The sequence below is a fragment of the Tetrao urogallus genome, assembly GCF_951394365.1.
Source record: "Tetrao urogallus genome assembly, chromosome: 6".
Taxonomy (NCBI): domain Eukaryota; kingdom Metazoa; phylum Chordata; class Aves; order Galliformes; family Phasianidae; genus Tetrao; species Tetrao urogallus.
In genome coordinates, this window is record NC_136819.1 from 6,004,777 (window position 1) to 6,130,691 (window position 125,915).

Here is a 125,915-nt window from a genome sequence, read left to right on the forward strand (position 1 = left end):
ATTACACACATCATTGAGAATGCTCAATGACAGTCTTTAAGTATCATGGTACAATTCACATGAGCAGATCCTAGCTAGGGGTTACCTGGCAATAGCAGTTCAAGGGAAATAAATAAATATCACTTTTTCTATTGGATTTACTGAGTTTGATTTTCTAGGTACCATAAACCATAAATCTTCACATACGAGAATGCCTAACTGGGGAGGTGGAGCCAAATGCGGTGCCTGTGAAAAGACAGTACCATGCTGAGGAAATTCAGTGCAATGGAAGGAGTTTTCACAAGACGCGCTTCCTCTGCAGTAAGTGCAAAGTTAAAGCCATGTAATTCGGCTATTTCCACTACGGCTAGTATACTTCCTTTTGTACTCCTTGCATCCAAGAAGATTCGCAATGGAGATGCTCACAGTTGCTCAACCTGTTTGCTCATTGTACATTTAGAGCAGGTCTTAAGACAGCCCAGCAGTGTAAAGGATGGCAGAAACAACCAGCACAAGAGCAAACTTCAGAGAGGGAAGATTTGTGAGGTTCATGCATCTTACCACTGAGAAAGCTCAAAGCAGAGAGCAGGCACACACTAGCCATCCTTCCTGGAGAACAGCACAGTGAGACTGACTCTGGGCTGACACTCTCTAGGAACCTTAGAGATCCTATTTGGCCAGAGAAAATACTCCTACCATACACTGCTATGTTTATGGTACTGCCTTTGACACAAGGGAGGGGACAAAGGGAGGGAGCCAAGACTTAACTAAGTTTGTTCAGCTGCAATGTTTTAATTAAAACTGACTCTAGCAAGTCAGTTTTGAGGGCTCCTCATCTGTAAGGATAACTGGTTGAACCTCAGAGGCAACACTTACTAAAGAAAAAAACCTGTGTCACATTCCTTAAGCAACTGAATGACATAAAACAACCATAACTTCTCGATAGCATCATCCAGTTTTCTGAAAGGCCAGTCTGCCACTCCTCATCAGTTCTCAATAACCCTTTCCCCCTGAGCCACATCTCTCTCAGGATCCTGGCTTCTCCTTTGTAAAGCACACACTAGATGTTTTTTGTTAGGGACACCAGAGTGCTAACTTTTGTCCCACAAGGTAGCACGCTACAAGTTTCAAACCAAAAAGCCCTGAAGAACTTAACCAGTGCTCTTGAGACAGAAGTCAGTCTTACTAGGGGACCATAAAAATGGATCATCCCCCAAAAAATCATTTCACACAGAAAAGTTCTCTCTATCAACACTATCTCTCACCACCACCTGCAAGCACCTCACTTTCCTCCAACCCACATTCCAGATATTCCCATTTCACTTACTCTTCTCCACACACCTCCGATGCTGGGCAGGTATCTTTCTCTGTGGATGAGCTTGCACTAGAAAAATAAACAAGAAGGCACCATCAGTTCAACCCCACTCATCCTCAGTGAAGAGAATAAACAATTTGCTGAGGACTAAAGATAGCTAAATGCTTTGCAGACACTCTGAATGCAAACATGCTAATTATTAGAAAATCTGAATTGACACATGCTTTATTCAGTGATACTAAGGTATATGAAAGGAAAAGTCAAATGAGTAGACTCTCTTGTCTAATAAAAATAAACAGCTGTTCTGTTGGGTCATAGTTAATGATTTATTGCCCTCCCACATAAATTCTCAGGCACCTAATACTGGAACAAGTTTAAGCTTCCTTTTTGATATAAATGATCTTTTCTAAATGGCTTGTGATAAATACCACACATTCATTAGGTCTACTGCTTTTGTTTTTTTTCCCCGTTGGACCCCTGAGTGTGAACTAACTCATCAAAAGGTCAGATACTTAAAAAAAAAAGTAATCCCAGCAGAAGTCTAAGGTCAAAAAATGAAGGATGCAGCAAAGCTTGGGTGGTAACAGGTGTGTTAATTGGCTTTCTTTTTCCTTGATTCACAAACACTAGCCACCAGCTTTGGAATGGATCCTTCAGCATCACATACCATATTCACGGGCTTTTTATTGAATCAATTACGGGATTTTATTTCTCAACACACACAAAAAATGGATCTTCTCTACACCCAATCTCAGGTACAAAACCAAAATCAATTTAATTGAGATTATATTGTATTTGACCCACTAAAACAAACAGCTTTTTCAAGCCAACCTGTTGGCACAGCAAGAAACTGATGAGCTGAATGATACAATCATGTCCCTAATTTCACCTTACAGACATGTAAAGAGCGTCTTTCCAACCAACCTTAGTTCCCATACAGCCTGCAGTTTACCCACCTTGTTTCCCTGTCAGGTTTTGCTTACAGCGCAGCCATGATAGACATTTGGCAGGATTTCATGCCACAAACCTGAAACCCCTCAGTGCCTGCTATCTGCTGGCAGGTGACAGGTACCAAAGCTATTTCAACAATAGCACTTCAAGGGCTTTTGCTCCATCTGTTGTGGTGAATTGATACTCTACCCCTACAGTGACAGGAATAGAAACACTTTATCTACTGCTAGAGTTTCCATCATCTCCTAACTCCCTCAGCAAACATAATTATCATCTCAAAGCTGAAGAGACAGCACCACGAAGTGATCGAGTTTGCACATTTACAGAAGCTCCTCATTTTATTCCTTTTAATTAAAGAGCTCCATGCAAATTGTATTCCCCTCTACACAGTACTGTGATAGAAGTAAAGCTGCACTGGTTCCAATATTGCCTTAGATCCTTAAATTCTGACTTGAGTGAACTTCCAACTGTTTTCCATACTTGTGCATTTCACAGGTTGGTGTTACTTACATCACTCTCACAATTTATTTCCCAAGCTATCAGCACCCCTCAGTGGCACACACGCTTATTCAAAGAATAGGAGAACATTTTCCCTTTTACCATCCCCCCTCATCCCTACCGATCACTGTTGATCCAGTGACTGACTTGTAAACAGTGCTACTTTTTTAGAGCATGCTACAAAACTGTGACTTTCTGTAGGCACTGGTCACTGAAAGCCTCATCTCTCTTGATGGGGTGGGGGCTGCCACACACTGAGCTCCCAAAACAGCACAGTGTATGCAGCCACCAAACACATGAAGAGTGTCACTATTATTTTTCCCTATTTGTTATCATCTCAGTTTCCAGGTGTAAGCAGCAATGAGATGCACTTGCTGGTAACAGAATTCCACTCACTGAAGGCTGATCAGGTTTCAGATCTGCAAAGTGCCCGAGAGAACTTAGAAGAGAGTAACCTGCCTTCCATGCCCATCTGAGGAGAATCAGAGGACTCGAGAGTGGCCTTAGCAATGTCTGTTGGCTCCAAGTGCCATCTGTGCCTCTCAGATAAAGGACACATGCCTACCAAGACCCCAGGCAAACAGCTGCTAGCATTCCAGGACTTTAGGTCCATTCAAGCAGAGGCTAGATTTAAAGCAGTGACACAGAAGGTACAACTTGTACTCCACTAAGTGCATGGCACTGCCATGGCACATTCTGCCCCCAAGTCCTCAGGAACTTTTCTGGTGAGGTAAGCCACGAAGCATTTCTCTGCAACAAGAACAACGAAGAGGGGATTCCTTGTGGTCTCAGAATTTCCAACACCAGAACCTTGTCATTCTGGACATCTAATGGAGCTGAGACCATCAGGTGTTCGGGGTCGCTTTGAGCTGTAGTGCCATGGGGGAAAAGAAATGCAACTACATAAATAAAAAGTGCCCTGCTTGATTCTGACTGATCTTCACATAAAACTTCACTGGGTTGCTGCAGACAGTGCACTAAAGTTCCTTCCTCTCCTACAGTTTTGAAGATGAACAAAAATCAGCAACAACTGTAATTATTCTGACCCATATTAATTCATATTGGAATAAGCAGATGTTTCATCACGCCCCTCTTCCTTTCCGTAGTGGCTTGCAGGAAGGCTCTGGACAGCACCACAGTGGCAGCTCACGAATCTGAAATCTACTGTAAAACTTGCTATGGGAGAAAATATGGCCCCAAAGGTGTTGGCTTTGGGCAAGGAGCTAGATGTCTTAGCACTGACACTGGGGACCATCTGGGCCTAAACCTGCAACAGTGAGTCCAACCCTACCAGCAGCACCATGTGGATGTCTGATGCTACCTGTCACTCAGGGCTATTTCAGGTGTTCTGCTCTGTTCTCCCACCAACATGTAGCACAAGTAGCACAGCAGAATCTCCCACAACCTTTCCTTGGTGGACACGGTAATTTACCAGTTTTCAGTTGTGATTTGCCACTGTGCTGGTACACAGTGGTAAAACCACATTCACCACAGAAGACAAGGATGTTCTTCACTCCATCAGAATTAAGATACAGCTAGGTTTTACCATTAGAGAAAGAACAACAACACACGTCTTTAACCATACTCTCAACAGAGAAATAATGTTTCTAAACCCTCCCTGTGGCCTGTACAACTCTTACAAACACATGGAGGACATGACTGAATAAAGGCACTCCCTTGAGATACCATCTTCAAACAGCTTCAGCTGCATGTAATTACACCTGACAGTACATTTTTGTAGTATTTTTCTATTCTCAAGTCTGCACACTTCAAAGCCAACGTTTTCTTCTGGTATCACTGTATAGAAACCAATTAGCAAATGTGTTGCACAGGAAATAAAAGCTGAACTGCTGTATTGAATTACACCCCTTGTAAAAAACACACCCATTGTGAGCAGAGTTCTGTATCGAGAGCTGCCATGTCCTGGTGACTTAATGACCCGTTGCAGTCCACCAGTCTGGTAATTCTAAAGTAGTTCTGTGAATGACTAAGCCAGCACAAAGATGTAAGCCACAGGGTACAGAAATACAAAACAAAGCCAATTGTCTGATGCTTTTGACTTCAGAACAGCTACAAGCCCTGTCAAAATCTTGCAGCAACAGAAAAAACAAAAAGAAAAAAACCAACTACATGCAAAATCTAGAGTTTTTTCCCCTCCCTTCCTCTTTCAAGATCTCTTCTATGCTGATACTAGCAGCAAGAGTGGAGGTCCTCTGCTTGTTTTTCCTCACTGGCCTCTCAATAGAACAAAATTCACTTTTCATGATAGTGGTTGTCAGCGTCATGCGCTGAGTCCAAAATGGGCAATAACAGTGGGTGCAGCATTCATTTTTTAACTATGTAACACAGAATGCAATATAACAGAAGGTCTTTTTGAACCAACATGATTTTCTGATTCTGTAACCCTTCCTTTCCACGCTGGACTTGATGATCTTAGTGGTCTTTTCCAACCTTAATGATTCTATGTCCTTGACCAGTAAGAATGTTTCTACCCCTTACAAAATAAAACAAAAAATGAAACAAAAAATGAAACAACAACCACAAAAATCAAATTTCTAGAGTGAAGATAACATTTTGAGCAATGTTTTATAACACAGAAAACTTCCGTTTTAGAGGCTCACCAAAGTCTGCTCGCCATTCTACACCAATTAGTCCTTCAAAGTTTGCCAAAAAGATCGTTGATGTGGATAAATGCCCCCGGTGTGGCAAATCGGTGTATGCTGCAGAGAAGATAATGGGAGGAGGAAAAGTAAGTAGTTACTAAAGCACTAGGAAAAAAAAAAGAACCAAATTTTTTTTCACGGTGATTAGCTAGAGCTAATCAATCCTTGAAGATTTTTACCTGGTGTTGATAAAGAAAATATAGGGTTGAATAAGCAAAACGTCTAACATACTGACTTGATTTCAAGTTAAGTTATGCTTTGTCATAAGCCTTCTTCAACATTCTGCATCTTGTCGAGGTCTGAGGGACAACCCTTCCCTTTCGGCTTCCACTGTCATCCTACTCACACCTCTTGGGATAGTTATAATTCAAACATATACCTGCATTTGCCACTACAAATAAATTAAAGAGATTCCGTGACTAGAAAAAAACAGCACTGTGCAATATATGCTGACCCTCTGCTCTAGGAACGCTCACTCATTATCTCCACACACGAAGGATGTGGCCAATGAGAGCACTATCTATAGCTCTCTGATTTTTACCAGACCTCCATCAACAAGAAGCTCACTAGGTAAGATATTAAAATGGGATAATAATTTGAAAAACTAATCTAAAAATACTAAAATTGTAAGTCATAAACCCAAGGAGACAATTTTAACCTCTTCATGCAACAAAAAGCAACAGCTGTTTCTTGCATCTGCTAGCTGTGCATCTTCTGTAGCATAACAACAAATTGTCTTCATTCCCTCAGCCTTGGCATAAAACATGCTTCCGCTGTGCTATTTGTGGAAAGAGTTTAGAGTCTACAAAAGTTACAAAGACAGAGAGTTCTACTGTAAAGGTAAGAATTGTTCCTTGTAGACCCATATTACCATCGTGATTTGCCTTGCTGCATGCTTAATAACAAAGATACAGACAGATCTTTAAAGATCATGGTCCCAGTTGGTTTTCCTGCCACTAAGACTTCAAAAGTGATGCTTCCCCTATACTTCAATAACACAGAAGATGAATGCGTTCATGCCGAATTACACACACAGATATTCTACTCAGATCAACAAATCTTGTGGATTTCTTGGAAAGAGCTCCAGGAGATATGCTAAGTTTTTATATCCTAGGCTGAACTATTGAGAATCCTAGAGAATACTGAAATTGGGCATAATTTGACAACAGCAAGAGATCAAACAAATGTATTTGGAGAAATACACTGACCGCTACTAATATAGGGAAGTTGTGATAAATAAGTATGAACATACTTGGCAATAGAGTCACACTGGATTGCCCAAGCAACCATAGAAAGTCATCTGCTCCACACTCTCGTTCTTCTAACCTCCTTTGAACATCTCTGATGCTCAGTCTGCATGGACAGAAAACCGTATTTAAATAAATTGTTATTCAAGTTTTAAATACATACTTTTCCAACTTCTTTTTCAGAAACTCAGATGCAACACGTTTAATTCAAATATTTTTCATTACTAGAATCTCTTGACACTTCTGAGAAAGAACACCTCAGATTTCCTTCTTTGTACTAACTTACCTTTGGAATGAGTACCAAATCCAAAAGCCACTTGGGCTAGCATTCAGAACACTCTTGACCCTTTTCTTTCTTTTGCAGTTTGCTACGCAAAGAATTTTGGTCCCAAAGGAATTGGTTTTGGTGGCCTCACTCAAGTGGAAAAGAAAGAATGTGAGTGAAAAGGAGTGGATGCAACAGAGTCAACCTGCTGCTGATCTCAGCAGAAAATAGGTGTCAAGTAAAACAAAATCACCTACTGCTTATAACCTAGGACATTCATTAAGTAATTTCCATCACGCAGGAAAAACTCACAAGCTTGTACCTTAACATATTCTTAGAACAGCTTAAGAAAGGTACACTGATCAAATCAGATTCATGTTTACCATAAAAGTGAACAGCGACAAGAACTTCTGTTCATGAAACACTGTTGCTCCTTACACTAGTATTTACCACAGTTCAGACTCAAAACTTAAGGAGTCAGCACACTGTCCCATTCAGACAGACATACCCTATGAAGCACAGGGGTCAGAGTCTTCTGATCTAGGCCAGTTTCCTCCTAGTGTTTTGAAGATTTTGACGTTATTTCGACTAGGACAGAGTAGACATCATTCACTTGGACATATAGTTTAGAGGAACTTGAAGTTCACAGCCTTCTGAAGAAAAAGCAAGTTTTCTTAGAATACAGTGTTTCAGTTTTGTTATTGTACATTTTTCAAGCTAAACAAAGTACTCATATTGAAGTAAACAAAAATGTGAAGCAATTTGTTTGCGCTTATGTCCCACGATGCCACAACTACTGCATTTCAGAGGGAAGATTACATCTCCCATTCCTTACCCGCAAGAACTCTGTTCCATTACTGTTTTATTCTGCACTGTCAGCATTGAACTTTGGTTTTCTGATCTCAATCTGCTTCTCTGCCAGTTTTTATTATGAAGTATTTTGACTCCCAACACACTGCCCAGCCTGCCACGCTGGAATGATGCTGCAGCCTTTGCATCTTGTGAACGTGACTGATGTGGTAGATCTGTGCATGCCGGTGAGAATAGTTGTCTTTTCCATATATGCTAATACTTTCTATCATCTCCTTATCAATTTTCAGAAGCTAACAGGGCATACACACAAGCAAAATGTAAGGCAAACAGCCTTTTACTTATGGCTTTGTGCTTACCTGTTCTTAAACACTTCCCTGGTGATATATCTCACGAATCTGTTTCAACCTGTAAAATATTCTTAGAAGCATTAAAATTCTGCTTTGTCACAAGTAAAACACCCAAATACAGAGTGTCATTAGGTTGTGTTCACAATCTAAGATAACCACTTACAGGCCAATTTTGATATTGAAGTCTGAACTTCCCCCTTCGTTTTTCAAATGCAACTTCATTATTTGCAAAATAATACAAAGGGCACTAACAAAGTTCCCAAATTCTGCCCTAAAAACTACCCTTTGAAGAAGTATATTTAGTGTCACCTTTTCAAATAAAATTTCAAAAAGTGTCAGCTCATGCTATACATAAAGAGGCACAGTAATTGTTTCATACCCGCATCTGCTGTCCCTTACACAAGAAAGTTTTAATATTTAGAACAATAAAAAAATAAAAACAAGCAGATTTTGGAAGAACATAAAAATTAACAAAACATCCAGTTTTATTTCTCGCGCAGCTCAGTAGCTTTAGAAATCAACTAAGAATTCCTACACAGTGAACGTTTTTCTTCTTTATCATGTGAACGTTGTATTGCTTGGTCCAGTCAACTCCACTGGATTTGACCATACAAAACATCTGCATTGAAAGAAGTCTGCAAGATTCTGGAAGGATCCAAGACTGAAAAATGTGAAATACTCATTAATAAACCTACAAAAGACAACAGCAGGCATTAACAATACGTGATCCTTAGGGAAGCAGTAGTTAAGGGATAAAGCTGTGGCAAAGACAGCTCTAAGAGAAGAAACACAACAATGTTTTATTCATCATCACTCCTTTGTTGACATTTTTTAACCTGCGTCACATTTAATAGGGATAGAAGATTAAGTTCAACTCAAATATTTGAAGTTAATGCTAAGTAAGATTTCATCTGCTAGCACATGAGGAAATTAAGATTTTTAGTATAACAGGGAAACTTTGGTAGTAATTTCTTTATGAAGCTAAAATAATTCAGAAAGGGCTGGTTCATAACAAAATCCCTCCCTAGACCTAAAGAACAGACACAGAGAATGATGAATACACTCAAGGACATTGTCCTCTCTGCCTCCCAAGTCGTTTCTGCTAAGAGTAAAAGACATATTCTGGGGCATATACACAGCCACGCAGAAAAAAAAACACAGTAGTTCTTAGGATGGCAGCTTATTCTGCAGCATCAAGGAAGTTCTCTGCCAGGAAAATGAGGTCCAGCTCTTCCTCTTGGCATAACTCAGAACAGGCGTGACTAGCGTGCCCACAGATTGCTCAGGTTTGGCATTCATACAGCAGTGAAGCAGGCCAGACCTGGAGGGAAACACAGCTGAAACACCGCACACTACAGCACTTACTTGTATGGACTTCTCCTGAGTGGAACAGGATGCTTAGAAGATGTGCTCTCCATCAGGAGGTTCATTCTCTCAGGCGAGGTCAGTCCCAAGAATGCAATCTTAGAGAAAGAAAAACACGAGTAACGGCTGAAATATGAACATCACAAATTTAAATACTGGCAATACCAAAAGATAATCTTCAGTGGGGAGGGATTGGGAAGATGTTGGCCATATCTAACCACTAAGTAACTCCTGCCACATTTAAGGACTTAAAAGTTGATCGTAAGTTTCATTTAAGCTGAAAGAGAATCCTAAGCCATGTTAAAAAGCCGTTTCTTAGGTGGTTCAGAAAGCTCTTAACCTCATTTGCTTAGCCAACACCTATTGCTATTGTTATAGCAAAGGCACAAGGCCATACCATGCTTGGCTGAAGCTCATATTCCAATGAGAAGACCGAGGCCAGGAAATAACAGCAACGTGCTGAAGATAAACCCACAGCAGGTTGGGTTTATCATCCAACAACCTACGCTGCTTGATGATACAACTAAAATCTCAAAGATACATTTGATGATAAATGAGTCAATCAGAAGTGCAACCATGGTGCAGCATGTCAGCTTACCTCTTTTTTGTCTTTTTCTGAAGACTTAATATATCCAGGATCAGTCCTCCAGGCTTTATAGAAAAAATAAAGACGACCCACTAGGCTGAACATGACAGGGATCTCAACAATGGCATTGGTCACATGTAACAGTTAGATTAAGGAATATATTCTCTCATTATGTTTTGCCAAATAAATATTCTACAATCAGAGTGTGGTATTTTACCAGCAATACACAAAAACAAAAAGAACGGCACTGACTTCTACAGAGCAAGGGTTTGATAGAAAGAGCAAAACATCACCTCACTAAGCCACAACCCTTAGGAATACTGCTGAGTTCATCATATTCTGCTGAACGTCTACCTTTAACGCCTACAGTAAGAATTCTTGCTTTCGTTTAATTTAGACGACGCCAAGAAAACCTTAGAACGTCACAAAGCAACAGTTAATAACAGGATTTTCATTGCAACAAGCATACGTGTATCCCTCACAAGCATATATGCGATCAGTTCATCAGAATGAATCGTGATCATCCTATTAAGATCTTCATTGGAAACAGAACCAAAAGAAATGCCACTTAAAGGATGAAGTAATCAAAAATGAATTAAATTTGGGTAGCAATGCATTATAGCTGGTTTAGTACTAAATTATTGACATTTTAAGTATCTCCCTAATGGCCTTCCCTTCCCAAGACTTAATCAATAAATAAGCAGGTGCCTTCTGTGTAAGAACACAGTGCTGAAAAGTGAGTGTAAACAATTAAATAGAGGTACTCGTCAGTCCAAGGCCTGTTCAAAGAAAGGTAGAAATGAATGCACTGTGCACTGAGGATGCTGCATAACCTCTGAACAAATGCAGACTGGAGAATGGAAGGTCTGCTTCCAAGGGATACAAATAAATTTGTTTGCCTGACGTTTTTATTTATTTATTTTTAAAGCAGAAGCACGAATACCACCAACTGCCAAATCCTTCTCATTTAGAAATGAGATGCTTTTACAACTTCAATGTGTGATGCACGTGTTATCCAGCTTCACTGCATACCAAAATACATTACTGGATGGTCCCAAAGAGGGAACATGGTCTACATATGGCACCTCCAGGTGACTCTACAACCATGCATATAACAAAGACATTTTGATATCCCAGTAAGATTAAAAAAAAAACCAAACCAAAAACACCAGAACTACACACAAATACCTGTCAAAGAGAAAAGAAGATACGTATTTTCAGTCTGGTTGTAACTTCCATTTAAACACAAAGCTATTTAACCCTGGCCCAACGTAGGTAAAGTAATCTTAACAGACATTCGCAGTCACATGGCATCAGCTGGGACTGTTCGTCACTCCTTGCACAACTGGGCTTACATTTACTAGAAAGTGGAAGGGAAGTTCTACTGCATTACAAAGGATATCAGGCATGAACCAGAAAAACCACGTCACAGACATCCAAAAGACGGAACTTAGCATCAGTGCTGTGGGAAGATACCTCAGATTCTTGACTCCCACAAACTGCCTGAAAGAAGATGAAAATAAAAGAGCATTTTTCTCTCACCCAAAACTGAACTTCGTGGAGTACAGACTTAACGTGGTTGTTTTTTTTAATTGATTTTTAAAACTTCACTCGGTATTCTTTAAGCCTCTGTTAAAGCAAACCAAAATTGCCACTCAGAAGCATGCTTTAGCCAGATGCATAGAGGAACTCGTGATGCAGAAAAAACATCTACTGAGGAGTGTTCTGTTCCAGCCTAATTTTACATATCCGAGCAGCTGCGCATTAGGTGAAAAGGACAAACTCTTATTTATTGACACAACAACAGTACTGCCATTTCAAGGAACACAATTTAGTAACTGCTGTAAGAAATGGGAAATGTGCAAAACAGCTTAGGGTATCACTAGGAGGTCTGGGGAATACAGAGGGTGGGAACGGTACATTGAAACTCATGCTACGTTGCAAATACAGAGGGAAAAGTTTAGATAAAGCACATTTATAAACTTCATAAATGGGTATCTCAGCTTCTGTCAGGTGCGGGCATTCAGTAACACCCTCTTTATCATTAAAACCAGCTAACATGCCACCTCAACACTTGTTTTCTCCTCAGATCTCAAGGATCAGAAACTACAATCTTGACCATCTAAAGACACCACATTTCAAAATCATTATGAAAAGTACATACATTTAAATCCTTCACACAATCCTTTCTACAGTAGAGTAAAAAAAAAAAAAAACCAAAAACAAATCAAAAAACCTTCTAAGTGAAGCTGTAGACTCTGAAAAGAACACTGCGTTACGTACCACGTACTGCATCTATTAGAATTAAATACACAGAAAGAGAGAAATCCACAAACCTCACAGACAGAGCCATCCCAACCAGCAGAAAGAGAAGCAGGCATCCTTTCAAAAGCCAAGAATCAGAACTTAAGTTCATTACGTATCCTATGGCCCACAACACAGTCAAGCAAGATGCCAGCAGCAGGAACAGCTGTTAAAATGATCATTGTTAAAATATGACAGAATATTGAAAAGCAGGATTTATTCCAATATATACACTTAATATAAGAACGAATGCTGAGAGACTCAAGGTAGGTAACAAAGTGACACATCAAAACACGGGGGATAAGGAGGGAGGGAAAACAACAACGCAGGGGGGGGGAAAGGGGGGAACAAACACCCAAAGAACAGGAAGGTGCTTCTAAAACATTTCATTTTTGAGTGTCCAGGTTTGGAAGCCTAGAAGATCCTGTTGTCAGAATGGAGGTAAGTTACATATTATTCTGAACACAGAACGCTGAAGCTTTCCTTCCATTAGTGACATTACCTCGTATTTCTCCATTATTCTCAGTAACCCCTTATTCCTTTTGCTTCTCATTCTTCCTTCCTCCATTAACATATAAATGATGAAGCGATTCTGAGTTTGAATTGCAAGGTCAAGCGCCGTCTCTCCCCTTAACAACAAAGTTCATTTGGTTATGCACTTAACACATGAATGTCTTCCTTTGTAACAGAAACAAGAAATGAACTGAACTAAAACAAGAACTTACTGGCTTCTTCCCCAAACCCACCATTTTTCTTTAAGGCAAAGGTAAAGTAAACTCGCAGTTCTAACACGCTTCATCTGGTGCTCTGTAGTTCTAAAGACTGATATTTGCAATCAACTACGTGCACGAATCACTTGCTGAACTGTCTCTCCTAACCTGAAACACTAAACAGTCTTTTAGAACATGACAAGCTTACTGAATGTGATCCCTTACTGAAAGGGAGCTTTCTTGTTTATGTTAACTTTTTAAAACCAAACCAGTAACATTCTAAGAGTCATATATTCAAAAAAAAGCAAAACAACTAGCAGATGGAAAAGCTGTGCAGCTGAATACACAAACCAGAATTACTACACTATGCAAGCATCTCTATGGGAATCAATAGTTTCAACGTTAATAGTTTTTCCTGCCAGATTTTACAAGTCTTAGGACTAAGACTTTCACGTGACGCGCACTTCTGAGTGTACAAACAGGCACTGACAGACACTGATCTTTTCAGGATGCCACGCTCATCTTTTTCAAGACCTTACAAGGCTCACCAGACACAAAGCAGCATTATTTTTGACAAGCCTGGCTGAAGGCCTTACTTGTGGCCATGCTGTAGAGAACAGCTGACTCAAAGCAAACAAAAAATAAGAGAGAATCTGTGAAGGCTATAATACATTTGGTTGCAGTGATCAGGTGTTCACTAAACTAACATTTCAAACCATCTCCACATTCTTACTTTGTGTCACACCACAAGCAAAGTGCTCAATTCTTTTTGGAAAGCATAAGAACTCTTGCCTTATTCCCCCCATCCATTTCAAAGAACATTCAGAGGGAAAGGGATTCAGGTATTTCTTCATATTCATTTTACCCATTAATACTACACAGATGAAAACGACAGAAACAATGAAAGAAATTGTACCTTGACATTTTTTATGTCCATGTTAGCACCAGCTTCTAGCAGTAGCTCCACTGCACTAACATTTCCTGATGTTACTGCCCAGTGCAGCGCAGTGTTCTTCTGGACGCTGCCCACAGCACTGAGGGAGGGCTTAAACTTTAGTAGAAATCTTGTGGGCTCTGGTCTAGATGAAAACAGAGTTAACAAACAGAACATCGGCTGCATTGGAAACTTTTGAACACTTTATTAACAAAAAACATTGCTAGCATCTGCTGTAAAGTAACAGCAGATACAAACGTGTTGTCTCTCAACAAGCTCATTAGCAACAGAGCCAAGCTTAGAAAACAGAACTCATCCTTCATTTCACCTTCATTTCTAGGAAAGCACAATGATACACCAGCTGGTCCAGCTGCAAACCTAAACTACTTTAAGATAGCTCTTTTGGAGGTGGGTCTTTCTTCACTGTACCAAGTTAGCTGCTTCATCATCTCCTATGTCTTGGATACATAGTATTTTATAACAAGTAGAAGAGAAAAAAATGTCACTCTAACAAGAGTGACACAACCAGAAGAAAAGATTCAGCACTGCACCCAGCAATGAGTGGACAACAGATTCTTTTAAAAGTTATTCCCCACTTAGCCCACCACTTTTTGTGCTGATAACATTAAAGGTGCAAGTCCACTGAAGTCTGCTGTGTCTATGTTCTAGGAATAAGAAAAAGATAGTAAGTGATGATCACGGATTTCAGTAAACAAAGTTAAATGGTCAGATTCTTAGCTACGCAGCCACACCACACCAGCAAAAGGGAACTAAATTGTACCTGCCAGGAAGCCAATTTAAACAATTTTTCTTCCTTCCATGTGTCTTGAACAGCATTCATTTCAGGATATGCTGAGTGCCCATTAAAGTGACTTCAAATTAATCAAATACATCTACAGAATTCCTTCCACTAACAGTATTTCCTGTCCCCTCTTGATAAAAAATACTATAAATTCCACTTTGGAAAGCAACAATAAATATCTCCCTTGTGTAAAGGAATAAAGTGCATAACTGAATGTTCAAGTACATAAAACTGGTTCATTAAAAGAACAAAATACGATCATGTATCAACACATAATTATTTAAATGTAGCACGTATAGCACAGGGCAATACCAAATACATGCTTGTACTTCAGGAGATAACATTTAAATTCCACGAAGCATTTTCAGAGCACAACCAGCTACTTCTAAGCAGAAAATAACACCTGGGACAGTGGCAACGCACATGGCCCTTTGATATGAGGTAAGCTACAATGGGCACGTGTTGAAACAGCACTGCCAAATGAATGCTGCTGAATCCTGCCCCATCAGTAAGGCTGGGATCTGCTCCACACTTCAACAATAAGGTGACCATGGGTAGGTGTCCTTGTCTGTAACGATATATGAGACTACAGCCATAACAGAAAGCTTGAAATCTTAATGAAAGCGTCACCTTCACAATTCTTATACACTCTTTTAGAAAAATAATCTCTGGTTCTTATACTTTCATGAAGAAACTTTTTTATTTTTCCTTTAAGCTAAAGGTCTGTATCAGAGAATTAGGTAGGACCCAAGAAGCCAAGTCTGACCAGCACTGCCCTGGGAAAAGTTCAAAATGCAGGTCTGCCTGAAGCACAGATGCATGCATAACCACAACCTGGCAGCCTGCAAAGTTGCCAAGAATCAGAGAACAGATTTCAGCGTAATTATGGACATGCTGTCAAGTTCTGTGTAACTCAGCAAAGGAAACACACACCATCAATTCATTTAAGATGACAACAACAACAACAGTTACACAAAACGCTACTGTTAAGACCAGCAGATTTATTATGAGAAGTGGCAAGCAGCACACCTGATGGCCCAGTGAAGGGGAGTTGAATTCAAGTCTCCACCTAGCTGATCCACTACTGCACCTTTGGAAATATAGTACCTGCATAACAGCAACAGAACAAGATTAAGAGAACACATAATAAAGCACGAAAACATTGTGCTGAGGATAACATAGGTGTAATAGCAAGCGGCTTGCAATAAACAAGTTTTCTCTAGAAAAGCAAATGGATGACAATATTTTTGCAGAACAGGATGCTGCTTTGAGAAAACATGTAAGAAAATGCGCAGTAAGTAGCAAGGCCTTACAAAGACAATTGTAATCTTTGTCAAATTAAACAAATCCAGGAACACCTAATGATTTCACGCACCACTTAATTTCACGCAGAAAGGAAGTGTGGTAACTACATGTCACTGACATTTTCACAAAGGTGGTTGTGTTAAAATTCAAATTTTAAGCTTTTTCCCTCAAGCACTACACACCGTGGCTGGCAGCACTCACAATCGATAGCAACAGAATGCTCAAGATCCTTTCCCGTGGGCTACAGAGCTTACTTAACCAGCTCCTATCTGTTGCTTATTGCTGCCCAGTGCAGAAGAGTCACATTTTCTTTGTCTGCTTGTCGAACATCGTATCCTGCTTCCACCAGTTCCTTGCACCACTCTAGCATTCCATACCTTAAATGAGGAAAAGAACTGACTTTATTTCAAATATCTCCCAATTTAAACAGCATCACACAAATGAAAAATTCAATCTCCGTAAGTCTTGCTCAAGCGCTCCACTTTGCATTCAACGGAGTTGTTGCAAAAAGAGCTGGTCTGAGCCTCGATACGTAGAATTTTCTACCTAGCAATGTTGTTGTTGCTGATTATGACAGTATTTATAATAGTATATATACTTCAAGTGCTTTCTCTTGGACAAGCAGGTGGCAACAGAGCCCTACCATTTTCAATTTAAAAAATCCCACATGGAATAGAAACTTTGCCCAAGTAAGACAAACACTGTGTAGCCTTCACAATATCTTCAGGGTCTTCAGCGATTGGCTGCAGTTCCGGCAGCACCGGCACATCCTTCTCTCTGCAGATGCTACGGCAGCTGCGCACGTCAGGTCGGTGAGGCCCAAGGCAATGGTTTTTACACTGCTGGGTGACGAAACGGCCATCAGCAAACATCGTGCCAACGCTGGACGCCATAGCGCCCTCTTCACAAGGCACCCTTCTTGCCACGTGCATCCGTGGAGATGCGGCACCGAGGGGCACCGGGCGCGGTACGGGCGGGTCGGGGATCTCAGGTCTTCTCCAACCCGAACGAGTCCAGTGTAAGCACGGAAGTAGGTTTCAAACGCAAGCGAAACTTGGAGCTTCCACTCCGAGCGGAAACGTGGGAGGACAGAAATGACACCGTTACGTTCTATGAGACAGAACTACGCGGGGATTTAGTGACCCCGTGCAAAACCAGCTGCCAGCGGCACACCTTTCCCAGAGCAGCGACGGCACGCTACAGACCACCACCCGTACCCGCACACTCCTAGTCGCAGCACAGGGAAGCCGCCCGGCAGCAGCAGAGCACGCCCCGCACGCAGCCGCGCACCGCAGGGTCACCCCAGGCCTCACATGAACCAGGGTTTCCCGAGCGAGTCCAGAATCGGGAAGACCCTTCGGTATCAGCCGTCCGTCCCACGGCGGATGCCGGCCCCCAGCGCGAGCCGCGAGCCCCTCACCGCCGGGCCGCATCCGGCCATGCCGCCGGCCGAGCTCCGCTGCTTCCTGCTTCCTGGTTACCGGCACGCGGGGCGGGGCCGCGAGTTACCGAGAGAACCGCGAAGGTTGGCAAAACGCGGCTGCTTCAGCTGGGGTAGTGCGTGCAGACCTGGGGCCCCTTACACGGGAAAGACAAGGAGCTGGGGCAGCGGGTCCGGAGGAGGACTGCGAGGATGCTCAGAGTGATGGAGCAACTCTCCTGTGAAGAAAGGCTGAGGAAACTGGGCTTGTTTAGCTTGGAGAAGAGGAGGCTGCTGGGAGACCTCGTTGTGGCCTTCCAGTGCTTGGAAGTTGCGGTTCAGACATCTGGACTGTGAAAACCTGATGCAAGCAGAAAAGACTTCTTTTATTAGAATATGTTGAATGAGTCGGTAAAGAGAAAATAGTTCTGAACAGAGGTACCAAAAGCTGTATGCACTGCTACTGCTTGCTTTCCCAGCACAGAAAGGGCAGGCGTGGGTACTGCTGGGCTGCAAGTTCGGCTAGCCATCCAGATGCTGCAGAATGAATGCAAAATCAAACTCTAGCTGACGTGTTAATACAGATTTTCCTTCCATATGCACAGCTGCTACATAAATAGACATCAAAGCAGCTCCACTTCATAAATATGTAGAGCTTTAATTTAGCTTGGCATCACAAAATGTTTTCTATGCTTTGTATGTAGAGCTCATGGTAGGGAAGGTGATGAACAAAGATTTGGGAGGCATTTTGCTACCTTGATATATAACAGATACCAGAATGCGGATGCACAAAAATATAACTGAAGAAAAGTTTGTTTTCCAGTTTAAGAACCTGGCGTACAAGAAGTTATTTGTTAAAGCAGAAGTTAGTTGAGCTAACTAGTGAGTTAGTTAGAGATTCTCTGCACACGGCTGTTGGTAGCAGCGCTTACAGCAGTACACTGGTGCTTTTCAATTTTATATCTTTTAATGTTTGTTGCCTGGGGGCCTCACCTCCAGCATCATTTTTTCTAGTCTATAAGAAGCTTTCTAGAAGGAGGAAGAAATGCTTTCCTTCTACTGCACATACAGCTGGCTTTACAGAAGAAACCATGTTTGAATTTGCAGAATTCTAGAGCAAAGCTCCCAACAGTAGGCAAGAGTTGGCTCTTGCTGAGCAGACAGACAAATTTGCACTTGAAACTAAATACTGTGCTGTTGTATTTGTGGGATGTGTACACACAGGGGGCATTGATTTTTATTGCCCATCAGTTGTACCATCTGCCAGCATGCAGTGACAAAGTAAGCTCAGTTAGCCTTTGCTAACTGCCTGAGGACAACAAGGGCACAGATAGGAGCCATTCCGTTTCCATATTTTCTATCTCCTAAATTTGTTTTCCAGGACTGCTGCGCAAGGGCTTTTTATGGGGCCACAGGAATAACACCACCAAAAGCTGCTCACAGAAGGCACATTTTAACTTTTCCTCCCTTTACACCCCTAGAATAAAACAAAGAACTGTTCATTAAATGAAAATGAAATGGCTTGTGCGCATTCCTTGAGCAATTTTCCTAAGCAGTGATCCTTTTCCAAGTTATCTGTGCACAGCCACTCACTGCCGGGAGCAGGGAGGCACTGAGGGATAAGGCAATAGCTGATGTGCCCCGGGTTGCAAGGAAGCCCACGGGCACCGGCCAAGGATTCTGCACTGCCACTCATCCCAAACTGAACCACACATGATTGAGAGCCAGCTCTCCTGCCATATCATGAGCAAAGCAAAGCAGAGCACATCAGACAGAATCAGGCTGCTGACTTTCAACTAATAAAAGCATCTTTGAGAGAACCAACCTTGTAAAGGTTAGGGATGTCCTGGTCTGCTAAGTGTTTTCTGCTAGACAGCAAGAGAACCCGTTAGGACAAAGCAACTCCACATGGTCACTCTCTTTGAGTTTATCAGCTGGTGGCTGATAATGCAAAAGGCAAGTTTAGGAGAGCCAGGGCAAGGAGAATACTCAGATGCTTGTCCTGAAAGCAGCTATCTTGCTCTGCTGCAACTATAGCTTAACTTGAAGTTTTGCACAACACTGTACTACTTTCCTTTTATTTCTTATTTTATTTTTAATAAGAACACCTAGGATTTACTGGATCAGATCAGAGGTCTATCCAGTTCAATATCCTGCTTGGCCAAAAAGGCTTCAGAAATGGACACCTACATCACCCAACTGTGGATTAGTCACCTCTCCCATAACTCTTCTGAACTAATACAAAAGTGTGTCTCAACTTTGTCAAAACCTCGAACTTGAGTCAGCTAGCTAACTCTTGCAGCTTTTGTTATCAGCTCATAGCCTTGGATAACACAAATAAATGTCTGTGCTTTAAAAAGTAATTGAAATAATCTACTTCAACAATTTCCAGTCTCTATGGGCCCCAGAATATAATCCCACATTTTTGTGCAAGGTGTTTCATTTGTTACTTCCTAGTTCTGCAAAATCTTTTTCATTTATATCTTTCCCTTCTGAAATGATCTAATCCCCATTTCACTATCTCTACTTGGAAGAGTTTTCCTGTGCTGTTTTCTTGTAACCATTCTCAGGTCCTCCACAAAACTCCTATGGAAGAAATGTGGTCACTGCAACAAGGAATTATTAAGTTTATGGTGATGGCTTTTTATATGGTGTTTAATAGGTTTTAAGTTCCCTTGAGCTGTGAAGTTACTATGCAGTAAATTATGCATAATGCCTATTTAGACGTGACAGTAACCCAATATAGTTTTTAAAAGCTTCATTATCTGTTCCATCATCACAAAGCAGATCCACATCTGTAATTTGAGGAGGAAAAAAAGGTAATCATTTCTCTCCTCTCAGGCTTTTCTTCCTGAACAAACTGTAGCAGAAAAAAACACGATTCCAGTTCTATTTTCCATTGCACATCACTTTTCACGTCCAGTAAAGACAGTGCATTATTTAAACTGGACCAGTGCCTGTCTGTGTTAAGCAAGCAGCAGTGATCTGAACACTGACAGTTGAGAGCAGAAAATGTCTTGTGGCTGCCACCATGAGGCAACAACATGCACTGCTGTTGTCACTGAATAAAGCTACAACTGAGTTACCACATTTCACTGCATTTTACACGCAGCGCTGAGGCAGTAACTGGCCAGTTACTGAGCTGTACAGAGTTAGAGATTATAAAAGAGGAGCTTCTATGTTTAATACCTAAATGCATCGCGTGTGCTTCAGTCTGCTGTAGAATTGTGTCAGCATTCTTACAAGTTGGGTTGGAATCAACCGAACTTCAGCTTTGCATCAAGAGTTATAAACTAACAGTCTTCCTTATGTTGAAAGTGGAGATCAGATCTCAGCGATGCCATCTTATTGCAATACTATCTAGGGACAGGTTGTGAAACACGGGAAGGCCTCCCGTCGGCACCTACAGATGGGCGACTGGCAGTCAGTAGCGGCTACCTGCTAGAAGGTTGTGATTCCCCCTCGTCGATGTATGGCAATCTGGAGTGTGCCCAGCCTGTTGCACCCTGCTCACTGGCTTTTGGTATTTGTCTCCCTGCAGGAGTCAAAAGTCAATGTATTAAAATACCACACTTTTAGCTTCTTTATTGCTCCAAGGAATTATCAGGAGTTTTTGCTGCATGTTCCCACTGGCTTTAAACCAAGTTAAATCAATTTCAGCGTTACAAATCTCGGCAGTCTTACATTTAGAATTTCCAGCATATGCTCTCAAAATTTGACTGGAAGTACTGATAGCACAGTATCAATAAATGTGAAATATCAGAGCCAAAGCTAACCTAACACACACACTCAATAACCCTTCAGGGCAGAACACATAGTGACGTACTTTTTGGCATTCTGAAGGCAACAAATCCAAACGTGCCTGCACCACAAGATGTGGCACATATAAGACTGTCTACATTCAGTTGTCTTTTTAGTGATTCAGTTTTAAAGGCTGACATCAGTTGCACGTGGCTTAGAGCATTGCTGACATTCACGTTAGCAGGAAGCTTACAGAACTGATAATTCTTTTTAATGCTCCCCCCAGGATCACTTATGTATTAGAAGTATAAGCCTCAGTGCAGTTACTACTTTCTTTTCCAGCCAGATGCAAATCGCTCTACACACATAGTTCATTCTGATGCAGTCATCAAAACAGACATGAAACTGCGTATGGAAAGCAGGAAAGCCTGAAGAGCCAGGATCTGTCATGCTTACATCAGAGAGGATGTGAGTTTAATCCAGTTTAACTCAGTTTAACCTGGCCCCTTGCTTGAAAAACCTCACGATCAATTGCTTCCTACCCTGAGCTTAACAATCTCCCAACGAAGAATTCTCACTTGCAGCAGCTAGGTTATCTGCAGGGTAAAGTCCTCAACAGCTGCAGCTAATTCTGCATCAGGTAAACAGATAAAAGTCCTTCCACGATCCAATGTCAAATAGTACAGAAAGACCTATGCCTAATGTTAGAAGTGACAGAAATTGCTGTGAAGAATTGTTTGAATGCGTAATACTCTCATTACTCACAGTACTGCTCTTTCTCTTCAAATTTCCCCAATTTTATTTTTTAAATGCTGATGGGTTTTTTTATTGGCCTTAATTGGGCAATTTCTTCCATTGGTCATCCAGGACTTATCAGTGAAAAGACAGGCAGTGCAAGGCTACCATATTCCTTTCAAAAGCACCAAGTCTACCAACACTGTGTGTGTGCTTTACTATTCCAAATGGATGGAAGGCAATATAAACAGATCAACATTAAGTATGTACATGTACATTAAGAAAAAAAAAAAGGCTATCTTTTTATCTGTTTTGATTTTATAGCACTTTGGGTATTTGGGGAAGTAAAGTCTTCTAAGAAATCCAGGACTGTGTGCTTATCTGTATAGTGTTCATGTCCTGGGTCAAAAATTTGGTTGTATTACTTTACTGTGTCACGCAAGTTCCCCAGCTCAGTTCTGCAATGTATGAATGAGCACACTATCTTTAATTAAAGCTGACCTGACATGCTAATTTGTACTAACAGTACAAACCTGAGGTCCCTCTTCGGAGTACAGTGCTGCATAGATATCAAATCAGGTCTGGAAATCCTTCTTGGTAGCTGCATGAGCTCATCGTTGCTGATGTTTCTCTGACATTCCCAGTTCAGGAGCAGTTAGTTTGCTTTGCAGAATAGCGCTGATTCTTCACGTTCAGTTGATTCCAAACACAGCAGTAACTGACAGACTTGAGTTATCACAGCCTTTTCCCACCGTGCGAATCAGAGCACAGGTTTACTTCAGCAGTTACTGAGACTGAAGTTGCTTTGCTTCTTCTGCCATTTGCACTGCCAGGCCCTAATATGTATCCATCCAAGGAAATGGACTATCTTTTGTGGCTTTCAGTCTCCTTAGTTGCTTTAGTTTTTGTGGCTTTCAGTCTCCTTAGTTGCTTTAGTCGCTCTCTCCTAAATGATTAAATGACTGAAGTCCTCACCACACAATTAGAATTTCTCAATGTTGAAACCTGAAAAAACAGCTTTGGCACTTCTTTTTTCAAGGTTTCTCCGTTTAAACAAACCAGCAACTCTAATGCTTGTTTGACTGCAGTTCCACCACGGAAACTGAGAGAAAGCATAAGTTCAGAAAAAAAAGAAAAAAAAAAGGAACGTGGACAGAAATACACACAGATAGTCCCAGGGTCAAATGAATCCACATAGGAATGGTATATCACCAAATTATCACTATAGGACAGCATAAACAAAAATAGAATGCTGCTTGCTTGTTCCTTATGCTAATATAATAGCAAGCATATGTATTAGCAGCTGGTAGAGTTCATGACCCCTCTGCTTTTATCGAAGTATAACAGTAAATCATCAGAAGTACAGTACGGGAAAAAAGGAAATTGTTTCCTGTGTTGCCTTTGAATTATTTTTGAAGTCCACCCCTTATACTTTTCTTTATTACTAAAGACTGACGCTGCTTGCTGTGGAATGTGCTGTGTTAAGGTCATTTAGGGAAACAGCCCTTGGGGTGCGGTTTGTTTTGGAAGAACTCGGGCTGTCCCCTGACCTCTGCAGACAGTTCTCTACCCTGAGCCCTCTCCGAAGAGCAGGGAGAACACACCCTGCCAAACGTGGGCTGGGAAAGGGAAGGCAGTTTCTGCTTTCTCACCAGGGATTAAGTCTGTGGGAGACTGGAGGTCCTGCGGCCACGGTGCATTTCTGTCTAGCCAAAAGAAAGGTCTTCCAACCACAAAGGCCTCCTCTTTGCTGTGAAGTTGCTCTCGGCCAGCAGAAAAAGCCCCCGGTCCTGCACTCAGGGCTCCCTGCAGAGGAGAAAGAGAGAAGGCTTGGTGAGAGCCTACTGCAGAGTCAGGAAAAGCAGTGCCAGAGGAAGCTGCTGTTTTGTAGAGCCCTGAAGCAGGGGAAAATTGGTGGAAACAGTGCAGGATTGGCCAGATTTAAACCAGCCAGTTTGTGACCTGAGACCAATTGCACTTTTCTAGTCTGTGGCTTCTGAGAACTGCTGAGCAATGCAACCCACATTTCCCACCGTGCGTAGCAGAAGTCAAGAGGGAAACCAAGGAGTGTATCTGAGCTCCACTGCCTTTAAACGTACTGGGGAGGGGAAGGAGAGAGGAAAAAAACCCAAAACCAAAGAGCCTACATGTACGGGTCTACATGTAGCTGAGCCAATAAACGCTTTGCCCTGGATCAGCTCTGGTGCTGCACAAGCTGGGCTCCCACAGCACGCGTTAGGCGGGCATCAGGGCCTCCTCGGGTTGCGTCGATTCAGTGTCACCACCGCACTGCGTGTCTCACCGGCGCCGCGGTGGAGTGGGAGACCCACCTAACATGGCGCCACGGTGGAGTCGGAGACCAACCCAACATGGCGCCGCGACGGCACCGCCCTGCCTTCCGGCTCCGCCTTCCTCCCGTCACGCATCCCGTGACCGCTGCAGTTCCGGTTTCGCCGCGGCGGTGATTGGCTGCTCCTCTTTCCGGGCCGGAAGCGAGCGTTCCGGCAGTGAAGTTCGAAGACGAACTGCTGCGCTGGGCCGCGGTCCGTGCAGCTGGTGGGCGCCCCGCTCGCTTTTGGCACGGCGCTGCGGTGCCAGGAGCCATCGGAGCGCGGTTTCGGTTCGCGGCGGAGGCCGGGTGACCCTGGAGAAGCGCGCTGTACGTCTCTGCACTGGGCTCGTCCGGGCGGGAGCGGCCCTTCCTCGGGCACCGGGCGGCTGTGAAGATACCAATGTTGGATTTCGGTGCTCACAGCTCTCATCTGACTTCATCTTGGGCTGTTTTCTTAGTCATGTGAGTGTGAATGCCAGTGGAGGACTTCCAATGAAGTGCTTCTACTCATTCAAAATTGTTAAACGCTACTTTTGAAATATGGTTGAACGATTATTCTCCTTGTCTTTTGTTTTGTACAGCTACACCCTGAAATGCCAGACGAAGCCAGATTTTGGCAAAGAATCAATGGAGTTAGAAGTGTGTTGGCTCAGTAAGAATGAAGCAGCTGGTATCAGGAGACAGAGGCCAGAAGCATAGAGGGGATGCTGGGCCATGTGCGTTGCCACTGTCCCAGGTGTTATTTTCTGCTTAGAAGTAGCTGGTTGTGCTCTGAAAATGCTTCGTGGAATTTAAATGTTATCTCCTGAAGTACAAGCATGTATTTGGTATTGCCCTGTGCTATACGTGCTACATTTAAATAATTATGTGTTGATACATGATCGTATTTTGTTCTTTTAATGAACCAGTTTTATGTACTTGAACATTCAGTTATGCACTTTATTCCTTTACACAAGGGAGATATTTATTGTTGCTTTCCAAAGTGGAATTTATAGTATTTTTTATCAAGAGGGGACAGGAAATACTGTTAGTGGAAGGAATTCTGTAGATGTATTTGATTAATTTGAAGTCACTTTAATGGGCACTCAGCATATCCTGAAATGAATGCTGTTCAAGACACATGGAAGGAAGAAAAATTGTTTAAATTGGCTTCCTGGCAGGTACAATTTAGTTCCCTTTTGCTGGTGTGGTGTGGCTGCGTAGCTAAGAATCTGACCATTTAACTTTGTTTACTGAAATCCGTGATCATCACTTACTATCTTTTTCTTATTCCTAGAACATAGACACAGCAGACTTCAGTGGACTTGCACCTTTAATGTTATCAGCACAAAAAGTGGTGGGCTAAGTGGGGAATAACTTTTAAAAGAATCTGTTGTCCACTCATTGCTGGGTGCAGTGCTGAATCTTTTCTTCTGGTTGTGTCACTCTTGTTAGAGTGACATTTTTTTCTCTTCTACTTGTTATAAAATACTATGTATCCAAGACATAGGAGATGATGAAGCAGCTAACTTGGTACAGTGAAGAAAGACCCACCTCCAAAAGAGCTATCTTAAAGTAGTTTAGGTTTGCAGCTGGACCAGCTGGTGTATCATTGTGCTTTCCTAGAAATGAAGGTGAAATGAAGGATGAGTTCTGTTTTCTAAGCTTGGCTCTGTTGCTAATGAGCTTGTTGAGAGACAACACGTTTGTATCTGCTGTTACTTTACAGCAGATGCTAGCAATGTTTTTTGTTAATAAAGTGTTCAAAAGTTTCCAATGCAGCCGATGTTCTGTTTGTTAACTCTGTTTTCATCTAGACCAGAGCCCACAAGATTTCTACTAAAGTTTAAGCCCTCCCTCAGTGCTGTGGGCAGCGTCCAGAAGAACACTGCGCTGCACTGGGCAGTAACATCAGGAAATGTTAGTGCAGTGGAGCTACTGCTAGAAGCTGGTGCTAACATGGACATAAAAAATGTCAAGGTACAATTTCTTTCATTGTTTCTGTCGTTTTCATCTGTGTAGTATTAATGGGTAAAATGAATATGAAGAAATACCTGAATCCCTTTCCCTCTGAATGTTCTTTGAAATGGATGGGGGGAATAAGGCAAGAGTTCTTATGCTTTCCAAAAAGAATTGAGCACTTTGCTTGTGGTGTGACACAAAGTAAGAATGTGGAGATGGTTTGAAATGTTAGTTTAGTGAACACCTGATCACTGCAACCAAATGTATTATAGCCTTCACAGATTCTCTCTTATTTTTTGTTTGCTTTGAGTCAGCTGTTCTCTACAGCATGGCCACAAGTAAGGCCTTCAGCCAGGCTTGTCAAAAATAATGCTGCTTTGTGTCTGGTGAGCCTTGTAAGGTCTTGAAAAAGATGAGCGTAGGCATCCTGAAAAGATCAGTGTCTGTCAGTGCCTGTTTGTACACTCAGAAGTGCGCGTCACGTGAAAGTCTTAGTCCTAAGACTTGTAAAATCTGGCAGGAAAAACTATTAACGTTGAAAACTATTGATTCCCATAGAGATGCTTGCATAGTGTAGTAATTCTGGTTTGTGTATTCAGCTGCACAGCTTTTCCATCTGCTAGTTGTTTTGCTTTTTTTTGAATATATGACTCTTAGAATGTAACTGGTTTGGTTTTAAAAAGTTAACATAAACAAGAAAGCTCCCTTTCAGTAAGGGATCACATTCAGTAAGCTTGTCATGTTCTAAAAGACTGTTAGTGTTTCAGGTTAGGAGAGACAGTTCAGCAAGTGATTCGTGCACGTAGTTGATTGCAAATATCAGTCTTTAGAACTACAGAGCACCAGATGAAGCGTGTAGAACTGCGAGTTTACTTTACCTTTGCCTTAAAGAAAATGGTGGGTTTGGGGAAGAAGCCAGTAAGTTCTTGTTTTAGTTCAGTTCATTTCTTGTTTCTGTTACAAAGGAAGACATTCATGTGTTAAGTGCATAACCAAATGAACTTTGTTGTTAAGGGGAGAGACGGCGCTTGACCTTGCCAATTCAAACTCAGAATCGCTTCATCATTTATATGTTAATGGAGGAAGGAAGAATGAGAAGCAAAAGGAATAAGGGGTTACTGAGAATAATGGAGAAATACGAGGTAATGTCACTAATGGAAGGAAGCTTCAGCGTTCTGTGTTCAGAATAATATGTAACTTACCTCCATTCTGACAACAGGATCTTCTAGGCTTCCAAACCTGGACACTCAAAAATGAAATGTTTTAGAAGCACCTTCCTGTTCTTTGGGTGTTTGTTCCCCCCTTTCCCCCCCCTGCGTTGTTGTTTTCCCTCCCTCCTTATCCCCCGTGTTTGATGTGTCACTTTGTTACCTACCTTGAGTCTCTCAGCATTCGTTCTATATTAAGTGTATATATTGGAATCAATCCTGCTTTTCAATATTCTGTCATATTTTAACAATGATCATTTTAACAGCTGTTCCTGCTGCTGGCATCTTGCTTGACTGTGTTGTGGGCCATAGGATACGTAATGAACTTAAGTTCTGATTCTTGGCTTTTGAAGGATGCCTGCTTCTCTTTCTGCTGGTTGGGATGGCTCTGTCTGTGAGGTTTGTGGATTTCTCTCTTTCTGTGTATTTAATTCTAATAGATGCAGTACGTGGTACGTAACGCAGTGTTCTTTCAGAGTCTACAGCTTCACTTAGAAGGTTTTTTGATTTGTTTTGGTTTTTTTTTTTTTTACTCTACTGTAGAAAGGATTGTGTGAAGGATTTAATGTATGTACTTTTCATAATGATTTTGAAATGTGGTGTCTTTAGATGGTCAAGATTGTAGTTTCTGATCCTTGAGATCTGAGGAGAAAACAAGTGTTGAGGTGGCATGTTAGCTGGTTTTAATGATAAAGAGGGTGTTACTGAATGCCCGCACCTGACAGAAGCTGAGATACCGAGATACCCATTTATGAAGTTTATAAATGTGCTTTATCTAAACTTTTCCCTCTGTATTTGCAACGTAGCATGAGTTTCAATGTACCGTTCCCACCCTCTGTATTCCCCAGACCTCCTAGTGATACCCTAAGCTGTTTTGCACATTTCCCATTTCTTACAGCAGTTACTAAATTGTGTTCCTTGAAATGGCAGTACTGTTGTTGTGTCAATAAATAAGAGTTTGTCCTTTTCACCTAATGCGCAGCTGCTCGGATATGTAAAATTAGGCTGGAACAGAACACTCCTCAGTAGATGTTTTTTCTGCATCACGAGTTCCTCTATGCATCTGGCTAAAGCATGCTTCTGAGTGGCAATTTTGGTTTGCTTTAACAGAGGCTTAAAGAATACCGAGTGAAGTTTTAAAAATCAATTAAAAAAAACAACCACGTTAAGTCTGTACTCCACGAAGTTCAGTTTTGGGTGAGAGAAAAATGCTCTTTTATTTTCATCTTCTTTCAGGCAGTTTGTGGGAGTCAAGAATCTGAGGTATCTTCCCACAGCACTGATGCTAAGTTCCGTCTTTTGGATGTCTGTGACGTGGTTTTTCTGGTTCATGCCTGATATCCTTTGTAATGCAGTAGAACTTCCCTTCCACTTTCTAGTAAATGTAAGCCCAGTTGTGCAAGGAGTGACGAACAGTCCCAGCTGATGCCATGTGACTGCGAATGTCTGTTAAGATTACTTTACCTACGTTGGGCCAGGGTTAAATAGCTTTGTGTTTAAATGGAAGTTACAACCAGACTGAAAATACGTATCTTCTTTTCTCTTTGACAGGTATTTGTGTGTAGTTCTGGTGTTTTTGGTTTGGTTTTTTTTTTAATCTTACTGGGATATCAAAATGTCTTTGTTATATGCATGGTTGTAGAGTCACCTGGAGGTGCCATATGTAGACCATGTTCCCTCTTTGGGACCATCCAGTAATGTATTTTGGTATGCAGTGAAGCTGGATAACACGTGCATCACACATTGAAGTTGTAAAAGCATCTCATTTCTAAATGAGAAGGATTTGGCAGTTGGTGGTATTCGTGCTTCTGCTTTAAAAATAAATAAATAAAAACGTCAGGCAAACAAATTTATTTGTATCCCTTGGAAGCAGACCTTCCATTCTCCAGTCTGCATTTGTTCAGAGGTTATGCAGCATCCTCAGTGCACAGTGCATTCATTTCTACCTTTCTTTGAACAGGCCTTGGACTGACGAGTACCTCTATTTAATTGTTTACACTCACTTTTCAGCACTGTGTTCTTACACAGAAGGCACCTGCTTATTTATTGATTAAGTCTTGGGAAGGGAAGGCCATTAGGGAGATACTTAAAATGTCAATAATTTAGTACTAAACCAGCTATAATGCATTGCTACCCAAATTTAATTCATTTTTGATTACTTCATCCTTTAAGTGGCATTTCTTTTGGTTCTGTTTCCAATGAAGATCTTAATAGGATGATCACGATTCATTCTGATGAACTGATCGCATATATGCTTGTGAGGGATACACGTATGCTTGTTGCAATGAAAATCCTGTTATTAACTGTTGCTTTGTGACGTTCTAAGGTTTTCTTGGCGTCGTCTAAATTAAACGAAAGCAAGAATTCTTACTGTAGGCGTTAAAGGTAGACGTTCAGCAGAATATGATGAACTCAGCAGTATTCCTAAGGGTTGTGGCTTAGTGAGGTGATGTTTTGCTCTTTCTATCAAACCCTTGCTCTGTAGAAGTCAGTGCCGTTCTTTTTGTTTTTGTGTATTGCTGGTAAAATACCACACTCTGATTGTAGAATATTTATTTGGCAAAACATAATGAGAGAATATATTCCTTAATCTAACTGTTACATGTGACCAATGCCATTGTTGAGATCCCTGTCATGTTCAGCCTAGTGGGTCGTCTTTATTTTTTCTATAAAGCCTGGAGGACTGATCCTGGATATATTAAGTCTTCAGAAAAAGACAAAAAAGAGGTAAGCTGACATGCTGCACCATGGTTGCACTTCTGATTGACTCATTTATCATCAAATGTATCTTTGAGATTTTAGTTGTATCATCAAGCAGCGTAGGTTGTTGGATGATAAACCCAACCTGCTGTGGGTTTATCTTCAGCACGTTGCTGTTATTTCCTGGCCTCGGTCTTCTCATTGGAATATGAGCTTCAGCCAAGCATGGTATGGCCTTGTGCCTTTGCTATAACAATAGCAATAGGTGTTGGCTAAGCAAATGAGGTTAAGAGCTTTCTGAACCACCTAAGAAACGGCTTTTTAACATGGCTTAGGATTCTCTTTCAGCTTAAATGAAACTTACGATCAACTTTTAAGTCCTTAAATGTGGCAGGAGTTACTTAGTGGTTAGATATGGCCAACATCTTCCCAATCCCTCCCCACTGAAGATTATCTTTTGGTATTGCCAGTATTTAAATTTGTGATGTTCATATTTCAGCCGTTACTCGTGTTTTTCTTTCTCTAAGATTGCATTCTTGGGACTGACCTCGCCTGAGAGAATGAACCTCCTGATGGAGAGCACATCTTCTAAGCATCCTGTTCCACTCAGGAGAAGTCCATACAAGTAAGTGCTGTAGTGTGCGGTGTTTCAGCTGTGTTTCCCTCCAGGTCTGGCCTGCTTCACTGCTGTATGAATGCCAAACCTGAGCAATCTGTGGGCACGCTAGTCACGCCTGTTCTGAGTTATGCCAAGAGGAAGAGCTGGACCTCATTTTCCTGGCAGAGAACTTCCTTGATGCTGCAGAATAAGCTGCCATCCTAAGAACTACTGTGTTTTTTTTTCTGCGTGGCTGTGTATATGCCCCAGAATATGTCTTTTACTCTTAGCAGAAACGACTTGGGAGGCAGAGAGGACAATGTCCTTGAGTGTATTCATCATTCTCTGTGTCTGTTCTTTAGGTCTAGGGAGGGATTTTGTTATGAACCAGCCCTTTCTGAATTATTTTAGCTTCATAAAGAAATTACTACCAAAGTTTCCCTGTTATACTAAAAATCTTAATTTCCTCATGTGCTAGCAGATGAAATCTTACTTAGCATTAACTTCAAATATTTGAGTTGAACTTAATCTTCTATCCCTATTAAATGTGACGCAGGTTAAAAAATGTCAACAAAGGAGTGATGATGAATAAAACATTGTTGTGTTTCTTCTCTTAGAGCTGTCTTTGCCACAGCTTTATCCCTTAACTACTGCTTCCCTAAGGATCACGTATTGTTAATGCCTGCTGTTGTCTTTTGTAGGTTTATTAATGAGTATTTCACATTTTTCAGTCTTGGATCCTTCCAGAATCTTGCAGACTTCTTTCAATGCAGATGTTTTGTATGGTCAAATCCAGTGGAGTTGACTGGACCAAGCAATACAACGTTCACATGATAAAGAAGAAAAACGTTCACTGTGTAGGAATTCTTAGTTGATTTCTAAAGCTACTGAGCTGCGCGAGAAATAAAACTGGATGTTTTGTTAATTTTTATGTTCTTCCAAAATCTGCTTGTTTTTATTTTTTTATTGTTCTAAATATTAAAACTTTCTTGTGTAAGGGACAGCAGATGCGGGTATGAAACAATTACTGTGCCTCTTTATGTATAGCATGAGCTGACACTTTTTGAAATTTTATTTGAAAAGGTGACACTAAATATACTTCTTCAAAGGGTAGTTTTTAGGGCAGAATTTGGGAACTTTGTTAGTGCCCTTTGTATTATTTTGCAAATAATGAAGTTGCATTTGAAAAACGAAGGGGGAAGTTCAGACTTCAATATCAAAATTGGCCTGTAAGTGGTTATCTTAGATTGTGAACACAACCTAATGACACTCTGTATTTGGGTGTTTTACTTGTGACAAAGCAGAATTTTAATGCTTCTAAGAATATTTTACAGGTTGAAACAGATTCGTGAGATATATCACCAGGGAAGTGTTTAAGAACAGGTAAGCACAAAGCCATAAGTAAAAGGCTGTTTGCCTTACATTTTGCTTGTGTGTATGCCCTGTTAGCTTCTGAAAATTGATAAGGAGATGATAGAAAGTATTAGCATATATGGAAAAGACAACTATTCTCACCGGCATGCACAGATCTACCACATCAGTCACGTTCACAAGATGCAAAGGCTGCAGCATCATTCCAGCGTGGCAGGCTGGGCAGTGTGTTGGGAGTCAAAATACTTCATAATAAAAACTGGCAGAGAAGCAGATTGAGATCAGAAAACCAAAGTTCAATGCTGACAGTGCAGAATAAAACAGTAATGGAACAGAGTTCTTGCGGGTAAGGAATGGGAGATGTAATCTTCCCTCTGAAATGCAGTAGTTGTGGCATCGTGGGACATAAGCGCAAACAAATTGCTTCACATTTTTGTTTACTTCAATATGAGTACTTTGTTTAGCTTGAAAAATGTACAATAACAAAACTGAAACACTGTATTCTAAGAAAACTTGCTTTTTCTTCAGAAGGCTGTGAACTTCAAGTTCCTCTAAACTATATGTCCAAGTGAATGATGTCTACTCTGTCCTAGTCGAAATAACGTCAAAATCTTCAAAACACTAGGAGGAAACTGGCCTAGATCAGAAGACTCTGACCCCTGTGCTTCATAGGGTATGTCTGTCTGAATGGGACAGTGTGCTGACTCCTTAAGTTTTGAGTCTGAACTGTGGTAAATACTAGTGTAAGGAGCAACAGTGTTTCATGAACAGAAGTTCTTGTCGCTGTTCACTTTTATGGTAAACATGAATCTGATTTGATCAGTGTACCTTTCTTAAGCTGTTCTAAGAATATGTTAAGGTACAAGCTTGTGAGTTTTTCCTGCGTGATGGAAATTACTTAATGAATGTCCTAGGTTATAAGCAGTAGGTGATTTTGTTTTACTTGACACCTATTTTCTGCTGAGATCAGCAGCAGGTTGACTCTGTTGCATCCACTCCTTTTCACTCACATTCTTTCTTTTCCACTTGAGTGAGGCCACCAAAACCAATTCCTTTGGGACCAAAATTCTTTGCGTAGCAAACTGCAAAAGAAAGAAAAGGGTCAAGAGTGTTCTGAATGCTAGCCCAAGTGGCTTTTGGATTTGGTACTCATTCCAAAGGTAAGTTAGTACAAAGAAGGAAATCTGAGGTGTTCTTTCTCAGAAGTGTCAAGAGATTCTAGTAATGAAAAATATTTGAATTAAACGTGTTGCATCTGAGTTTCTGAAAAAGAAGTTGGAAAAGTATGTATTTAAAACTTGAATAACAATTTATTTAAATACGGTTTTCTGTCCATGCAGACTGAGCATCAGAGATGTTCAAAGGAGGTTAGAAGAACGAGAGTGTGGAGCAGATGACTTTCTATGGTTGCTTGGGCAATCCAGTGTGACTCTATTGCCAAGTATGTTCATACTTATTTATCACAACTTCCCTATGTTAGCGGTCAGCCTTTGCTATAACCTATGGCATAAAGTCACAGATACTTCACTTAATAAATAACAGTCTTGTAAGGTTTTTGTTCTAGCTGTCTCTGGTGAGAAGGAGGTACAGTGCTTTCCTAAGGTTCTCTGTACTGAAGGCTAGCAATGATGAACATCTTCTCATATTCAGTATTTTCTAGCTGTGTTTAACAATGACAGAAAAAGGAAATGGACTACCAGTCAGTAGGAGGTTACTTGTTCTGTCCTTTAAGCTAGTGACTGTGAATCTGTGTGGTTTACAGTCTCCTTTTGTTCTCCATGTGGTTATGTTTCTCCTGCTTGCCAGGGAGATTAAACTGCAATTTTAACTTTTTTGACATTGTTGCCACAGAACTGGTAAATATTGGCTATCTGGTGCCTACAAAGAAGCACTGAGTGCTTATCAGGGCAAGATAGGCAATATTTACCAGTCTTTTTGCAATGGTGTTGAAAAAGTTTCTGTCCTCATCCCTTTTGAAGTCTGGCTGACTGTGTGGGGGAGGACTGCTTTTCTAAATAATTCATTGTGAGTGAGGTTGCACCAGTCCTTGCCTTCTTGTGGACCTTTTCTCTGTTCCAGAACCGCAGGTATTTCCACATGTTGTTGCTCGGCACTCCAAGTGCTCAGTGTCTGCAAAAGGCCTCACATACAAATCTTCATAGGTCCCATAAAACGTGATCCAAGTGCACGCAGAAACTGTTCTGTCTTTCAGAACATTGCAGCTCTAGCAGAAGCAGGGTGCTTGGACTTCAGAACATTCTGCACGTCATGTCTTGTAAGTAAGGTTTTGATATTCCTTTGCTTTTTTTAAACCTGTTTTTCAGTCAGTAGTAGTTCAGTACAATACCTGTTTTTCTCCTTGTCATACGAGTGCTACATACGCTGCTTGTTCTGGGCTAGATTTCATTTTCTCACTTCTGGTGGCAAAGCAGTTTTCAGATCGTTGGGTTTCATTCTTAATTTTTAAAAAAAACAATAGAAATTCCATCTTTTTCTTTCTTTTTTTTTTTTTGTAAGATTTAGAAAACTTCTCATCTGTGTTCTGTTTTGGAGGCCCACTTTATACTAATAGTTATAAAATATGCTAGTGCCCATGAGGTGATGCTCTGAGCTTTGGTCAAAGCAGCTGCTTTTACTCTGACTGTGTTCTTTTCCTTTGCGCTCAAACAGGTAAGGAAGCCTTTGAGATCTGTGCACTGTGTTCCTTGTGATTCATGTGTAGCCAGATATGATCCGCATTCTCTGTGGATTGCACAGTGCATAGGTAAGAGTCTTTGCTTTATCAAAGCTGAAAATTTCATGCCTTAAGAGATGTTGCAGAAATAACATTTATCTACTTAAAGAGCAAACCTGCAAGAACACACTGTAGAGACTGAAGGGGTTACTGAGAGTTGCCCGAGAGTCTTACCTGATAAAAATCTATTTTTTTAAGAGCTAGCAATTTTAGGATGCATCAAGGTGAAGCAATGAAATTGAACAGTACAGATTTTTCAGTTTTCTAAGACAACTGTTGCAGTGCATGGGCAGAGCTGTGTTAGCATAATGAGTCCCCATCCAGCTAACAGCGATGTGCTCTAAAGAAGAGACAAATGCTGGCTGACTTTACCAGAACTGATTCTATTATATAAACTGAAATGGCTTACAGGAGAAAGTTGAGAGAGATCTGCTTTGTCAAAATGTCTTGAGGACAGCAGAGGTTCCTACCAATAGTAGAAGTGCTTTAGATTCTTTTTCCTGTGGAGGAGAAATACAAGTACTGCAAAATTCTTAAAATGTCATGCTGGTTTTTGTCTTCTTCCTTGACTCGAATGTAGGTGTTGGGAACCATCATTACTACCTGTTGTTCCTGTCTTCCTTAACAGTGACCAGTGTCTGGCTGCTTTATCAAAGTCTTCTGTGTATGTATCAGTGAACTTATTTCAATTTAGCTGTCAGGGACCTGTGTGTGGTTTTTATTCCTAGCTAGCATAATTAATTATAACTGCACAAATGCGTAACTCAGTCTAGTTCCATCCCCATCTCAGGAGTTGGAACTGAGTGATCCTTAAGGTCACTTCCAGCCTAAGCCATTCTGTGGTTCTGTGTTGTAGAAATGAGTCAATGTTCTACTTGGAGTAAAATGGACCAGGTATGGCAGTGGTAGACACAGAGTGTGAATGTGAGTTGCTTTCCTGTGTTTCAGTGTGGTCTTAAGTGTGCAGAAGTACAATGTTTTCTGTTTTCCGTGTTCACGTGAAGATGGGAGTAAAACCACTTGATTGCTGTACTGACATAACAGCAAAACCTGTACTTGTTTTGTATTTTTAAGACGTCATAGGCTTTAAGCATCTCTTAGAAATCTACAGGAGCTGAATATTCCAGTTTGTTTATTTAATAGTGTGAAAAGTATTGCTTTCTTGTCACTGTTACAATCTTCTTTTGTTGGTGGTGGTGTTTAAGACAAATCCTAAAACTAATAATTAGTGTGCAGCAAAATTTCAGAAAGCTCAACGATGAGAGGTAATTATTATTTCAATATCACTAGTTCACTTTAATGTAAAAACAAAGCAAAGCATCTAGCCAGTTGTTGGAATGTTCCCTCTGTGGATTATGGACACAGAAAGTAAAGGTTGTGCAACGAGAGCAGCAAGCAGTTGCATATCCATGTGAGTGTTTTAAGTAGGAAGTGGTGTTTTGAGAGCAAACTGCTCTACAACACTTTGTGCAAATATTCTTCGCTTAGTACGGGAGTGGTCAATGTTAGAAAGGTAATGAAATGATTGTGAATCTTGTCGGATTGGTCAAACCACTGCATAACAAGTTACCATGCAGATGGAGCGTGGACGTACTTCTTTGAGGCTGTGCAGGTGCTGTTCAGCAACAGCAGAAGGGCTGGTTTGGTTACCAGTCCATAGCACAGCACCGGGAGCTGATAGGAAGAAAATGAATTGCATCTCATCTGGTCCCAGGTCAGTAGTCAAGCTACTATATCTTGTTAGAATAGTTAGTGTAAATGGAAAAATAGGCAACAATTCATATTCAGAGGCCTGAAAGAATTTCTGTGCCCAAAACCATGGGCATATCTTTAATTTTTCTGGATGGTCTGAAGTCTTCTGCCTGTAAACTTTGTGTATGCTTATACAATCGCAACTATAACACAGCTTTCCTCCTTTAAAAATGGAATGAAAGAAGGAAGGATGAATGATAGATAGTCTTATAGGTCGTGTACAGAGATTTGCAAAGAGCAGAGGTTCTCTCAGTTGGCAGAGAGAATCCTCCCTCGTTTGGCCTTGGCTCTCCTGTTGCCAGTGCCCATGAGCGTTCGTGGATGTGGGGTTAAGGACTAGAGACAAGGTGAGCATTTTGCATTTGCTGAATGCTGAGGAAAGGATTTCCCCTTGTGGAGTAAAGTTTATTGATTCCTAAAGAATCACAGAATCACAGAAAGTCAGGGATTGGAAGGGACCTCAAAAGATCATCTAGACCAGTTCCCCTGCTGGAGCAGGAACACCTCAGGTCGCTTTTTTGCCCCCCTGAAAATATAAACGTATGGTAGTTTGGTGATGGAATGTATTTAATATTAGTCCTGCTTGTATAAAAACATTTTAATAGTAATTTTTGTGCTGACAAATAGCTGCTTCCACGTTTGTTTCACAAAATGGACTTTCAAGCAGCTGAAAATACTGTTCATACTTAATTTAGATTTAACATTATTCTGATTAGTTTAGTACTGTTTTCTCTTGAGTATGTTTTCTTTCTTAATCTGAGCTGTGTGCTTTCTGACTGTGATTCCAAGTCTTCTCTGAACCCAGGTTTCCCTTACTGAGAGTCAGTGCTTTTTATGAAACGTACGAGCAGATTACCGCTGTGGATGAACTTCATGGTGAAACCATCATGTACAGTTTTACATACATGCATTATACTTGTCAAATGTGTTAAAAAATACAAGAAATTGAAAACTTTTTTTTTTTTTTTTAACCAGTTATTAAAACTATAACTAAAAATTGCATTTTGGCTATTTGGAGAATAGCTTAAAGAATTCCTTGCTGTCCTCTAAATGACAACCCTACATTATCTTGGGCTGTGAGATCCTACCAGCCACTTTATCTTGTGTATTTACATATTGTTTCACAAAGTTTGTGATGGTTTGTAAGCATGGGAGGCAAAGTAGCAGCTATTTGGTACATGTTACTCTAACCTGATGTTATCACAACTAGTAGAAGAGCTGGCTGATTAGAATACCCACAAATAAATCTTTTCCTCCCAAGGGAAGCTGTGGCATGGTCAGCCCAAGCACTGCCTGCATTCTGTGCTGAGATAGTTCCGTTCCAGTCTGAGTTCTCAAGTCAAGAAGAGAGGTGTGAGCTAAAACTTCTCAGGAAATGATTAAACAAAATGCAGCTTTGAGTCCATAGTGAAAGCCAATTTTAATCTTGATGTGGTAAGTAGGGAAAAATGTTACATATTTCACATTATCTAGAAGATGAGTTGGTGAGAAAAATGTCAGCATGCTAAGATGGCAGTGTAGCATTCACACTGGGGAGCAGACAACGTGTTTAATGTTCGTTGCTGTCCTGCCAAATCACAACTCAGACTCAGCAGGATGTCGGTTATCCCGTGGCTTCTGCTGAATTTTCTCTCTTTCTTTCCTTTATGCTCTCACATTTTCCTCTTTCTAGGAACTAACATATTAAATTGTACAGAAGCTGGGAAGAGACCAGTTGATGTTTGCTGCCAGCTTAAGAATGAGAACACTTACTGGCTCTACCACTAATGCTGAAGGAAAAGAATGATGTCTGAAGAGAGGAGAGAGAGAAGGATCACTTTTTATAAAATGAAGTTAAAAGACTGGAATTTAGCGAGAAAATTTGGAGAGCCCATTCTCAGCTGTGCTGAGAAGGAAGAGGGAAACGGAACTAAGGAACACAGAATCACTTAAAATTAAGCTTGCTGTAACCAAGCGAGCTTGTATTTCTGCAGAAGTTTCCAAGACCTGCTAGGTCAATTGTAAATGCTTGTGCTTACTCCACCAGCATATCTTCATCCAGGAGGGAGTAAAAGATTGTGATTGCTTCCAAACAGAAATAAACATTAACGCCTCTCCTGAGTCTCTTAAGAATATGCATTTTTCAACAGTGCAGTGTTAGTATGGAGGGAAGTTGACTCCTATGTGTTGAAACACACTTCATGTGTAATACCCTTCTGGTGTAACACAGGCATAATGTGTTTATGGATCTAGGCAGTGAAGGTGCAATCTCTGATGATGACCTCAGTATGGTACTGGTAGACCATCAGCCCCAGCAGCATGGATCCAGAAAGGCATGCCCTTTGCAAAGATTTTACATTCTAAAATCTTTATTCCTAGTTGCTAAAATGAAATAATGAAATGAAATGAATAAAACGGAGATGCTGCAGGGGCCTTTTCTCCCCTTGCTGCTGCTTTTCTTTTTGTTGTTGTTGTTCCTGCACAGAATCTGTGATTCTGCACGCTGCTGGGTTCGAGGCACCTGGAACTGCTGCTGCCCAGCTAAGCTTGCTGTCCTTCACACAGTTTCCTCTCTGGCAAGATTTTGAAGATTATGAAGAATATAAACGTGCAGTAAAAACTCGAATTCACAGCTAGAGGCTGCACCTCCTCTGGGTAACAGATTAGCTGGATAACCATCAGCTGAGCAGACCATGAGACCATAAAGCAATGAAAGAAAACAGCTTGCTAGACTTTGGAACTACCTCCATTGAACTTAGGCTTTTGCCTCTGAAATTAACATGCTTCTGTAGGTAAATGGATTTCCTTAACAGCCAAAAGGCCGGTCCTAAAGTAGAAAGAGCTGTCAAAAGTCGGTCTGGCTAAAAGTAGTACAGTGTCCAACCCCTCAGGGAAAGCTTCAAGTTTGTCACTAAAATAGAACAAGTCCACAATGAGAGATTTGTTATTTTTTTTCTTTTTGCCTTATAGGCCTTTCTTCTTGTAAGTAGACATGTTAGACACTTTGAGAGCTCTATCTGGAATGTTAGTGTGCAGTTCTACACACAAAAAAACAACATTTAAGAAATTACTGTGATTAACATACATTATTCAGGATTTTGCATTACTTACCTTTCATTTCCCGTTTTTCCTTCTTTGCTCATCTTGTACTGTGTACAAGGTACCATGTACCGGAGGAAAGGTACAATATATTAAGCTCCATTTTGAATTAGACCATGAACTGCCTTAGTGACCTAGTCTGAATGTAGTTTGGACTAAAGTCCCTAGATCCCTACTAGCCAGTGAATCATTCCACCCCTTTCCTCTCACTGAATTTAGATCTCCCTGGATCTTTGGGGATCTTTTCTTTAGAGCTACAAAATGTGGCCTGAGCTGGGAGAATCTTGATATATATTTATACAGTGTCTCCTTGGAAGTGTTTATGAAACCTCTTGTACTTAAAGAAAGTATTTCTTGAGCAGGCTCTTGTTTTTATTTCTCACAATTGTTTCATTTGAATATCTTGCTAGCTCCTCCGTAACTGTAGTATTGCTGCCCTCCTCCAAAAAGCACTGGTTAAAGGGAAGCAATGTCATCTCCTTGTGCAGGGTTATGTATTAATTATAGAAGGAGCAAATTGCTGTGTCTTCAAATTGTTGGCAACTCTTTTGGTTTTTGTGACAAGCCTGCTGTTAAGCCTTAGATAAGGTAAAAACTTCTGAAATTTTTACTTTAGCTTCTGTTCTTTGTCACTGTAATTTAGTAGGTCTCTACATCAGCCTACACTTCTCATTTAACCCAGAACTATTTAAAGAAGTTTAAGGAAACATTATGAAGATGACAGGACAGTGCTTTTATTGTGTTAAAAGTGAATACATTGGTGCAAAACGAAGATTGAAAATTAAACCTTAATTAAATCAAGCCTTAAACCTGAAAACACAGGAAGTTGGTTATTCAATTCAAGCTTTTTGATTCCCTTTTAGCTCTGTTAAAATCTGTGAGTATGGCTTTATTGTTTGGAATATTTGCATGTTGGAGTTTCAGTCTGTGGCTTTTTGTATGGATGCATTCTTCATGGTGTGTCTACTGCTGTGGTCTTGTTTTTCAGTTACGCAGCTCCTTCAAGCAAGCTTTTGGTAAAAAGAAATCTCCCAAGTCAGCATCTCCTCATTCAGATATTGAGAAGATACAGGTTCTTCATTGCCTTCATCGCCAAAGCTGCCACACTATAATTCTACTGTTTCTACACCATTGCTGAGAGCTTCTCATTCCAATTCTCTGTAAGTGATTTCTATTTTTATTTTTTAAATGGAAAAATGGATGGAAAGCATCTTAGTACGCAGTTAGAGGAAAAGAGCAAAATCATGCTTTTGATAGGTCCAGCGTTTATATGCTAGTTCTGTGGGACATCTCTAGGCTGCTTTCTAGAACAAACAATGGCAAAGTATATCTTAAAACATCCCATCCTGTTGATTCCTCTGAATGGGAATCTACAAATCTGTGAAAGGACTACAAGAGTTTGACAGCTTTTTGGTTATGTGCACTGCTAAAACCAGACCGCAGTAGAAGCTATAGCGGGTCCAGCAGGGTAGCCTTGTACATGTGTGCTGGTCTGCTCCTACTGGTTGGCCCTACTCCTGAGCAATACTTGCTTTATCTCCCAGAGAAGGGGCTGTTTTTGGCTAAGTGGATTTGATAAAGTCCTTAACCATGTCCAACCAAGGACCCAACTCCACTATACCACTCAGTGCCACATCTCTACTTTTCTTGAAAATCCCCCAGAGTGATGCTATCGCTTCTCTAGGCAGCCTGTTCTAATGCCCAACCACTTTTTCTGAGATTTTTCCTAACAGCCAACCTGAACTTCCCTTGGCATAACTCAAGGCCATCATCTCTTGTCCTGTTGCTGATACCCAGGAGAAGAAGCCAACCTCCACCTTGCCACAACCTCTACAACAGGAAGTTGTAGAAAGCTATGAGGTCTCCCCTGAGCCTCCTCGTCTCCAGGCCAAACAATCCCAGTTCCCTCAGCTGCTCCCCATCAGACTTGTGCTCCAGTCCCCTCACGGCTCTGATGCCCATCTTTGGATACGATCCAAGTCTTCCTCGCATTGAGGGACCCAAAACTGAACACAGTATTCAAGATGCAGCCTCACCAGAGCTGACTGCAGAAGGATCATCACCTCCTGCTCGTGCTGGCTGCACTATTTCTGATACAAGCCAGGATGCCACTGGCCTTCTTAGCTACCCAGGTACACTACTAGTCAGCCAGCTGCTGACTAATGCCCTCAGATCCTTCTCCTCCGTGCAGTTTTGTCAGCGACTCTGTCCCAAGCCTGTAGTGATGTATGAGGTTGCTGTCACCAAAGAGCAGGACCTAGCACTTGGTCTTATTTCAACATAATCTCACTGCCAAGATATAACGGCAGTAGAAACTAAAGAGACATTTTTTTTCACTTTTTCCATTTAACAGACACCCAACTGTTCAAGATGTTTCCCTGTGCTGTAGAACACAAAACACAGAACAGCAGACAAAAGATGACAAAACAAGAAGGGCAGACGCTAACCTGACTTCACCCACAATATCTGCAGCAAGGTTCTGCAGGCTGTTTCGTAGTTCCTCTACTTCCCTCCTCAGCTCCAAGATGTTTGTCAGCACAAAATCCAGGCGGTCCAGCACATCCACCTGCTCACCATGTGTTAACAGAGGTGTATACACAGCACAATCTCCTGCCCCTAAAGGAACTGGCTTTCTGGTTAGACCTTTGAGAAAACAAGACAGAAAAAAAGGTTATCAGATGAAAATCATACAATCACAAGGTTGGAAAGGACCTACAAACAAGATCATCTAGTCCAACTGTCCTCCCATTACTATTGCCACCACAAGCCACTAAACCATATCTCATAGCTCCTCATCCAGACGCCTCTTGAACGCTGCCAGGGACGGTGACTCCACCGCCTCCCTGGGCAGCCATTCCAGTGCCTGACCACTCTCTGAGAGAAAAACTTCTTCATGATGTCTATTCTAAACCTCCTCTGGTACAACTTGTGGCCATTTCCTCGGGTCCTGTTTGTTGCCTGGGAGAAGAGGCCAAACCCCTCCTCATCACAACCTCCCTTCAGGAAGTTGTAGAGTGCAGTGAGGTCTCCCCTGAGACCTCCTCTCTCCAGACTGAACAATCCCAGCTCCCTCAGCTGCTCCTCATAAGACTTGTGCTCCAGACCCCTCACCAGATTTGTTGCCCTTCTCTGGACACGCTCCAGGGTCTCAATGTCTGTCTTGTAGAGAGGGACCCAAAACTGAACACAATACTCAAGGTGTGGCCTCACCAGTGCTGAGTACAGGGAAATGGGAAAGGGTTTCTCACAGGAAATGTCAGTTCAATTTTGTCTTCAGAAAACAGAGGGCATAAAGTTTAATCTTGAGTACTGCCCCCTGACCTGGCCTGGTGCTTTTGGTTCCTGCACTGGTTTACCACTCCATCCTGACATCAGCATGCAGTCACACTAAACACTTCCACAATGCTAACAGAGTAAATAGAGTTCACTCCTAGAAAATTCAAGGTCAGGCTAGACAGGGCCCTGAGCACCCTGATCGAGGCTGAAGGCGCCCCTGTTCATTGCAGGACAGTTGGATTAAATGATCTTTAAAGGTTCTTTCCAACTCAAGTGATTCCATGATTCTATGAGTTCTTTCAGTGACACTTCTGCAGACATCCCCTTGTGAAACACTTAAAAAAACTACAAAATCCATATTGAATACCACAAAGACCATGGCCGTTGAGCAAATTGCTTCTTTTTAAGAACATCTTACTGCAAAATAAGTTCCGTTTCTATTCTACATACATCTGTTTTAAGAGATACTGGACTTTAAGAATCATAGAATCACAAGGTTGGAAACAAACTACACGATCATCTAGTCCAACCGTCTCTTCATCACCATTGCCACCACTAGCACTAAACCATATCTCACAGCTCCTCATCCAGACACCTCTTGAACACTGCCAGGGTTGGCGACTCCACCGCCTCCCTGGGCAGGCCATTCCAGTGCCTGACCACTCTCTGAGAGAAAAAGTTTTTCTTATGTCTAATCTAAACCTCCTCTAATACAACTTGTGGCCATTACCCCGTGTCCTACTCGATGCCTGGGAGAAGAGGCCAAATCCCTCTTCACCACAACCTCCCTTCAGGAGGTCGTAGAGTGCAGTGAGGTCTCCCCTGAGACCTCCTCTTCTCCAGACTGAACAATCCCAGCTCCCTCAGCCGCTCCTCATAAGACTTGTGCTCCAGACCCCTCACCAGTTTCGTTGCCCTTCTCTGGACACGCTCCAGGATCTCAACATCTTTCCTGTAGTGAGGAGCCAAAACTGAACACAACACTTGAGGTGCGGCCTCACCAGTGCTGAGTACAGGGGGATGATCACCTCCCTGCTCCTGCTGGCCACACCATTTCTAATGCAGGCCAGGATGCCGTTGGCCCTCTTGGCCACCTGGGCACACTGTCGGCTCATGTTCAGCTGAGCATCAACCAACACCCCCAGGTCCTTCTCTTCTCCACAATCATCCAGCCACTCATCCCCAAGCCTATAACGCTGCATGGGGTTGTTGTGGCCAAAGTGCAGGACCCGACACTTGGCCTTGTTGAACCTCATCCCATTCACCTCAGCCCAGCGGTCCAGCCTGTCTAAATCCCTCTGAAGGGCTGCCCTACCCTCAGGCAGATCGACACCACCTCCCAGCCTGGTGTCATGTCCCAGCAGTAGAGTCATGAAAAGATGTAATTTCCCTGGGCTTGAGCGTGGTTTAATGGGCATGGTGGTGACGGACTGATTGGTTGGACTAGATGACCTACAGCTCTTTTTCAACCCTAATGATTCTATAATTCCTTCTAGGGGCATGGTGGCGATGGGCTGACAGTTGCACCTGATGATCTGAGAGAGTGGGTACAAGCAGGTGTTTCACTTTGTTGACATGCAGAATTCAGGAGCCTAGACTGAAAATAAAATAAATAAACAGAAGTTGCTCATAGGAGAGCACTTTGCCTTGAATGTCTCATATCTTAAAGCCTTGTCACTGTTCCCAAGGTTTTTGTGAAGAGCGTTTGAACCCGTTCATGCTACAAAAGCATCTTTTCGATATCGCGGTGGCTTATCGCTTTCCTGCCATACTGCACGTGGCATGAGGTACCCAACAACTCTGGCGTCCTCCACTGACAGGAGAGCAGGTGCACCCAGATGGCCTTGACAGAAAGCCTCAACTGGTGAACGGCTGCCGGTACCTCTGGGAAGGCATCAGAGGGCCCTCCTTGCGGTCCTACCCCGGCCCCGGGCCTTACCCTGGCTCCAACTCCCCACGACCTCCGCGCCGCCGTCCCCGAGTCCCGCCGTGCCTCCGGGCCGCCTCCGGGCCGCCTCCCGGCCGCTGCCACCGCCCCGCCGCCAGCCGCGCCGCCGCCGCCGCAATGCCCACAGCAGGCTGAGGCCCAGGCCCGCGGCCGCCGCCGCGCCCAACGCCAGCCCCAGCGCCAGGCGGCTGGGCCCGGAGCGCGCCATGCAGCTCCGAGAACCGCGAGCGGCGCGGGGATGACGTCACTGAGGTGGTCACGTGGCGCACTTACATCACTTAGCGACGGAGAACCGGGAGCCGCGGTGGCGGGGCGGTGCTATGGCTACTCGTGCACTCCAGCTGTAACTCTACATGTATCTTCCCTGGCACCTATTCCTGTATCTACACCTGCACTTCTGCCTACGCGTAAAGCTGTACCCACATCTGTACCCACACGTGTATCTGGATCTGCACCTGTACAACGCAACCCCAGTTCCTCCAGCTACTTCACAGCTACTTCACCTCCAACACAATCCCTGCAGCCGCAGCTCGCACCCAACAAATCCTGGTGCCACCAACCTGTCCGACCCTTTCCAATTGATGCAGACATTTCAGGTGACAAGCACAGCAACACTTCTCTGGCTGTGGGCATAGAGGCAGGAAGCTGAATTTCTTTGCCTGGTTATTGGGTACAACCCAAGGCAGCACAAATCCGTGGTTCTGCAGATATTAAAGATGGTATCAGAGAAACATCATTCTGCAGCTGTATTATGCCTGCCTGTCTTGCATTGAACCTTAACGAAAGTAATAAAAACAAGCTTTTTGAAGGAAATAATTCCCAGAAATAATAGTTTCTGCTTGAGCTGCTTTGCTCTTTCCCTTTAACCCCTGTAATGCAGCAGATAACAACCGTATGTTGGTGGAGAATTGTAAAGATGTGAAATCTCCATTGGATCTCATTTTCTCCTTGGTTTTCATAAGCCCCTCTGGGTTTATCACCACAACAGCTCCAGCTGCTCCCGTAGTAGTATCTCTTGGTCTGCCAGCCCTTGCAAACAAGCCCCTGAACTGCACCACAGTTTTGTTATTGTCATTACAACCTTTAGAAATAAAGAGATTGCTGTAATAATGCCCTCTGCATCTTCAGCACAAATCTTTTTGCTGGGGTTGGAGGGAGGGGATGAATTATAGATCGCTGGTGAAACCACACTGTTAGTTATGGAATATGATAGGGCTCTGGATAAAATGAACAACATCTGTAGCAGGATCAAAAACAGCAGATTGCAAGGATCCAATGCTGTGGATGAACGACTTCTTTAGTAATTAGGGACACTATTAAAAAGAAATGTAGTCACTTTTGTATGCATCAATATTTGCATTAAGCACAATGTTCTTGGAATATCAAACCTTTTAGTGCAGCACAGGCTCTCATCCTCCCTGCAGAGGTGCTTGAAGATGACTTAGTCCATGAGCCAGAGAGCTCTGGGGTTCGGAACATGCCCTGAAGTATGGCACAGGGCTCTGGGAGAGCGACAGAGGCATGTACATTTCTCAACTCTCACACTTTTCTGGTCGGCTTTGAGGAGCAAAGGACAAAAGTAGCAAAAAATAGCACTGAGGAAAGATGGTGAGTACCATGGTGGGAGTAGATGATGGTTATTTCACAGAGCAGACCATTCATAGGTCTTGTTGCGAGAATCATAGAATCACAGAATCACTCACATTGGAAAAGACCTTAAAGATCATTGAGTCCAAAAACTGCTCACTCTTGGGTTGTGATTGCAGTATGTTAGGTGGAAATGGGCTCTGTGTAAGACAAGGGAGATATTAATGATAACGTGAATGGTGGAATCATCATCTCAAGGTTTGGGGTTTGAATTTTCCCATTCTACAGTCAGTGAGTGAACTGTGGGTGAAACGGTTCCCTGTCTGGTTACATACACCAAGATTACAACTAGAAATGCCTTTTCCCAGAACAGCTGAAGGGAAAGTAGCAACAACTTCAACGACTTGCACAGTGTATTATTTTCCAGCTAGAAGATCGATTAAACACATTCTGTTACTCCAACCCAAGGGTGGGGATTCTCAGCAGCAACCTACAGGGGGAGCAATGCCATTCAATCATTCAATCAGCTTTACAGTACATTTTTGGGATTTCTCCTTGATCAGAAGTTTGTTCTCCTTCCAGAAGCAGAACCATCCCTTAAATTCAGGGGAACTGAGTTGTTAGGAAACACCTCCATCCCATTAATCAGTATTATTTGAGGCAAGAAATTTGATTGGTATCGACTGGTATTGCAGAAAGAAGAGTGGTAATTAGAAAAAGCCACTGCTGTCAGAAGGAGAAAAACAGAGTTCTTCAATGTTCTTCAGTGTCACTCTTGTGCATAAGGGATTTATGGCCATAGATAACCTTTTGCCAAAAAGACTTTTGCTTTCTTTCACACAAATTCTTGCTATCCATGTCCAACTTTAAGCAGAAATCTCAGAGCCATGCCAAGGGGCAATAACTGCTTTTTGATGATGAATGGCACCACTGAGATACATGGCACGGTGTTTTATAGCTTGTTCTCACGCCATTGCTGCTCAAAGCACTTGGGCTGTCTCCCAGGTTTTGATTTTTCAATGGGAACTCTGATACCAAAATGTCGTGTGCAGGCTCTGCTTTCTTTTTCCTCTCTTTTATTTCCTCTCCTCCCTTTAAAAAGAGCCTTGCGGGAGCCAAACTGAGCAGTGAGAGTGAGCGCTGGGCAGCCTGCCACTCTACAAGAGCCCTGGATATATATTTTTTTCTTTAATTTGATGAAAGATCCAAGGGTCTGGATTTCAGCTCTGGGCTCCCTTGGGATGGGAACGCTCTCACAGCAGAGATCATCTGGTCCAGGTTACAAGGTGATGGATTTGGGTATAGGAAGCAAAAACAACTGTGGTGAAACCAGCAGGGAAAGTACTTCTGTATCAGTTGCTGGGTGATAGGGGCAAAAAAAAAAGTGAAAATAACACAGATTTATATTAGGGAGTAAATCTTAGGAATAAACATTTGGGTTGTTTTCACACCAGGGAATTCAGGAAGACCTTAGGAAGGTGATCTAAATGAATGGATGCGTAACCCAAGGGGTGAAATATCCCAAGCACATTTTAGGAAGATGGTAACGTCAATGTATATTAGTTGTTTTGCTTTGTCAAATCAAAACTAACGAACATGACAGGAACAACAGCAAAACCTGGCTGTCTTGGAGCATTTTCTTTAGACTAATGAGTAGAAATGTGGATTTTCCCTCTCAGTCCCTACTGGGGTTAATCGGTAACTGTGGCATTGCAGGGAAGTGGGCCCCAGGTCAGGCCGGAAGGACACAGCATGCCCCAGCTGCTTGGGAACAGCCTTCTGCTTTCCCCCTGAGCTGCTTGTTTCTGAAGATCAATAAGAAATTAGGGATTAATTATGTCATGCTAACAGTTGCTGATCAAGATGGGAGGAACTTTTTTCCCCTCACATTTTGAAGGGATTTAAACCATCACATTTAAAAGCTGCAGGGCCCAGGGTTCACCTTGCCCATCATCTCCCTGTCCATCATCTATCTATCATCTTTCAGTCCTTTGTCTCCCTGTCCCTCATCTCCCAGTTTATTGTCACTCTGTCCAATGTCTCCTGATCCACTGCCTCCTGGAATATCATGTCATCTCCCATTCTTTACCTTCCTGTCCATCATCTCATTGTCCTTCATCTCCCTACCCTTTGTCTACTGTCCATCATCTTCTTGTCTATCATCTCCCTGTTCATCATCTCCCAGATCATTGTCTCATTATTCAATGTCTCCTGGTCCATTGCCTCTTGGGATATCATCTCCTATCCTTCATCTCCCATCCGTCATTCTCCTGTCCTTCTTCTCCCTGTCCTTCTCCCTGTTCATCATCTTCTTATCCATCATTTCCCAGGTCATTCTCTCACTATTCAGTGTCTCCTGCCGCAGTGCCTCTTAGGCTATCATCTCCCAGCCTTTATCTACCTGTCTTTCATCTACTTGTCCATCATATCCTTGTCTGTCACATCTCTGTCCATCTTCTCCTGCTTCCTCACCCCCAAGCCATCCTCTCCTGTCCTTCATCTCCTTGTTTATCATATTCCTTCCATCACATCCCTGCCCATTGTCTTCTGCTCCATCACCCCTGAGCTATCATCTCCTGTCTTTCATCTCCCTATCCATCTTCTCTCTGCTCTTTGTCTGTCCATCATCTCCCTATCCTTCATCTCTCTGTCCTTCACCTCTCGGTCCACCATCCCCCTTTCTCCTATCTGTGTCCTTTGCTCTCCCTGCCCATCATCTCCCTATTCCTCCTCTTTCTGTTCCTTGTCTCCATTATCACCTTGTCCTTCATCTCTCTGCCCCTCATCCCCTGTCCTTTGTCTCCCTGTCTATCATTTTCTTATCCAACACCTTCCTATCCATCATCTTCTTGTCCTTCATTCCTTGTCCATTATATCCCTATCTATCACCTCCCTCGTTTGTCTCTCCATCCCTTTCCCTTTTCTCTCTGTCCCATGTCTCCCTGCACATCTTCCCATTCCCCGTCCCTCTATGGCCCAACAGAGCCAAGATCCTTCACAAAGCCGGCTCCACACCTCCCTCTCTCCCCTCCCCCGCTCTAGTCCCCCGGGAGGGTGCAGCGCGGCCACCGCCTCCCTTGGGCGGAGCGGGGGCGGGATGGGAGGGGATGCAGCCTCCCCGTGCACTGCCCCGGGGCTGCGGTCTAGCGGTGGGATCATGCCGTACCTCCTCATCAGCACACAGATCCGCATGGTGAGTCCGCCCCGCCGCCGGACCCTTCCGGGCTGTGGGGAGCTATTTAGAGCTCGGGCTGTGGGTCGTATTTAAGGCTGGGAGGTTGCATTAAGGGCAAAGGGCGACGCGAGCAGCGGGATGGGGAGGGGGCTCCCCGTGGGGTGCGGTGCCCCAGAGTTATGCTGAGCAAATAGCGCTGTGCACAAGCCCTCCTCCCTTCGTCCTATCCTTTCTGTGCTGTGGGGTCCCTGTAGTGCTACCCGGTTCCCCCTACAAATACCCAACAGCATCATGTTTGAAACTTGTTGCAGAAGCCTGTGAAAGTCAGGGAAAGTAATTTCCAGCCATGTGGCCTCACTGCAGGTTTTCCCTTTTCCCCGAAAAGCCCCCCTGGAAAACACAGCCCCAGCAAAAGGGAAAGATGTTATTGGTAGCAGGATCATTGTGTAGCACCCAAAGCCACATTGTCATAGAAAAACACAAAGGAAATGCTGCTTGCTACTGATTGCAGTATCTGCAGCCCTCAGAGCAGCTCTTGCAGCCAGCTGCAGCTGCACATCTGCAAAAGCAGAAGGATATCTAGGTGTGTTTATTCTTTTCCCAAAGGGAGCTATAGGTACAAATACCACCGTTTTGCAATAGGAAGGTGCGATGAGGAAAATGGCAAACCAAGTTGGCAGGAGTTTAATGAGAGGTGCAAAGATGCCTCGTTACAGTTACATCTCAGACCCTGTGAACAGAGAACTGAGGAAAACGCTCTGGAATGCTGCGGCACCAAATCATAGAATTATACAATGGTTGGGTTGGAGGAGACCTTACAGATAATAGAATCACAGAATGGTTGGGTTGAAAGAATCCTTAAAGATCATGTAACCATTGAACGGTTGGGTTGGAAGGGACCTCAAAGCCCCCCAGCCCCAGCCCATGCCATGGGCTAGTAACCCTCCCAGGCTGCCCCTTCCAGCCTGGCCCTACAGACACATCCCTGGAGATGCCTCCATTTGTGATGGCATCTGGCATCATTACAAGTTGATTGAATAATTATGGACTGAGCTATGTTGGAAATATCCAAATAATTTTCTAGGACCGTTTCTCTGATAAAGCAGATTTTATTCGCAATTGCAATGGCGGGCCTCCTGCAAGCAGGAGAGCCCCGAGAAAACAGTGGTACATCTTTTATCCCCTATTGCCTGCTGCTTCTCTCTTTCTCCCCTGGTTCCTCATTGACTGAGTGCTGCAGGTTCACACTCTTTCGCGATGCTTTACTAATCGTATAAACACCAAGTAGACACAAATCTTTGCCGCCCAAAAACAAATGTCTTAATTGATTAATTGACTTCTAACAATTGCTTTCTTAACAAACATTTGGTTATAACTTTTTGGATGTCAGTTTTACAACATAAACGTAGGCATAGCCTCCATTGTTTAATTACCCCCCTAACATTTGTGCCCCTTCACACTGGGTCATTGTTCTGGTCATTCGTTTGTCCTTGCACAGAGATAAGCTCGGAAGGTGGATAGAGGGGAGCATCTTGGAGCCTGCCTATGGCATCCTAACATTCCCACAAAGTGGGACAGTTCTGCTTTGTGTAAAGGCCCTGACTCCTTTAAAGTTTGTTAAATGTATTTTGCTTCTGCTGGTCTAATGAACAACCTTACACTGTTTCCTAGCTCAGAATACTATACCCATATGGTTTAGAACGTTCAAAATCTATTGCAGCTTTGTGAGAAAGTATTTGTTAGGTTCTAACTTTCACAGGAAGTAATAAGAGCTGTCCAGCTTATTTATGCTTTGCTCATACCTCCGATTTTTAATCCTTCTGTCCAGAAGGCAGGCACATAGCTGCAGAGATGTTTTAATGCACTCAGAAAATATCTGAAGCCAGCTGATTACATCAAGCTGTATTTATTGACCAGGTTCAAAGAGAACCAGTGATATGAAAGCTGACTCTTTGCAGTTCCTGCTGCTCAGGTTCAGGCCATTAGGGTCAGGAAAGCAATCCATAAACACCTACAGAACAGCATCAAGGGAAATGATCAGGCCCTTGGAACATTGAATTACAGAGGGCACAAGCTCCAGCTCCCAGAAACACACTGCGGATCTCTCCATTAAAATAAAAATTTTCTTTGCACACTGACTTTAACTCATTCCTAAAATCAATGCAAGAAACTCGAGATCTGAAGAGGGCTTAAGGCTGAGTGAAAAAATGGAGAATCAAGACAGGTAGATTTTTGAACTGCAAGAACTGACAGAGTTCAGTGACCAATTACCTACGAAATTATTTCTTAGTGTAATAAGCCTGGAAAGTTGCATCAGATCACTCCAGCCTGGCATTCAGAAGATAAGTGGGAAGATAAGCATTCAAGACAACAAGCAAAAATTAAAAATTGTTTGAGGTTGAAAGAGATATACTTCAGGTCCATAGTTACCTAATTCCATCACTCTGAATCTGGGCTCTAGAGAAGTCAGTCTAAGGTAAGAAACTGCAGTGTAGATGCTCATTAGAAATGCATGATGCTAGGTGTGTTGGCTGCCAATTCTCAACGTGCTTCTAAGAAGATCCAGGTTGCTATATTGTGCACAGCTCTCTCTACTTTCACACTTCTTTCCCTTCAGTTCTTAGCTTTGCTCTGACACCAGGAGACAGAAGCTCATTGAACTACAACCAGCAGCTCATTGAGTGTGACCAAATAAATTTGTGAATTTAATCTTAATTTAGGATGGGTCAAGTTGCATGACCAGGTATTATTACAAGGTCATGCATTCTCTTTCAGTCATCCAAACACAACACAACATCTGTATGAAAAATAAGTAACCAGAGCAATGAGCCCTCGCATTACAGGGCATCCAGCATGAGTTCTTGTATAGGTTGAACAGAGTCCACCCAAAGGACATATCAACCAGAAAGAACAGCACTCTCAATGACCATGCTCTACAAGATATGCAGCTGCACAAGTGAGGGGATGAGAGTGCAGACTGACTGAGAAGTGACCAGTGCCAGGTTAATAGACCTAAATGTCTGTGTTCCTGTCTGTTCCACTGATTTTCCAGTGTCCTACAAACATACATATTCCTAAGTCATCCTTCCCTGTTGGGAAATGGCTCTGGGAACAAGGAGGCCACGAGGAGTTGTATGAGCACAGCCTGTATAGCAGTACAGATTGTATACCCATGGAAAAATACTAGAGACTACCAGGTCACAATGTTTCTGTGAGCAGGAGGGAGTAGCCCCAAAAAGGAACTTGGTTTAAGGGAGTTGACAAAAACAGATAGCATGTAGTTAGATTCTTCTCTGCCTAGAAACGACTGTTGTCCACCAATAGCAAGGCAACATGATAGCTAAAGCTAGCTATTAAAGCTCTGTGTAACCGTTAATAAACTGAAGCTGGATCACTCATATTGAGTCCTGTCGTGCTTCCTGCTCGGGTAGCGATCACATTACTGTTTTAGCTCCGCAGCAAGTGGTGCCCGAACAGGGACTGGCGATCAACTCAGCACCAAGCATGCAGACAGAAGCACCAGTGTCGCAGCGGCGAGCTGGGGGGCATAGCTGCCTAGACCGACCGAGAGGGGTCTGCGCGGATCCAGAGGGCAAAGAGTGGCACTCCAATAGTCTCAAGTGGGTGCTGTGAGAGCGGTGGGATGCGGGTTGCAGTGCACTGCGGAAAGAGAGGTAGCCCTAAATTTATTACAGTTCTTCTCAGAGAAGCAAGGGGTGGATACGGGTACTGTTAAGCAAGTGCCGGGATTACTAGCCTTTGGTAAGGCAGAGGGTTTGTTTGTACATTCAGGGACGTTCTTTGAGGATGAAGAGTGGCGCTTGGTGATAAGAAGAATAAATTAGAACAGTTGATAGCTGTTTCGGCTTCCCATCAGCTAGTGGGATCATCTGAAGATGCTGGTTGGCTCAAGCCAGGGGGGGATTATGTCCCTATACCCGACATGATGAGGTGTGCGCACATGGATGAGGGGATAGCAGCTCATGTTATGGCTTCTGTGCAGCAAGTAGTGAGTATGCTGAAGCTGCTGGGAAAGCAGGCAGGGGTTTCGCTGTTGTCAAAAGCCCAAATGGCGCTGATTAATTGGGTTCAATGCTGTGGTTACGGGAGTACTCCTACAGAGTGCTTATCCCATAGGAATTTAGATAAGGTGGCAGAGGAGTTGTGGGAGTAGGTTAAGTTGGGACTGAAGGGAGCTACCTTGGGAAGCTTAGAAAGAGCTCTGAAAGCAGTGGAAACAGAGGAGCGGTGTTGGAGGATGACTTGGGAATTAGTGTCAGGTCAGCTTGAGAAGGAAGGCGAAGAATCAGAGAAGAAGCCTACAAAGGGGGGTGTGGAGCCTGCGAAGGGGGGGCAGAAGGATGCTGCAGAAGTTCAACAGAGCAGCAAGCCAGAGTCAGAGGCTGAGCAACAGGAGGAGGAGTTGGGAATGGATTCATCTAGAAGGAGTGGCGGGGCCAGGGGTGTCTTGTCGGGAGCAGAGAACGATGTGCCTTGGGCGGCACCTGTGTGGCCTCCTGCAGCATCTAATTGGAGGGCTACTGGGGCTACACCTGTGTTCTCATAAGTTCCTGGAACAGTGCCTATGCCCACCGCTGGTTCAGTAATGGTACCCACAGCCCCTCCCTTGTATGATGGCAGGAAGAAAACCTTCTACACCTGTGCCTCTCACCTGACATCCATCACCATTTTCTTTGGATCCCTTACTTTTAGCTACATCCGTTCCAGCTCCAGGTACTTACTAGAGCAGAAGAAAGCACCAGCAGTCTTCTGCATGCTCCTGGTCCTCATGCTGAACCCCTTGATTGATAGCCTGAGAAACAAGGAGGTGAGGAGCAGCTTCAGAGGGACGTCTAAGGTAAGAGAGCTTTTCCACTAATCACTGCCAGCACCTTGCAAAATGCAAAGACAAAGCTGAGAGAAAGGACCGTGGTTCTAAATCTCAGAATTGAATAGGAACATGTAAATGGTATGCATAGTATTATCACGTGTACTTTTCTTTTGTGGTATGCCAGTGCTATTCAACTAAAGCTGTGGTTTTGTACTGTGTTGTCATTCATACTGTGAATTGAAATGAATGTATTTTTCACAAACCCCTTGTTGTAAAATAATTGCTATTAAAAAGTTGGCTGTGTACATTTGTACTTTTTGTGGAAAGCTTAATGGTTTTCATAGGAATAACTGAAAGTGCATTGTGTTGAAGGAGGTCTCATCCATGCACTGAAGTGTTCTACCTTCATGTGAGAATCCAGCCAGTGTTATCTGCCAACGTTATTAGCAAAACTATAGGAATTCCAGTGCAATGAGGCATGCTGGCCAGAGAGAACACTCAGTTGGAACAAATGTGCACATAAAACATTTATTTCAAATGTTTCTGCTGATTTTTCAGCTCAGTCCCTGGAACACCGGTCACACTTTGAGAACAAGCACTGTCGGGTCTCGCACATTGTGAGCTCCCACCCGAGGGGACACTCGCCTGTTTCTCAACGCTTGTGCTTTCTTATGTTTTTTTCTGTTTTTTTGTTGTTGTTGTTGTTGTTTGTTTTTGTTTGTTTTTTTTTTTTCCCCATATTTCCCATTTCCCACCCCACAAATCTGTACAGTAAGCTGCTAGGACGTCATAGAACAGAACCAGCCGCCCCCCTCCTCCCCCCCAAGGTGGGCAACCTCTCAGCGCCGCTCCGACGGGAGCTGAAGCTCCCCTGCCGCCCCGCTCCACCGGCAGCAGCCAGCGTGAAACTACACCCCCCAGTATGTCTCGCGCCCCGCTGTGCCCACTGGGAGCGGACGCCCTGACCTATTGCCGCGGAGCATACTGGTACGTGTAGTCAATGTCCCCGACTCCTACTGGCCTTGAGTGGCGCGAGCCGGTGAGGAAGGACTCCGTTTCCCGGCAGGCAACGTGAGCCCAGCAGGGGGCACGGGCAGAAGCCGCTCGACGACGAAATGGCGGTCGATAAGGACCTGCTGGAGTTGGATCTGTACGGCCTGCTGGGGGTCGGCGAGAAGGTGTCGGAGAAGGAGGTCAGAGCTGTATTGCCTCACTTTACCCTTCCCTTTTCTCACCTCAAACCTGTGGGGATGGATCTTGGCTTGGGAAGGGTGACATCAGTTGAACTGACCTGCGAAAGCGTTCTCAGCCATTTCCTTCATTAGCCCTCGGAGCTCCGCAGTGTTTAGCAGAAATCCAATGAATAGAGAGCGATTTAGGTACCTAGCATCATAAGTCATCGCGTTAATTTTGTGGGTTTGGAATGGCGTCTTTATATTTTCTCTTTAACTTAATAGTTAGGTCGATGGTAATTGCCCCAATGACTGACAGGACTGAACTGGGAAAGTGGTCCGGTGGAGGGGAAGAAGGCTGTAGCACCTGAACGTGGTTAAAATAACGATTTTCTTTCCCCCACTTCAGCTTTTTCTTTGTTCTTTCAAGTGCTGCAGGTAAATCGTGGAAGCCAGAGACAGTGTGTAACAGCAAATGTGTTGCCTTGATGTAAGCACGTCAGATACAGTTCACAGGGCTCAGTGAGGTGAAGGACTTTGCTGTTGATTCCTGGGATGGGAAAAAGGATGAGGAAGTGGTGAAGTGGGTGTTACAGAGTGACTTAAATTGACAAGTGTTGTGTAGAGTGCAGTCCTTGATGTAAAATACTTGAAGCAATGCAAAGCCCACTGGTATTCAGGGGTACTTTGCCAGAAGAGACAAAGAAGCAAGGGTTACTCCAGTAACTGTTTATATGGCATGTTGAAGAGATGTAACTCTTCTTTACTGGGGTCTTGCTTATGGAAGAAATGGGATGATGTCTGCTAGGCTTCAGCTGCATTTTCCTTTCATCTGTTTTATCCACCAGGTGGTGCTCAGCCACCACTTATTCCATCCCATCTGAAAATTGTTTGGCATGCATTTTCTTGCATGTAGATGTTCCGCTGAGGAGGGAAACTCACATTATAAAAACTTTACTAGTGACTTAGTCCATAAAGTTGTAATCTTTTTCTCTGAAGTGTAGAAGTGATTAAACAGTCTTTGGTCAAAAAACTTCACCTTGCCAAGTTCAGTTGTTGCACAGTGGACTATATTACCTCTTTCTCAAATAATTGTAAAGATTAGAGCATCTCTTTGGCTAGGAAATTGCCAAAGTTTCTGAACCGGACTCGACTTTGATCATGTATTACATCGCTATAATACAGTGTACCTTGAAGTAAAACTTCAAGCTTCAAAAAGCTGAAAGCTCATTTAAAATGTGGCTGCCTGCCTACTGTGTGTCCTAGGCTCAGATGCTTATCCTTATAGAACAGTGTGATTAAAAAGGGCAGGTTGCTTCACTGAGTAGACTAGTAGAAGATATTCTAACATGGTGTACTAATAGTGCTGTCAGCACTCTAGAAGTGGACTTTTCTATCAGGCATGGGGAGTATGCAGTAACATAAGTGAATGTTGGTTCAACCAAGCCTTCTGCTTGTGAGAGATGTGGTTTAAACTAAACAAAACAAAGGACGACAAAAACAAACATCCACGACTGATTTGTAACTTTCTTGTTCCTATAGTGTTACTTTTTTTTTTTTTTTTTAATTTTTTTTTTTTTTTTTTTTTTTTTTTTACCAAGTTGCATTTGTCAGCATGGACTAAATGAAAGCAACAACTGACAGATCTCTGGCTCTTGTAGATTAAGAAAGCGTACCGCCAGAAGGCCCTGACTTGTCACCCAGATAAGAACCCAGATAATCCCCGAGCAGGTGAGATAGAATGGTATGGCTGCAAGCTACTCTTTGTCTGTATGTGTGAAAACAAACTCCTGGAAGTGTCTCTGTTTAATTTCAGGTCTGTCTTTATGCAATTAAGAGAATGCCTAGATTTGTGTCATGTGACGTACACATATGCAAAGAACAGTGGTGGTAACTGGAAGGACGTTGTTCCTCAATGACTTCTCAAAATATTATTCTGTGTCTTTCATGTTCCAGATTGATAGGCTGCGCTCTTAAAAATTGAAGATTGTAGCTGTGGTATGGGAATTGTCACTATGAATAAAAAAGATCTTTAGCAGAAATAGGAATAGAGCTGGAGGTTTTGATGTATGCAGAAGGCTGGGAGGTGGTCTGAAGAGTATGAAGAGGCCTCCAGCTCATATGTGTATCCCTCAAGCAAGTGGTTCAGCAAAACTGATGTAAAAGGGGAGTTTTGTAGCTCAGGCTAAAAAGCTGTTAATGAGATGGAGAAGTTGGTTTTGTTTGTTTGTTTTTTGTAACACTCAGACTAACTGCAGGTTGAGGAATTCCGAGCCTATAGATTGGTTATATTGAGATCATGTTTGCAAGGTTTCTCTTAATAGTAAAATTTCTGCTATTCTTGTTTCGTGATCTACACTGAAGTCTATGTAACAAATGTTCTTTCAACTGTGCAGATTTTGTTTGTAAGTTGGCTTGCAAAATGCTTTGGAAGGATTATTCTTCTTTCTGATGTTCTGCAGGTCTCTTTCAGAAGGGATTTTTTTTTTTTCTGATTGATCTCTAGGCCACTAGCGTGTTTTTCTGCATCTTACCCTTTTTTCTTCTAATTCCCAGCGGAAGTCTTCCACCAGCTGTCTCAGGCCTTAGCTGTTCTGACAGATGCAGCAGCAAGGGTAAGGATGCCTATTCCTCAGTTATATTGGGACTGTATGGTGTTACTCTGCATGCTGGAGAAGTAGTAGAAACTCTCATCCTGTCTGGCCTGATCTCTTCTCCAGTAGAACCTCTGTGAATGCAAGTCTTGTCTGTTATTCCCTGTAGTCTTCCATGAGATGAAATAGCAGGTGCCAGATAAGAGCTTTGATAAATGTTTTTTCTGATCTGATGTGCTGGGAGTAGCTCTGTTTGCACTGAGTGTGGGATACTGTCTTTAATAACATGCTCAGTTGGGACCTATCTCGTTTAAAGAATTCAATAACCACCAGTGATTGGTTCAGTTTCTGTGGCAGTGGTGCATTTGTGGTTCCCTTGATATCAAGATGTGACAAGTAAATAGTATCTAGACATGGGATCACTAAGGCTCAGAGCCCTTCTCTCAGTGGGGCGCAAGAGGCTTTTGAACAGAAAAGCTGAGTCATAGTCGTGATCTCTGTCCTTTTGCTGCACAAGCTTTGCAGGCTGCCAGATGTAGCTCGGGCTTCCTGTAAGGAAGTGGTTGAGTGCCTTCTGCAAGTCCTGAAGGTATTACATGTGAAAAGCAGGAATAAAAACAGCATGAAAGCGAGTCAGCATGAGCAAGTAATACCATCCAGATAAACTCAGGAGAGAAGGCATATTAAAATTTCAGATAATTTAAAAGCAAATTTTGGCAGAGATTGTAAAGGATAATGATATGAGGGATTATGGTAATGGTTTGAACAGATGTCAGTAAAGTTGCTAGTTTACCCCAGTTCTTAAGTCACTAATTGAGTGTTGATGTGCTGTTGCAGCTGAGGAATTCTGGTCGTCTTTGCTCTGATACGTTTATGTGAGTCGACCATCTGTCTTATCAGTAGATCTTTTATATAAAATGTACCTTTTTCATCATAGAAATTTGTTCTAAATCAAACTCGATTTGTTTTTGGTGCCTCTAAATTTACTTTTGACCTGTTCAGGGAAAAAAAACAGTATTTTTCTCACCTCTATAGGTGGGTGAGATTTTTTTCTACAGTGAACTTCACAGTTACTCCTAGATTTCTTCACTCTTTCAGGCTCAGTCTGGAGGTCCTTCTCATGTTTTCAGAGTATTTGTGTTAACTCCAACATTTTAAGAGTGCTAGCAAGAAGCAGGAAATGTTTCACCTCTTCTTACAGTGTTTCAGTAGCTGACCTCCCTTCTACTCACAGCTTCACATTTTATCCCTTTTGCTTTATGCTTTACCTAGTTACACTGTTCTGTTGGGTTTTTTGACAGGTGGCATATGACAAAGTGAGAAAAGCCAAAAAGCAAGCAGCAGAAAGGACACAAAAGCTTGATGAGAAGCGAAAGAAAGTAAAGCTTGGTAATGAAATCAAAACTTCATTTTCTTTGGACTTGGAGTCTTCATTAGCTGGGTGCTTGTGTTTCTTTGATGCTGGAAGTCACCATGAATTGTTTTGTTGCTGTTCATCTGCTATGGCTTTTTTTTTTTTTTTTTTTTTTTTTTTTTTGATTGCCCATCCAGTACAATGCAGAAGCCATGTGAAATCTCCAGTTGTCACAGCTAGCAATGATTCTGCTCTGGCAAGGAATTGGGGCTTTTGATGCCCATTAGGACTGCTAATATATTGCTGTGCTTGCACAGAAGAGCTATCGTGTCTCTACTTTGAGTTTGTTATAGATGTAGCCAAGTTTTGGATCATTACACCCACCTCTGAACAGCAGTGAAAACTCTTTTTGGTTCGTTTTAATTTTGTTTTTTTCTCTGCAGATCTTGAAGCCAGGGAACGGGAAGCCCAGATCCATGACAATGAAGAGGAGGAGATGCGGATAACAAGGACCTTAGAACAAGAAGTAACGATCCATTCTTAGATTTGTATGCTGCTTTTGACAATAACTGCTTAAAGTCTGCATTCATAATGCAAACCACATGAGTTGTGGCAACTCCGTGTAGCAGTCCCTCAGCCTTTTTTGGATTAATGGGCTCTGTGAAAGAGAGGCATGCATGACAGTCTGGCAAATGTCAGTCCTGCTTTTTGACATAGCAGAAAATAACTAATTGGGTATATGCTGGCTGACAGGGACTATGTCATTAGGAACAGGAGGAGTCTAAGTATTAAATAAGCACTGGAGCTGCCACAGTGGGGCTAATGGAAGGTTTACATTGGAAGATGGGGCTAAGTTAAAAACTGTCTTTGGCAGTCTTCAGCTGGCATGGGTCAAGCATGGAACTGTTCCCATGCTTGCATCTTACCATTCCATCCCATGCATCTTACCTTTGCTCTAGATAATACGGTTGCGTGAAGAAGGCTCTCGTCAGCTTGAAGAGCAGCAGAGACTCATTCGAGAACAGATCCAACTTGAAAGACAGCAGCGCATCCAAGGTGAAATAGGTGAGACTGGAGTGCTTAGCCACAATGAGTACCCCGGGTCTCCAACTTCTTTATAGATGGAGCAGGGTTTGCATACAGATGAAGCCTTTTGACTTGGTCATCTTGCCACATATAGGATCCTACTTAGACCTTTGTTGAGAAAAAGATTAGCATTTCTGTGAGGCTTTTTTCTTGTATGTGGCAGATTGCTCTTTAGCATATTGTTGCTCCTCTTCAATAAAGATTCTAAAGCTTTGAATGTAGATGGCCTGATGTGGAGCCCCGCAGCTGTGCTGGAAGGAAACCTAAAGTCTTACTTGTCCATCACAATTAAATCAGTCAGTGTTGTACACAAAACAGGGACTGATTCAAGGTTGCACAAAAAAAAAAAAAAATTGCCATCGAAGTTACTGACTGTATCCCTTTGAAAATCCTCAGTACCTATCACCAAGAAGAGATGCAGTGAAGACAGTGAAGTTTTGTATGGTGTACAGTTCCAGAGGTTTTACTTACTGGAATTTGGTTCTCATGCTTTTTAGGCATATGTGGTCTTCATCCCAGGTTTGTACAAAGACTGAGGACAAGTCTGTCAGGATGAGCAATGTGTTGTATAGTAACACAAAATTCAGGTGTTTTCCTGTTTAACATCAGCAAGTAATCATGTTTGAGATTATCTCCCTCTAATTCTTGGGGCTGGTCACTAGCTGTAATTAGTCCCCTTCATACGCGATCAGATGAGATGCATCTAGAATCCCTGTGGTATTCCTGAATCTCATTTCCATCCACGTGTCTCTCTAGAAATTTGCCTTTTCTAACATTCTGCATCTCTGTGGGTTTCAAATGTACAGTTCTGTATTTCAGAAAGTTTTATTCTACTTTTCAAAAGAAGATAGAGTGCTATTTAGAATTTCAGTTCAACAGAAAAACTTAATGTCTCTTGCTTCCTACTGCGTTCATTCTGGCTGAGAACTTAGGAGGTCTGTGGAACAGGAGCAGATCACTAGTAAGCACTTCACTATTGAGTATTTAGTTGTAAGACCAGATTAAATTCTTAGGCTGTGTCTCAATGTTGAGATTTTTTTTGTCCTCCCTTAGTTTTCCATGCTTGTTCCTACCAGTACAGTCTATTTACAGGGAGAAATGTTACAGGATCTAACAGATTTCCTTCTTGTGGTTTTCTTGTTTAGCAGTTTTCTACCCTTGATCATGGGATGTCTTGGAATCATGGAAGGGAAGGATGCTGACATCCAATATTTACTTCACACTATGGTTTCTACTGATAACGTCATATAAGGCTTTTGGGGTGCTGAAGTGATGAACTGCAATAAAAATTGAGATATGCACTTGCTGTTACCATAAATACATTCGCAGGGCAAATTTTGTGCTAATGCTGTTTAGCTGATGAATTTTCACACATTCACCTATATTCTTACATCTTTTTATATATATATATTTTTTTTTCCTCTACACTCTTCAGGCAACCAAGTAGGAAATGGAGCAGAAGGCAAAATAACTCCCAAACTCAAAGTAAGTCATCTCTATGAAGATGGCTTTGGCAAAAGACAGAATATTTGCAGGTTTGGAGAACAGAAAGGACTCCTTTGCTGAGCTGGCATGCCCTTTTGTACAGTGGTGGTGAAGATCCTTTATTTAATGCATATCATGCAAGCTAACACCTCCCCATCCCTGCATTTAAAATACACTTCCTCCCCTATTCTTTTCTTCTCTTACTTTCTCATGTAAACATTTGAGCCTGAAATTGAATCATCTGTGCTTTAGGCACTGAGCAACATCTACTTATTACCCTGGTACAGCCATTAATATATCTTCAGGTACAGTTTTAACTCCCATGAGTCCTTCCTCACAGTTCCCCAAATAATTTGTTCCCTGTGCACACTGATATTGAAGTTATTTTCTTGGCCATTCTGGGACTGTAGCTGTAAATAGAAAACTTCATTACTCTGCAGGTGGTGTGAGCTGTGTTCAGCATGGCAGCATATTCAAAAGCACAAAATTAACTTCTCACATTTATTTCCCAGCTAAAATGGAAATGCAGGAAAGAAGATGAGACAGGAGGGGGATATTCAAAGGAAGTTTTACTGCGGATGCTGCAGAAGGTTCTGTCCCATGCTTTTCTGTTACTTGATGTTCCCCTGCTTTCAGTGCTAAGGGAGGACAGTAAATTCTGGAAAGCCCCATATAAACCAGAGTAGCTCATTTTCTTCTCTTGTTGAGCCCTCTCATTCATGCCATTTTCAGAGATCGTCAACACAATCCATTTGTTGTGAACTGTTTCTGGTTGCCCGTTTGCCTTCTTCCTAGCAGAGATCCCCAGTGAAACAGAGCAACCGCAAACTCTTCCCCTGAGTAATTAATGTCCTTTATAAATGTTAGGCTGGCTCTGTGGTTATAATGTGCACTTTTACCTTTACTTAAAGCACTGTACGTTAACTTCTGTGGGGAGTTCAGAGGCAGAAACAGACAAGCCTTTGATAAGATTAGTCCCAGCATATGGTCTTCATTCAGATGAATATCTCCTGTCACTGAGTGAAACAACCCTCTTACCTTGGGATTTGCTGGAAGCGAAGTTTGTAACCATGTGCAGCTTCTGCACTGTTTCCTGGAGGGGCAAACTATGACAGATTGGGATCAATGGAAGGATCATGTAAGACAGAAAGGGTGGCAGCTCAAGTCTCATGTCTGTAAAGACACGTTTTCCTTGTGGTCATGCCATAGGTGAACTTGACTTTTCTTGTAGGTCTGTAATTAACTTTTCTTTCTCTCTCCTAACAGTATGGCGACGTGCTAAATTTGTTGATCTCCAGTAGGAAGGTTGGAAGTGCAGTCGTGGAATTTGCTACTGTTAAAGCTGCTGTAAGTCTGGCGGAGACCACAGATGCGTGCAGTGGAGAGTGGGCAAGAAGGGGGTGATTCAGAAGGGAAGGGTTAGCTGTCTGATAGCCTAGAAATGCTGCCTTGTTATTAAGGCAGTGGAGAAGGGTAATGAGAGTCTAAAGGTACAGACAGATGAAGGGAGTGGCAAAGCTTGAGGCATAAATTCAGAGCAGATCATGCACATAAACAAGTAGGCTGTGCATGTAAGCTTCTGAGGGAAGAGACACTGCTTTAAAGGGCAGGCACCAAACTATTTAACCAGCTCTCACTGGGGGTGATGGGCTTAATGAATCTTAGGGATTATATCAAGCATTTGCAGTTTAAAAGAATCTAAAATGTCTTAACTCATGATGAGTTATAATAATTCATGTTACTGTGGAAATAAAAGTAATCTGTACAGTAGCTACTGTAATGAAATAAACCTGTGATGTTAGTAGTTCCATCTACTTGAATTTACAAGAGTTTTGTTGTTTTTTGTAACCAGTTATTTCACTTAATCTATCCAAATAATTGCAAAAAAATAATAATAATAAAGCAACCAGAAACCCACAACTGTCTGTTCTCTGTTTATCAGAAATGCTGGCAGCGATGTTTTACCCATCCTTGGTGCAGAAATGAACCTTGAAGGGTGCTTCTCATGTAGGGCAGCTGTGAAATCTTCATTGACCTTGATAACAGGCTGAGATAGAAAAACTCCTAGGATTGTGAGCAAGCTATGAGGGAGTGTGACCAAAAATTCGGATGGTGATGATGGAATATTTTCATTGGTAGGAAATGGCTGTGAAGAATGAAGTTGGCCTGACAGATAATCCTCTAAAGATTTCCTGGCTGGAAGGCCAGCCCCAGAGCAATCCCAGCTGTGTCCTTTCTGACAGCAGTGGTCGGCCTAGGACTTCACAGGTAAGGAGAATATATGCAGCTGTTACTTAAATCTGTTTCTATAGCAACCTAAACTTAGGCGTGCTTTGCATATATGGTAGGATGCATTGATCCCTAGAGAAACAAGAAAATAAACTGATAGAGAGATGACTGGCTTCTTGATGAAACTTTTTATGCTTAGGCAGTGACTTTTTTTTTTTTTTTTTTAAAAAGAACTTTCTGTCAGTGTAGCAATACATTGAGGTACAAGCTACTTGAACAACTGGATGTTTGCACAATATCCCCCTCTTAAAAGTGAAAACTAAGGATGCTCCTTGCTCAACAGAAAGCCTCTAATTCCATTCTTCTGTGAGTTTAGTCTAGTGTACTTCAACTGTGAAATCCTTTGGCAGGTAGCTCACTGAAAGAGGTATGGAACCCTTTAGAGAGGTTTAGTTACTGCATTCACAAGAGGGTGAAATTTCAATGCTAAAAGCAAACCTATGTTCTTAGGGTCTGCAGGAGGAAAACTAAAATAGTGTCAAATTAAATATTCTTCTAAAGAGCTCTTTTCTGTTTTGGTTCTTCTTTACTAGTGTTGGTACATCTTGGTAGACACTTCAAGTGCAAAGTATTTGCCAACTTCTTGGTTATTCCGCTGGATGTTCAATGTGAAGCTGCTGCTGAGAATTTTGCGTTTTATCTCTTTTGTGATTGGAATACAATATGTAGTGGCTAAAACATAGAAAATGTCTCCTCTAATGTGCCGTGCTGCATGAAATTGTTGGCCATCAGTTACCTTGTGCTCCTATCGCCTGTTTGGAGTGGGAATTGTATCTACTTCTTTTGGAGCAGAACTATTCTGTGTTATAAAGCAAAGTGTAGTATATCTTGTGCTCTGCCTGTGTTCTGATCTGGGTAGTTGCTTCTTTTCTGAGAGAAAATGTGAAGGGGCCTGAGATCCTCTGGCTATTTGAATTCCTATTCAAGTTTCATGTGACACTTCCTCTCTTCTTCACTGCCTCATGCTGTACAGGTACCCTCAGACCATGCATTTACAACCAAAATACTGTAGCAGTTTGTAAGATTATTTAATATTTTTTCTCCTGACTTCTCAAGTACTGTATTCACATGTCAGAATGCCTTGCTGCTATCCTAGTTCTGCTTTTTGTTCTATGTTCTATTTTGAACAGCACGGCCTGAGCAGCATCACTTCTCAGACATTTCAAGCAATGGCAGTTTGAGGATCATAGCCCATAGCCAAGCAGGTCTCCATGCACAATGAATCCTGCAGGCAGAGCAGATTCAGAAAGGTAGCCAAAATGCTTTGGAGAAAAGCAGGATTCAGTTGAGTGTATTTGAGTATCCCTCACTAGCAGAGAACTAGAACTGGCTCTGGAGAGCTCATTCACACCTAAGAGGAGGAGAGGGGAGCCACTAGTGCAGAGGTTGGTAGTGTATTCTTACCTGTGCATTTTCAAGTATTGAAGACTATTGTTTGATTGATCTTGGCTTGTTTCCATGACGAAAGCTTGTTAATTTGAAACTGCAGTGTCCGCCTGCTGTGAAGGATTAGATGGTGGAGCAGCAGCAAGGGAGGACAGGCTAAAGCAGCAAATAGAGTTCATGCTGTGTGGAGCTGGTTGCTCTGTTCGGTCCAGCATAGCTTCATCATTACATTGTTTGTTCTCTAAATGATGAGTTCTGGACAGTGATTTGCAACCTTTTCCAAGAGCTACGCTTCTAATGCTTGTGTTCTTTCTACTGCTTTTATGTGTAAGCAGCAGTGACTTCTTTAATTACATTGTTGTCTTGCTGTCTAGGGTAAGATACCCAAGCTGCTCCGGTTTGTTTTATTATTTGCTTCGTTAGGCTTTCCCAAAGTCCTGCTGCTGCTTCTGCGTGGATGTTTCCAGAATGTACAACTTGGTAATCCCTTCTCTTGACCTTACTGTTTCTAGCTGTCATAGCTGTCTTTGTTCTCAGCTCCTCAGTTCCAGTCTTCCAAATGACATTTTTCAGTTATCAGTTAACATTGCCCCAGTCTACTACTTACCTTATCTCTTTCATACACAGTCTGGCTTTCCATCCATCAGGGGCTACGTTCTTTTTTTCAGGCTCATTCTGATTTTAAGCTGCCCTCGCTTCCTCTTTGCTGTCTCTGGGCAGCTCCTATTTTTGTCCGATTCCACCTTCTGTTTGCTCCCACTCTGTGCAAATGCAGCTCCTTCCTTGCTCTGCTTCAGGAGACAGCTGAAGAGCTGCACTGTTCTCATGGCAACACGCTCACTACCCATCCTGTCTGTGTTCCATGCGTGGGGTTGGCAGCCAGGAGCTGTGCACCAAAGACCACAAATAATGGAGACCCACAGACAGGCTACACCAGGACACCTTTGGAAGCAGTTCCTAGGAGAAATCAGGGCTGACTGCTGAAACATCACGCTGTGAGGAGGCAGTGAGTTGCAAATTGCATACCTACACAGTTTTTGCTGACCTGTTTCATCCCACGGCAAAGGATGAGTGTTGTCCGTCCTAGACAACAGGAGGGTTAAATTTTACAAATTAGAAAACTACAAAAGCTGTGGTTTGACCACTGTTACTTTAGGATACTTGAGAGCAACAACTATTTGATTGCTGCAGCTCTGATTGGTTCAAAGCACACAGTCTGTGTAGTGCTGTGAGAACTATTGTGTACACTAATTTTATATTGTTTTGTCACTACAACGGCATAAAGTGCTTGCTCATGGGAAAGTCATCATTGCACTTGGTGGTGTCACCCTACGTGCTCCCATTCACTTTTGACCATCCATTCAGCCACAGTAAAGTGCTGAGAAAAGCTTTCTGTCAGATATCCTGTTGCAATCTTTTCTAACCTTTGAGGCTTCAGCAAATGTGATTCATATTATCTGACTTCACCAGATTCACATCAGGTTGTTGGCTGAGTTCTATGCCTTCTCTGGGATTGCACTTTGCTGTTTCCAAAGCTCATGTTTGTCTGGGTCCATGGGATTTTTGTGGGTTTTTTGTTTTTAGAAGAGCATTAGTTTCTTATCTAGCTATGAAAACAAGATAAGGCATTGATGACCCAGTAGGTTGTGCACTGTCTTTTCAGCATAGTAGTGCCTAAGTTGTACTCAGCCTGGTAGAGCATTTTCCACCTCACAGAATGAAGAATTGTGTTCCTTTCTACACTGGATGTTGGTCCTGATCTGTCTGCTGCACTCTCCTTCTCAAGGGAAAGTGGGTATGAGTAGCTCTAGCCTTTTCCCAACCCAGAAAAACAGAGCTGCTTTTCCCACCTTCATGTATGCTTCAGGTGGCAGAGAGGGTTGATCTTGATCACTACAGATAAGAAACCTATGCTCCTGCTACCTGGCCTTTGTTGTTTTGGCTCACTACCAATGAAATGAGGCAACAAGGCACTTCCAATCACAGAAATGTTTATTCTTCCGTGTCTGTACAGCTGATAGGTCAGTGCATGCTTCAAGCAGCAGTATCTAGAGAAATTTCTTCTGCTAGTAGACTAAATAAACTGCTGTTTCTGTATTATGAGCTTATATAGATGGTTACCTGTTTGCAGGCTACAAGTACCAACTGCATTTGAATTAGGGGGAAAAAAAAAAAAGAAAAACTCACACAAAAAGAAATAAAGGGAGAAGAACAACTTTGATTTTTTTTCACATCCAAACATGTTGGGAGCAGAAACCATCAGTTTCTGTCTCTTAACCCTTGCCATAGCTATGGTTTTGAGATAGTAACACTGTCTCCTTACAAGCTGCCTGCTTATCCACAAATTATGTATGCTATACCCCTTTCTGTCCAAACTCTGCAGTGTCACAGCCACATCCCCAAAACAAGTCTTCAGTTAAACAATACCAGTCTTCACTGAGGAGGAGGTGCGTAGTCAAGGGTGAGAATTTCCCAGTGTGGAGAGTGGAAACTTGCACACAAGGTTCCAGAAGACAGGGCTGTCATCTAGGCATGGAGCCTGTCAGCTCTGCTCTGAAGGACTTCTTGATGAGGACAAGAACAGCCTGTGATGGGTAAGGCAACAACAATAAAACAGACCACACGCAACAAGGGTGCTGCAGTATCCTTCTTCCTGTTAGGACTAGAGAAACTGGCACCAGCAGCAGGTAAATCTGATACATTAAGTCATAAATACCTTCAAATGGCATAATCTCTTGGATTCTGTTTCCTGAGGGTCTGCAGAACATCCTCGAGAAGTGATAGCCCCAAGTCCACTTTGAAGGACAGGAAAGGATCAGACAGGTCACAAAGAGTGGTGCTGTTCTGGGAGCCAGTCTCTGAGGTCACGCAGTCTGTAGCCTGGTCCTTGTGGAACTGAGTTTGAGTGGCTTTGTTGTATTGATGAGAAGCACCAGAAAAGGAGATATCAGAGTGAGAATCCGTGTGATCAATGATGTTAGGGCAGCTAGAGCTGTCCAGGTACAGCCGGGGTGGCTTAGGAGGTGCTTGTGCCTTGGCCAGGTTTTGCTCACTCTGACATGACAGGTAATCAGACTTGTCCTTCAGATCCCTCAAGCATTCCCTCTTCTGGCACTGTCCATCACTGTCCAGTGTGTGGCTGTTCTTGTTCAGGATAATGACCTGGTTGCCCAGCTTTTTGTGTCTCCTGAGTGAGAAACGTCTGAAGAATGTTGTGGACTTAATGGACCCTCTCCGCCAAGTATCCATTCTGATAAAAAGCAAAGAGAAAACTGCTGACTCTTCACAGTCAGGTGGTGAACTTCTGTCACAGGCTCAGCAGCAAGTCGCACAACAGGAACAACCTCTTCTTTCCCTGTTCCTGTAGCTGGAAGGAAAACAGAGATGCTGGTATTGCAGGAAATGCAAACTTCACACTATATCTCTGTATTAAGGAGCAGTTGACCTGTCTGGTATATCAGGGAGTCTCGTTCAGTGGAGAAGGAATGGTGATGTCTGAGCTTGTTAAATCTGTGCCACAGAAACAAGCTGATGAAAAATAGCAAAGGCACACAGTCACCATGAGAACAGATTTAATCTAGCATCTAGAACAGAAGGGCACTTTGATACCATGGTAACCAGCCACCTTCATGATGAAGGGCACAGTATAAAAATCTCAGTGGGTGGTTAGGAAGGGAGCTGGTGACTCAGTAACACTGAAGAAAACCAAAGAAATAGTCAAAGGTAAATTAAAAAAAAAAAAGAAAACAAAACAGCGATGTAGAAGATGAGCATTAGGAAAATGGAATGCAAAATAGACTTACGGTATGTCGGAGCTGCACCTGAGTCCAACAGGCAGAGAGGAGAAACTGCTGATGTACTGAGAGAATGGTGACCACCACGCTCTGAGATTCTGGAAGAAGAAAGTCCAGGGGCAATTCAGCCAGGTGGGACCTAGAGCAATAAAAATCCACAATGCCGCCTTCTCTTCATGTGCCTCTTGTCACTGCTTCCCAGGCTGCAGTTCCTTGTGCATATGCATTTGTTTTGAGCCAAGCCCTTGCTGAGTCAGCCACGTCAGAAACTGGGTTTTACACAATTGGTAATTGCCAGGATTGCAGGAAGTAGGTGTAAAGTGGCAAAGCATCAGCCCACACTCTGCCTGAGGAGAAAGCAAGCTCGCTCAGAGACAGGCACCCAGACTGCTTGAGAACTGTCGACATGAATGTCAACTTGGAGCCCATCTTGAATCAGACTGCTTCTTCTCTACTGCCACTTCTAATGGCTTGTTTTATCAGCAAGACTCCCATACAAGGCAGAAAATAATCTCTTGTCTGTTTTAAATTTAAATCCAGAGCGTGAGGTAGTGATTCAGGTTTGTATGGGTGACTCATTTGCATGAGTCTCATGTAGCCTATTTCATTCAGCCAGGCATATGACAGTAAATATCTGTGGTTAGTGGACAGGAACTTTGAAGAAACCTTGTTCTGCCACTGAAGGCTGATACAATCTGTTGCTTTCTCAGACACTGTGAAAATCTGTGCTGTACAGTACTGAAAGATTATTTCATTCATGCAGTTCCAAAGATACCAATTACAGCGTATTAGTTTCTTTAATTCCCCACTCTAAGTTTCTCATCTACTGTGGGCTTCTATTTTGTCCTCACATCTAGGTACTCTACAGCTGGAGTAACTACTTTCCTTGCTCCATTTTCCTGCAGAACTTTTGCCAGTCTACTGTCTTTTCATCCCTTCTAGTTTCTATTCAAGATATCCTTTAAATCACCACTAAATTTAGTTCCTAGAAAAATGAATTTGAGGGTTTTTTGTTTGTTTGTTTGTTTTTTTGTTGTTCACTTTTTATCAAGATGCTCGTATTTCTGGCTAAACTATCAAGCAAATGAGATGGATGTTTCCAAGCACTGTGGCACTTCGAATACACCTGAAATCTAATATGAAATGACTTTGGAAAGGAGAATGGCAAAGCTACAATTTTGCTCTGAGATACCAGCTGTCATTTGCTGCCTACATTTATTAAGTAGTATGCAATCACCTCGTAGCTGACATGACAGTTACTACCACACACTGCAGAAAGGCTCCAAGAGCTTTTGGGAACTGAAACTCTTGTGCCAGGTTTGGGAACATACCTGGTTTTCTTCTGTGCAGCTCCTTCCGTAACTAAGTCACAAAGGTTTGGTTTTTATGGCATTAGCCTTTATAATGAATGAAGTGTGTGCTGGACTTTGGGCATCAATGTTTTACTTGCAGAGGAAGCTTGTCATCCAGAATAACCAACCACAACAAGGCAAGCCATGCTTCCCCATCTATCCTCACTGTGAGAAGCAAGAGGTTATTTCAGACACCCTGATGGTTCCATTCTTTGTCTCAGGACTAGCACTGTCAGGGGTCAGCACTGTTTCCTATGAAGCCACCTGCTTTCTGTAGGCAGTTTTCCCACCTTACCCAATTTCCCTGGTGTCATAGTCCACTGAGCTGCATTCCTGACTCAAATGTCTGTTGTTGTGAGTGTGACTTTGGAAAGGAGAATGGCAAAGCTACCATTTTGCTCTGAGATACCAGCTGTCATTTGCTGCCTACATTAGAAGGGGACTGTGGGGAGTCAGTGACTTCGCAATGTGCACTATCCTTGACATGTTGCAGTTGTTTTCTGCTCCTAGGCATCTGTGGTCTCCGAGCGGGATTATGAGAGCCTAGTGATGATGCGGATGCGCCAGGCAGCAGAGAGGCAGCAGCTGATTGCACAGCTCAAGCAGGAAGATGAGGAAGAGTCTCACACCTAGCATGAAAGTATGGATTCTCCCCGCCCCATCGTTCTTCATTTCCAAAGCTGTTTCTTAACTAAGGCAATAAAACTCCTTTTTTTAAAAACTGTTGTATGTGCCTGCAGCACTTTTCAGAGAACGGGAAAAGATGACTGCATAAGCTTCAGTGTTACCCTGTTAGCCTCTGTGCTCAGCATAGCTGTCTGATCAGAATTCAGGATTTGAGAGGTACTATGAGAACAAACACCAGACTTCTAAAAAAGTGTCGTAATTCCTGAAAGCTTGCTTAAGAACTATGGATCGAGAAGTCTTTGGCACCAACTGATCAGAATAACCCACACAAAGATATCAGTCTCTCTAGCGAAATGTTTTATTGGTGTTACCTCTACATCAGGATTGATACACAGTCCCAAACGATGCAGCATTGCAACTGCTGCCGTTAACTTTATGTAGCCCATAATTGAAATGTTTACAAGACCTGTTTGCGCTGATCTAGGGCTACTTTGGGAATCAGTGTGTTATGTCCAAATGGAACTCGAGACAGCAGCATCAGGCTTTCAAACCATGGCCCTGATTGGGAGGGAAGCTGGTCTTGCTGCGCATGAAGAGATTCTCCAAGAGCACTGTGTAGGTTAAGCAGTTTTTACTTTCATTTTGGAGATGAGATAGTGCACCTGTCACTCTTGACCTCCATACATCCCCTCCAAGATCTGGAAGGAGGTTTGTTCTGAATTCACAGTTCAGCACATGCCCATTGAGACAGCCCTGAGGAACAGACAGCAAGGCTGTGATTTGAGCTCCTTTCAGTGCACGCTAAATAGATTATTAAATTGCAGAAAGATGGTATTTGCCAGACTGCATTCAATGAATGTGGAGTTAGAGCCATCTGCTTTATGTGCATGATATAATCTGTACTGGGCATACCTTCCTCCCCCCAAGGTCTTAGGAAATGGCAGGGATGCTGAGTTTCCATTAGGTGAACCCTTGCTTCTGCACTGCTCCTCCCCTGATGCCTGAGTGCCTGGAGTCTGGGATAGAAAAGAATTACTCAAGGGGAAAAGTTTGCTGTCAGTCCGGTGTGAGATGATCCCTTCAGCAGGGCCTTGCTGAGGTGGAATGCAGAAATCTTCTTTGCTATTCCTTGTGGAGGCACCACACCAGCGTCTGGCCCACACCCGTCATGCTCACCACCCGGTAACCACAGGTCTCCAGCTTGTTCAGGACTATCCGTGGTGCATCATTCACATAGTACTCCCAGCTGCAAGTGGGAAAAAGAGGAAAGCAGGGATGAAAAAGGATACAAAAATTTCCTTGTGGAACTGGGTCTGCCTCGCTAATTAACTGGTACAAAACACTGCATGGGCACATCTGGCATATTGCCTGTGTGATGCAACACCTTGGTTAACCAGATGGGGAAGACCAAAATCCACAGCTTCCAAACCAAGGAGAAAGCTGCTCAGAATGGAATTTGATCTTAAATTGGAGTGTGGTTTGGGGTCTGGTTATCCAAAGCCACATGCTGCTTACTTAGCTGAGCTTAAACCACAGCTACGGGAATCATATCTCAGAATTCATGGAAAAAGAGAATGGTCTCTGCAAAGCAGGGAAAAAATGTATGACAGCAGATTTGCAGTGTTGTAACAGCAAGATCTTTTTTTCTTTGTTGTTCCCGTGTTCCTGCAGCTTGCAGGCCTGGTAACTCCCTGTTATCAGACCCTGTTTGCTGTTGCTTTCAGCAGACCTCAATTTACATGGCTGGACTGTTCTGGAAGCTTTTTACAGAACAACTAATCTGTTTTAAAGGTGTAAAATACCAATGTTCTGCTTTGCTCTTACCATAAAGAATAGCACAACACAGGCATAAAACTATTTGAATTAGGTTAGGAAGTGGCAGAACTGAAATGGCAAGTCTGTCCTTTAATGCTGGATTTGGCAGCCTTTCTGTTCCTTTAACACAGTTGTTTGGGCTGCAGTATTTATTCAAGCAGATGGGATAAGTTTCATAATTGTGTAACTCTTAGATGACTCACCGTGCCTGATAAGCTGATAATGACGGGCTGCGGGATGGTTGATGATCTCGGTTGGGCATCCTAACAAAGACTACCCTGACTTTCGTGCTAATAATAAAAAAAGACCCAAAAGCATTTCCAAAGTTGCTAACATTGCAAAACGTTTATAGTGGTGAGCATTTTTAAAGCATAAAATGTCACTCAGATGTGAAGGTATTTTTCCAGCTTCTCAAGACAGAGTATGCAATAATTATAGATGTGATATAAAGATAATATCTATTATTATAGTGTCTTTGAACTTAATGCTTTCTCTAAGAGGCCTGCCACCTCCAGATTTACATGTTGGAGATGGTAAATATTATTGCCATTATGCAGAGGAAGTAGCTGAGGCAGGGGTTGTTATTTGTAGGAACCTAAACTGGAGTGACTGAGCTGAAAGCAGAAGGCAAGCTAAGTGGCCTAGGGCCTTAAATACAGCTCCACACTGAGCAAAACAAAACATCTTGCATGATGTCTATTAAGTGTGCCACCCTCTTCACAAGCGAGCAGTCTGAATCAGGATGGGGACATTTGTAAAGTCTTTCAGCCTGAAGCCAGTAGGGGACAGAGGTCAGCCTAGAGAGGAGAGGAATTCTTCACGTGCCCATTGTACACGAGCCTTTGGCTCCCAGGTATGCCAAAGGTAGGTGAGTGAGCACATGCTGTGTGTGGGAGTGGGGCTACAGCAAGAGCATCCTAATGCAGTGACTTTTAGTCTGATTTTAGATGGTTTGCTATTTAAAAGTAGCAGCATTGATTGATAGCCTTTATTATGACAGGAGGTGGAGGGGACATTGTCCAGCATCTACTCAGAATCCCATTTTGCAGTAGCCCAGGGTTGGCTTTGCAACCCAAATGTCCAAGCGTTCTGCCCCTGCACATTAAATAAGGGATGGAGATAAGGGATGGAGGATGCGTGCTGGCAATTGATGGTGCTTAATGATGTGCCATTTGCACAGCTGCTTAACAGGATCCTTTATTAGAGGCAATTACGTGTTTTATGTATATTACAGTGCTACAACAGATCCATACTGCCTAGACTCTTTCAGGCTCCCTCAGAGCTCCTTAGGTCGTGTTTAAGGCTTTGGATCTCAAGATGCTGTGGAAAGGGTGAGATTTGTGTCATCATGTGGCAGTGGGACAGAAAACCCTGCTCAACCATGGTGCTCTCCTCCCCAGCAGGGTTTTTTGGCAGAAGGTGAATGGAACTTGCCTTGCTGGCATACCACTGTGCCTCTCAGGGTGTCAGTATTGCAGCCACATTGTTTCCTCCACCCTGTGTTGCTCAAGAGCAAACAGGGAAGACATGCTTGAAAATGTCTATCAGGCCACAAGCAGGCACAAGTAGAAATAGAAGGATCCCCCAAGGAAGCAAAATCTGCCACTCTACTTCCTTATTACCCTGTAATGGCCTTAAAAGGACTTTCAGGCTAGACATTAGGAAAAATTTCTTCTCAGAAGAAGCGGGGATGTATTAAATGGGTTGCTCAGGGTAGCGGTGGAGTCACCATCTCTGGAAGTGTTCCAGAACCATGGAGATGTGGCACTGAAAGACGTGGTCAGTGGGCATGCTGGGGATGGTTTGGGGTTGTACTTCATCATCTCAGAGGTCTTTTCCAACCTTAATGATTCTATAATTCTATGAACTCCTCCCTGGCTGCTTGGGCATGCAGCATGGAGGCATTCCACCTTCCTTCCATTTTTGTTCCACTCAAATCCTGGAGATTCACCCCTATCAGAGCCAGCAGAACTTCATCCTCCTTGAAGCCTCTCCTGGTTTTCTCCTCAGGTCTCTTCTCCCATTGCATAACTCCCAGGCTCAGCTCCAAAGGCAGCAGCACGAAGCTGGCACTGCTGCCAATTTCTGTGCCACCCACGGGCTTGGGAATAGCAGTGCAGAGATGGCTCTGCAAACCCACCTGAGCCCTGCTGATGGAAAGGAGTAATGGAAGAGGCCAAGTTCCTGCCAAAGCAGATGGCCCAAGTTTGCATTTTGGAGAGTTTCTTGAAAATCAGGGTACTTCCATTTTTCCTGTTCTTTGAACTCCTAAGTTTTGTAAAGCAATGGAGGAACTGGGTCTCGATGCCTGCCAGTCCAGTGCTGAGGACATGGGTCTTTCCAGCTCCACTGATGGAAGTCTGAATATGCTGGGACCAAGGAAACGCCTGGTTTTCCTCCCACTCCTCCTCTGCGCTGCCTCATGAGTGGGCAAGCATGAGCAGAAATCCAACTGCTGCCCTCTGCTTTAACTTGATTTGCATTTAGGTGTTTTGTTTTGCTGTGTGTTTTTGTTGTTGTTGGTGGTGGTTTTTTTTTTTTTTTTTTTTTTTTTTTTTTTGTTATTATTATTTGAATCTTAGAGAAAAACAAGAAGTCAAGATACCAAATGGGGGGAGGGGTTGGGATGTGTGCCAAGATGTAAAGAACAGGTTGGCAGCATTTCTAAGCTGCACCCTTGGTTTCAAACTCAGCGTAGGCAGGTAGAGACACAGCATCAGATGTGTTGGAAATACACAGCCTAATGGGCTGGGAACACAAAGCAGCTCAAAGCCCAAGGGAAGGCTTCAGGGAGGGATACTGAGGGGAGAAAGGGAGAAAGCTCAATCTGGGATGGGTTGGAACAGGCTGTGGGAGAGTACCTAATGTGGATTGGCACTAAACCTGGCCAGAGCCAGGCTGAGAGGAGAAGGATGGGCACCATTTGCTTCTGAGCACCTTGGGGCTGGAAGTGATACCAAAACAGAAAACGTGTGTCATTGAGGATGGGATAAAGGCAGATTGTTATGCAAAAAAGTTAAAATGCCTGCTGCATCTGTTTTATTTCAGCCTGGCTAGATAGCACCCAAAAGCGTCCCAAGAATGCGAGATGTGAGGATGAGAAAGGGTTATGGTTAGAAAATAACAGAAAACTGCTTGAAATATTAGGAAAATATCCTTGGCTGAGCACTGACAGGTGGGGGCAAGGACAGGCACATGCCCCTCCAGCAGCAAACCAGTCCTGGGTTTAGAAGTAGGTGTGCCAGGGAGTGAAGCTTTAGGGAAAACAGGGAGGGGGGAGAGATTGAAACATTGCACTTACAAGTGGTTCCCGAGCATGTTCCTCTTTCTGGCCCCCAAGAACTGCATCAGGTTGGGATCCGAGTGCTCATCTCCCACCATGGTGGGGCCAACCTCCTGCAGAAAAGCAGCAATGCATGGTGAGCATGGTAGTACAATTAACTGGGAAGAGAAGGGTGTCCTGAGAAGAACGAGGTTTCTTCTGCCACCATTAATGGGATCGGCGTGAGTTCCTCAACTTGTAGAAGCCTGGATATGTCCCAGGACAAAGCTACCTGTGCGTCTCAGGTGAGGACCCTGGTGGCTTTGCTCTGGAGGGCCACCTGCTGGCTGAGCACACGGTGGCTGTGTGTCATTCAGTCTGTAGGACAGCTGTGAGGTGGCACTCACAGCCTCGTTGCGACAAACCAGCAAACCTCAATGCTTGGCCATGAAATGATAGGACCACTTAGGTCTTGTCCTGGCAGAGGACAGCTTTGGGAAGGGCTCTACTAGCAAGAAAGAATGAAGGAATAATTAAGGTTGGAGAAGACTCTGAGATTGTAGAGTTCAACCATCAACACATCACCGTGCCGAGTAGCCCATGTTCCCCAGAGCCACATTCGTGTAAAAAGGAGATGCCATGGGTTGGTTTGGACAGACTGGCACCTATGGGACAAGAAAGGACTGTCACATTGGAGCGACAGGAGGCAGTTGGAGATGTGAGTCATCTTCCCAAGACAGCCATCAGAAAGACTTCCCACATGTCATACAGAGAGGACAGGGACATTTTCACAGCAGTGTTATTTTCTGAGATATTCTGAGTCTGAATAACTTTCAGAACTAAGGAGCAGGGCACAGCAGACATGTATAGCTCCCATGAGACCTCTGTAATGACCACACTAGGGGTGCCAACACTCTTCGTACTCCAATTTCTTACCCTTGCAAGCTCTTTTTTTGTGGCTCCTCATATTAAAATCAATTAAAAGCTCTTTTTTTTTCCTCAAAAAAAAAAAAAAAAAAAAAAAAAAAAAGCCTTTAATTGATTTTGATGTGAGGAGCCACTTCTCCCTTTTCATTCTCCTCCATTCTACACATGAAAAATTTGCAAGTCAAAACCTGTTGTAGAAAGCGTGCCCTATCCATTGGCATTGCCATCAACAAACTCACATTAATGATCATTTCATTTATAATATGCAAAGGGCTGGAGAGTCTGACAGCAGAGAAATTGTGTTTGGCTTGAAAAGCTGAAGAAATGTGGTTTGGGGAAGGCTGAAAAGCAGAGATGGAAGAGCCTTCCTGCAGCATCCATCCCCAACCCAGCAAGCTGTGTGTTAACTGTGAGTCTTTACCTGACCCCTGGGAAGCACTTATGCAGTGCCACTGAGCAAACATTTCGGTAAGCCACCAAAAGCAGCAAAGCCCATCACCTCCTGTTAGGTGCCAGTATGAGCTGATTCCAGCTGTGGCTTCATGCCAGGGTTAAGGCTGTAAATGTTTGCTTTGTCCTGGTAAAGAGCAGAGTTCCTGAAGACTGCAGGGAAAAGTATTTCAGTCCATTCCATTGCATGTATTTCCCTGAAGTGCCTTAAAACATGACTACCCAATGCATTGTAGCTGTGGAAAGTCAAAGTGTTGTTTCTTCATTGAACATTGAAAAGGGCAATTGATCTAAACAATTAAGCTGTAACATATCCTTAGAAATATTTAAATAGCTGATGTGGAAAGTAAGAACACCACATACATATTAGTAACATATTTTAGAAACATAGTTACTGAATTACCTAACAAATACTTTCTCACAAAGCTGCAATAGATTTTGAACGTTCTAAACCATATGGGTATAGTATTCTGAGCTAGGAAACAGTGTAAGGTTGTTCATTAGACCAGCAGAAGCAAAATACATTTAACAAACTTTAAAGGAGTCAGGGCCTTTACACAAAGCAGAACTGTCCCACTTTGTGGGAATGTTAGGATGCCATAGGCAGGCTCCAAGATGCTCCCCTCTATCCACCTTCCGAGCTTATCTCTGTGCAAGGACAAACGAATGACCAGAACAATGACCCAGTGTGAAGGGGCACAAATGTTAGGGGGGTAATTAAACAATGGAGGCTATGCCTACGTTTATGTTGTAAAACTGACATCCAAAAAGTTATAACCAAATGTTTGTTAAGAAAGCAATTGTTAGAAGTCAATTAATCAATTAAGACATTTGTTTTTGGGCGGCAAAGATTTGTGTCTACTTGGTGTTTATACGATTAGTAAAGCATCGCGAAAGAGTGTGAACCTGCAGCACTCAGTCAATGAGGAACCAGGGGAGAAAGAGAGAAGCAGCAGGCAATAGGGGATAAAAGATGTACCACTGTTTTCTCGGGGCTCTCCTGCTTGCAGGAGGCCCGCCATTGCAATTGCGAATAAAATCTGCTTTATCAGAGAAACGGTCCTAGAAAATTATTTGGATATTTCCAACATAGCTCAGTCCATAATTATTCAATCAACTTGTAATGATGCCAGATGCCATCACAAATGGAGGCATCTCCAGGGATGTGTCTGTAGGGCCAGGCTGGAAGGGGCAGCCTGGGAGGGTTACTAGCCCATGGCATGGGCTGGGGCTGGGGGGCTTTGAGGTCCCTTCCAACCCAACCGTTCAATGGTTACATGATCTTTAAGGATTCTTTCAACCCAACCATTCTGTGATTCTATTATCTGTAAGGTCTCCTCCAACCCAACCATTGTATAATTCTATGATTTGGTGCCGCAGCATTCCAGAGCGTTTTCCTCAGTTCTCTGTTCACAGGGTCTGAGATGTAACTGTAACGAGGCATCTTTGCACCTCTCATTAAACTCCTGCCAACTTGGTTTGCCATTTTCCTCATCGCACCTTCCTATTGCAAAACGGTGGTATTTGTACCTATAGCTCCCTTTGGGAAAAGAATAAACACACCTAGATATCCTTCTGCTTTTGCAGATGTGCAGCTGCAGCTGGCTGCAAGAGCTGCTCTGAGGGCTGCAGATACTGCAATCAGTAGCAAGCAGCATTTCCTTTGTGTTTTTCTATGACAATGTGGCTTTGGGTGCTACACAATGATCCTGCTACCAATAACATCTTTCCCTTTTGCTGGGGCTGTGTTTTCCAGGGGGGCTTTTCGGGGAAAAGGGAAAACCTGCAGTGAGGCCACATGGCTGGAAATTACTTTCCCTGACTTTCACAGGCTTCTGCAACAAGTTTCAAACATGATGCTGTTGGGTATTTGTAGGGGGAACCGGGTAGCACTACAGGGACCCCACAGCACAGAAAGGATAGGACGAAGGGAGGAGGGCTTGTGCACAGCGCTATTTGCTCAGCATAACTCTGGGGCACCGCACCCCACGGGGAGCCCCCTCCCCATCCCGCTGCTCGCGTCGCCCTTTGCCCTTAATGCAACCTCCCAGCCTTAAATACGACCCACAGCCCGAGCTCTAAATAGCTCCCCACAGCCCGGAAGGGTCCGGCGGCGGGGCGGACTCACCATGCGGATCTGTGTGCTGATGAGGAGGTACGGCATGATCCCACCGCTAGACCGCAGCCCCGGGGCAGTGCACGGGGAGGCTGCATCCCCTCCCATCCCGCCCCCGCTCCGCCCAAGGGAGGCGGTGGCCGCGCTGCACCCTCCCGGGGGACTAGAGCGGGGGAGGGGAGAGAGGGAGGTGTGGAGCCGGCTTTGTGAAGGATCTTGGCTCTGTTGGGCCATAGAGGGACGGGGAATGGGAAGATGTGCAGGGAGACATGGGACAGAGAGAAAAGGGAAAGGGATGGAGAGACAAACGAGGGAGGTGATAGATAGGGATATAATGGACAAGGAATGAAGGACAAGAAGATGATGGATAGGAAGGTGTTGGATAAGAAAATGATAGACAGGGAGACAAAGGACAGGGGATGAGGGGCAGAGAGATGAAGGACAAGGTGATAATGGAGACAAGGAACAGAAAGAGGAGGAATAGGGAGATGATGGGCAGGGAGAGCAAAGGACACAGATAGGAGAAAGGGGGATGGTGGACCGAGAGGTGAAGGACAGAGAGATGAAGGATAGGGAGATGATGGACAGACAAAGAGCAGAGAGAAGATGGATAGGGAGATGAAAGACAGGAGATGATAGCTCAGGGGTGATGGAGCAGAAGACAATGGGCAGGGATGTGATGGAAGGAATATGATAAACAAGGAGATGAAGGACAGGAGAGGATGGCTTGGGGGTGAGGAAGCAGGAGAAGATGGACAGAGATGTGACAGACAAGGATATGATGGACAAGTAGATGAAAGACAGGTAGATAAAGGCTGGGAGATGATAGCCTAAGAGGCACTGCGGCAGGAGACACTGAATAGTGAGAGAATGACCTGGGAAATGATGGATAAGAAGATGATGAACAGGGAGAAGGACAGGGAGAAGAAGGACAGGAGAATGACGGATGGGAGATGAAGGATAGGAGATGATATCCCAAGAGGCAATGGACCAGGAGACATTGAATAATGAGACAATGATCTGGGAGATGATGAACAGGGAGATGATAGACAAGAAGATGATGGACAGTAGACAAAGGGTAGGGAGATGAAGGACAATGAGATGATGGACAGGAAGGTAAAGAATGGGAGATGACATGATATTCCAGGAGGCAGTGGATCAGGAGACATTGGACAGAGTGACAATAAACTGGGAGATGAGGGACAGGGAGACAAAGGACTGAAAGATGATAGATAGATGATGGACAGGGAGATGATGGGCAAGGTGAACCCTGGGCCCTGCAGCTTTTAAATGTGATGGTTTAAATCCCTTCAAAATGTGAGGGGAAAAAAGTTCCTCCCATCTTGATCAGCAACTGTTAGCATGACATAATTAATCCCTAATTTCTTATTGATCTTCAGAAACAAGCAGCTCAGGGGGAAAGCAGAAGGCTGTTCCCAAGCAGCTGGGGCATGCTGTGTCCTTCCGGCCTGACCTGGGGCCCACTTCCCTGCAATGCCACAGTTACCGATTAACCCCAGTAGGGACTGAGAGGGAAAATCCACATTTCTACTCATTAGTCTAAAGAAAATGCTCCAAGACAGCCAGGTTTTGCTGTTGTTCCTGTCATGTTCGTTAGTTTTGATTTGACAAAGCAAAACAACTAATATACATTGACGTTACCATCTTCCTAAAATGTGCTTGGGATATTTCACCCCTTGGGTTACGCATCCATTCATTTAGATCACCTTCCTAAGGTCTTCCTGAATTCCCTGGTGTGAAAACAACCCAAATGTTTATTCCTAAGATTTACTCCCTAATATAAATCTGTGTTATTTTCACTTTTTTTTTTGCCCCTATCACCCAGCAACTGATACAGAAGTACTTTCCCTGCTGGTTTCACCACAGTTGTTTTTGCTTCCTATACCCAAATCCATCACCTTGTAACCTGGACCAGATGATCTCTGCTGTGAGAGCGTTCCCATCCCAAGGGAGCCCAGAGCTGAAATCCAGACCCTTGGATCTTTCATCAAATTAAAGAAAAAAATATATATCCAGGGCTCTTGTAGAGTGGCAGGCTGCCCAGCGCTCACTCTCACTGCTCAGTTTGGCTCCCGCAAGGCTCTTTTTAAAGGGAGGAGAGGAAATAAAAGAGAGGAAAAAGAAAGCAGAGCCTGCACACGACATTTTGGTATCAGAGTTCCCATTGAAAAATCAAAACCTGGGAGACAGCCCAAGTGCTTTGAGCAGCAATGGCGTGAGAACAAGCTATAAAACACCGTGCCATGTATCTCAGTGGTGCCATTCATCATCAAAAAGCAGTTATTGCCCCTTGGCATGGCTCTGAGATTTCTGCTTAAAGTTGGACATGGATAGCAAGAATTTGTGTGAAAGAAAGCAAAAGTCTTTTTGGCAAAAGGTTATCTATGGCCATAAATCCCTTATGCACAAGAGTGACACTGAAGAACATTGAAGAACTCTGTTTTTCTCCTTCTGACAGCAGTGGCTTTTTCTAATTACCACTCTTCTTTCTGCAATACCAGTCGATACCAATCAAATTTCTTGCCTCAAATAATACTGATTAATGGGATGGAGGTGTTTCCTAACAACTCAGTTCCCCTGAATTTAAGGGATGGTTCTGCTTCTGGAAGGAGAACAAACTTCTGATCAAGGAGAAATCCCAAAAATGTACTGTAAAGCTGATTGAATGATTGAATGGCATTGCTCCCCCTGTAGGTTGCTGCTGAGAATCCCCACCCTTGGGTTGGAGTAACAGAATGTGTTTAATCGATCTTCTAGCTGGAAAATAATACACTGTGCAAGTCGTTGAAGTTGTTGCTACTTTCCCTTCAGCTGTTCTGGGAAAAGGCATTTCTAGTTGTAATCTTGGTGTATGTAACCAGACAGGGAACCGTTTCACCCACAGTTCACTCACTGACTGTAGAATGGGAAAATTCAAACCCCAAACCTTGAGATGATGATTCCACCATTCACGTTATCATTAATATCTCCCTTGTCTTACACAGAGCCCATTTCCACCTAACATACTGCAATCACAACCCAAGAGTGAGCAGTTTTTGGACTCAATGATCTTTAAGGTCTTTTCCAATGTGAGTGATTCTGTGATTCTATGATTCTCGCAACAAGACCTATGAATGGTCTGCTCTGTGAAATAACCATCATCTACTCCCACCATGGTACTCACCATCTTTCCTCAGTGCTATTTTTTGCTACTTTTGTCCTTTGCTCCTCAAAGCCGACCAGAAAAGTGTGAGAGTTGAGAAATGTACATGCCTCTGTCGCTCTCCCAGAGCCCTGTGCCATACTTCAGGGCATGTTCCGAACCCCAGAGCTCTCTGGCTCATGGACTAAGTCATCTTCAAGCACCTCTGCAGGGAGGATGAGAGCCTGTGCTGCACTAAAAGGTTTGATATTCCAAGAACATTGTGCTTAATGCAAATATTGATGCATACAAAAGTGACTACATTTCTTTTTAATAGTGTCCCTAATTACTAAAGAAGTCGTTCATCCACAGCATTGGATCCTTGCAATCTGCTGTTTTTGATCCTGCTACAGATGTTGTTCATTTTATCCAGAGCCCTATCATATTCCATAACTAACAGTGTGGTTTCACCAGCGATCTATAATTCATCCCCTCCCTCCAACCCCAGCAAAAAGATTTGTGCTGAAGATGCAGAGGGCATTATTACAGCAATCTCTTTATTTCTAAAGGTTGTAATGACAATAACAAAACTGTGGTGCAGTTCAGGGGCTTGTTTGCAAGGGCTGGCAGACCAAGAGATACTACTACGGGAGCAGCTGGAGCTGTTGTGGTGATAAACCCAGAGGGGCTTATGAAAACCAAGGAGAAAATGAGATCCAATGGAGATTTCACATCTTTACAATTCTCCACCAACATACGGTTGTTATCTGCTGCATTACAGGGGTTAAAGGGAAAGAGCAAAGCAGCTCAAGCAGAAACTATTATTTCTGGGAATTATTTCCTTCAAAAAGCTTGTTTTTATTACTTTCGTTAAGGTTCAATGCAAGACAGGCAGGCATAATACAGCTGCAGAATGATGTTTCTCTGATACCATCTTTAATATCTGCAGAACCACGGATTTGTGCTGCCTTGGGTTGTACCCAATAACCAGGCAAAGAAATTCAGCTTCCTGCCTCTATGCCCACAGCCAGAGAAGTGTTGCTGTGCTTGTCACCTGAAATGTCTGCATCAATTGGAAAGGGTCGGACAGGTTGGTGGCACCAGGATTTGTTGGGTGCGAGCTGCGGCTGCAGGGATTGTGTTGGAGGTGAAGTAGCTGTGAAGTAGCTGGAGGAACTGGGGTTGCGTTGTACAGGTGCAGATCCAGATACACGTGTGGGTACAGATGTGGGTACAGCTTTACGCGTAGGCAGAAGTGCAGGTGTAGATACAGGAATAGGTGCCAGGGAAGATACATGTAGAGTTACAGCTGGAGTGCACGAGTAGCCATAGCACCGCCCCGCCACCGCGGCTCCCGGTTCTCCGTCGCTAAGTGATGTAAGTGCGCCACGTGACCACCTCAGTGACGTCATCCCCGCGCCGCTCGCGGTTCTCGGAGCTGCATGGCGCGCTCCGGGCCCAGCCGCCTGGCGCTGGGGCTGGCGTTGGGCGCGGCGGCGGCCGCGGGCCTGGGCCTCAGCCTGCTGTGGGCATTGCGGCGGCGGCGGCGCGGCTGGCGGCGGGGCGGTGGCAGCGGCCGGGAGGCGGCCCGGAGGCGGCCCGGAGGCACGGCGGGACTCGGGGACGGCGGCGCGGAGGTCGTGGGGAGTTGGAGCCAGGGTAAGGCCCGGGGCCGGGGTAGGACCGCAAGGAGGGCCCTCTGATGCCTTCCCAGAGGTACCGGCAGCCGTTCACCAGTTGAGGCTTTCTGTCAAGGCCATCTGGGTGCACCTGCTCTCCTGTCAGTGGAGGACGCCAGAGTTGTTGGGTACCTCATGCCACGTGCAGTATGGCAGGAAAGCGATAAGCCACCGCGATATCGAAAAGATGCTTTTGTAGCATGAACGGGTTCAAACGCTCTTCACAAAAACCTTGGGAACAGTGACAAGGCTTTAAGATATGAGACATTCAAGGCAAAGTGCTCTCCTATGAGCAACTTCTGTTTATTTATTTTATTTTCAGTCTAGGCTCCTGAATTCTGCATGTCAACAAAGTGAAACACCTGCTTGTACCCACTCTCTCAGATCATCAGGTGCAACTGTCAGCCCATCGCCACCATGCCCCTAGAAGGAATTATAGAATCATTAGGGTTGAAAAAGAGCTGTAGGTCATCTAGTCCAACCAATCAGTCCGTCACCACCATGCCCATTAAACCACGCTCAAGCCCAGGGAAATTACATCTTTTCATGACTCTACTGCTGGGACATGACACCAGGCTGGGAGGTGGTGTCGATCTGCCTGAGGGTAGGGCAGCCCTTCAGAGGGATTTAGACAGGCTGGACCGCTGGGCTGAGGTGAATGGGATGAGGTTCAACAAGGCCAAGTGTCGGGTCCTGCACTTTGGCCACAACAACCCCATGCAGCGTTATAGGCTTGGGGATGAGTGGCTGGATGATTGTGGAGAAGAGAAGGACCTGGGGGTGTTGGTTGATGCTCAGCTGAACATGAGCCGACAGTGTGCCCAGGTGGCCAAGAGGGCCAACGGCATCCTGGCCTGCATTAGAAATGGTGTGGCCAGCAGGAGCAGGGAGGTGATCATCCCCCTGTACTCAGCACTGGTGAGGCCGCACCTCAAGTGTTGTGTTCAGTTTTGGCTCCTCACTACAGGAAAGATGTTGAGATCCTGGAGCGTGTCCAGAGAAGGGCAACGAAACTGGTGAGGGGTCTGGAGCACAAGTCTTATGAGGAGCGGCTGAGGGAGCTGGGATTGTTCAGTCTGGAGAAGAGGAGGTCTCAGGGGAGACCTCACTGCACTCTACGACCTCCTGAAGGGAGGTTGTGGTGAAGAGGGATTTGGCCTCTTCTCCCAGGCATCGAGTAGGACACGGGGTAATGGCCACAAGTTGTATTAGAGGAGGTTTAGATTAGACATAAGAAAAACTTTTTCTCTCAGAGAGTGGTCAGGCACTGGAATGGCCTGCCCAGGGAGGCGGTGGAGTCGCCAACCCTGGCAGTGTTCAAGAGGTGTCTGGATGAGGAGCTGTGAGATATGGTTTAGTGCTAGTGGTGGCAATAGTGATGAAGAGACGGTTGGACTAGATGATCGTGTAGTTTGTTTCCAACCTTGTGATTCTATGATTCTTAAAGTCCAGTATCTCTTAAAACAGATGTATGTAGAATAGAAACGGAACTTATTTTGCAGTAAGATGTTCTTAAAAAGAAGCAATTTGCTCAACGGCCATGGTCTTTGTGGTATTCAATATGGATTTTGTAGTTTTTTTAAGTGTTTCACAAGGGGATGTCTGCAGAAGTGTCACTGAAAGAACTCATAGAATCATGGAATCACTTGAGTTGGAAAGAACCTTTAAAGATCATTTAATCCAACTGTCCTGCAATGAACAGGGGCGCCTTCAGCCTCGATCAGGGTGCTCAGGGCCCTGTCTAGCCTGACCTTGAATTTTCTAGGAGTGAACTCTATTTACTCTGTTAGCATTGTGGAAGTGTTTAGTGTGACTGCATGCTGATGTCAGGATGGAGTGGTAAACCAGTGCAGGAACCAAAAGCACCAGGCCAGGTCAGGGGGCAGTACTCAAGATTAAACTTTATGCCCTCTGTTTTCTGAAGACAAAATTGAACTGACATTTCCTGTGAGAAACCCTTTCCCATTTCCCTGTACTCAGCACTGGTGAGGCCACACCTTGAGTATTGTGTTCAGTTTTGGGTCCCTCTCTACAAGACAGACATTGAGACCCTGGAGCGTGTCCAGAGAAGGGCAACAAATCTGGTGAGGGGTCTGGAGCACAAGTCTTATGAGGAGCAGCTGAGGGAGCTGGGATTGTTCAGTCTGGAGAGAGGAGGTCTCAGGGGAGACCTCACTGCACTCTACAACTTCCTGAAGGGAGGTTGTGATGAGGAGGGGTTTGGCCTCTTCTCCCAGGCAACAAACAGGACCCGAGGAAATGGCCACAAGTTGTACCAGAGGAGGTTTAGAATAGACATCATGAAGAAGTTTTTCTCTCAGAGAGTGGTCAGGCACTGGAATGGCTGCCCAGGGAGGCGGTGGAGTCACCGTCCCTGGCAGCGTTCAAGAGGCGTCTGGATGAGGAGCTATGAGATATGGTTTAGTGGCTTGTGGTGGCAATAGTAATGGGAGGACAGTTGGACTAGATGATCTTGTTTGTAGGTCCTTTCCAACCTTGTGATTGTATGATTTTCATCTGATAACCTTTTTTTCTGTCTTGTTTTCTCAAAGGTCTAACCAGAAAGCCAGTTCCTTTAGGGGCAGGAGATTGTGCTGTGTATACACCTCTGTTAACACATGGTGAGCAGGTGGATGTGCTGGACCGCCTGGATTTTGTGCTGACAAACATCTTGGAGCTGAGGAGGGAAGTAGAGGAACTACGAAACAGCCTGCAGAACCTTGCTGCAGATATTGTGGGTGAAGTCAGGTTAGCGTCTGCCCTTCTTGTTTTGTCATCTTTTGTCTGCTGTTCTGTGTTTTGTGTTCTACAGCACAGGGAAACATCTTGAACAGTTGGGTGTCTGTTAAATGGAAAAAGTGAAAAAAAATGTCTCTTTAGTTTCTACTGCCGTTATATCTTGGCAGTGAGATTATGTTGAAATAAGACCAAGTGCTAGGTCCTGCTCTTTGGTGACAGCAACCTCATACATCACTACAGGCTTGGGACAGAGTCGCTGACAAAACTGCACGGAGGAGAAGGATCTGAGGGCATTAGTCAGCAGCTGGCTGACTAGTAGTGTACCTGGGTAGCTAAGAAGGCCAGTGGCATCCTGGCTTGTATCAGAAATAGTGCAGCCAGCACGAGCAGGAGGTGATGATCCTTCTGCAGTCAGCTCTGGTGAGGCTGCATCTTGAATACTGTGTTCAGTTTTGGGTCCCTCAATGCGAGGAAGACTTGGATCGTATCCAAAGATGGGCATCAGAGCCGTGAGGGGACTGGAGCACAAGTCTGATGGGGAGCAGCTGAGGGAACTGGGATTGTTTGGCCTGGAGACGAGGAGGCTCAGGGGAGACCTCATAGCTTTCTACAACTTCCTGTTGTAGAGGTTGTGGCAAGGTGGAGGTTGGCTTCTTCTCCTGGGTATCAGCAACAGGACAAGAGATGATGGCCTTGAGTTATGCCAAGGGAAGTTCAGGTTGGCTGTTAGGAAAAATCTCAGAAAAAGTGGTTGGGCATTAGAACAGGCTGCCTAGAGAAGCGATAGCATCACTCTGGGGGATTTTCAAGAAAAGTAGAGATGTGGCACTGAGTGGTATAGTGGAGTTGGGTCCTTGGTTGGACTTGATGATCTTAGTGGTCTTTTCCAACCGTAATGATTCTGTGATTCTGCAATGTGTTTCAGAATTCCTTTGTTCACTGAGGAAAGCATATGATAAAATTATCCTTCACTGTGTGGATTTCAGTGGTCAGACTTGCTTTAACTGTAGAATACAGTCTTTGCTGTATGGTAATGAGATGTTTGTATAAGCAAGAGCAAACCACTTTGTGAATTCTTTGGGGCTAGAGCAAATTGGAGAGAAACTGCTGGAGAGCAGGAGGCGGAGTAGCACAATGTCAAGTGCTCATTTGTTCTTCTTTTTGCCTTTCTTACAGGTCCCATCTGGAAGAAACACAGAGAGTAGCACGCCGAAGGCGGTTCCCGTTCCATAGAGAAAGAAGTGATTCCACAGGGTCCAGTTCAATTTATTTCACTGCTAACTCGGGAGCAACCAACACAGATGATGGAGAAAGTGAAGGCGGGTAAGGCAAACACCATGTTGATGGCAGCTTTTGTAGGTTTTGGTGTCCAAATGCTTGTTTCTGAGCAGTTTATAATGTGAAGGTGGGTTTTGTTTGTTTGTTTTTTCCTTCCAGTTGGCCTGAATTGTACCTTTGGAATATAGATCTCTCTCTCTCTCTCTCTTTATACATATATATGTATGTATATGTTTGGATTACATCCTAAAGGTGCTTGCTGAAACCTGATAAAGTTCCCTGAGTATCTGAACAACTGTACAGATCAAAACAAACACACACACAGGTGCAAAACCTCTGAAGGTTTAATACAAAATATCAGGGTTGGGAGCATCAGTCCGTCATTGGTGTATTATGGGTGATAAGGAGCTTTTGCTCTTTTTTTTTTAATTGTATGGAGTTAAATTTCCATACAATAAAAAATACATTATAAAGGATCTAGAAAACTTGAGAAAGCTAAAATATATTCATGTTAATTACAGTGTCCTTTACATAGAGTATTTCTGCTAAACTTTTTTCAGTATGGCACAGTGATCACTTATGTTGCTTAGGTTCTTTAAATACGGATGAAAACACACAAAAAAATCCAATCTAAGTGCAAACAGAGATCTGCTCCATACATATTTCATTCTTTCTGATTAAATGCTTCTGTGCCTTAATCAGATGAATTTCATAGCTTTTCAGATGTGTAAATGTTTTGTAAAACATGCAGTGCTGGCACTAACCATTTTCCCAAAGGTATGAAACATAAAATAAAGACAGAGTTTTATTACAGCACAGAGAGAAAGTCAGAATTTGGGTGTGCAGTGCTGTTTGGTAGCAGTCAAAGAAGCAGTGAGCATTAGAGAGTGACACTTCGTAGCACGTTTGTAATCAGAGCACAAAGCTGCCATTGCTGTAGCAGCCTCCTAGAATAAAGGACACAGATCTGAGGGAAAACGGGCTTTGTTGCTTCCATTAAAATACTGCGTTACTGTCTCAGTCAGTGCAATTTTAGAAGCAAGAAAGAGCTGATGAGGTCTCCTTTAGGTTATAGATGTGCTTCATTCATCTGAAGTGAGTGCTGAGTGTTCATAAAAAAAGCAGAATTTGGAGTGAGTGATTCATGGCAGTGTGACATTTAAGAAGGCTACATAACTAATTTTAAATTGACAGGGCTTGTGCTAGCTGGTTAGTAATATATGTGTTCAGTCATCAGGTTTCCAACGTGTATTTTGTAAGGCACGCTAAATAGGAGAGTGTTTTTCAACAAAAACCTGTCCTGAGTGGCACCTGACCATTAGAAATGTATAAATTATGCTAAGGGCCAAGGAGGATCCTGAGGTTTGCTTGGGCTTTCACCTTGGAGGACCTTAAGTGAAGTGTGGAGCAGGGGATGTGTTTTCTTGTAGAACCTCATATATGGTTATGGCTATATGGGGTCATTGCTGTCATGATGCTATGTGACGTTAGGGGGAGTTTTCACTTGTTGCTTAAAATATGTAAGTAGGTTTAGTGTTTGGTATGAAGAATTGGTGGGTAAGGTCTCATCTGATTTGATTTAAAAAGTTTGAGTAGTGTATCGTGTCACTCTGATCCAGTTTGTCATGTATGAATAGGTATAATGTTAGCAGTGTTGTCTTCTATGGATACAACTTGAACTTTTCACTTTTTGGAAAACAAACTAAGCTTTTTAGCAGCCACTAGGAAGAAGAATAAGACTACCCTCAGCAGATACATTTCAGCCACGTATTTATTTCTGACAGTTAACATTCTTTTAATGAAGTTTGGGGGGGTGAGGGGGAGAAGTTATGTTTCAGCTTTATTTTTTAAACCATGTGGACATAAGCATCTTCTCTGATTTCATACACGATTGGCAAAAATCATTACAAGTTGTCATGAGCCTGAGGATCTTGGGCTGCTGCAGAACTTAATTTCTGTCTATTGTTTTGGCAAGGCTTTGGTCTTTTGGACTGCTTTGCTTTCTTCCACGTTCTTTTCAGTTCCAGACAATATGTTTTCATTTTCCATCAGGATGTGTGCCAGCCAGAGGCCTCAATATACAAAAGCCATTTAAGTACTTTCCTTCACTGTAAATTTCAGGAAAACAGTTGGATAACATCTAAATCCTGTAATTTTCCTAAAAACTCTGAGTTTATGAGGTTATAAAGCATTGCCTCTCTTGTAAGCTAGCAGCATCTTGTATGTGCTGTCCTGGAGAAAAAACACGTTTTTGTGTTGGAGAAAAAAAGGTCTATTGTTGCTTGTTTTTAAAGACCATATTGTATTTCAGCATGGGAAATGAAGTAAGTAAGCTGCAGTACTGAAATCTCTGCAGCCGCCAGGAAAATGCTGTAGTGAAACACCATCCCTGCTGCAGAGCCCACAGGACAGGATGGGAAATAATGAATCAGGCTAAATGTAAGCAGCAAAGAGAATTGCAGGAGTTTTTGTGAAGTGCTGAAAATGAAGTAGTCTGGGGAACTGATAGCAGCATTACTAAGAAAATACCAAGAAATCAAGCTTTTAACTCAGTTTGAAATAGACCCGCACCAGTGTCGCCTACGTGGTTGCTACAGCATCCATTAAATTCATTGCTGCCTACTTAGTCTTAAGCTTGTTGTCTTGTGTTCAGCTTTGCAGTGATAAGGCTGATTGTTACTTTATTTTTCATCTTAATTTTTCACTACAAAACTGTACTTCTTAAAATTTATGGATGAGGGTTTTTATTTACTCTCTAGCAGAGAGGGAAATGCTTGAGCAAAAGGGATGGTTCTTGGAAACTTGAAGTTTTGATAGCCAAATGTGTTTTGTTATCTGTGTGTGGCTAAATGGGTGTCACTGCTTTCTTCAGATGCAGACCCTGCTCACATATCTCTGTCTCCAGACAAGGGCAGCTTCACACACAGAGCACAGGGCTCTGTCTTGAGTTACTTGAGCTGTAGTTACTCATTACCCCCAGGCTTGGTGGCTTTTAATCCTAAACAAAGTTTTCAGTACGTGGTTTGGTCACCGTTCATTTGGTTAACAACTGCAAACATCTCCTAGAATTAAATATTTATGGGATTTGAAGTATTCTCCTTCTGAGGAGAGCCTTCTATCTGAATGTGGAAGTGCAAATTTCTGAAATCCCTGGGTAACTTGGGCTTATTCTTTGACCAAATACTCAAATAAATGTGAAGGGAGGAGAAATAATTTTAAAGAAACTTCTTAATCTATTAAATTGTTTGAGCGCTTAGTTATGTAAGCAAGCATCTTCCTGCAGCGATATCAGTCAATATGTAATGCTGTTTTAAATGTGCCCATGTGTATTTGGAGGAGCTCAGTTTTGGCCATTTTCAGAATCTCCGCTTTAAGCTTTATGGTATGTTGTTTGATTAATTTAGCAGCTAATCATTGCTCACAGGGTGCCTTTCTGTGGCTCATCTGCCATCTCCTTGCTTGACTTCTCAAGTGAAATAGTTCGGTTCTCTCCCCTCCTGTTTTGCAATGTTTCACATGTCAGTGTGAACAAGCTGCTTTGTATTTAGCATTCAGACAAGGTGGTGAAGGTACGAAATATTGCCAAAACAGCCGTTGCATTTGAAACTCCTTGAAGCAGGCAAAAAACCTCAAATTATATTTTCTACATGGATGAGTGTGCTGTATCTTTTGTTGAAGTTTGCTTTCATAATTCATACACTGAACTGAATAGTTCTGGTTCTAGTTTGTTTAATTTTATATTAAGAGACCGAAGATAAAATCATGCAGATATTATGTGGGCACTTGTGACTGAGCTGTGCGTAAATTTGGGGGGCTTTCTTTCTGTCTTTCTTCAGCTCTTTATGGTTGCGTTACGTGAGAAATAACAAATGGTGTCATTTGGGAGACTTGAATTGCACAGTACTTTCTGGGCTAAACTAAGATATATTGCTCTATTAGAAAGGGTTTTTTTGTGTGCCATCTGCGTCCCAGCATAGCATCTCCACTGACTAATTTTACAATATGTTGGTGTTTGTTTTTTTTTTTCTGAAAGGTACACCACAGCCAATGCTGAGTCTGATTATGACCGAGAGTCTGAGAAGGAGAGTGAAGAAGGGGAGGACGAACTGAGCTGTGAAACAGTGAGAACAGCAAGATGGGATTCCCTGGATCTCATCAACGAGGATGAAACGCATTTAGTCCTTGATTCCTTGCAGGATGAAGGACTGAGCCAGCTACTGCAGCAGGCAGATCACTTGCACAGTGGTGATGAGCAGGAGAAGAGAGAGGGATTCCAGCTGCTGCTGAATAATAAACTGGCGGTAAAAGTTGCCTTTTTGTATTTTCCAGCAGTGATTTGTGACTTAGCTACATAGCTGGGAAAGAGGAAATAGCATTTCTTAGCGGGGTCCAGTTCTACACAACGGCTGGGCCAGTTTCCAGTTGCCGCCTTTCTCAGGAGCAGCTTGAAACAGGCTGAAGACCAAAACTGCTCAGGCTGCAGCAGCAGACAGTTCCAGTTGCCTGTCCTGGAGTTCCACGTCTCCTCATGTCATCTCTTTCCCTTAGACAATATGTTGTGCATGTGTGAAACAACAGTATGTCGTAAGCTCAGTAAACTTCTAGAGAGCATTGATAGCACCATGTTTTTGTCACCTTAAAGCTAACGTGGTGATGTACCCTGCACTGAAATGTGACTGAATGTGACTGCAGCTGGTTCAGGCATGCCTGTGTCTGGAACTGTCATCCTCTGTTGGTGCTTTCTTAAGCCAGTGAAGGCAGCTTGTCAGGTTACCAGCCTTTTAAGCAAAACTTCTATTATTTCTGTATATAACAGGGGGAAGGTATTAAAAAAATGGTTTGTGGTGAGTTCTTATTCCAAGGAAATTCTTCTTTCCTTCCCATCAGAAGTAAATGGCAGCCCATCAGCTTCTCACATTATTTTATATGCTTCCTGTATTTACAGTGCTGTTGTAACATAAATCAGACTGTTGGGTGGCTGTGTTTCTAAGGGGTTTTGTTGTTGTTCTTGTTTTTCAAGTAAACTAGCATTTGTCAGAACACAGCTACTCCAAAATCGTGGTGTACCTATAGTACAGCATCTGGTTCAAGAATGATCCAAGAACTGAATATTTGAATGCTGGCTGACACATGGAAACAGTACTTTTAATCTGAGGTTGTTTCTTTTTTCCAGTGTTTTGAGATTAGTGGACACTGCTTAAAAAAGAATGGCCCCAATATGGCCTTCAGAGTGAAGGAGCAGTCTGCTGGAAGGCAGCAGTGATTAGACCTGTTCCTTAATTATTAATTTGGCTACTGTTTGCTCTTTTTTGGCTCTGCTTCAATTCTCATATTGAGGACTTCTAAAGTTTCAAAAAAATGTCCCTACAACTGCCAGTATGTATCCTCATTTGATTTTTTTTTATTTTTTTTTTCCTTCTCATACTCTTTGTCAGTGGCAGAATGGATAGTTTATGTGGCTGATGCATCTTATTTATGTTTTTACTGCAGTATGCAGACCAGGGAGACTTTCTTTGGCGCCTAGCCCGAGCATATAGTGACATGTATGATATCGCAGAAGACACAGAAGAGAAGAAATCATATGCATCTGATGGTAAGGAATTGCGTGCTCAAAGGCAAGGAAAGGTGCAATTCAAACCTGTGTTAAAATGTTGCTTTGTTAAAGGCAGTGTAAGTAAACCAAGGGCTTATGTAAAAGTTCGTTTGCCAAGCCTATTTCATATATATCCTGTCTGATAGTAAGGTAAGTAAGTTTATGCTGTAGTCCATTTAATTTTTTGTTGTTGACACTAGCAAGTATAACAAAAACAAAGTTTAAAATGTGTATTTCTTATTGAAGTCCATTCAATTTTATTTCTTCATTCTCCTCTGTTTCAACTGTAATTTGTGTTCAAGATTGTAGATGGGTCAGCAAAAGCAAAAAATAATCTTTTTATGTTAAAGGTGTGCAAGAAAAGATAAAATAATCTCTATCTAGTGTACAACTAACTAAATAGAATTGTTTAATGCTGTAACAATATAATTGGTTTTTTGGAGATCATTGTAGCCTTTCGCAATGTGAAATTTTAACTTCACAGAATCACAGAATCACAGAATTGTTCAGAACTTCTGTTCTGATACTTTCTTTGCTGTTTATAGGTGCTTAGTTCCCACTTTTTTTTTGAGACTGCAAGCTCTTGAAGGAAGGGGGCAAGTGTGGCAAACTAGATCAAAAGCTGTGAAATGAATCAGATTAAAACCATTGCAAACTCCTGCAAACTCCTGTTTTCTCATCACGTTGAGGAAGATATTTTCATTACATGTGAATGTACTTTCAAACATGGTGAAACCATATTGACAGGTTAACATAATTTGCTACTTAAAATTTGCATGAGCTCTTTAAGAGGTTTTGGATACTCGGTATTGCTGTGAGAGTGTGACGTTTTGTGGGGATATGGTTTCACACTGGGAGCTCAGCTCTGCTGTGTCACTCTCTGGCTCTTCCTCCTCAAGAAAAGAGGGAAAAAGTAGGATGACAAAAAATCCTGTGAGTTAAGGACAGGGAGATCACAAAGACCAGCGAGAACTCCAAGCAAATTAAAATTGCCTTTCCCCCATCCACCTTCTATGTCCTTAAAGCGGAGAAGGGGAACAGCAAATGGGTTTTGCAGTCAGTCCAGAACACCTTGTCATCCCCTGCTCCTTCATCCTCAATCTCTTCTCCTGTTCTGCCATGAGCTGCAGAACTACTGCTCAGGAGTACCTGCCCTCCTTCTGCACTGACCTTGGCTGATGCAGGGCTACTGTTTCTCCCAGTTTGTTGCTCCCACACAGCAGTTTTTGCCCTTTTTTCAATGTGATTTCTCAGAGGCATTCTAGCTGGTGGTGGGTCCCTTTAGGATCTTGCTCTTAGTTAACAAGGGGCAGCTGCTGGGCTCTGCTCACCCCTCCTACAGCTCCTGTTGCTACCAGAATCTTGTCACTTAAACCCGGTACAACAGAATGTTTTTGAGCCCAATATTATAACACTAACAAATATATAACTTTTCATGCCATTCTGTTATTGTACCCTTAGCAACTTTAAAGAAAGAAGTTGAAAAATGACTGAGTTTCTTATTTGCAGGGAAAGAAGAGCTGCAGATTGCCTTTCAGAAGTGGGATCAAAGTGCTGAGTGTCATCAGTGGTATGTAACTCTGAATTTTGTTTTTAAAAAGCAAGGGGACTGCTGTGAGCTGACCTGCATTTAAAAACTTGGAAAAAATAACAGAAAGCTCATCTGCGTTTAGTAGGAATGTGCTACTGATGCTATTTTTACCTGTTGAAAAGACACTTTTACCAGCTTTGGCTAACTGTCATAAGTACTGTCTTGATAGACAGCAGGTTTTGTTGCAGTTATAAACTTTGTTTTGCTTTGTTTTTGCCTCTTTAATTATGAATTTCTCTGTGACGAGATGAAGTTCTCTGGCAGCATGAAGGCTTCTGTGCATCTGTGCCCAGCAAGGCAGACTGGTGGTGGTGGTAGTGAAGGATGCTCTTCTGTTCGGGCTTGAAGAAATACAATGGGTTTTAGGTGAATTAATACAATGAGCTCTATTAAGTTTAGCTCCAGTGTAAATTCAGCAGGCTAAAACTGCCTTGTCTTTGGTCTGCTTATAGGCTCAGTGCACTTATTTTACAAAGGTGAAATGAATGAAAATTTGCTTTAGAAGCTTTTCAGGGAATGCTAAAATAGAATGTGGAGGACGATTTACCTAGCAGCTGGCTTTTGGGCTCCACATCTGTGTCTTTTGGCACAGAAACTCCATCAACACCACTTGGTTATTGTGCAGATCCTGGGAAAATGCGTATTTGAACATCCTGTGTGTAGAGGGGCTGCCAAAAAATGTTTGATGCAGATAAGTTGCAGTGAGCTAGTTCCTGAGTTTGAACCCTCAGTATGGTGAGGCTTGCTTTTATTTGACAAGTCCTCTGTTTCATTTGGTCCCTTTCCAGATCCCTGTAGAGTGAGATGTGTATCGTTGAAAAGCAAAGCTCACAGCCAGCTGCACAGCTGTGGGGACAGTCTTGAGAGTTACATATTAAATATGCATTATTTTTACTTTGTGTTCCTCCAACACTCTTGGGTTAATTATTGATATTTCAATCTGTTACTGATATTTCAGTAATGCTTTTCTGCACAGAGATGCTTGCCGTTTGTCAAGAGTGATGTATTTGCCTCAATCAGTTAGGCCTGTTAGCGTGGGCTCAGTGCTGTGCCAGTGTTCTTCCATTCATCTTAACTCTGGAATAAGGAGAAACATTATTCTCAAAAGATTTTTAGTCTTCTGGAAAGTGTCTAATGGCTATAGTCTGATCATGTGTGCTGCTTGTCACACCACAGAGCACTCTGGCTTTGAAGTGTGTTGAGATAACAGTAGTAGCACCATATGGCTTTCTTTGTTATATATCAATGTGTAGATTTCTTTTTTGCATGAGAAAAGATGAAATGATCTGTAATTTAACCAAGCAATATCCATGTAAATGCTCCAGCTGCTAGGATTTCAGTATGGAGGTAGGGAAGCATTGAGGTACACAAGCACAAGGAGGATGCAGAGCTGTTGTAGCAGGTCCAGGGGAATCCATGACTGACATTTAAAATAGAGCAAAAGTAAAATGAATGGTTTTCATTAGAAGCTGTTGGGTAAACAGGATGAAGAGTGTCTCTGCCAATCAACATCCATGCTCTTCTCAGATTACAGTAATTTGACAGTTGGACTCTGATCTTGGAGGTCTTTTCCAACTTCGGTGATTCTTTGCATCCTTGATTTGGAGGACGGGTTGGATTGCTGACCTCTAAATAAAAGTATTTATCATCTTGGAAATATCATGCTTTTTAACTCCTAATAATTGAATGCTGTTCTCAATTAAAGCTCTGATATGAATCAAAGGAGAGACAACATAATCAATTCCTAGCATGTTATGGGGCTTGGTGTTTTCTGCTAGGCGAACATCTTGAAAGAATCTGGTTTTGTGTGTTAATTCTTGTGGCTTTTATGTTGAGTCTTGAAGTTTCTAAGTCACTTTAGTATCTGAATTTTTGACATTTTTCAAAGCAGGGTTCTAATTCAGGATATAACATTGGTAACTGTATAATCAATGGATATCAAGATGTTACAATCACAAAATAAATAAGAGAGTTAGGCGAAGTGGACTACGATAACAAGAGAGAATAAATTGAGGGCTTACCCTTATGCTGGGCTCACTACGAAACACCAGAAGGAGGGATCTCCAGACAAGGTCCTTCCCCACTGGTAGCCAGCTCTTAAATAGGTCTAGGAGGGGTAGAGCCAGGCTCCATCCCTTCCAGCAGCACAGGTGAATTGCCTTCATCTGTGCTCCTCTGGCTGACTCATGGCTCGCCTCAGGTGATCAATCAGAGAGAGATTCAGGCCGTGACTCGGTAGTTCCCATACAGTAGCTTAGCTCTGTCATTCAGAATTGTATTGTAGCTGTAATGGGATGTTCAGTCATGTTTCTAATATAAAATGCCAGGCCTTGGGATCTGAGCACACTGCTGTGTGTTCTCTGAGTTCTCTGTACCTGTATTACAGCCTACTCTTCCCTGAACAGCTTTAGTTAAAGGGTGCACAGTTCTTGTCCTGTTGGACCTTTTTGCAAACAGAGGTAGGCCTCTGCACATCAGCTTCTTGCTGTTAATTATGGAGAACAGCTGCAGAGAGGGCTGCTGGAAAAAGGAAATAGCAGAGCAGCATGTGGGAGGCCCAGGATTTATTGGAAATGAATATGTGACTACCGTGATCAGTTGCAGGAATAATTACTTGCTGTCATGAATAGAATAGGAAATTACTCCCTTTTCAGCTCTGTCTGGGTCATGGGATGGTCACAAGCTGTTTTAATTACAGCCTCTCCTTACATTAATTAATTTTACTATGGCAAAAAATTATTGCTAATGAAATGATGCTTCATACATCCAAAGATATATCTATATCTAAAAAATGTAGGGTAAATCCTAATTCCAAAAGACACTGTAGTTTGATTTCCCTTTACTTGAGTAATGAGTAATGCTTAGAATCGAGTAAAGCTTATAATTACTTTCAGTTCACCACACTATCTGTTTAGGAAAATGTGTGTGGAATGGGGAAGGGGGGGGAGAGAGAGGAAGAGAAAGTAGATAATGATGACTTCCTTTCAGTTTGTAGTCCTTAATTCCTGCAGGCAGGAGCACAGAAATGAGTTTCCTGACAGATGATGACCATCCTCTGGTACAGATTTCATATATTCTTCACTCCTGTGACAGAAACCATCCCCTGCTTAGTTGGCTTTAAGCTTGTTAAGCAGGATAGAACATGCTCTGCATTCAATCTAATAATTGTTGGTAGCGAAGCTTATTTTTCCTCTGTCTTATGGTTATTGCAGTAATGAATGACATTTTAAAGCAATAAGGGAAGAAAGAAATGCTATGAACAAGAAGGCACTGCTGAGAGCTGGCTGAGGCAGCAGTGGTTGGAGCATGAATGGCTGCAGCCTGGGATGCTTTGTGACTGCGAGGCTTTGGCAGCATGAAAGTGCTTTCTGAATGAGAGGGAAAGCAGTAAGTGTCTGGGACTGTCTGAGCTAACCTTGGGATCTGCCCAAATGCAGAGGAGAAGCCTTGCATGGATCTCCTGGGTCTTCTCAACATTATATTTGGTACAAAGCTGCTTTTGTGGTTGTTTGCTCTTGGAACCCAGCTGGTCCCAAAAGAGCCATCTCTGCAGAGCTGGCTGAAAGAGAGCTGAGATCTGATGAGTGCAGCACGGATGAGTCAGCTTGTGCACAGCAGGATTGATCTCTGGCTGTGTTTTCCTTGCAGGCACCATTCTGGAATACAGAAACATGTAAGGGTTGTTCTGAGTGTCCGACATATGTAGTGCCTTTAGAATGGGCTCACATGAGAGCTGATGAATGCTTTACCAAGTGTTCTTATGCCCGTGTACTCCTGTCGTGGTATTATCTCATTCTTATTTTTTGATACCGACATAAATATAATTCTTTTGCTGTAATTGTAAAAGATCTCTGATTACAGAATCATAGAATCATTAAGGTTGAAAAAGACTTTCAGGATCATCACCACTACGTCCAGCCATCTAACCATGCCCATTAAACCATGTCTCACCATGATCAGGTAGATACGATACCCAATTAAATAATTTGCATAATAAATACATTTCAGCTCATGAGTAGGAGAACAGCACAGACTTGTAGGTTTGTTCTTGCTTGCTATCAGATGGATGGAGATAGATTGTTTTACAAACCCATGCATTTTGCTGCTTAGACATAAGTGTGTGACATCCTCATGAATGAAGTGAGAGAAAAGCTTAATCATTGTTAGAATCCCCTACCCATTTTGGCATGTGTTTGTAGTGCAACTTCAAGCACCTAACAGCAGCCTTAAAGTTCAAGATCAGGATTTAAGTCTTTGTGGATTGCTGTCCAGAACTGATTCATTTTGAGCTGTGCCTCAATTTTGGGCTGAGCTTTTCTTGTGTTGCCCAGGTGGTTTAAAAAGGGGATTCTTTCAGTTAGGGACAGAACAGAATACAGCAAACAGGAATAGGCAAGGTATTTCAGCATACACAGGAAGAAGAATAGCATGCAGTAAGAGCACCTGATGGCGTTCCCCATTTTCAGGAAGGTCCTTCCCTTCTACAAGGCTGTCAGCATCCTGAGTGTCTCTGTGTCCTGAGCCCTGGAGATGCTAGGGCTGATGAAGAAGAGCCAGGGAAGAGGAAAGCTGTGAAAACTATGGGCATGAACAGAGGGATAATTTCAGCAGGGATAATTTTCTTCCTTTTTTTCACTCCTTTTGGAGACAGTGAAGTAAGTTCACATTTACAGTGTGTGGGTTGCTTTTTATCTGTTAGACAAGAAAAAGGAGATGTCTTGTTTAAACTGAAACAAAGGCTGTTGGCTACAAATTGCCCCCAACATGTTCCCTTTTCTTTTTTTTTTTCCCATCTCTTGAGGGACACTTATAATGAAAGTGGTGCAAAGGGAAGTGTGTAGCATGGAAATAATTTTGAGTTTCTGTACCCTGTTCCCATGAAAAATTTAGCCACTGTTACTTCTCTAGAATGTAATCCTTTGTTCCATGCTTGCTGCTGGAGAGCAGCAGGTGATGTTAATGAAATTTTCAAGTATTAGTCATATTTCTGATGAATCCTGAAATTGCAGAAGTAGGGAGATTGTTTGGAAATAATAACTGAGTTCCATTTTGTTGTGTACTGTTTCATTTGCATTTAGGTCTTCTAGATGAGAGCTTTTAAACTGTACATCTACTGAGATGTGGTTTTGATGTGTCAGCAACAATGTTATCTCTATTATGTTTAAATATATGGTTCTGAATATAAAAGCTGTAATTTCTAATTGTGCTTAATACTTGCTTTGAACTTCATTGGGATAGAAGGGAGAATAGTCCTAAATGTCCTAATAGTCCTAAATCCTAAACTATGCTTATGTTCACTAGGTCTCTTCTTAGGTTGCAACTTTCTTTAAGAGAAGAAGATCAACTAATTTGGGCTGTTCCACTAAATGTGTTATGTTTGTCTTTCCATCTTGTTTCTACCTTTTTAGCAGGAATTCTGAGCAGTTGAACCAAGTAGTCTTGGTTCCTTCTTAAGATTTCTGAATTGCCCTTTTTTGAGGGCTTGATTCCAACTCATCAGAGCACTTAAAGAAGAGCTATGTTATTACTACCAAACCTGTTGCTGCCCTTTCTTGGCTGCTGGTCTTCTCTATTTGAAAAGCTTTTAGGCACACAAAGTGACTGACATTTGAGTATGAGTTCTGAGAAATGAGGTCTTAACAGCATGGGTATGTCAATAGAAATCCCTCATAGCAAAACTGGTGGTGCTACAAACCTGGGAAACAGCTTATGCACTACGGAAGACTTTGTTCTGAAGCTCTTCTCATCGGTGTTGATGAAGATGACACCTTCCTTGAAAGCAACAGTAGATCCTGCAGTAAGTCATTATGATAGAAATATATTGCCAAGATATGTGCCAGGCTCTTTCAAAGTAGTTCTTGGGGAAAACTTTTTCCACTAAAACCAGAGGTTTAAATGAGCACAAAGTCACCATAAAAATGATACATTACATGGAATAATTACCATTTGTATCTTCAGGCTTTGCTGAGAATGAACACATACTGTTCTGCAAACACACATGGTTCATTCCTAGCACTTCCTGAGGCAGACTAGAGATCTTTTAGATGAAACCAACTTGGAAATCAAACAGAACTGAAGACATGCTTTGTATTCCAGCTTCGGTAACTAATAAAGGCTTCAATCTTTTCTAGGATTAAGGAAAAATTGATTGGGGTATGGGTAGGAAAAGGGGGCATTTCAGCCTTTCTCTTTTGTGACAGTGATCAGGTTTGACTTAAATCACAAATGAAGATTAGTTTTGGTTATAGCCAGCTAACTGTATAGACTCCTTACTTAATGTAATTAGCCAGGATTACTTGCTCTCCAGATATTGAAAAAAAAATTAACATGTGGAACTATTTGTAAGAGAATAGAATAGTTGGTCTACTTGCCATAACATTTGAGTTTGGCAGTGTTGTGCCAGCTTTCTGTTCCTGTAGTTTTGTGGACTCCATCCATCTGATTGTCTTTTTCTTTTTGTTTATTACTCAAATATCACAGAATCACAGAATTGTAGGGGTTGGAAGGGACCTCCAGAGATCATCGAGTCCAACCCCCCGTGTGCATACCACTTGAGCTGAGGCATTCTAGTACAGCATCATATTATTATCTTGGGCTACTTATGGTCTACTGTTCTTAATTTGATTCTCTGCTACCACCCACCCATTACTAGATGAATCTTCAAACATAGGCTGACCTGCCATCTATTTAAATTTAATCTGTTACATTATCCAGCTTCATGAAGTTATTTAACAGTGACAGCACTGATGTCAGGGGAATCTTTTGCTGCACCATTCAATATCTATTAATTCAGTCAGTCTCAGAAGAAGTTGATCATGTAAAATTGGGATAAAGGAGACCCAGGTAATTTATTCACTCCAAAACAAAAACCATGTGCTTTCTGATGAATATCTTCCAAAGCAGATTAGGTGGACCTCCAGCAGTGAGGCTCCCACACTAACCCTTTGATGAAGCACAGATCACCTCTGCATATGGTTATTCTCATATTCTTTGTTTGCCAGTGATAATGCCTGTAGTTTTTCAGAATTGTAAAGTTTTAATGACCACAGGTATGTGAATATGAGATATCTTTTTCAACATTTAGTCTTTGTTTAACACCATTTCCTCCCAGTCTGTCAGCCTTCATTCTCTATGACATATGCTGTTGCGGGGTGATTTGTGTTTGGCTTTTTTAGTTTGGGTTTCTTTTAGGGGTTTATTTCTTGTTATTTTCCAAGAAATTTCTGTGTCTCAAGCCCAGGTTGTTCAAAGTTTTTTTTTTTTTACTTTTCCTATATAAAGCTAGAAGTTTTGCTTCCACAGTAGTCCCAAACCAACCTGTCAGGGTATGAATGTTGCATGTTAAAGAAAGCATAGAATAGGTAAGGTACATAATTAACCATATCAACAGATAGCAGAGAATCTCTGTGAAATTAAATTCTGTGTTGAAGTACATAGAAAATATATATCATTAATTGACTCAGATTGTCATACACAAGTTTGTGAATTACTTGATAAGGATATGGCTATGTTCCAGAGCACTGAAAACAGAAAAACAAGTCTCAGTTTGGCATCAGTAGAGTAGGGTTTGGAGTATATTAACAGCAAAACCATTGTATGGACATTACCATGAAGTACTGAAATTGAACGTCCTTGTACAGGAGCATGGGAAAGATTTCAGTAAGTAATAGTAACTTCAAAAGAAACAGAATGACTACAGAAAAATTTGAGTACAGGAAGGGAGCTAGCAGTAAAGTGCTTATAGATAATTCAGAGCTTGTTTAAAGACTGTTTTGAAGATTTAATGTAAATATAGGCTACTCATTAATAAAAATAAAAGAAGCCTTTAATCATGGTACTTGTAAAATTTCCTTTAGACGTCAGAGGAGGCTATGGAAACTACAAGACGACATCCTCAGAGTTCTGTGCAGTAGAATGGCTCAAACTAAAGCTAAGCCAAAACTGGCTTTTGAAAGTTGCGGAAAAATGTCATTGCATGCAGTGACTATGTAAAAAGTATTTTTAGACTTCATCAAATGCAGGAAACAAAGCATCAGTGGCAGGAAACAGGTTTTAGCGCACATTTCTTCAGAATAACTCACTTTAGTAGAGGACAGTTCAGACAAGCTGTATGGATTTGATGTTCAGTTACCTCAGTCAAAGTGATGATGCTAGGCAAGACCAAGATGCCATCTGGAATATTTTTGTTGACACTTCCTCACTTAACACCTGTAGCTCTGATGGCTTATGATGCTGAAGTCTTAATTGCAATGTAAAACCAGGTCTGTAGGAAGTCCATCTTTTCCTGGAAGAATATGATCCTCAACAACGTGAACAGGAGGAGCTGCTGCAAGATGTTTCTATGTTTCTCCTACAACTTTTTTTTTGCTAGGTTTGGTTTTTAATTTTAGGGATAGTGTCTTAAAATGACTCACCCAAGAAGATCTACACTAACAGAGCAGTGTCTTAGGCTGTGGCTCTAGTGGTGTTCAGAGGTAGGGTTTGATCAAGAAAAACTTTGTGTCATTCATTATGAAGCAGTCATCTGGCTATGAATGCCTACAATTCATGGGAAATCAAGGTAGCTACTGCTAGTATTAGTTCCAGAGTATTAAATATTTCATATAATATGAGCTTGCCATCCCCACAGAGTCTGCAGCATGTATGAAGGTCTTTGGGATATAGACATAAAGAGGAATTCCTTTGGAAAGGAAATGTTGTGCTTCAGAAGCACAGATCCAAAGGACAGAGTGCAGAACCTGTGTGGATAAAGCAAACAGTTTTATTACAGGCAGAAAACTCTGTACTATAAAACAACATACGTGCATATGCATGAAAAGATTTTTCGTCCACTAACTATTCAGAAAGTGGCAGAATACCATGCACGGTGACCCATGTGGGTCAGTCAAAGGGTAAAATGTTTTAATATCTCAAAGTTTGGTGTGGCCCCAAAGGAAAAAGCAAGCTTTTCATCTAAATTGGCTTTTAAAACTGTATTTGGTTCTGGAAGATACAGGGTGGATATCATGGGCTAGGTATGTTTTATTTCATACATCATCTGGAAGGAACATTTATGGACTTTTGTTGCATTGTGGAAATGGTATTGAGTGCATCTTTCACATCAGATATACTTTAACTTCTGAGATTAATGCAGACAGCAGCCTTTAAATACATCTGTTGCATAGAATCAAGTTCATGTCTGTGGACAGCAGACAGTTCTCTGAATTTATAAATGAAATGTTTTCAAAGGAGTAGTGGAACGCATTCTGAGAAGTGTTTCTATATACAACCTTGATTTTATGCATCAAGAGTTTATGTAACTACATAAAATCAATTCTATATACTTATATATGTGTCTAGGTCATACAGTTTAAAGCAGCGAGTCAGAACAGGGATGAAGCTGGTGTTCATCACTCTGTTCTGTGGTGTGATTCCCAACTGTGAGAATGCACTTTTTTTTTTTTTTAATTTCTATGGAAAATTGAGACAATAGTAAATTAGTCTTGCTCTAATCCAGAGCAATTTATTGTGCTTAAACTTGCAGTGTATACGCCAGTATCACCGAGTGCTTTATTTAAACCATCCATGCTCTAGAGTGCTGCTGAGTATGTTGGAATGGGAAACAAGGCAGCATAATTAGTGCTATGTGAATTTACAGCTCAGCCTACTCTCCAGCTCTCTGGACAAGCTTCTTATTTTTTCCTTTAATCTTGTCTCCCCTTGTTTTGAAGTTTAGGAAAGCCTGATTTCAACCCCTTAGCTCTGTATGGCCATTAGTGACAAATGCTCATTAATTTAAGGTTAAGTTTCTGGGAATTTTGCTGTTTCTCCCAAGGTACTGAATCCCAAAATTAATAAACATTTGAATTTCTGGTGTGTTTCATTGCACAACTACATGGTAGTTGTCTCACTTCTTTACAAGTGAAGAGGCTCAGTGCACAGGTAGGTAAAAAACTGGTAAAACTCATAAAATATTGCCAAAACTTCTCAATTTGATATAAAAAAAAACTTGAAGCTCTGCTCCTCTCAATTATTTACTTGATTAGGAAGGGATTTATTCTTTCTGTCTTTTAATCTGACTCTTGTTGATGAAAGTTGAGCTCTGACCTAAGGTTTTCATCTCTTTGCCTTGTGTGTGATGAAATCTCTCTCTTGATTTACTGTCAGTGTTGTTTGAATAACGCCAAACAGATTTATGGGCTAGCATTGATATTTTCAGCTCACAGCTTGTGCTGGTTGACTAGCAGAATAATCTAGCTCATTGGTTTGTTGGGTATTGCAATGTAAAGTTAGTTGAGTATTTGTGAAGTAAAACTTGATCTGAATAAAATGCAAAGGCTTCCATGTCCCCATGCTGTTGTCAGCTGGCCAATTCAATTTACTTCTTGTCTTATTCAAAAGGAGGCACCAGCAGACTTAACTAGTGAGTCTTTGAAACTGTTTGAAGAGATAAGAGCTGTATTTGGGTTGGCAAGCCACCCTGGCCATGAGGCTGTTGGTGCTGGGCTGTGTATTTTGTTTTCAGAAGCCAAAAGTCCTGCTTTCAAATGGAGGTCAGCCAGAGTGCAGCATTGGAAATAAAGCTCCATCAAAGCTGTGTGTTCTGAGCCTGGGGATTTGAGAAGGAAGAACAAGCAGGTTCTCATCTGGGGATGTATTCTCTCCTGCTGCACAGAGTTTATTTTCTAATGAATGGGGAAATCCTTACAGAGCTGAGAGTTCTATGGGAACTTGTGGCTTGACCTTAATGAGTAGTTCTGGTTAATAGTTAGTCCAGCAAGTCTCATAATGCAGGGTTTAAGTAACTTCTGAGACATTGATCCTTGTAGTTATCAAATGTTTACAAGTGATGAAATCCCCAGTCCGAACTCATTATTCTTAATCTATCCTATTATTGTTAGCCTTTGTGCAACTTGGTAGTGTCTCATGTGGCAATTCATCTGAAGACATTTCACAAAAGAGATTAAAATAAATAGTTCTGAAGAACAGGCCAAGCTAAACAAACAGAAGAGGGAAGAGCAGGAAGCCATCCTGGTGCTGCAGAGAGGGAGAGGAAGGGAAGCTAAAGACCTCAAGAAATCTCGGATCAGAGTTTCATATGTAGAAACCACCACCATGCTCTGGATCTTGAGGCACAAATTAGAAAAGAATGTTCATGCTAAGGCTGCTCTTCCTGGGACTGCAATAAAAGACCAATTCATAGAATCATAGAATGTCCTAGGTGGGAAGGGACCTTAACAAAATAGTTCCAACCCTCCGGCCATGGACAGTGTTGCCACTCACAAGGTCAAGTTGCCCATGGCCTCATCCAGCCTGGCCAGCGATGGATCAACCATAGCTTCTCTGGGCAACCTGTTCCAGTTCAGCTATCTCTTGCTTTATTTCTTACCTCTTGTTTCATGACAGGTCTGCTGTTAACTGCTTATTTTACTAACATTTCAATGGTCTGCTTAAAAAAATAAAAATGTGATATTTATTTTTACTTGACAAACAAGTATTGCGCCACTTGATGTTGGTATGCTGGTTGTTGGAGAGGTCAGGTGAGGCTCCCTTCATCCCATTGGATTTATGGGAACAGACTTGTAAGGCTTGCCCTGGGGAGGAAGGGAGTGGTATAAAGAAAGATTATACAGAGTTTTACGTTGTATTTAATGTACATATCCAGAAGACTTAAATAGTATGGCTAGAGGAACCATATTGAGCTGGGACCCTGGAGGGTATAATGAAGAGACAGAGGATCGGGCAGTATGAGCAGGGCTGCGGATATGGCAAAAGAAGTCACAAAGGAGATGAAATTGCATCTTTCTTCTATATTCAGCTTTATTTTTGAGTCTCTGAACCAATTTCAGGGAAGAGCAGTGTGTGAGAAGGTGAGATGGGAGAGTGTAAATCCATGGGTAATCAGCTTCCCTGCTTTAACTGCTACAAAATAACTGCTTATGCTAGCTTTGAATTGTAGCGTCTCTTGTTAGAGAAAACTAAATTGCCTTGAGCTTGCAGCACTCAAACGATGTTATTTTGTTTCCCAAATTCAGTGGTTGCTCAGGCTGCAAGACATAGGTAGGTTGTCACAGTATTTTCCCTCCTAGTAGGCATCCTAGCCTAGCTAGGATAGCTAGCATGCTATGGATTTGCTGTTGTGTAAGGGAGATGCCTGTGCATCTTAGAGCTAATTAGAGCTTTTTGCAATTCTGGCTCCTGCTTCAGTAGGATTTGCTCTTCAGCATTCTATATTTTCACACAATTCATTGCTGAGTAAGGAAATTTAGGGTGTAGAAGTGCACTGGAAGACTTTCCACGGTCAGTGCAATGAACAAAAGCTACTCCTGCTCAGTTGCTGACATCCTTGGAGCTACTGCCTTCCTATGCAAAAAGTGCTTGCTGCATAGGTCCCCTCCCTGTAGAATATGTGAAGCTTAAATGTGCTCTTATCTTCAGAAGGAAGATACATGCAGAATGTAGATGTATATTTAAAACTGCCAGTTTAGTTTCATACAGATGCCTTCTTTATGCAGGTATGCCATTCTCTGTGGGCAGCTAGCAGAACATGAGAGCATCCAGAAGCGCATTCAAACTGGATATATTTTTAAGGTGAGTGAAAGGAGCATGCTGGCTTGTGTGTGTGTTACGCAGTACTTCTGTAGTAGGGTAAGTTAGGAAGACAGTTCCAGCTTTTAGCAGTGGAGTTGTAGGTCTCAAAGGGATGCTTTTAAGGGGTGGTTTGGATGAGGAAGGTGATTCCAGCAAGAGGTGCTGAGGCTGACTGGTTTCACTCTGCATTTGTGCACACTGTAAAGTCAGAAAAAAGATGAAGAATAAAAGTCTTGCAAGTAAAATACAATCCCAGTGAGAACTTTAGATGTGAAATTATCATATGGTAATAAGATACCAACTTTTCCTGCCTGCTTGCACCCTCCAGTAAGTACCAAATAATGAATTTTCAAAGGTGGCTCATCTGCTTCAGCTTCTTTATTTGCCTTTCAGCCAAAACTGGGATGTTGCAGGGAAAGGAGATGCACCAGTTGCTGCAGAACTGGCCACATAAAATTAGTGAGTTGGCAGCTGTTCACATAACCACTAATTTGGTTATGTCAGGTTAGGAAAAGGAGGTAGAATAAAGTGAAGGGCAGCTTCTTTTTTTTGCATGCAGTAATTCTTTTTTCTGATAAAATGCTCATTTGGGGTTCATTGAAACATTTTAAAGAAAATTTGGAATCTCTTGGTCGCTGTAGTTTTCCTGATCGCTGACAAATTGTGGGCTTATTCCTTTCCTCTTTCCATACATGCTCATCTGCTCTTGGCTTCTAACAAGAACGTAATGTGTGTTGGTGATAATTTTCCATAGGAACACATTGATAAAGCGATTGCTCTGAAACCTGAGGATCCAAAGTCTTACTACCTTTTGGGCAGGTGGTGTTACCAGGTAAAACAGCTTGTTAATATTGATTACTTACTTCTTCCCTGGAATTTACTTCCTTGTTTGAGTGAAAGCTAGGTGGATTGAAGCCTTAACCAATGAACACAAGGGGTTCCAGCCTTCATATTTTAGTCTCTGCAGGTGGCATGGGAAGTGACATGGCAAGGAATGGACTGAGAAAAGCACTAGCTGCAGACTAGCTTACTGTTTGCCCTCCTTTACTCCGTAAAAACAAACCACCTTTAAACACACATGGATGTGATCCAATGACATTTTGAGGCTGGCAAGAGCTTCTGTACAACTCTATAATTCTTTGCACGTGGTTCCTCTGCTACCCAAGTATTGGCGGTGTTAGAATTGTGCAGGCTGCTTTATATTTCCTGACAAGGAAAAGCTTGGAGTCAAATGCCATAAGTCAGATTTAGTGTCTATAAAAAGAAATAATGGCTTGCAGTAACTATCTACTTTTCTCTTTATGCAGTTTGAAAGTGCTTTGCTGCTGTCAGAAATGAAGTTAAATCACAGAGATTATAGCCAAGATAATTGACTTGGTTAATTACAGGGGAGCAACAAACTCAGCCAGTGAAAGCTCTTCACTCTGTTCAGAACTTCCTGCTCAGCCTTCCTGCTCTCACAGCTGCAGAAGCTGAGAAACAGAGGCAGATCCAAGTAGAAGGGAGACAGGAGGGCTGCATATGTGCCTTTGATCTGATACATAGGTGAAAACTGCCAGGAGCTGGTGTGGTTGCACTGAGTAACTTTAGGATTTCAGACCACCCACACAGTTGCCCTGCTGCAATATTGAGTTGTAGAGACAAATCCTGTATTTAACATTATGCATATGGCAGCTGATGGATGAAACTGCAGGAGGTGACTAGCAGTATAGAACAAAGAAAAGCGAATCAGGTTTAAATCCATAGCTGGATTTGGGTGCTTGACCAGAATCTGCTGGTACTACCAAGATTTTTGGCCGTCTCCCAGGTGCCTGAAGCAGCTACAAGAAACCAGATAATTTACTGTCTTTGCATACATGGGTTTGATGGTTTCGTCTTGCTCTCTCTGTAGGTTTTCCACCTGGGATGGCTCGAAAAAAAGACTGCTTCTGCTTTGTTTGAGACCCCTCCTACAGCCACTGTACAGGATGCACTGCAAAACTTCTTAAAGGTACTGTAATCTGACACTCAGGGGAATCCCTAACAAATGCACACTGACAAGTGTAACCACAAGCATGGATTTGAGTACTTGTGTTCTGCTTAGCTCATTGCTCTCCAAGTGCTTCATGATATCTCTCTATTGACTAGAACCTGAAGAGGAAAAACTGGTGGAAGCAGAAAGGTAGGAGCCTCTATTATAAAACAGCCAGATGGAAGAACATGATTTTCAAGAGCTCAGAACTAGATCCAGAGAATTCCACATATTTTCAGAGGGTTTTGGTTTTCCTTTTCAATACTGCAAAAGCTGATGAATTCATTTCTTAGTGTTAAGTGCATGTGGCCTGTGCTCTTTTCATGATCTTGTAAGATCTGTTTATGCTTATGCCTGGGAACACTTGCATAGGTAGTCAGAATGTTTTGTCACTTTAATTTTCCTCATAATATTTTAATAAAGGCCTCTGATTAGATTGTCCAGATTTTTGAACACAAGTTTTTAAGCTTTCAAAGTCAGATATGTTTTTTTTTTAACATACATACACCTCTGATGAAATGTTGCAGAAACAAATTGCCCTACCACTATATAACTCATAGGCCAGCAGTTCTGCAAAGTGTTAGGGTTTGTCAGATTTTATCAATTTCTTGTCATTTTGCCTAAATGTTAAGGGTAAGTTTGTGGTAGGTAGGTGTCTGCCCTAGGCAGTCTGCTTTTCAGCATAATTTTAGTCAAAATGATTAAATCATTCCACAGCAAAGTTTGAAGCAAAGTGTGTTCTTTCTTCTCAATAGAGAAAAAAGCTACTTCTTCCTTTGATGAGTTAGAGTGGCTCAGTGGTTTGAAACAGGAATTTGGATTTTTCTGAGCTTTTACCTTTGGTCACACCGTGAAGAAGTGCACTTCCCATATGCTCAGCAGAGTCCATTTCAGCATTCAGCCACAGTTAGCAAGTTCCAGGGGAATGGAAATCATCTCAAGAATTGCAGCTCTGGGTTACTCACAAGCTGAGCTAGGTCTAAAACCAGACAACATAATTAAGAAGAGGAACACTGTCTGTACTGAGTTCTCATTGCTTGCTCTGATAGCCAGTTTCTGATGTCTTGATTGCATGCACTGTGAAATTTGAATATAAATAGAACACAGGGTGTGCTACAAAGGGTTTGTTTGCAGTGGAACAGGGAAAGTATGAGGGCTTTTACTAATGCAGCCAGTCTAGCCTATGATAAGTGATGTATGGACTTGAAAAAGTGGGGCTTCCTCATCTAATAAAGAGATGGAAAAAATTGAAACAGCTTTCAAACTGTTCTTTGCATATCCTCATATTTGCTTTTCTCTGCCTGACCCTTTCTCTCTGCTGTTCTAGGTTGAAGAGCTAAGTCCAGGATTTTCCAAAGCAGTAAGAGTGTACATTGCCAAGGTAACCTGTCACTTTATTGAGTACAGTTACATGCTCCTGGGATAAGAAATATTCATGTTAAAAAATACACATGCATCTTTGGATGGATTGTTGTACACGAACTTAAATTACTCCATGTAGAAGCAAGATTTTATAAGTTTTGGATTTATGTGATGTATACAGGAAGTGCATCATGAGGAAGAAGTAAAGTATTAAATGCATATCTGTGTTACCAATAAACCTATGTACAGAATTTATTTCATAGTGTCTTGTTAAAGAAAAACAAAGGCGACCAAAGAGGAGAACTCTGTAGGAGATGTGGTGGCCTTCACGCCAGCTGGATCATACACTCATCATATCTGCTCAGTGATGAGACTTTGTAAATTAAGTGATGTATATGTAAATCAGCAAGCCTTTTGTTTCTGACAGCTTATGCACACTGGTGAATATGCTCTTGATTGCATCTTGCTCTGTTTGTAAATACGGCCAGCAGTCATGCAAATTCAAAGTCACTCCCTGAATGTCTTGTAAAGAATTGGAACTTATTTTCAGGGAAGCTGCAGCAGCAGCAAATTCTTGCAAATCATGACCTGATGAATTTTCAGAGTTGATGTAAAAAAATCTGGATTTCACAGTGGCTAAATTATAACCTGAATGAGCCAATACATTATTACTGGGCTCATAGTTCACCACATGTCTGGCAGATGTGGCTGAGCTTCAGAAGTACTCTGCAAATCAGCACAGAAGTTAATAGGAGTACTTAAACGTTTTTGGTTTTGTTTATTGCTATTTTACTCAGTCCCATATTTGGTCATTTTGGATCACATCCTTCATCATAAAATTCTAATAGTTCAATTTGTATCTCCTTAATTTTCCAGGAAATAGTGCTCTAATGGGTCAGACTTCAAAAGAATAAAGAATTGAGATTTATAGTCACCTAATGATAGTTTTAACTGATGCTTAGGGGCGTGGGACTCCTGAAGGCTCCAAGGATGTCCATGGCACCATCTGTTTTGAATTCAAGAGGTGCAACAATGTGACTGTTTGCAGAGCAGAGAGTTCTCTTTCAGAACTGAAAGAGGAAAATCACCAAGATGCACATACCTTGTTGTCACGATCCTAAAGGAATGCTGGCTTTTTGAGGCAATTGCAACAATGATTAGCTGCTGCCTTTTAGCATCATCATTTTTAGCTTCCTTCTAGCATGCTTATTTTGCAGTCCTCCATTGCCTCCATGACTCTCTAGGCACCAGAGCCTTTTGTGTTACTTAGAACTGTCTGTTTCTGTGCTGCTTGAGAAGTTCACGATGAAAGATAGGAAACCGCAGAGACCTGTAAAGATGAGATGTTACAGTGCTTGCACTTGGACCTGATTTTCAAAGGCCTGGAGAGTTAAAGCTTCATCAGATGATATGCTGCCGGTGTTGAGATTTTATGATGAAAGCAGCATGAGGAATGGTGGCTGTGGAAGTGGAAATAAAAATGGTGGAAGATGCTGAAGATCACAGGGAGACCTTAAAATCTTTTGCCAAAAAGATCTCCTTGTCCAAAACATTAAAAAAAAAAAAAAAAAAAAAAGAAAGAAAAAAAAGAAAAGAAAAAAAAGAAAAATCTAATATTCCATATCTTGATGGTGATTATCAAGCCTGAAGCTATTCTGTGTAAATGCCTAAAGGAGAAATAATCCTTTTTTATCAGTTGTCAGGTTACAAAATTGCTCAGTTACTTTCTGCTGCCTGTTTCATCTTTTGTTCTCCCTGTTTAACTCTCCTCACGTTGTCATTTTTCCTTCAGTGCTACAAGGACCTGGGGAACAACTCTGCAGCTCTTCTCTGGACGAACCTTGCTTCAGAACTGCTAGTTAACACAAAAGAGGTATAGGATTATTTTCCAAGAAAGAAAAGAAACCAAAACTAATTTAATGTTGTATGCTTTTGACCCTTCAAATCAAATATGGTTATGTAAAATTCTCTGCATATATATTATGTGGCAAAATTAATCATAGGGAAATTTTTCTAAAATCCCAGTCATTTAACTTAAGGTCAAGACTTTCTCTGGCAGTCTGACTTGGCATGTGTGTTCATTGGGCTGATCAATATTATAGGCTGCATTTGCATTAAGGTGTTAATTGCTAAAGGTAAGCTGAATGGTTTCAATTTAAGACTTTTGATTTTTAATTTAAGCTCTTAATGAAGTATTTTAGGCACTCTGTGAGTTAGATCCAATGAACTGAAGGATGTAGACATTTTTGCACCTGAGTCATCTAGTAGTTCCTATCTGTTGCTTTTAAAGCTTTTGGTGCCAGGTTGGCTTCTAAGCTCCTCCAAGCTGGATCAGATCAGTAGTCTGTGTGTGCTGCTCAGCATTTTTTTCTATCTAGGATATTTTAGCTCTTCCATTGCTTTCACAGGGTTTCAGAGAGCAGATTGTACTGCATTTCAGAAAGTGCCATGTGGTTGTGTTTTCCATCTGGGAGCTCTTTTCCACTTTTTTTTTCCTTTGCGCTTTTTCTGTTAAGCTGAAACTGTATAGAAGATGCCATCAAATTAGTACCAGGTAGAAAATACATAAAAGCAGATATCAATCTGTTGTTCTTTGCGTTGTGGAGAAAAATGCAGTGAAGTGACCAGAATCCTCCTGATCTCATGCTTTCAGCGTTAGTCTGACGGAATCCTGGATGTAAGGCAGAAGTATATGCCAAATTTTCCTGCCACTGTGTTTCTAAGGCTTCTGGGTTGCTGTAGCAAAAGTATTGTGCTGAAATTCACAGCACAGGTGTGCAATAGATCTTGGCCCACCATCTATCAGTGCTGACTTGCCTGTGCTACCACCTGCAGGGCACTGGCTAGTACTGCTGCTGGGAAACCAGTGCAGCAAGCAGAAAAAATATCCCTTCTTCCAGAAGGAAATATCCCAGCTCTGCCAGATGAGGAGCCTCCTCACCATCTGCGTCTTAGAAATCATGCCAGACAGAGTTGGAATGGTATATCAGATAAATAGAGGATTTTTTTTCTCTTTATATGTTGGAGGCGTAAGGTGTTGTTTCATCCCAAAGAGGCAAATAATTTCCATCAGACTGAGAAGAGTAAAAAAAAAAAAAAAGGGGGGGGGCATTTGACCAGAGTAGGAGAGTCCTCAAGGGAGCAAAGGTTTGAAATCCGCTGCTCTGGTTTTCAGTTTTCTCAAAAGGAAGCATGAGAGAAAATCTCTTTAATATTTGGAGAATTTTAATAGGCTGCTGAGAGACAAGTATGAAAAGAGGAAAAACACAAGGCTAGACTATACTTAAAATCTGGTGTGGGGCTTGAGAAGAGAAGAGGAATTATCTTTTTTAACTATATTGAATTAGCCTGTGTATTAATGCCTTGTATTGCATTTCCAGGATTCAGAAGCTGAGAGAGAACTTGAGAAGATGCGATCAGCCTTGGAAGAATAAGAGCAGAAGAGCTCATTCCACTCAACACTGCACAGACAATAAAATTCCATTGAAAGGGGTTTCATGATTCTAGCAAGTTTGGTTGCACAGCATGGATAAGCCAGAGGAGCTGCCAGGAGGACACACTCAACAGTCTCATCAGCACTTCCAGGGAAGCTTCTCGGTGGGATTTAATGAGATAAAATCTTGTGTTATTTTCCTATTGAGAGCACAACATATGTTTGCTCGCTTTTAAAATTCCTTAAAAAAAAAAAAGAAAAAAAAAGGCCAAGTAGTCAAAAAATCAACCAGATATTAGCATGTAGGAGTATATATATGTACACACACGTGTGTGTATGATACCTGAGTTTCAGGTCTGCTTGCTGATGAGCTTCCTGGGGAAGTCCTCAGCAGATAGTTTTCTCTAATTTGACTGTTTTCTCTTTTCCTTTCTAAAACATCCTCGTTGAATCAATTGAAATAACTGATTGCACCTTTGCATAGATGTCCTGCGGAGAGAAAGGTGAGAGCCAGTGGGCATTGTGAGGCTGATTTTTAGTAACCTGATGCACTGCAGGTTGTGGGAGTTCCTCACTTCCTTCAGTCTCTTGTTTCAAATGGACACTGACACAATGGCTTGAGGAAAGGCCACTGCACAAAAAAGACTACATTGACTTAAAATAAGTGAGTTGCTGTGAAAAAACTGATGGTGATGTCCAAAATACAGTCCTGTTGGTCCTGTCTGGTTATACCTAAACTACCTTCCTGGTTTTCTGTTGAGGAGAAACCAGCACTGCTTGTTGCAGTGAGAAAATACTGAGGAACCAAGAAGATCTTATTCACAAGAAAAGCTTTATTTTTATGAAGTGCACGTCAGAACAGCAAGTAATGAGGTTTTCAACTTCAGGACTTTCTCCTAGTGACATCACTCACATGAGAGCGAAAACTTGGTGTGTCCCTCCAAACTATGCAGCTATGGTTTAGATATAACAGCTTAGCAGTTGTTTATCAGTGTAACACTGGTTACAGGAACAGGAATACTCTGTGGCAGAGCTGACACTTTGCTGTGTATTCCTCCAGTTCTTGTTGACGAATGCACTGGCACTGGGAAAACGGAGTTGGCAGCTGACATTTTCTCTGACAGCTTCTGGGTACCAAACAGAGAAAGTAAACTTTGCTGTATGCTGACAAAAAGGGTGAAAAGCAAAAACAATGTTCAGAAATTTCCCAAAGACTTGAGCAAGGCTTGCTTTATATCCTAGCACATTTCAGCTTTTCCCCCTTGATGTTACTTTCATAAAGTAGATGTTAGCAGACTCAAGCTCACAAACTTCCCAGTTTATATATTTGACACTTTTCAGCTATTTTTATTTTGGTCCAAATAGAACTCTACAATTTTGATTTGCTTGAGACTATACATATGAATCTTACAAATAGAGAACTGAATTCTGCCAGGCTGAATCACTGGATCTTTGCCAAAAGATACCAGCAGTCCAGATCTTTTCTTATTTGCAGGCCTTCATCTGTTGTCTAACTCTTCAAAATGTAGAACATTAAAGGTGATTTTGAATTAGGTTTACATGCTGTGTTTTCAAAGATGCAATTTCCTTTAGTTTTTCGTTTCTTTCTTGCTTAATATCTGTTTCCATACAGTGAGCAACCATAAGTTTGAGGGAAGAAAATGCTGATCTGTTTTTCTGCTCATCTTGTGCTTCGGATTCTGCACTGGTTAGGTTTCAGTCTTTCACACTGTGTATTCTTTGGGGTGATGATGTAAATCCCCTTAGCTTTAAAAGGGTCACGGATGAGGTTCAGTTACTTGTCAAGGTGACTTATGAATGGAAGGATGTCTTCAGATTGTAAGTAGAGTGCTAGGAAAACAGAGCTTTGGGTTGCAGACTAAACAAAGCCTGTTTGGAAACAAATGCCAAAGTCTTGTTTTTCTTACTGATAGAACTTGAAGTGAGGGAATCTCTTCCTCGTGTCTGTACTTCAATAGCTTTTAAGCAATGCAAAAACCAAGACTTCTTTAATTTTGCACACAATTTTTAAAACTCTGCAGATTAATCCCTGAGTACAATGTGAATTTCTCAAAGGTGCCTGCACTGTACACTCCCAGGAGTTGGATTTTCATAGTAAAAGACTCTAGATGTTCTTCTAGGCTTATCGTAGGGTAAGACAGAACAATTTCCTGAGCTAGGCTGACTTTGGAAACACACCTCCCTGTGGCTAAACTATGATACTATAGAATAACTGAAGCTGTTTAACTAATTTATCCTCACCGTGCTGGTCTGTTTGAGATAAGGTATTTGCAATTAAGGAGAAAGCCATCCTGCTTAAAGTTTCCTGTGTCACTGTCTTGCTTGTTGTGTTAGTACACAGACAGGTAAAGAAACCCAACAGTCAGGAGGAAGTCTTCTAAAGTATTGTGGTGTCTATTGTATGTGTGGTGGTGTGCTGGAATATTATGGGAAGGTAACATATAAAATTCTTGTTTATATATCACTGTTTATACATATGTTTGTAACTGTGTGGGTTACGCCTCTAATACATTTTGTATGTAAATTCCATGACTACTGTTTATGTTTCTAAATTGCACCGAAGTAATACAGCCACAAGTTATGGTGAGCAGTGTGCTCCAGGTGAGGTTGTTTTTCAATAAATGTGAGTGATCAGTTGTTACCAAGTCTAAATATTCTGTGCTCCGCTTTCACAGCCTGAAGCCATCTCCACCTGCTCCAGACAGAAGCCATAAACAAGGGGCTTAGCATTGCTTTTGAGTGTTTTAGACCTCCTGACAACTTTTATTTCATTGTGTTCCAAATTACTTTGCAGAGAGAGTGAGTTATAGCCCTAGCTGTTCTTCTTCATTCCTTAAAATTCACTGAACTGAGGAGTACTGATTGATAGCATAGTTGCACTAAAGAGTAGGTATAGTGGGAAACAATATTTGGGCTGCCTAATGGAGTAGATAGGAGTGATTTGGATGTGTTAATTTGCTTGCACATTAGTCACATACGATCCCTGGGAGAGGGACGTTGGAGCTATGTGCAATCACAAGTACAAAGGAAGTCCTCTCCCAGCAAGCAATGGATAGAATCATAGAATCATTGATGTTGGAAAAGACCTCTTAAGATCTTGTCCAACATTCAACCTCTAACCACAACCCCAAGTGCCACACCTACACATTTCAAGAAAGCTTTGTCTGTCCATGGTAAATTAGGACTGGATTCAGCCTGCAACTTCTCTGTAATCTCATCCCTTTTGTTTTTTTCTTAAAGTGAAATTGTAGCGTCTTCTAGTGCACTGAACCACCTTACAGAGCCCTGTGGCACTGAAGGCAGCAGCCCAGGAGAGGACATGTAGGTACACTGTTGTTCAACATAAATCTCTAGGACTCTAGAACCCCTAGAAGACTTTTTAAGTGACATTTTGCAATACTTGAGTGTTAGCAATCAAATGAGTGCTTTGTCTGCTGCAATCATACTTGACCATGGGTAGGAAAACACAGCTTGAAAAATATTTTTGAATCACTTCAACATCGCAGAGAGGAGGTCAGCACTGACCCATAGGACTGGATTGCCAGTTGAGGACGAGGGATTGAAAAACAGGCAAGTTCTGTTTGGAAGTTGATTTCCAATAATTAGAGCATACCAGGGCAGTGACCACCTCCTCAGTGTTCTGGGAAACATCTGACTCAATATCGGAGTAGGAATGTCAACACTGCTTCCTACCAGGAATGGTGCAGTCATTCTGACTCCCACCTTGGCTTCAAGATTTCTGCGAAGTCCAAATTTTTTTTGTTTCAATGACATCTGCAACTCCTTGGAAATTCCCTGGCAAAGGCTGACCTGCTGAGATCCTTGGTTTGAGGGAGACCCTGAAATGGGAGGATTGCAATAGGCTTGCCTTGCCATCTTGTTTTTTACAGCAAGTCTTACCGACATGTGGCAAACCATTGGGTTCATATAGGTGAACTGTCATTATTTTCCTTAGAGTAATATTTAGCAAAGGCCTATTTCAGAGTCCCCTGAGTATTACGAAAAACAAACTTTTTTTTGCAGCAGTACATATGTTGACCTTGCTGATGTTGGCATACAAAAAGCACATAATGAAACCAGGCAAAATTCAGGGGAGAAAGGATAAATGCGAACACTGCTACTGTTTGCTGTAGACCTGTGATGCTTTCACAGGTTTTGCATGTGCAAGCATGCAGTCTCAGTTGGGCATGCAAACATGATCTCAAAAACTTAAGAGAGATTAGTTCTCTGAGTGAGATTTATTTAAATGTTGCTTTTCCCAAAATATAAACATGAGAAGGGCTCAAAGGCTATGAAGGAAGACAAGGCAATGCAAAGCTGGGGATAGAAAGTCCCCATCATTATAAATGCATCCCGTAACAAAGGTCAGCTTCCTATTTACTGGGCTAATGTCAGCTTGACTGATGGAGAAGTTAAAGGCCCTTTAGATCAGGTTTAAATAAATCATTTATGAGAAGCAGAAGAGGCTCCGGGATTGGCGTAGACTCTGTTCTGGGTTGTTTACATACCTGCAGACAATTATTTAGAAGGAAAGATTAATTTCTGATTGCTTTTCTTCTTAATGAACGGGTTAGTTCTGCAGCTGGATCTCTTGTGCATCTTCTGCTAAATAATAAAGATCCTATTCCAGCATTTCAGTATCTTGAAAACTGTGGAGGAAGCTGTGCAGCACCTGCTTGCATGCGACTATGACTGTAATTGTGGATGAGGAGTAGGAAGGGGTTTGGACACAGGGGACTGTAAATAACGCATTTCCTGGCATCGCGCTTCCAAAAATCGTATTTCCTGGCAGCGTCTCTCTCTAGATTTGAGAAATGGGGTGGTCAAAACATTGCAAAATCATTTGAGGAAGTGCTGTAAGCAGCTTCCACCCCCCTGTGAGCTGCAGCTGCACACTTTGCACAGCGCTGCCGCCAGCATGCAGTCAAGAATAATTTCTGGACACTGTCAAACAAGTCAAACATCCATCTGAGTAGATGCCTTTGTTTTGTGCCAGTTCCCATTAGGTTACAGAGGGCATCTTGGTTCTGTTGACCATCACAGCATCTGTGGTGGATAGCAGAGGTGTGAAGCAGACTTGGAAATACCTACATGCTCTGAGATGCTGTCAAGAGGAGGGCTAAATTGGTAAGGATGTATTCAAATCTTCCCAGATAATTAAATCTCATATTTGGTAAAACTTCTGGAGGAAGGTGAGTTTGCTGTTGGTAAATTGTTGTCATTAGGAGGTGTTGTCATTAGGAGTTCCTTGGGGTGACTACACTGTGGTGGCACGAGGTGAGAATGACGGTAGCTTGGGTGGAGACTGTTCTCTGTTTTGGGATGGTATATCTTCCTATTTCAGAGCCAACTCTATTAACTTTGGTTGGACGTGTTCACCTGCATTATTTTTAAATATGTGTAAGAAAGACCACGCGATGGTGTTGGTAGCATACAGGCAATAGACAGTTACCCAACCACACCGTACCTGTACAAAAAAATGGTGACCCTCCAGAAAAGAGGATTTCTCTATAGGTCCGGGTTGTGCTTCCAGATGCCGTTCAGGAACATTTAGGGGAACAAAAAATCTTGTTTTTGGAAAGGGGCCATGTCCCATTTCAGCTAAGCATCTCAATGTAAGCTGCCAAGTGGCTCTTTCTACTTAAAATTTAAAGGTTCATAGAGGAGAAATAAAATTCCCGAATTGTTTCTCTACTCCAGCAGATGTACTCCCACCCCCTTCAAAACTCCTTCCACTTATATATATGAGGTAAGTTTAGGTTGGACGTTAGGAAACACTTTTTTACAGAAAAGGTGCTTAAGCACTGGAATAGGCTTCCCAGGGAGACGGTTGAGTCACCACCCCTGGAGTGTTTAAAAACCGTTTGGATGTGATGCTCAGGGATATGATTAGCAGAGGGGTGTTAGTTAGGGTAGGATGGTTAGGTTATGGTTGGACTTGATGATCTTGAAGGTCTTTTCCGACCTGAGCAATTCTATGATTCTGTAGTATGGAGTATCCCTTTGGGCAGTTTAAGTCAGCTGTTGTAATTTTGTTCCCTCCCAGCTCCTTGGGCCTTTCACTGCAAATGGCCTTGCGTTATTACAGAACAGCTTAGCAGTAACTACAAACAGCAATGTATTATCAAAATTGTTTTTCTCCTACAACCAAAACATAGCATTGTCTCAGACACAATTCCCTCCCAGCTGAAGCTAGGACGTGAGAATTGGGGCATGAAGGTAGGGTGTGCTCATGGGGTCAAACTGATGGGGCCATGCAGCAGGACAAGACCTGTCCAGGCCACCATGGGTGACCAGTCCATAAACTCAGGTCTCAGTGATGAGGCTCCCCCAGAAGCTTCCCTTGCTCCACCATGGCTTTCCCTGAGTTCTGAAATATATCTTCTACGAATGTCTCACTCCTGCTAGAAGGAGAGAAAATCACACTTCTTGCTACATCTTAGGGTACCAAGGGAGAGGGTCCTATTTCTGCAGTTTTGACCTGTCTTGGGGAAAAGAGCTCAGGGGTGTTTGTGATGCAGCTACAGGTACAAACGATGCTTGCAGTTAAGCAGTGATGGGTCCTGTGTCAAAGATGTTTATTACTGTGGGGACTCACTGCCATTGACACTATAAGAAGCAAGAGTTACTAGTGTGCAAGGCAAGGTATTCCCTGCCACCCTGTTGATGCACCTTGGCTGGATGGGCCATCATGGCTGGATGAGCAGGTGGAGCCTCGGCCGCACATTGGCAGTGAAAGGCAGTGGCTTCAGCACCAGCCCATGGATGCAGTCCGTGGTGAGGTGCTCCGCTGGGTTGGCATGGAAGGAGCAGTGGTGGAGGAGGATGGCGGTGAAGAGGAAGAGCTGGAGCTTGGAGAGCTGGTCACCTATGCAGCGCTGCTGGCCAGCCGAGAAGATCATCACGCTGCCAGCCTGCTCATGGTCCAGGCACTGCTGCTTGTTCAGGAATCGCGTAGGATCAAAGTGCTGGGGCTCAGACCACTTGCTGCAGTCATGGTTGACTGACCACTGGTTGACAAAGTCCAAAGTGCCCTTAGGGATGTGGAAGCCCTCGAGCTCCACATCAGCTGTGGTGGCATGTGGAATGGTGATGGGCACAAAGTTGCTGTAGCGCAGTGTCTCATAGATGAAGGCCTCCAGAAGGGGTAGATGGGGTCGGTCCTCAGTTGTGGGCAGTCGGCTGTGTCCCACTACCCGCTCCAGCTCAGCCTGTCAGTCCTGCTGGACCTGCGGGTGCTTCAGCAGCAGCAGGAGGATCCATGAGAACGTTGTGGATGTGGTGTCCTGCCCTGCTCCGAAGATATCGGTCATGGCACCTTCCACATCCTCAGGTCCCAGCCTATCAGGGGACACACCCCAGCACTCTACAGAGGCGATCATGACATCACTGATGTCACGGACTGCCCGCCAGTCAAAGGTCTGGTGGTGCTGTGCCACCTTGGCCTGCACAAAGCCATGCAGTTCACAGTTGAGGGCCTGGAAGTCACAGTAGACACAGCGGACAGGGTTGGGGAAGTGGAGGAACCAGGGCAGCATGTCCACCAGACTGCAGGCCCCTGTCTGCCCAAAGCAGTCATTGCGGCCAAGCAATGCGGTGAACTCGCTGTCAGAATGGTCATAGCGGTGGCCAAAGCAGAGAGCACAGAGGACATTGGTGTTGGCCACCACTGAGAGCAGGCAGGGCTGGAAATAAGCACCACCCTGGCTGTGCCTCCGGAAGAGCTGCGCCAGGTCACCTGCCTCGGCCGCCACGTGCCGCTCCACCTCGGCCACCATTGAACGAGCCCTTAGGGCAGCATGGGCCAGCCGCCACTGTGCCTGCCATTGGGGTGAGCAGCTCCCAAAGGTGACGCTGCGCCCACCAGACACCAGCCCGAAGGAAGAGAAGTCAGGCTGGCCAGCAAAGCATGTGCCCAGCCCCATCAATGCCTGCTGGATGCCCCACCTCACCATCGAGCACCACTACCCGCTGCTGGCCCAGGCGCAGCTGGAAGATGGCTCCATAGTGGCATGCCATGTGCATGAAGGTGAGGTGGGGCAGACGGCCCAGCTGCAGGACATTGCCCACCAGAGGCCACGCAAAAGGACCCGGTGGGATCTGGCCACGAGTGGCCTTGTGGAGAGTCCTGGCAAGTAGCAGGATGGCAGTGAGCACAACGGCAATGAGAAGGGCAGAGAGAGGTGACAGCACCAGCGCTGTGGCCGCACCTTTGGGGGTCCCCATCGCTCTCACGGCTGCAGCTGCTCTGCATGGAGGCTGAGGATCAGCGCGGCTTTATGGCTGCCTCCAAGACGGGCCAAACCTCTCTCCTCCCCCCAGGAGGCTGCTGTGGGCTGGGGAGGGAGAACATGGGCGGAGCCACCCCAATGAGACACATGGAGATGGGATCATGGTGGAGAGCTCCAAGTTTGGGTGTGAGGAGGGAGCGGGGTCCAGAAGGGGCTGTGAGTGGGTGCAGGGTTCAGGGAGCAGCAGGGTGCTGACAGCAGTCAGAACTTTATCATGGAGCTTGCTAGTATCACCTGTATCCTCCCTGAAAGTATTATGGACCCATGTGGGGTGGGTGATGCTACATATCCCTGTCCCCCTGTGGAGTTTTTCTTGCTTTATTTTTCCCACTCGTGATTGCAATTGTGGCTCTGGGCTTTGCAGCTGGATTCAATCATCTCAGTGCAGCTTTTGGCAGCTCCATCACCAAACCTGAGCATCTCTGCTTCCCAGAAGGCATCAGATTGCAGAGGTGAGCTGCAGGATGTGGGGTGGCTCTGGGGACATTGCTTAGTGGCTCCAGAAGGATGATTTCCTTGTCTTGTCTGACCCTGAGCAAGGCTGATACTTGCATGTAATGTTCCCTGGGCCAAGAAAAGGCAATTTTCCATGGTAAGGGGAAATTAATTCTGCACAAATAGAGTGAATTGGGCTGCCTGGTGCTTTACAGCGTCTCTGGCTGTTTACTATCCCAAAAAACAGCAAGCTGAACCAGCTTGCTTCCTGCTACTTTTTCTCATAACCCCAACCCAACTTGGGGACAAAACAAAAAAAAAAATAGCTTTAATCAAAACTTTGGGGCTCTCCCTTTCCATGCTCGTCCCCAAACTCTTCTTTGGACTGCTCTGATTTTGGCTTCTCCTTCCTTATAGCAACACTCCAGCTCACTCCTTCTGCTTCCATCCCTGTTGAATGTTATACAGCTGCCTCTCCTTGACTTTGATGCTTACTCTCATAATGATGCCTTGGTTGGTCTCTCTGATGCCATGTGTTGCCCCCAGACTATGATGCTGCCTATTCTAGCATATAATATATAATAATATAATATAAATAATATAATACACCACCTCTACAAAAAAACAGAACAAGTCTTCATGCTGTGCAGCTGTTCCTCTCTGAATGGTGGGGAAAAAAAAAAAAAAAGGTGTTTTTTCCCCATACTATTTTGGTTTGGTAGGATTTGACTTCTTCATGAAAGCACCCAATTTCAGTTACGTATTTCAAAATAAATAAAATAAATGAGGCATTTCCTTCTAGTCACTGGCCTGTTTAGGGGGCTTTCCTCAGCGTGGCTGTGAAACAGCAGAGACATTTTCCCATCATTTAACCCCAAAATACAAGCCTTAGACACCAACCTCCTTTCTGCTTCCCCAGCACATATTGCTGCCCCTCCCGTGCTTTGAAGTGGCTTAGAGGGAATTTGAAATTGGGGAAACACCAATTAATTTCCTTTGAAAATAAAGAATGAAACAATGAGTAGCTCAGAACAACACACCCATTTCTGCACATGCTTCAACGATAAATCCCTTCTCACCTCTAGGTGAGGGTTCTAACAGAGCAAAAGTTGGCTGGGTGAATGCAAGCCAGATGGTTGCACAAGCACACAAAAACTTCTAAGAGCTTTTAAAGTTACAATTTCTAATGATATTCTGCTTCTTTAAGGGGAGTTTTAGAGTTTTTGAGAAACGCTGAGACAAATACTTCAATGAAAGGCAGGAAAAATGTTTCCAAAATATTATTAATTGTAGCTCCTTGAGATGAAAGCAATGTTGACAATGAGCTTATTTTAATTAATGTTCCATAGCCTTGAGTCACAAGCAACTTAAACCCTTTATGGAAATACTTGCTATGGGATGTCATCAGATAACTCGAGGACATTCCTAAAGGTTCTTGTGCTAAAAAGAAAAGACCCAAATCCCACCGAGCTCCAAGCCTGGGCTGTATAAAAGCTTAGAGGGCTGTATAAGAGCTTAGAGAAGTGGAAAAATTTTTCCCATTTTGTTGG

The 125,915-nt window shown here is 42.7% G+C and overlaps 7 protein-coding genes and 1 pseudogene across 8 annotated transcripts in view; 4 read left to right on the plus strand and 4 right to left on the minus strand.

The window, feature by feature from the left end:
• Positions 1-36,524, plus strand: part of LOC306947656 (palmitoyltransferase ZDHHC13-like) — a gene marked incomplete at both ends in the record, with an annotated part of 613,047 nt that extends 576,523 nt beyond the window's left edge. The window contains 12 exon segments of the mRNA XM_079537034.1: positions 25,589-25,648; positions 26,104-26,271; positions 27,269-27,292; positions 27,294-27,395; positions 27,728-27,808; positions 27,814-27,864; positions 28,702-28,807; positions 30,064-30,188; positions 34,343-34,405; positions 34,801-34,894; positions 35,445-35,528; positions 36,406-36,524. Of these exon segments, the coding sequence (XP_079393160.1) occupies positions 25,589-25,648; positions 26,104-26,271; positions 27,269-27,292; positions 27,294-27,395; positions 27,728-27,808; positions 27,814-27,864; positions 28,702-28,807; positions 30,064-30,188; positions 34,343-34,405; positions 34,801-34,894; positions 35,445-35,528; positions 36,406-36,524 (1,077 nt within the window).
• On the plus strand, positions 191-7,097 carry LOC306947786 (cysteine and glycine-rich protein 3-like; the record flags this gene model as incomplete). The annotated part of the gene is given in 7 exon segments (XM_079537206.1): positions 191-237; positions 239-300; positions 3,850-4,018; positions 5,357-5,492; positions 6,157-6,226; positions 6,229-6,246; positions 7,018-7,097. Coding segments are annotated over 7 exon segments (582 nt in total).
• Positions 7,428-17,525, minus strand: LOC306947634 (palmitoyltransferase ZDHHC13-like; the record flags this gene model as incomplete). Its single annotated transcript, XM_079537011.1, is given in 14 exon segments — positions 7,428-7,506; positions 9,444-9,541; positions 10,042-10,166; positions 11,423-11,528; positions 12,362-12,499; positions 12,836-12,961; positions 13,960-14,127; positions 14,583-14,642; positions 15,203-15,347; positions 15,809-15,886; positions 16,339-16,349; positions 16,353-16,461; positions 16,787-16,923; positions 17,505-17,525. Coding segments are annotated over 14 exon segments (1,401 nt in total).
• A 19,102-nt stretch (positions 36,525-55,626) lies between the features above and the next one.
• DNAJC17 (DnaJ heat shock protein family (Hsp40) member C17) lies at positions 55,627-71,656 on the plus strand (the record flags this gene model as incomplete). The annotated part of the gene is made up of 11 exons (XM_079537852.1): positions 55,627-55,704; positions 57,345-57,414; positions 58,240-58,298; positions 59,579-59,666; positions 60,075-60,157; positions 60,591-60,687; positions 62,153-62,202; positions 62,715-62,792; positions 63,469-63,549; positions 64,342-64,470; positions 71,534-71,656. 11 exons carry the CDS (start codon positions 55,627-55,629, stop codon positions 71,654-71,656), a joined length of 936 nt encoding a protein of 311 aa, XP_079393978.1.
• On the minus strand, positions 68,596-69,126 carry LOC306948298 (uncharacterized protein C15orf62, mitochondrial; the record flags this gene model as incomplete). The annotated part of the gene is made up of 1 exon (XM_079537853.1): positions 68,596-69,126. The coding sequence occupies one exon, from the start codon at positions 69,124-69,126 to the stop codon at positions 68,596-68,598; it is 531 nt and encodes a 176-aa protein (XP_079393979.1).
• A 1,116-nt stretch (positions 71,657-72,772) lies between the features above and the next one.
• GCHFR (GTP cyclohydrolase I feedback regulator) lies at positions 72,773-80,268 on the minus strand (the record flags this gene model as incomplete). The annotated part of the gene is made up of 3 exons (XM_079537258.1): positions 72,773-72,896; positions 76,767-76,861; positions 80,233-80,268. The coding sequence occupies 3 exons, from the start codon at positions 80,266-80,268 to the stop codon at positions 72,773-72,775; spliced, it is 255 nt and encodes an 84-aa protein (XP_079393384.1).
• Positions 80,269-84,804: 4,536 nt separating this feature from the next.
• Positions 84,805-115,776, plus strand: RMDN3 (regulator of microtubule dynamics 3; the record flags this gene model as incomplete). The annotated part of the gene is made up of 12 exons (XM_079536876.1): positions 84,805-85,021; positions 87,594-87,789; positions 88,957-89,103; positions 93,092-93,359; positions 94,549-94,651; positions 96,161-96,221; positions 108,737-108,812; positions 109,567-109,644; positions 110,704-110,802; positions 112,151-112,204; positions 113,978-114,058; positions 115,566-115,776. 12 exons carry the CDS (start codon positions 84,805-84,807, stop codon positions 115,617-115,619), a joined length of 1,434 nt encoding a protein of 477 aa, XP_079393002.1. The 3' UTR covers positions 115,620-115,776.
• Positions 115,777-122,328: 6,552 nt separating this feature from the next.
• LOC306947940 (cytochrome P450 1B1 pseudogene) lies at positions 122,329-123,865 on the minus strand (annotated as a pseudogene). Its single transcript has one exon. The product of its transcript is annotated as a cytochrome P450 1B1 pseudogene (transcript).
• Between the last annotated feature and the right edge of the window lie 2,050 nt (positions 123,866-125,915).